Below are 144,179 nucleotides of genomic sequence, written 5' to 3'. Positions count from 1 at the left end.
AGAATTATGCTTTCAATCCCCAATCTGATTGTGTAATGCTGATGCTTCGAATTTTCAACTCATTTTTAAGTATTTTAAAATAAAATAAAGAATTATTAACCTATTGTATAATCCCAGAATGTGTTAACTTCTCCCCACCTCTCTCTCTCTTCTTTTTTGTTTGTTTTTCTCTTTGTGCTTTCAACTCATGGACTTTGTTTCAGTTGCACCTACTCTCTCACTGCATGTTCATACCACAGGACCATAGGATATACCTTTCCCTTTGTCTTTAATATCCTTTCTCTAGTTAATATTTTTCAATCTTCAGCTATAACTGTGAGTATCATTTTCTTATTCATGAGTTCCCTGATCTTTCAAGTAAGTCGATTTCTTATTATATCCTCTCACCTACATTCCAAAAATATGTAGAAGATAGCATTTCTAAAAAGATTTTACATGGCTTTAAGAATTAAAAAGTGGAACCCAATCTGAAATACTTCTAGAACATGAAGTTATTTTTTAATCTATTTTCATGGTGGCAGGAAGCAGAAGGAATGTAGAAAACACCATCAAATGACTAATTTATCTGACTGGAGAGGCAGAATATAACAATTTTGGTTTTTTTTTTTTTTAAGGTTTTTATTATTATTGGAAAGCCGGATATACAGAGGGGAGGAGAGACAGAGAGGAAGATCTTCCATCCAATGATTCACTCCCAAGTGAGCCGCAACGGGCCGATGCGCGCCGATCCGAACCCGGGAACCTGAAACCTCTTCCAGGTCTCCCACACAGGTGCAGGGTCCCAAAGCCTTGGCCGTCCTCAACTGCTTTCCCAGGCCACAAGCAGGGAGCTGGATGGGAAGTGGAGCTGCTGGGATAAGAACCGGCACCCATATGGGATCCCCGGGTGTTCAAGGCGAGGACTTTGGCTGCTAGGCCATTGTGCCGGGTCCAGAATATAACAATTATGAAAGAAGGAATGGAGTGAGGAGTAGAGTAGTGGCATTGTAGCATTGTGAGTTAAAATTCTATTTACAACACTAGCATTATGTGTTGGAGTTCAAGTCCCAGCTGCTCTGCTTCCTATCCAGTTTCCTGCTGTTTTACTTGGGAAAGCACTAAATGATGACCTAAAAACTTGGCCCCCTTTCACCAACGTGGAAGCACAGGATAGAGTTTCTGACCCAGCCTTGGATATTGCAACCATTTGGGGAATGAATCAGTAGAGGGATGATCCCTCTCCCTCTTTCTTTTTGCCTATCATTAAGATTTTTTTTAAAGGGGAGGAAATGAGTTTAAAAGAATAAATTCCATTTAGCATCCAAGAAAACCACATATTCATTTGCTCTTTGATTTTGTAAGTCAATTTCTAAGATTCTACCCTGAAAGAAATAAATGATGGCAAAATGCTGGAAACAATATTGTCAACAGAGTGTTAGATGAACATGATATGGCCATAGGCTTGGTGGATTTAACAACATAATTTTACTTTTTCATACTTCTGAAGTTTGGAAAGTCCAATGTCAAAGGCCAGCCAGGTTGATTCTTGGTGCGAGTCTCTCTCTGGCTTCTAGATGTTCTCCATTTTGCTTTGTCCTCCTGCAATCTTTTTTTCTTTTCTTATGTGGGAGAAAAAAACAATATCCCAAACACCTCACATTAAAGAATAGGGCTCTAACATGAATAGTGGGGAAGCAGAAACATTCTGTTTAGAGCATGTATGCACTGTTTAATCTTTGGTTTGAGGTTGCCTGGAAAGAACGAAGTCTCAGTTCAAAAACCTAAGAGAATCCTGAGACGGCTGAAACTGAGGACTGCCAATGTTTTCTGCTACAGCTGACCAGCTAGAAGGGAATATTGAGCCCCACTCCAGCCACTGCATCCCTTGTGCCATGCAATCCACTTAACCCAGAGAGGATCTCCTCCAGGGTCTTTTGGGGTTGGAGACATCAGTTTAGGCAGCTCATTGTGCCCCCCTAGTTCTGATGATGTTTGATCTCATGTATGATAGTTCTTATTGTGATGAATTGCTACTGAATTGCATGGCTCAAGAGGAAGAACTACTAATACCACAACTGAATCTTCTGCAAAGCCATTCTTGTTTCAACTGCTACCCAGTGTTGGCTCACTTCCATAATACCAAATACATGAGAAAGTTTTCTATAGAAAAACATACATACAGTACATGCATGAGCCAAAGTAGGCGCAGGCTGATTGGGATTTGTCACAGCATCAGCTTGCAAATGTTGGAATAGGGTGGGAGTGGGAGGGTACATCTTATCAGGCAAGACTGCAGAACCACCTGATGAGTGCAAGATCTGGGACTGAGAGTGGGCCCAGTAGGGAAATTGTGGGCACCTCTATGATGGGTTACAACTCTCACTGGTGAGCACAAAAATCAGGGATGGGGGCAATGGCACCCACCAGCATGAGTGTGGGCTGGATAGTGGGGTCAGTTGGGTTGAGCTAGGCTCCAATGCCTATTGATGTATATAAGAGCTGAATGGGATGTGGGACAGACTGGGCCAGACTGCCGCATATACTGGCAAGCATAGGAACCAGGGCTGGGGGTGGATCTAGTTAGGGTTACTGAGGGTCATCGTGACTAAGCTGTAGGTCCTGCAGGTAAATGTGAGGGCTGAGTTTGTGATAGGCAGGGTTGGGCTGGGCCACAGCATCCATTGGTTTATGTAAGAGACGGAGTTGGAGATAGAAAGGACCCAGCAATTATAACTACCAGTGTGTGTCCAGGTTGACATAGGTGACATATTGAGCCAGACCTCATACTGGCAAGCACACATAAGAATCAGATCTGGGATCACCTCAAATGAGGTTTCTGTAGGGATCCTTCCAACTGTACTGCTGGACTAAGAACTCCCACCATGGGAAGAATTGCAGAATCTGTGATCTGACCGAATTTCCTAAGTGTCTAAGACAGAGCAGTGTATGGCATGTCCAGATGCACACGGAGGATATGGCAGTCCATTGGGGACCGCAGCAGACACCTGGTACCATAACAGAGGAAGGAGAGCAGAACAAATTGCTCAACTGCTCCAGCCAAGCAATAACAGCAAGTATCTGGGTAGACAGAGACTCTGGGGTAGACTGTGTTAGCAGATGGATCTTGGAAGGATTTTCTCATGCTTGAATTGGCAAGATTGACAGCATTTCAGAACTACCAAAACCACTTGAGTGTAACCCTCAAAGCAGGCTGCACATTGTGACCCTGGGATGACATTGGGTGGCCGTTCCCCATCTTAGGGTACAGGGGTGGGGTGGCGAGGCTGGGTGCTTCTTTTCCCCTAATTTTCTTCCTTACCCCAGTACAGGAGGAAGAGAGGGAATATTTGGAAACAATAGGGTTACCCTGGTCAACTATGTAAACATAAAAAAGAATAATTAAAAAAAATGAAAAATGTGTGTGTGGAATATGCTGCCTTTGAATCCAAAGAATTTTCCTGGGCATTTACTTCTGAGTTAAAATTCTAAAGATTTATGTATTTAATTGAAAGGTAGAGTTATGGGTGCAGAATAAGGGAGAGTGGAGGAAAGGGAGAGAAATTCTTAATCCACTATTTGAGTCCCTGAATGGCTGAAATAGCCAGGGCTAGGCCAGGCTAAATCCAGGGCCATGAGCTTCATCTGTGTCTCCCATGTAGCTTGCGGGGTTCCAAGCAGTCAAAGCATCTTCTGTTGCTTTCCCAGGTGCATTAGTAGGTGGAGCCGCCAGGACAGGATCTGGCATCCATATGGGATACCAGCATTGCAGGTAGTGACTTTATCCACTGCAATACCAGCCTCTTGTGCTTACATCTGTATGGAAAGATGTGAGAGTATTCATGGAATTTGCTTGATCACTGGAGGATCTAAAATCTTCACTGAAATGACAGATCTCTGAATACCAGTTTATTTCCCATCCTCTAAAGTTTACATGCCCCAAGGAGTCTTCTAATATGATAGTCACTTTTTGCTCCTCCCACCCAGTAAGTACAATGTCTATCACAGTAACGGATTCATACGATGCTTTGCGGAATATTCAGAAAGTCCAAATATCCTTGGACTGTTAGTACAAGGCAGAAAAACAACATCTACTATCATTCTAACCACAAAATTGTGAATGCATAGAGTTATCTGCTTCATGTGTATAATTTATGATCACTTTTTCTTAAAAAAAAGATTTATTTACTTGGAAGGCAGAGAGAGGGAGGGAGGGAAGGAAGCAGAGAGAGAGAGAGAGAGAAAGTCCTCCATCCACTGGTTCACTCGCCAAATGGCTGCAATGATCGGAGCTGGACTCAAACCGGGCATAATGCTTCCATGTCAGCCTTCTGATCCCTTTTCTTGACTGGAATAAAAAAAAAGAATATATCCCTTAAGACAATGGCTGCATACTAAGCACCTGTGATCATCTCACTACTACTCCCTAATAACTTACACAGCGACCACCATGCTAACCACAATTAGATTGATATTTAGTTGAATTTGAAATAACCTAATATTATTCTCAGAGAACAACCCTATACTTTCTGCACAAGCTAGATTGACTGGACACACAGCAATATGGGATCATTCCCAAGATCCTGAAGGATGGTAGCCCAAGGAATCTTCTCTGAGATATAATAACATCAGCACTGATTTTGGAGGTGAGGATGAGGCAACTTCAGAGACTTTCATTTACTCATTTCTTGCCTAATAGGCTAAGAATCACTGCAAATGACAAGCGTGTCAATCTCAATTGTACATTAAAAGGTTGGAGAAATGTCTATGCAGCAAGTGTATAGACCTAGTACACTGCTTTTTCAAGTTAGAATTTGGTCAAGAATCCACTTATTGCTTGGCCCACTTTTGCATCCATTCAACACATGGTATGAAGACATTGGGTTTCTGGATGTCTGTATTATTCATAGCTTTACAGAGAAACAATGCCAGTAGAATAGCAGTATTGAGGTAGGGAGGAAACACTAAGAAATTGTTCTTAGTGATGATGGAGGCTGGCAATTCTAAATTCTACAAGGTAGGGTGGCAGGTAAGAGGCCTAGGGAAGAGTTAATGCGGTAGTTCAAGTCCAATTACAGTCTGGAAGCCGAATTCCTTTTTTCCTTGAGAATGTGTCTTTTTCTATTTTACTGATTTGAAAGCCTACCTACATGTGGAGGGCAATCTACTTTACTGAAAATTTACTATTTTAGATGTTAGGAATGTTTAAAAATACTTTATGAACAACAGCTAGACTGGTATTAGCCATATGCTGACAGAAAATAGTACAGCTAAGTTGCAGTAAAAAATGAACCATCACAGTATCAATGTCAAATGTTAGACTATGTTCCAATAACTTTGCAAAGGAGTTTTTCAACATTTTATTTCTCTGGTATACAGTCACCCATGTAAGTAGTCAGAGGGTTTCTTTGGCAAAGAATTAGGGGAATGTAGCTATCTGCTGTGATATGTCCAGGTCTCTCCTTGAATGCAGACCATGTCTTTATGTAATCATGTGCTAGTCATCAACTTACTACCTCTTAGCTCCAAACCCACCCTTTAGTACCTTGTCGTAGTGGATGGAATCATTTCAAGGATTCATATTCTACCTTGACTACAATGCTAAGATTTCTCAGTAGGGGGCTCTACGACACCGCAGGAAGAAGGAAGTGCATCTGCTCCTAGGAATGGCTGATTAGGTGTAGATACTGTGACCAGTGGCTCCACCCCATTCCTGCTTCCACAGGGCACAGTCTCGGGCTGGTCATCATCTTAAGCTCTCAACAAAAACCTTTTTCCCTCAAGCCTCTTGTCTGCACCAACACTTTCTGCTTGCCTTCACCCCTCTCCCAGAGGCCTAGCTGTTATAATCCTGCTGATGAGGTGGTGTTGATATAGATGTGTTCTGCAGGCAAATATGCTCCACTGGCCCCAAAACACCCCAAGTAGGCCGGCTCTCCTTATGAAAAGTGTGTCTTCTTCCTTGCTCAGAAACTAGATTAGTTTGGGCCTGAGGACACCAGAAAACATCTTTGTCATTCAATGAATACGTCTCCTATCTAACAAGTCTTGAACCATGGCTTTTAAGAGAGCACTTCTCCATTTACAAATTTGTGTTAGCAGAGTACTTTCCCTTGTCACTAGCATACCTTGTATCTTGTACTTGCTCTTTTTAAAGATTTATTTTATTCATTTGAAAGGCATGATTATGAGAGAGAGACAGACTTTTCATTTACTGATTCACTCATTAAATGACTTAAATGGCCAGGGTGGACCACGCTGAAGCTAGGAGCAAGGAACTTAATCCAGGTTTCCCATGTGGGTAGCAGGGGTCCAAGCAGTTGGGCCATCCTCCATTGCTTTCCGAGGCACATTAACAGGGAGTTGTTTTGGAAGTGGAGCAGCTGGAACTCAAACTGGTGTCCATAAGGGATGCTAAAACCGCATTCTTTTCATCATAGATTTGTTATTCTGTATCACTGAATGGTCCCATTTTTAGTTCATTACATTGTTTCTGTCTCCTAGTTGTATCTAAGTGGATACAGAATATACACTCAAAAGCTGTAATTTGGGGATTGATTTGGTTATTCCCCTGAAATGGAGTGCTGAGTTAAGCATGTTCTGATAGGAAATGAGGTTCTGGTAACTCATGGCACGCAATGGCGTCACAATTAATCACGTGGTGGTTGACGGTGATGAGGTGTTGAGTGAAGCATAGGCCTTTGAACTCGAGTTACTGCTGTGTTGACCATTATAGCAGCAGTGATAACATAAAGACCGCGATCTGGAATGGATGTTTTTGGGTGTACATCAACATGCACAGAGAGAAAATGACAAACTCTGCTCTGTTACCTCATAAGAGAAAATTATAAATTCAGCTCCACTAAATCTTAGCTCTCTTATTTGTGGTAGTAGCTCCATCTTACATCCTGTACATGTTTTGCTTATGCCTCTGATGGCTGCTTCCTGCTTGTGCAATGACTGTCAACAAGCTCTGACCTGGCAAATCAGAGGGCCTTTCATCAGTGAATAGATTACAATTATACCTTCAACAACGATGCCTGAAGCCCTGTACTTGTTTGCTTTTCTTTCAAAGTCTCTCCTTAAGCTTAGGAATATGCATGTCTTACACAGAATCTCTCCTCATAACTCAATACTGCTTTCTGCTCAAGTTTTCTATTTAGATCACTGTGTAGGTTTTGTGTCCTGGTTGGGTTTGAACTGAAATAAACAGGCCCCAAGTCCGATAGCCGATACAAGTCCAGCAACTGAGCAAGAAATTGCAACTGTTTTTAGTGCCTTTTAAAAAAATCTATTTTTTCTTTCTTTTGATTACAAATGCAAGACATAGAAATATTGCTTTCTTGACTGCCTGTCTATCATACCCCTCGGGATGTTGTTTACTGTAAACCAAGTTTTGACTTTAGAGATCCAGACCACTTGTGTGGATCACCAACCATGTCCATCCTTCTGGTTATCGTGAACTTCTGGTTTGTGGTAAGCATGCATTGCCAGATAGCCTCATTCCCTTCCTGTTCACTAGCCAAGTTCTCCTGCCTCTGCTGGACCGGCTCTGGACCCTCAGACAAGAGCCACATATATGCTGCTTGGCTTCTATTGGCATTTTCTAGATGGTAAATTGGGTGATCTTAGAGACTCCATGGAATGAAGTCCTCTGGTGGTCCTTCTGTCCTCACTGTGCTATGCTGAATAGACTGAATCTTTTATTCTCTCCCTCCACCACCTGTCACAAAAATTCAGGCATTTCAAGTTAACTCAGTTTAAGCCATTCTTCCTTCAGCCACAGCAGTTGCAACTGCAGTCTCCTGAGTTTCTCAGAGGAGTATTAAGTGTAATATTTCAGCAGAGTGCTCCTTCATTCAGTCTTACATTGCAGCCACCTTTGATCAAATGTTTCCCAAATCAAGTTGCACAGGTGTTTCCCTGGATCCAGCTGGAGCATGCTAATGTTTGCATCTCATGTGGAATACAGACTCTTCTCTCCTTTTTCTGGTTCAGTATGAACGCAGCTAGGTTATGGGGCCATTTCTGGACTATTGACTCATCAATCTGAGCCCAATTTACCATGGAGAAGCCTCTAGAGTCTTTTCTTCCAAGGAGACAGTGCTAGCTCTTAGTTGGAGGTGAGGGACAGCATCTCAACAGGCTCTGAAGGCTTAAACAGGCTGGAGAACAAACATTTTCAGGGGCATCCACTCAAATATCTCCATTCCATTAGACAATATCCCAGATTTTCCAAGCCATAATTTTTTTGAAAGATTTATTTATTTTTATTGCAAAGTCAGATATACAGAGAGGAGAAGAGACAGAGAGGAAAATTTCCCATCCGATGATTTACTCCCCAAGTGGCTGCAACAGCCAGTGCTGCGATGATCCAAAGCCAGGATCCAGGAACTTCTCCCACGTGGGCACAGGGTCACAAAGTTTTGGGCCATCCTTGACTGCTTTCCCAGGCCACAAGCAGGAAGCTGGATGGGAAGCAGGGCTGTCGGGACTAGAACCGGCATCTGTATGGGATCCCGGAGTGTTCAAGATGAGCACTTTAGCCACTAGGCCATTGTGCCAGGCCCCAAGCCACAGCTGGTTTTTTTTTTTTTTTAATATTTATTTGCCGCGTATTTTTAAAAGACAGCTCATGTGCATGGATTTTAATTGTCTGGTACCAAAATAAACTAATATTTTAGTTCTACTTTGTGTAAACTCTTTGAAGTAGCCTATAGATTTTCCTTGGTTAAGTTCTTCGATCTTTAAACTAGACATTTCTTTTTTTGTTAATGTTAACTTATTTATTTGAGAGGTAGAGTGATTGGGGAAGGCTGAAGAGAGAGAGAGAGAGAGGGAGGGAGAGTTGCAGTTGCTGGCTCACTCTCCAGATGACTCAATGTCTAGGACTGGTCCAGACAGGAATCAGGATCCAAGAGCTCTATCCGGGTTTCCCACATGAATGGCAGGGGCCCTAGCATTTGGAACATTTTAGTTGCCTTCTAATGTATATTTTTAAGGAGTTGGATTGGAAGTTGAATAGTCATGACTCGAACTAGCACTCGAATATGGGATGCCACCATTGTAGGTGGCAGCTTAGCTCACTGCACTATGATGCCTGCCTACGTCATTTTAACTCTTCTATGTGGCCTTTGCCTTTTTACTTTTTCTCTTACTCAATACAAGAGAGAGAGACCCTTTCCTAAGGTATAATTGAGGCCTTTAGGCCTTCACAGTTGAATTTGAATGGCTGAGCTTAGCTTTTCTATGAATTGTCAGTACAACATTAACTAGTCAATCGCATTTCCCTGCAAGCATAACCTCCTTCCATACCTAACTCAATGCACCAAAAAAGACCACCCACCTTTGCTGAACTGTTCTCTTAAGTCATCATTGATAAAGGTTTCAGCAAATGGACCATCACCTTATGCTGAGAACAATCCATGGTCCAAATTCTACTTGGTATAATGATCTTTCAGATTGAAAAAAAAATCCTCTAATATTTCTCATAGTATAGATTTGCTGGCAAAAAATTCTCAAAGTGGGGGCCCAGCACAGTAGCCTAGTGGCTGAAGTTCTTGCCTTGCATGCGCTGGCATCCCATATGGGCTCCAGTTCATATCCTGGCAGCCCCACTTCCCTTCCAGCTCCCTGCGTGTGGCCTGGAAAAGCTGTTGAGGATGGCCAAAAGCCTTGGAACCCTGTACCCACATAGGAGACCCGGAAAGAGTTCCTGGCTCCTGGCTTCAGATTAGCGCAGCTCCAGACATTGGGGCCACATGGTGAGTGAAGCAGTGGATAGAAGATCTTTCTCTCTCTGTATATCTGACTTTCCAATAAAAATAAAACAAAATCTTAAAAAAAATTCTCAACATTGTCTTGTGTCTGAAAAATCTATTTTATCTTCATTTTTTACAGGACATTTTTCCTGGGTGTAGAATTCCAGACTCATAGTCCTCCACCCTCAACACTTTAAATACGTTCTAGCTGTATTGTTTCTGACACTGTCTTCTCTGATACTGTATGTTTTCTCCTCCTATTGCATTTAACTTTTTTTTTTAAACACTAATAAAGTACCTTGGTTTGAAAAACAGAGAAAGTTTATTGTGCTTAGTATTTATGGCAATTCTTGGATCTGTGGGTCTATAGTTTTTGTAAAATATAGAAAAATGTCAACCCTGATAATTACTTTGCAAGTACATAGATCTTGCCTTCAGTGCCTTGGTTTGGTACTCTGTAAACTGGAATTCTTGGTAGTTACCTCACACATTGTAAGAATTAAGTGATATGTAATCTATTTAAACATTTAACAGTAGAATGCCCAGAGCAGGGGCAGTGCATCATTTTTGGTTTTCCAAAAGGTCATTGTCACACCTTTACAAGATAGTTTCTTATACTGTATTGTACAATTCTGGATCTTGGTCATATGTGCATGGAGTGGTACTCCCCGCCCCAAGTCACAGTGGGTACAAAACAGTTGTCACAAAATACCAAATATTTTTGGTTGAAGGTAACATGTAATGGAATCATAGATTTAGAAAGTACACCTCAGCTTTAGGCAACTGCCAAGGTTGTATTGTACATAAGCAAGTATTATACTGCTAAGAGAAAAGCAGCCAATAGCTGACCGGCATTTGGGGGCTGATAAATGACAAATTTGTGTTAATTATACCAGTATGCCTGTATAGTGTTTCTTTCCTTTTGCTTTAATAAAGTAGCTGATCAGACCATTGTACTTGCAGACAAATGAGAGGGTAGAGACCGAGTGGTTTGGAGGAGGGAAACCAGAGGTCATTTCTTGCTCGGACCAATGCACCTGCCCACGTGGGAAACCTGAGCTGGGTTGGTAAGCGTCAGTCACCACCCACCAACACATGAAAGCTAGGGCTGGGGGCCTGCCTGGTAGGGCTAGCCCACAGTACCTGCCAGTGAGTGTCAGGGCAATGGTAAGCCACATTGGGCTGGGCCATGACATGAACTGGGACTAGGGGCAGATTCTGTGGGAAATGTGTGGGCTCATTCATGTGAGCAGGCTGGGACAGGCATCCCAGCTAAGGGCTAAGATTGGGGGAGAGAGAGAAGCGTGGAGGAGAGGAGAGGCTGGGTCAGAGCAACCACCAGCACACAAAAGATGTGTGGCTGGGAGCAGGCGTGGTAGGGGAGCTAAGGGGATGCCCCTGCTGGGCCGCAGTTACCATTGGTGTCTGGGGAGTGCCAGGAATGAGGAGGATCTGGCTGAACATGGCTGCAACATCCTTCAGCATGCATGTGGTGTGTGTCTGGGAGTGTGCCAGACTGGGCTAGGTTCTAGCACTCACTGGCAGTCATGAGAGCCAGAGTAGGTATGGGACAGGCTGGGCTAGGTCATGGCACCTGCTTATTCACATGAGAGCTGCATCTGGGAGTGGGCCAGGCAGGGCTGGGCTGCAGTATCCACCAGAGAGAGTCAGAAAAGGTGTGAGCTGGTCTGGAAAGGCTGCAGTACCTGCCAATGGATGTCAGAACTGGAAGTGGGCCAAATCAGACTGAGTCAAATACCCACCAGTATGTGCAAGATGTGACTGGGAGCTAGTCTGATAGAAGGACTTGGTGAACTTCCCTGTTACAATACAGCAAGAATTAAGACTGGGGACAGGCCAGGCCAGGCTGGCCTACAGTACCTGTTGTCATACATGTGGATAAGGTCTGCGGACAGGCTGGTTGCACCAGTCTGCAATACCTGCTAGTAGGTACAAGAGTCAGGTTGGGGTGCAGGCCAAGCCAGGTTGGGATGCGACACCTGCCAGTTCACATTAGGGGTGGGACTGAGAACAGGTCAGGTTGAGAAAGGCTGCAGCACCCACTAGTGAATGCTGAGGTGAAATGGACCATGCCAGACTGAGCTGCAGTACCCATTGGCACACGCAAGACCCAGGTTGGGAGCTAACCCGATTGGGGGCAGAGGAGTGGAGCTGTGAAAGTTCCTCTGCTGGGCCAGTGCTCTCACTGGTGAACATAAGAGCTGGGACTTAGGGCAGACTGTGTTAGGCAGAGCTGCAACAACTGTTTGTCTTCATTCAAGCTGAGTCTGGAGCAGGGCCGGGCTAAGCCAGGCCACTGCATCTGCTGGTGCATGCAAGAGCCAGGATAAGTACCGACTGGCTGTATTGCACCATAACATACTGGCAAGAGCAGGGACAAGATGCAAGTCATGTTAAGCTGGAAAGCACTATCTTCTGGAAAGTATAACATCCTTGTCTGGGGCTGGGCCCAGTAGGGAAATTGTTGGCACTCCTCTGCTGGGCTACAGCCCCTTCTGGAATTACATGAGAGCCAGGACTGGGGGTAGACTAGGTTGGACAAGACAGCATTGCCCATTGGCATACGTGTAGGCTAGGTTGTGGGGTGGGTGGGCTGAGCCAAACTGCAACACCCATAGATGTATACAAGAGCCCAACTTGAATATGGCATGGACCAGACTAGTCTGCTGTACATATTAGCATGAGCAGGAACTGTGGCTGAGGGCACACCTGGTGGGGATTATTGATTGGGGTAACTTCACCAAGGTTACAGTTCCTGCTGGTGAGCTTGAGGGCCAAATCTGTAGCAGCCTGGGTTGAACTGAGCTTCAGTACCCATAGGTTTGCATAGGACATGGGGCTGGAGACAGAACTGACCAGCACTTTTGCTGAGGTGTCTGCCGTCTGGGGCAAAGGTGTGTACTCCAACCAGTTTGGCAACTTGTAAATTACAGCAGGGAGGAATTTAGTTTCTGTCAGCCCTTCCTACTATTTAGATAGTATGGAATGATACAGAGGCTGGGATGACAAATCCCGGAAGAATTTAAACAACCTTCTTAGCTTTTTTAGCTGAAGGTCCTTATTGTTCTACGTGAGCTCCTAGTCTTAGTCTTGTGTTTTCCTTTGTAGCCCTGATGGGCAGGCAGCTAGCTTAGGATCACTGAGCTGAAAGTCCCTAGCCCTCACCCCATGTGTAATACTATCCTTCTTGCTACTTGTAAATCAAAGTGCCCTCTTTCCTACAATTCATTTGTACTTGGAGAAAAGGCACCATGATAATACATGTGTGAAGATCTGTATGAATTTCTATTGGAATACCATAAAACTCCCAGACAGCATCACGTTTCTAGAAACTGGCCACCATCCATGCTCTGTCCCCTCTCTCCAACTTCACAAGAGGAGAGGCTGGGCGGTGCTCTCTCCAGTTCCCCTCCCCTACCGCCTTCTCCTTCTGGGCCCACACCCAGGTGAGGATAGCTATGTTTCTGTGTGAGACAATGCATGTTCACAAACACCTGTGTGTGTGTTTGCTTTCTCACCTCTTGAAGAAAATTCACCTTATTTATGTCGGCACTAAGAATTCTTAATTTTGTTTGTGGCAAGGATCTGGAATAAAAATTAATGGCCCACTCCTCTACTTTCACCTTTCCTGTCTGGATGAATCTGTTTGCTTGGTCTAGAAGGCTATTATACCTCTTTCCTCATTTGTCTCTGTTTTAGAAATGTGAATATTTAAATTAGTAACTAAACATGAGGCATTAATCCTCCATTATACAGCATGATTTCTCAGCAGTACTCAGTCCCAGTATGTTTCTAGACTAGAAAATACTTAATCATGGGCTGGGATTTTATTTAATGCTTTGTATATGTCTTTTATTAATCTGCACAGTCACATTGAAAGCAGATGAACCATCAAGAAACTTGAGCACAGGGAGTTGAAAGTAATTCGGCCCTGGTCACATATTAATAAGAAGTGGTAAATAAATCTATCTGGATTAGTATTAAAGTAGTAAGCAGTAAAGTCTGAATCCAAACTTGAGATTAATGATATGAATCATTTAGACTGTCCAAGGAGGGAGTCTGCTCTTCCAAAAGAGAATTCAAAAGCATGTCTGTTAAAAGTCAGGACATGTTTGCAAACATTAGCTTTAATTTTGTCAAAGTATCTCTTGTACTATTTTAAGTGGGAGAATCTGAACCAAACCTATGGACCTGATTAACTGGTGATTCCAGGAGAATGACTTGGTAGGTACGCTGAAGGCAATATTACTCACGACTTCCTTAGGATATTTCTTCCTTAGGATAGCTCTGCCCCAGTCCACAGACTAGTGCATTACACAAAACATTTCTCCCAACATCAACTATAAAATAGTATCTTTTATTACAGTAATATTAATGTGGTTTATCAAGTGATAAAAACAATTTAAAATCATGTTGTAAGATTATTCTTACAATATAAATAAATTTGTTGTTTTTGTACTCAGATGAGAACAACAACATCACTTTGCATAATCCTTCCTTCTCATTACTGTGGGACTGTCTTTAATTTTGTGAATCTTCCCAAATTAGGAGACTCCAAGCTGCCCACTTGTCTGTTTTTCTCCCTGGGATCCTGAGTGGGATTTTCCGCCTGCTGTTGCTGTTGCTCCAGGTGTCCCTGCTGCCCTGGTTCATGCTGGGCTCATCCTGAGTTGCTGTGCTTCCCCTGCTGCCTGGCCAAGCAAAGCGAGTCTGTCCCTTCCAGCAAGCAAAGCTTTACATTGCCTTCCCTGTGGCTCGATGATTTCATCTGGCAAAAGATTACCTTTTCCCCAAGCTGACACATGTTTTAATTCTATGCTAGCTTAGAACCATTTTGTTTCATAGAAACTTGGAACAAGCTTTATCTTTCTTTTTCTCTTTTTTCTTAGGCTTGAACACACTCCTGCTGGATTGCATAGAAATGTGAAGTTTGCTTTATGCTTCTTGGGAACACTGGAGTCCACTAGGATATCTGTGAGCATCTCTCAGGGCAATCTTGTGTTTCTAGGACAAGAGACGAAATGTCCAAATGATGTTGATACAAATGAATGGATAAGTGGATAAGACATATCTGTTGTAAGCTTAATAGCTATGTTACATAAGACAAGCTTCAACGTATAGCGTTATATATTTAAGTATAACATATGATGCATTTGCATTTATATCTTAGGTATTATGACTTATTTATTGGGACATGCAAATTTTAGCAAATTATACCCACAACTTTTTTTTTTTATTCATTTTTTTTTTTTATTACAGCCAGATATATACAGAGGAGGAGAGACAGAGAGGAAGATCTTCCGTCCGATGATTCACACCCCAAGTGAGCCGCAACAGGCCGGTGCGCGCAGATCCGATGCTGGGAACCTGGAACCTCTTCTGGGTCTCCCACGCGGGTGCAGGGTCCCAAGGCTTTGGGCCGTCCTCGACTGCCTTCCCAGGCCACAAGCAAGGAGCTGGATGGGAAGTGGAGCTGCCGGGATTAGAACCGGCGCCCATATGGGATCCCGGGGCTTTCAAGGCGAGGACTTTAGCCGCTAGACCACGCCGCCGGGCCCCACAACTTTGTTTTTAAACACTTCTTACAGAAGAGTGAGAATCAGGCTCAAATTAATAAAAAAAAATGCGGCACCTTGGCCAAGTGGTGATGAATTTATTAGAGTACCTGTATCACAAACCAGCCTTACCTTCTCAATGTAATCTCTTTGGATATTTCTCTCAATAATTTTAAAATTGTCTTTATTTATTTGAGAGATGATGGGGCCTTGAGGGTTGAGCAGAGGTATCTTCCATCTGCTGATTCACTTCCCAAATGCCTACAAAACGACTGCAAATGCACTGAACTGAAACCGGGAGCCAGGAAGTCAATTCAAATCTCCCATGTAAGTGGCAGGAACTCAGCTGCTTAAACGATCCCTGCAGGCTCCCAGGGTCCACATCAGCGCAAAACTGGAGTCAGGAGCTGGAACTAAGTATCAAACTCAAGCACTCCAGTGTTTAAGGTCTCCGTTGGACCTAGAGTTGGGCAGCTGCATGTACAACCCTAGGTTACATATATTTACCAGTTTTTACGGATAACTCTGTCTCCTCATTTAAAAATTATAGAGAGATCAAATTGTAGCATTAACCTTAATATTGGCAGAATTGTTTCCCTGAAGATGTTTTGCTGATTTTAACAGTAAAAAGTAACATAATACACTCTGTCTTATTAGAAATCATATTTTGGGCCCAGCTTGATGACTCAGTCACTAATTCCAAGCTTTGCACAAGCTAGGATCTCATATGGGTGCTAGTTCATGTCCTGGTTGCTCTACTTCCCAGCTCTCTGCTTATGGTCTGGGAAAGCAGTAGAGGATGGACCCAAACCTTGCAATCCTGAAACCTTGTGGGAGACTCAGAAGAAACTCCCGGCTCCTGGCTTCAGTTTGGCTTAGCTCCAGTTGTTGCAACCACTTAGGAAGAGAACCAGCAGATGAAAGATTTTTCTCTTTGTCTCTCCTCTCTGTAAATCTGCCTTTACAATAAAAATTTTTAAATTTTTAAAATATATATGTTTTCCAATAGTAGTCAATTTCAGGCTATGAAGAACTTCCACATTAATTATCTCATGATATTCACACATGAACTCCAGGAAATAACACAGCCTGAAAATGCAAGAATGTATACATCAAATTCTTTCTCCTTGTTCAGTGAATTAACAGGTGAAGGAAAAGGTACTACCTTTCCCAGCAAAGTTCCAAGGAAATGTCACACGCAGAAACTAATTTTGCATTAAGTAAAAAAAAACTGAAGAATTTTTAGAGTTTGTGTTATTTGGAAGAGATGTTGGCTACTACAGAGAAAGAGGGAGAAGGCAAGAGACAGAGATATCTTCTGTTCGCTGGTTTATTCCCCAAACGACTGCAACAGCCGGAACTGAGTCTGTCTGAAGCCAGGAGCCTCCTCCAGGTCACCCACACACCTGAGCCATCCTCTGCTGCTTTCCCAGCTCTGTAAGCAGGGAGCTGGATGGGAAGTGGAGCAGCCAGGACTTGAAGCGACAGCCAGATGGGATACTGGTGCCAGAGACAGATTCTCAGCTAACCACACCATGGGGCCAGCCCCAATGTGTCTTTATTTGTAGGAGATGTCCCCCCAAACATACTAGTTACATTAGTTAAGTCCAGCTAAGTCTACCTAAGTCCAGAGCATTGGAGGATACAGATGGTGACCGCTTGTGGCTGTTATAAACAAGACAGAGATGTTCTACAACTGATGGTGGTGATGGTGCATGCCTCTGTGAATACACTAAAGCCACTGAGTCACACATTACAAATGGGTGTGTTTATGATATGTGAATTACGCTTTCAAAAATCAAGTTTGAAAGAGAAAGAGCTAAGTAACCTAAGGGATGGAAGAAACAATACACAGAGAAGCGCATGCCAGGGCCCGGTTCTGGGAAGGCCTGGAAGAGAGACAGAGGGAAGGCGAGGGTCCTGAGAATCATGACCAGGTAGAAATACGGCTGGAGAGTTAGATGGCAGCCGCAACTTGGAGGATCTCTAAATCATATCAGAAGACATAACGAAAGATTTAACAGGATTTAAGCAAGACGGTGATGATGTCCCCTATCTGCAAGTGTACTGTGATCTAATCACAGAGCAGATAATAAAGTCTTCTGCTTGTCTGATGTGTGGCTGGTGCACTACCAGGGAGAACAAATACAGAACATTGCAAGGGACTAGGAACAAAAGATGACGGAGACAAAGAGAGATAACAGATGGACTTTGGGATGCTGATGAAAGTGGGTGACTGGAGGTAGGGCAGGAACGACAGGGGTAAACAGAAATTTCATTACATGGATGCAGACGCAAGCTGAAGAGTGGTTGGGGACAGCCTAGTTTTGGATAGGCTATACTTGACATGTTTTCTGAAACAATAAGCAGATGTGTACATAGTGGGCTTGATATATAATTTAAATTGGACTCAGATATTAGTTCTGCCATTTTACTATGTGAGTTTGAGAATATTTCTTTGTTTTCTAATTCCTTCATCCATAGCGGTTCAGCATTCTTTGTTACTTTTATATTCACTTTTGTTATTAAAAAATTTATTTATTTGAAAGGCAAAGTGATGTACAGAGAAAGAGCTGCACATCCAAACACACACAGAGATCTTCCCTCTATTGATTCACTTCCTAAGCGGCAGCAACAGCTGAGGCTGAGCCAGGCTGAAGCCAGGAGCCTGAATATTCTATCTGGATCTCCCACTTCAGTGGCAAGGGATCCTGCACTTGGTTCCTCTTCTGCTGCCTTCCACGGTGCATTAGTAGAGACGTTGATTGGAAGTGCAGCAGCTGAGACACAAACCAGTGCTCCCATGGGATGCACCACATACAGCAGTTTAACCTACTGTGCCATGGTACACGCCTCAACTCAACGTTTTTTGTCCCCGATTGATCTACTCCCTTCAGGTAGTAGAGTACTTTCTAACAGTGTGTCTCCTGCACCAATTACAAGTTCACTTCGTGTGTATGTTCTTGCGTATACGTCATGTATGTGTAAAGATAATCTATAGTGGCCAAGTAACAACCCACCGGGCTATTGCATCTTACTGGTTAAAAGCAGTCTTCGAACCCCTAAATGCCTGTATTTGATCCTGGATTCTCCCTGACTGTAACTGCATGACCTTGGGAAACTTCCTTAACCCCTTTGTCTCATTTTGCTAATCCTAAAATGGGGATAATGAGAGCGCCTATCTCATAGGGTTGTGAAGTAATGTGTGAATTAGATAATATACTAAGCGAAGTGCTTAGAGCTGACACAGAGTATGCTGTGTAAGTGTATCTGATGCCATTATCTCACAGGGTGGGCCTGCAAAGGTGAGATAATCCCCAGGGAAACGGCCAGCATGCGCTCACTGTTCCAGGACAGTAAAGTCCCCCTTCTTAGTTCATCTGAATTGTGTTTCAACTGGACATTTCACCTTTAATTGGATTATATTAACCTGGGGTGGCGCAGTCCAGATTGAGGAGACAGAGTGCAAACTTCGGTGAAGACAGGGAAAAGCGGATGGTTTGGCACCTGGGCTGTTATGAGACACACCAATGGACTTTAATCCCATGTGTTAACAGTGAAGCAGCTTCCCCCAAAAGAAGATGCTAACTCTCTGAAGCTTTCGTGTCTGTCTCAGGCTTGCTAGTCCTTCATTGATTCATTCGCTCATTCATTCTTTAGTTGTGTAATTTATTTACTGAGTGCAAGGCTCAAAGGAGGTAAAAAAGTCAACTGTTCTTAACCCCCATGAATTTGAGGCACAAGGTAGGGAGACAAGAAAGAAACAGGCTGACTCAAGATGCAGGATGAACTCCACCGAGAAGCCTGCACACCGGCGTCAAGAGAGAAGCAGCGATGACGCACGAAAGCCAGCCAGGGGAGGGGCTCCTTCCTGCTCAGGCTCTGGTTCTTCCCATGGGTGCCCATCTGCAGCCCACGTTCCTGGCCTCCAAACTTACAGGCACGCAAAGGTTTCTAACAGACCCAGGACAATGACGTGCTTAGTAAGCTCAATATGTCAGTGTTGGTTTCCAGGGCTGCCGTAACAGTTGTTCACAGATTAGGTGGCTTAAATCAGGGGAAATGTGTTTTCTTAAAAAAGTCCTTCCGCATCTAACATCTGACGGGACTATGCGCTCTAAAGGGACATTTGAGCAGACTCATTCTTTACATCTCTTCAGCTTCTGGGAGCTGCCTCTGCCTTCGTGGCTGTTTCCAGTTTCTACTCAGTGCTTGGTCTTCACATGCCCCCCAGGGAAGTCTTGTCCAGGTCTTGGCAGGGGCTTAACTACTTTGAGCCATGGCCTGCTGTTTCCTGGGTGCACCTTAAGAGAAAGCAGCCTTGGGAGCAGAGCCAGGACTGGAGCCCAGGCACTCTGACATGGGAGGCAGTTGTCCCAGGCCAACCCGACCACCGCAGCAGATGCGAATCCTGAAATTATCTACTCGAAATACGTTCACATGGCCGGTTATGTCTTCAGCACATAAGCACATCTAAGGCTGGGGAGGCAACCTCAGTCCATTGGACGAAGAATTCGAGTGTCTCAGCTCTTCTTAGGGTCTTTCTTACATTTCTTTTCTCGCCAATGTGAAAAGTCATATTTAATAATGCATTGTTTTCTCTAGCTCTCCCGCTCCCTTCCTGCTCACCCTTCTCTTCTGAGGCGGTCTCTGTTACAGAACCCTGTAAAGTATGGCTGGGAAGGAATTAATGCAGTGTTTGTGTGTGGCTGTAGATGATCCTCTGACGGGAGCACAGGGTGGCCTTGGTGTTGGTTTTGGAGTTATGCTGTGAAGCACATCAAATTTCTACAGAACCTCTCATTTTCTCTTTGTTTCTTGAACAAACGTCAATGAGGTAAATGTAATAAACGTCAATAATTTGGAAAAAGTTAAGACATTCTTCATGTTCCCATTCATTGCCTTCTTCAGTCACGGTTTCACTTGTACTTTTTCTACCTTTTTTTAAAAAGATTTTTTTAAAGATTTATTAATTTTTATTGGAAAGGCAGATATACAGAGAGGAGGAGAGGCAGAGAGGAAGATCTTCCATCCGATGGTTCACTCCCCAAATGGCCACAGTGGCCGGAGCTGAGCCAATATGAAACCAAGAGCCTCTTCTGGGTCTCCCATATGGGTGCAGGTCCCAAAACCTTGGGCCATCCTCGACCGGCACCTGTATGGAATCCCAACGCGTTCCAGGTGAGGACTTTAACTGCTACATTATCATGCCGGGCCCTTTCCTACCTTTTAAAAAAAGATTTATTTATTTTTATTGCTAAGTCAAATACACAGTAAGGAGAGACAAGAAGATCTTCAGTCCAATGATTCACTTCCCAAGTGACCACAATAGCCAGAGTTGTGCCGATCCAAAGCCAGGAGCCAGAAGCTTCTTCCTCGTCTCCCATGTGGGTGCATGGTCCCAAGGTTTTGGGCCTTCCTCAACTGCTTTCCCAGGCCACAAGCTGGGAACTGGATGGGAAGCGGGGCTGCTGGGATTAGAACCGGCACCCATTTGGGATCCCGGTGCATTCAAGGCAAGGACTTTAGCCGCTAAGCCACTGTGCCAGGTTCCGTACTTTTTTCTACATACATGTGCAAATGTATGTAACCACTACTCAGACCAAGAGCCCAGACCTTACCTTCTGCGTCTTCTCAGCCGACACCTGCCTCCCCTCCAAGGCCGACTGCTATTCTGGTCACCATGGAGTAGTCACTTGCTCTTAAACTTCCTGTAACCTATATAGTAACTTACTGCATAACATTTCTTCTTTGTAATTATGTCTGAGAGATCCATCTGAATTCTTTAGTGTTAGCTGCAGTTCATTACTTTCACTACAGCATGGCACCCTGCTAAATGCGCATTCCACTTTACTTAGTCACTTTAATTCTTTCCATTTGCAAACCATCACGTATGAACTTGTGTAGGTTAAATCCTTTCTGGTACAAATCCTGTGAGCAGGATCCCCTTATGGGGTGTATCCCTAAGAGGGATTGTTGGACTGTAGGAGAGGTATCTGTTTCGTTTTCCTAAATTCCATCCCAGCATTTTCCAAAGTGGCTCTTCCAGTTTTCCCAGTCAGTCCCTGTTCTCACTGCTTGATGCAGTCAGGCTTTTAAAACATAGGTGGTAAGTTGGTTATTTAAGGGTATTTCAAAAGGCTTATGAAAAGATTGAATTACAAATAAGAATTTTGGTGTAAAGAATTTCTGAAATTCAATCACGCACTTTCCTGTGTATTATTTTTTTTTAACTGCATTTATTTCAAAGGCAGAAATCCAGAGAGAAAGGAATGGTGGGGGGGGATATGAAGAACTTCCATTTGCTGGTTCATTTCCCAAATGGTCACAACTGCTTGGGCCGCGCCAGGTTGGAACCAAAGGCCACCAACTTTTTGTTCTCCCATGTGGGTTCAAGGGCCCAACTGGTTGGGCCATCTTCTGCTGCTTTCCAGGTGGTTCAAAAGTGGAACATCTGGGACTAGAACCTGTGCCCACTGTGATACTGGCACTGCGGATGGTTGATTAGCCCAATAGGCAACAGCTCCAACCCCATGCTTTTATCACAACATACATCTTCCTTGAGCTTTTTGAAGATCCCACATCTTCTTCAACAGGTATTTGGACAAGAGCTCTCCCTTTTTACATATTTATTTTTTACTTGAAAAATCAGTTACGGAGGAAGACAGATACACACAGAAAGATAGAAAGAAGCAGAGACAGAAACAGAGAGAAACAGTCTTTCATCCACTGGTTCACTCACCAAAGGCTATAATAACTAAAGCTGGGTGGATCTGAAGCCAGGAGTCAGGAGCCTCTTCCAGGTCTCCCTCATAGATTCAGGGGCCTAAGGCCTTGGCCACCCTCCACTACTTTTCCCAGGCCACTAGCAAGGAGCTGGCTCATAAACGAAGCAGCCAGGACTCCCAACAAGTGCCTATATGGGATGCTGGCACCACAGGCTGAGGATTAGCTTGCTATGCCACTACACCAGCCTCATGAACTCCTTCTTTACAAGTTTAACCCCCCTATAGTACTTTCCTCATCTCCAGGTCACCCATATATGAAAGACTTCCCAAGAGTTAGTTGAAAATGTATATTTTGAGGCCCAGTGTCTTGGGGGGCTTAGACGCTGTCTACAGTGTCACAATTCCATATGAGGCCAGGGTTGGACTTTCGGTGACCCTGCATCTTAACCAACTTCCAGTTGACACAGCAGCAGAAGATGGCTCTGCCACTGAGGTGGCAAGAGATGAACTTCTAATACGTTGACAATTGGTTTCATTGATTTACCTGCCGTTTATGAGAGATATGAAATCTTAGCTTTTTGACATTTCCAGTCTTATGTGAATGTAAGCAGAGTCTGTACACAGACACTGGGAGGCTGCGTTTAGCTGACAGTCGGTAGTTTGGCAAGCTTTCACGTATTTCACAAAGAAAAATTCTTCAGTGCAATGAATTTTCATTTAGCAAGTTATCATTGTTTTACTTACATCTAGCCCAACATCATGGACATAGTTTCCACCTTCTTCTTCTAGAAATCTTGTGTGGTTTATGATTCTGTGGGACTACGTTCTGTGTGTGGCATGGAAGGCAAGTGAGTGATTTCGTGCAGCAATGGCTTATCTGCTGCACCCGGTGTTCCCTGTGCTGAGCTTTTACCTTCACTTCACTCGATCATTTGGCAGCTACTTCTTGAAATTGTGTCATGTACAATGGCACGCAGCTGTTTACATGGTTTTCCTCCTACCGAGCATGAATTACTTGGAGAAAAGCATTATGTTAAAGAAAGCTTTAAATTAATTATCTCTAGCACCTGCTTGGAACAATAGCACAGATGTGGTGCTCATGAAAACGTGACAAATAATTAAATGAGTGAGTCCACATATACACAATAGACACACCTGTGTGCCATGATCGCAGACAAAAAAGAGAGGAATAAAGACACTCATCCTTCCACTCTCCCCCCCAGACACACACACAGTTAAAGCACAGCTTCAGAAGCCGCTAATATTCCTGCTGAGCACTTCAGAGAACACGCCTGCTCAGTATAGATTAATGATTAATGTCTTGGCTCCTGTGTCACCCGAGAGGCGCCATCTCTCAGCGTGCGTGAAGCATTCACCAGTTACCACATTTCCTAGCGCCCCAGCGACAAAATGTGTTCAAATGCAGAAATATTCACAGGGTTGTTTAGAATATTAAATGAGTTGATACATAAAAGCCTCATGGTTCTAGAAGATATGAATTTTGGCTATCTTGTTTGTTATGGTACTACAAGGGGTTTGACCCATAGTAGAAATGTCCACTGAAGTGAATGACCAATATCTGGATTGCTAAATCCTGATAACCACTGGTTATTACTTTATGTATGATATTTAATGTAAAATTTACGTATTTCACATCAGGTAAAATTCCCCTCCGCTAGTTAGAAGGAAAAACAGTTTCACTTGTGTGATAAAAACAAAAGCTAAAAATCCTGAATCCCATCTGGTCTTCAACCTACAATTCTTTGGGAGACATAGTATTTCTCTGGAGTGACACTAGGTGGCAGCATCCGCCGCTTTTTGAAATTCCCAGCAACTCCCAGTTTACCAGTTCTAGACCTAAATTATTTACAAGTTTCTTCAGCCACTCTGCATTCTATTTACTTTAAACGAACAGCGTTAATGGTCTTCATTACCACAGGTTAGTTCTTAACTGCCCTAATTTCTAGTTAAGGAAATAATGACTTCTTAGCAGAAAGGTAAAAGAAGTCCAAGTTTGCTTTACAGACTATGTGGGATCTTAAAATGGATTTTTTGTAACAAAAGTTGTTTTGACAAATGATGACCTAAATCTTGTTTCAGACATGTCAGGCACAACAATATTGTTGCCCTCCAACCCAGTAAGGAACACTGGAGCAAAGCTAACGTGTTTTCACGTCCCTCCCAGTTACTCTGAAGTCACTGGAGAGAAGCAGGAGTTTTGGAGCACGCTTGAGGGTGACATCCTGCAGCGTTAGAACAGTCTGGATTCAGGAATAAAGAGACCTGGTTCTGGTAGTGCTTTAGGAGGCTCCACACCTGCAGGCTAAGTACATTTCTCAACCTTTCCAAAATCCACCTTATTTCTAAAACAATGAACAAAATATCTGCCTTACCTGCTTGGAAATGAGATCAGAGTACTAGAGCAGCACTAAAGGGTCAGAGTTGCAGGCTAAGCTGGTTAAGCCACTGTCTGCAGTGCCAGAAACTCAAAGGACACTGATTCAAGTCTGTCTACTCCACTGTTGATCCAGCTCCCTGCAGGTGGCCAGGTAAAGCAGGAAAGATGGCTGAACTCTCTGGTCCCCTGCACCCATGTAGGAGACCTGGATGAAGCTCACATCTCTCAGTGTCAGCCTAGCCCAACCAAAGCCATTGGGGCTACCTGGGAAGTGAACCGGAAGCTGGGAGATGTCTCGCTGTCTTTTTCTGTAACTCTGCCTTTCAAATAAACAAATGTTTAAACAAACAAAATGGTATCATAAACTATAAAGAGAAACTATTATAACTGGAAAGTGCTATAAATTTAATGCTACATGAGCTAATGGTAGATTATTTGCATTTCACCTGTGGGGAAAACCAGTTCTGTGCAGTTAAGTAGGCTTGCCTTCGTTTTCTCATCTGTGAAATGGGAGTAATGGTAGCAACCCCACCTACTTCGGTGAGCTATGAGGGAAAAAATAGGATAATAGATGTGAAAGCACTTCTACAGTGAAAGTGCTCTCATGGGCACACAATTATTAGGTTATGCAAATGGCTTCTTGGGCTTTTACAAACAATCCTAAAGAAAACAACATGTAACTAAACTGTCTTGAAAAACAAAACAAACATCGTTGACTTACTGCCTGCAGAGAGCTTCAGCGGTTACATGTGGGAAGACAGGAGCTGAAAAGGTGGGAGGCTGAAAGAGAATGACACTGACTTTCCCAGGCCGAGCTGGCACCTTATGAGCGCTTCTAGGATGCCTATATTAAACTGAACTGTTCTGTGAAAGCAGGTGTTGACTTCAGACGGTAACAGTCAACCACCATTTCTTAGCTGCCTATTGAGTACCGCAGATTTTCAAAACGATTAGTATTATATAATTTTTTTGAGTCCTTCCAAGAACCAAAGAAAAATGTCAACTGCCTTTGAAAGTCACTGAGGCTTCTGAGAGATCACTCAGCTTGTACCCTGGCAACCAGCACATCAGAGGTGTGGCCTGGCTCCTTCTGGCCTCGCCTATGTGTGTCCTCGCTGTAGACACCTCCCTTCCGTCCCTAGAGACAAGCTGGGCGTCCACTGTGCCCTCCCAGCAGCAGGCAGGGGCATCCAGGTAGAGAACCTGACCCCCTGGCACTGCTGCTGTGCCAAGCCCTTTGTGGTCCCCTCAGTTAATTTCAACATTCTAAGAAATGTGGGCTCTGACCTTTGACTGAAGCATTTCATTTAAGGGAACGCAGCTACTTGTCTCTTAAATAGTTCCAGAGCCAATTCATGCCCTTTCAAAAAATAAAAATGATTAATTCTTCAATGTCAGGGGTTAAAAAGAGAGAGAGAGAAAATTACGAGGTAACAAGAGATCTTAGAAATGAAGGCCATTTTAGTCTCTTGGGAGGTATCAGTTATTTAAGAATGATGTGCTGTTGTTGCCACACATAATAAGTTAATCTTAAAAGGCATTTATCCCCACTGATGTTTTTAAACAGACTAGTTTAGGGAACTGGATGTCATTTTAATGCGTGAATTATTGTAAGCTATGTTCACTAGGAATTTTAATTACTTAATTATTTTGAAATGACACCATTGTAAACTAGAAAGTCTGTTCTGATGAATTTTATTTGCTGGTAAGATGGTTCAACTTCAGGGTTTAAAGCCAAGAGGCCTTCGCATGTATGCCTGTGGTTAGATTGTTTCCTTTCCTATTATCTAAAGAATGATATTGACATTCTGTTTTACGACTTGCTCAGGTCCTTTGTAATGAGTTTTTGTCCTACTCTCTTCCCTTGGAGAGCTATCAAAATGTACTTCTTGATAGCGTGGACCTTAACACGAGGGTCTTTAAGTTACAAAAAAAAATAGCCCAAAGAGTCTTATAAATAGAAATATAAAACGGATTTACACATCTATTTATTTCCCCTTTTATCTGCTTTTCGGAAACAGATTTTCGTCCTTCTCAACAGGCAGTTAATCTTACAAGAACCTAAAAGCGAAATAGGTATTTCTTCATCAGCGAATAACTGGTTAATATTCACCATCTTATGCATTGACCTCTGAAAGATAGCATCCGTGACTGCTGAGTGGTGGTACTATTAGTCTATAGTGTTAGTCTGGTCTTGAAAACCATGTTTATTCTTAAATTATTAAGGATATTTTCACAGGCAAGGTAAAGCAGCCAGGGAGCAGAAAGCCACAGGAGACTCTGACACTCACGGGTCAGTGTGGTTCCTCAGCCCTGCATTTCCTGGTTATTTCTTGACACACTTTTTCGCGTTCAAAGCCCACGTGTGAAATAACAAGATCGGGTAAACAGCTGAGGGTAAGTGGCCCAGATGCTGATGGGTTTGTTAGAGCTCCAAGGAGGGGAAGAGCTGAGAGGGCAGCCGCTCCAAGACAGCTTGCAGTTACTTGTACATTGAAATAACAAGGTGTATGTGTCTGGGGGAGCGGGCACCTGTCACCACTTGGGACACCAGCGCCCTGTGTTGGATTGCCTGGTTTGATTCCAGACTAGGATTCTGGGCTGCCACCTGCCCTTGACTGTGGAGGGACTTGGGAGTGCATCAACAGGTACAAGCTCTTTCTGTATGTCCCTGCCTTTCAAAGGAAATAAAAACAAATAAATAAAAAATGTGCACAACAAAAGCAAGAATTCCAAAGATATCTATAATCACAAAGGGTTGGATGAGTAAGTGAAAGGTCCTGAAACTCCTGAATTCCTTTAGAATGCCATTGATTAGCAAACTGCCCTTAGCTTGCTTCTGTTACTTTTTAATGTCTCAAGAGAAAAGGTGGGGGCCTGCCTTGTGGCCCACCGGATTAGGTCACCATCTGTGGTGCTGCCAGCCCACAGGAGCGCAGGTTGGAGTCCAGGTACCGGCTCTGGTTTCAGTCAGGCTCAGACTTGGCCATTCAGGGCACTGGGGAGTGAAACAGCAGGTGCAAGATATTCTCTCTCTCTCTCTCTCTCTCTCTCTCTCTCTCTCTCTCTCGCTCCATCTTTCAAACAAATACATAAATGTTTTAGACAGAGTGAAAGAGAAGGGGAGAGAGAGATTGGGCATTTCTAGCTGAAAACTGCTTGAAGGATCTGTTGCCTGGCCTCCTGGTTTTTCTCTGCTGCTGCTTAAGGAGTTGAGGGTACTAGGTGTGATTGGCGGCTGGGTGCTTCAGCTCTAGAACCGCCTGGGAGGTTGAGTTCCTCTTGCTTCCAGAAACATCAGTTTTGCCTCCTCTATGCCAAGCCAATCTCTTTTTGCTAACCAGACCCAGTTTAAGCATCATTTAGCAGACACCAACCCCTGGGCAGATGTGATGGAGCTCAAAGCATACAGTTGATTAAAGATGGAGAGGAGGTGGGGAGCTGTAAGAGTGCTCTAAACAACGTGCCTGTTTCAGGCAGGGAGCATAGGAGAACCAGTGTACCAAGAAGGAAGGAATTCTGCAAAATGGGGGAGGGATTGCTGGGTGGCCGAGGGTAGGTTTACCGAACCCCAGACCAAGTTTCTTCATGGAATAGCCACAACTCTGTGTTGCCACATACACACAGAGAGGAGTGTCATGGGGCAGAAATGTGTCCCGTTCCTGGTCAGACACTGAAGAGTGCAAGGGAAGTCCTCTGCTCAGAATGCGTTTATTCTTTAGATGGAAGGAAAGACTGGGGCTCCTTGGAGAACATCACCAAGGAAGGGTGTTCAGATTGTTCTAGGGGGCGCCCCTGCTGACCACCAGGAGTACTTGAGGTCGGGGAGGGGGCACAGGGATCTGAGGGCTTGGGGATCCTTCTCCCCCAAACTCAGAAATAAAGATAGTGACTCCCCCTTAGTCTTTCTCATCATGGGGCACAGCCTTGGGCAGGAGCATACGTGGGTCAACTAGGGAACCTCCACAATTACTCCGTTCACGACAGCCATCAACTCTGTTTGCGCAAAGGGAAACTGAGGCACGAGGATTCAAAGTGGCTACGGAGACCTGCAGTTCTTTTCATCCTGTCATGCTCAAAATCAGCTTGGTGTTTGATGCTGGGTGTTAAGATTAAAAAAACAAAACAAAACAAAAAAACCTTTTCTTGAATTTTTTTTCAGATAGTACAACTCAAGCCAAAATAAATAATTGGAAGCCCCAGCTCTGTGACGGAGAAAGGCATTTTAGTTGTCGAGCCTTGAACGTTGTCCTGACCCAAGGCCAACAAGAGTTTCTTTTCCTTTTTTCTTTTTGTTTCTCTTTTTGTAACAATTTGGCGTTTCTGAACGCTAGGGGCTCCCGGATTCTCTGCTTTGAGAGTAACTTTTCCTTTTAGGATTTTTTTTTTTTTGAAGGGGGTGGGGGCAAATGTGGCCTTAATTATCCTACGTCTTAGGCAGCTTAAGGAAGGGGCTGTGCTTTCGCAATCCCTTCGGAGCCAAGTAAGGAGGTCCCTCGTGCGCTCTCTCTCTCTCTCTTTTTAAAGGCCCTCGTGAAATAAAAGTGCAGAAAACAAACCCGAGCGACCACAGAAACAGTCGCCGCGGCGGCAGCAGCAGCAGCAGCAGCAGCAGCAAAGCAGCAGGAGGCGGCGGCCGGACAGGACTTGGGACAGGCGCTCGGAGCTGCCCTGCGCGGCTCCCATTCATAAGTCCCCAGCTGCAGGGAAGGGGCTGGACCCAGTGGTGCCCACTCGCGCCCCGCGAACTCAACTCTGCACAAGTTTCTGCTCGGGCTCGCGCTCTCCTCCCCGTGGACTTCTGAAGGCTTTGGAGAGAGAGTGCGGCAGAGGCGCCCAGAGGGGCACAGAGTCGGTCCGCAGCCGCACGCAGGCAGCCGGGGCTGCACCCACCGCCGCGCCGCGAGCCAGGGCCCAGCTGCTACCCTTCGGCCGGGAGGCGACCCGCGCCCGGGTGTGTGGCTGCTGTCGCGGGACGTCTTCGCGGGATCGGAGGCTCGCTCCGCAGCCAGCGCCATGCAAAACTACAAGTACGACAAGGCGATCGTGCCGGAGAGCAAGAACGGCGGCAGCCCTGCGCTCAGCAGCGACCCGCGCAAGAGCGGCAGCAAGCGGGCGCTGCTCATCTGCCTGGACCTCTTCTGCCTCCTCATGGGTAAGCCTGCTCCCCTGGTCTCCGGCCCCATGGTTCCCGGCGCTCCGGCCTGGACTGCGCCCCGGCCCGCGCCGCGCTGTCAGCTCCCCGGGGGCCCCCCGCAGCCGTCCCTGGAGCCTGCGCGCGGCTACGGCCGCAAGGCTCCGGCCGTCCTCGAGCCCACCGATTTCCCGGCCTGTGAGTTAGTGACTCTGGGTGAGCTCCCCGAGAGCCATCTCCAGCGTCAAGCTGGCTGTTCAGTGGCGGAGAGCCCGCGTGCAGCCAGGCCCTCCGCCCTAGTCAAATGGGTCGCCCCGGCAGCCCGGCTCCTGCCTGGAGACGCGCTGCCAGTCCCGATCCAGCTCATCGGTTGTCGCTGCCGCACGGGCTGGCCTGGCCTGTCCCCTCAGCACACCCCCATGCACTCCCGGCGGCGCCCCCCTTTCCCCCCCAGTTGCGAAGGCCCTGGGTACCGTCTTGATAGTAACCTCCCCAGTACCTGCTGCATGCCAGGCGATGGGCAGTTTCGCAGGGATCATTTTCACTAGCCGCCGCCCTTGTCCCAACTTGGTGCGAGGAGGGTGAGGAGGCCCATTTTACCGACGCGTACGCTGAGGTCTTGTTTAGGCGCTACAGTGTAATTGCACTCGCAGAAATTTGGGGCGGTCATTTGCTTCTGTTTTCCAAAGTATTTGTGAAGTGCAGCTGGAACTGCGGGGGGAGTTATAGGAATTGGGAGTGGGAGGGCGAGGACGATTCACGAACTTGGGTGGGGGGAAAAGGAGAGAGGTTTTGATAGGAATCTACAGGAGTTCCAAGATTGACATTAGTGCAGGACATTTTATTATCATTATTTAGGTTCATTTGTGAGCGAATCGTGGTGTCATGTAAACGCAGGGGACTTGTCATCAGAATCCCCAGCCCCTGCAGCTCATCCGTGTGCTGCCTACCTGGCCTGTTTCCTACTGATCTGAATGAGTTGGTTGCAGAAGATGCTCTCCAAGGCCCCTTCCTGCATGGAGAACTCAGATTAGGTCCAGGAGCTGTTCTGCCAACTCAACTAACTAAAGAAACATCTGTGTTCCCATTTCAGTTCCCTTAAAATAGAAACTCCTGCAGAGAGACTGGAGGCTCCTTTGAAATGGGTTTATCCCTATAGGGTCTGCAAAACCCACGACTTCTTTGAGAGTTGCCCTGCCTTCACAGCTCCTTTCTGCTGTGCTGGCCTGGGTGTGCAGTGTTCTCCTCTCCTTTGGGCTTAACTGCCCCCAGAAGAGAGTCGGGGAGACCAGAGTCCTTAAACACCAGGAGAGACAGCTGAAGGGAACACTGTGCTCTGTGGCCCAGGACTCAAACCCAATGGCGCAGGTGGCAGATCCTATCCCAGCCTCTCAGGCTAGCAATTCCGCATTGAAGATGCTTTGTATAGGAATTGTCACTGGGGGGCCTCCTGAAGGCTGCTGGCTTATTGTCATACACAGTGGGACAGATTAGCACTTAAAGTCTTGTATCCAAGCTATTGAATTTGTAAAAGGCTGTCTTTCATCCTAGGAGAATATGGGGAAACACTCCCCTTGGAGAAGCTGCTTGCTGCAAGCTGGCGTGGGCTTTCTAGGTGATGGTTGGGCAAAAGGAGGCTACTTGTGCTAGATAACCTGGTACCCTCCCACCCCTCAACTCTGTTATTAGGACAACAGGGACGGAACATGCTTGACAGCCTTTGTACACTTTCATTGTCCTCCTGTCTTGCTCTTCTGATTTCAGAAGGCAGTCCCAAGAGATGATGTATTTCCTATCAAAAGAAAAGGGACTTCCCCGGGAGCTGTTAGGGTAGCCAGGGACACACAGATGCCCAGCGGTTCTGTTGGGATGCAAAATGCCAGCAAGGGGCAGGGTGCTCCTGCAGAGCTTCGTCCGTCCTTGAGTGAATTTTCTCAACCTGCCTTCTGGTCAGGCTTGTGTTTGAACAAATGATTTGTTCAGCTCAAAATGCAGTCACCTCAGGCCCATGTATTTTATTCTACAGAGCCCTGAGCCACCTGTTTTCAGGGGTATGTGTCTTACCATAAAAAGTGTGGCAACAAAGTCATTTTCAAAGTCACCTGTTGACCAAAATTTCCCCTGAGCAGGGACCAAATTAGAATGTCACCCATAAAATGCCTTCTTGATACTTCTAATAGGGAAGGACTGCTAGTAAGACAAACAGATGTCTTGAGATATTTATGCGAAGGAACTCTTTAGCTTCCAAAAGAAAAAATAATAGCACCTCATGTGATTTTAATAATCCACACACCACAGCCATTAAAAAAAATGTTTCTACTTAGTACACGTTTTGCCTAAGACTGTCAGTATGATTTAATTTTTATATAGTTTATTGATCATATGGTCTGGATTACAGAGCAGTAATATATTAAGAAGAGAGACAGTTTTCTATTTGCTCTCCCTTAGGAACATATACCCAACTTCATCTCCGAGTCTCTGGTTAAAATAAAAGCCGATGTGCTCTGTAACTGTTGTGCAAGTGGAAATGCACACGTTTAACCTGTTTTACATACCTGTTTGGAATGTTCAAATCTAGATGGGAAAAAAAAAGTCCATTCTGGTTGGAAGGCCCACAGAAGCTGGTGTCACACAGCCTCCCAAAGGGAGTTCGCCTCTTGCTGCAGAGCTATTTATGGGAAGGAATTGCTTTGAAATACAATGATGAATCTTTGCAGGATACTTTTTTGTGAAACTGAGTCTATTTTTATGGCAATCTAGTGGTTTGCATCACCTCCTGCTTTTTGTGCATTGTTTGTAATAAATGGGGCTGCGCAAGAGCAGAGACTTGATTCCCAGACCAAAGGGAAGTACTGATGGTCTTGTTAAGCTCTGTTAGCCTCAAGGATAAACTACTTTGTGTTCTCTTCGCTATAACCCTAGGAAGAAGTGATGTCTACTTTATGGACCAGGAAACCAAGTTTCAAGAAAGGGCAACACAGATGTGCATTGCTATCCCTGTGCTGCCTGATTTGAGCGAAGTCCTTTTCTTTCATGATGGCAGCTGGCACCTGATCTCATCAGGAGCATGTGCAGCTCAGACTGCGGAAATCCCTGACCTCTCCTCAGTGGCCAGTTATCCGTGTGTAGCAAAGCAGGTGGATCAAGGTGGTCAACTCCTTTGAGTCAGAGACAGAAATTTTGGGCGGCAACCAGGTGACTTCCTTTGGTTATTCCAGAATACTTTTGGACATTTTGTGGTTGGCAATTAAATGGGGGATAAAATTCTAGGCCTTGTTCCCTCTAAGGGATAAGTAAGAGTCACCAGATATTTGTATAAAACTATTATTTTCTAGGAGTGAGAGGAGGACAATAGGATGTCTTGAAGCGAATGCGAGACTTGTGTCACTATCTAGTGGATACGTCGGTTTTCTGTGGATTTCAATGGTGCAATGACTGGCTGGCTGGGATTACTTCTGATGTATACTGATTTCTATAGAGAGAAATGGTACATTTGTTGAACATGTCTACCTCATGCATGCGTGTACTCTGTTGAACTCTTCAGTGCTCTGGGAGTCATCACAAAAATGATGAGGTGAACCACATGAGTTCTAGTCTGTTCTGCAGTTATGTTGCTGTGCAACTTTGTGGAAATTCTCCCAACTTTCCCAGGCCTCACATTTTATGAATTACGTAAATTAGTGGAAGGGACTGGAATCTTTGACCCATTTCTAGCTCTGAGAATCTTTTGAATCCACATTGGCAGATATTTTGATGGAGTAACTTGGACCATTCATCATTAAGTGAATTGCTGTTTGTTTAATCAAAGACTATAGCTGAAGTGAGTTTAACTGGGTGTTAGTTCTAGATGGAAGACCAGCGCTCCTTTCACCGTAGTTAATCCAATCATACGGAGCAATTTGCTAGATTTTTCGTTGTCCAAATATGTCCTTTTACTTGCTTCCTGCATTTCTTGGTAATGAGAAGCAAACAAGCAAATACAATGATGGGGTTTTCTCTCTCTCTCTCTCTCTCTTTTTTTTTTTTTTTTTGCTCAATTGTCATATTCATGAAGTGTGTGTTTTAATAACTCCATGGGTTTTTACTAACCTCAGCTGCCATGTGAATCACAATAGAGAAACAGATTTTCCATTAATTAGCCTAATATCCCCCATGGCTTGCAACAAAGAAAAGAAGCTCCACTTAGTAGACAAGCCCTACTGACTTTTCTATTTCCTCCTTTTCCAAATGCTTAGTTGTTTTCATTTGCTTCTCTCATTTGTCTTTCTTAACATTTTCTTCTGCTTCAGTGATCTACCAGAGGAAAGCTGCTTTTGTGGGAGACTGCTGAAGCCCTGAGTTGGTGGCCTTTTCCAATTTTAGCCCTTTGGGTTGGCTGTCAGTTTTAGATTCCTGCTTTTCCCCTTCCTGTGTGGTTGTTTGGGCTGGCAAGCCCAATTGGTCACAGCTTGATGCTAATGAGACTATAGAAGGGGCTGCTTCCCTGTGTAGGCAGCTACATTTATGGAGAAAGACTACCCTGTCACAGCTCAGGTCCACCTAGTTTTCTGGAGGAACAGACGTTTCTTTGGGGGACAGTTACCATGTCAATGTTTTGCAAACTCCCTCAATCGGACTTGAAATCTCCAACTCCCTGCTGCAATACTCAGGTTCAGCAGGCTTTGGGCCAGTTCTGTGTTTTATAAAAGCCTGCGGTGATTCTTATCAGGCTGATTTTAGAATCACTATGTTGTTTAATAGATGATGTGTTAATAGCAATGGAATTACGAAGTGGCCTTTTTGTATCCCACAGTGAGTGTTCTGGCACTTTCCCCATTGTTAGGTTGTCTGAACTTTTTTGTTGGTTTTTGTGGCCAGTGCACCTGTCTTTCTGTAAAGATACCGAACCTTGCTAGAATTCTTTCCAAAGGAAAAATTACTTCTGGGTGAAGGACTGAAGGCACCCTGTGACTGTTAGTGCAAGGTCTTAGTGTTGTCTCTAATTGCTATAAGACTAAAACCTTTATTTATTTGTTTGTTTGTTTGTTTATTTATTTATTTATTTATTTAGTTTCTGGCTCTAAACTGAGTTCTATGCCATGGGAGTTGCCAGCCAAAAGACCACCTTTGATAAATGAGGTGTTGAGTCTAAATATTTTCTTTTGAGATATTGAAGTTTGTGCATGAGTGCAAGGCGAAACAGGACTAAATTAGATTTCTACAGAGAGCCTTTAAAAGACCAAATTTAATTTAGCCAAGTCTCATAGACACACTTTGGATTTACCCAGGTCTGAGTTTGAATCCTGACATAAAGCTGATGCCCACAGGTGTGGTGTGGGAAAAGGTTTTGAGCCTCACCAGGCTTCAGTTTCCCTATTTGTAAAAATAAGCAAAGCTGAGGGACATCCTTGTGGTGTGAAGCGCAGCTGAGATGAAAGCGCTCTGCAGAGTTAAAAAGCACTGAATCCTTACCAGGTGCAATGTTGTCATTCTCAGAGCAATGGTCCTAGTTTCCTTTCCTTCTCAGTTTCCTTACTCCTCACTAGGTCTATGCAATCCTTGTTTTTTTGGCATCAAAGTTGTCTGAAATAATTAAGAGGAAAAATTACGAGGACCATCCTAGGAAAAAAAACAGGTAGAGAGGACGTAACTGTTTTCCATTCGCTGAGGAAAGGCAGTGGCAGGTTTCCTGACCTCACCTGGGGAAGTTGAAGTTCATGAGCCTCCCGGGCCTTGTGTGCTGGCATTCTTCCCTTCAAAAGGAAGCTGACCAGGGCCCAGCGGTGTGGCCTAGCAGCTAAAGTCCTCACCTTGAAAGCCCCGGGATCCCATATGGGCGCCGGTTCTAATCCCAACAGCTCCACTTCCCATCCAGCTCCCTGCTTGTAGCCTGGGAAAGCAGTTGAGGACAGCCCAATGCATTGGGACACTGCACCCGCGTGGGAGACCCGGAGGAGGTTCCTAGCTCCCGGCTTCGGATCGGCGTGCACCGGCCCGTTGCGGCTCACTTGGGGAGTGAATCATCGGACGGAAGATCTTCCTCTCTGTCTCTCCTCCTCTGTATATCTGACTTTGTAATAAAAATAAATCTTTAAAAAAAAAAAAAAGGAAGCTGACCAGAGCCTCTTAAGATGAAGATACCTTAGGCAGGACTGGGGAGGATGTGGACAAATGGTCCGGTTGAAGGTCCACCCTTATCTGTGTCTTGACAGCACAAAGGAAAACCTAACTAAAAAGGCCAGCCATGATTAGAAATGACTAAATGCTTGTTATTCAGGGAAAGGAGTAGTGTGCTAGTTACCATGGTTAGTAGTCAGGCAAAAGTTATTAGGTATTGATATCGGGAAGAAACTGCAACTCAGAAGAAAAGTAGAACTTACCCAAGGGTACCCAGCTAGTAAGTGGTCATCATGTTTTCCAGAGTTCTTGTCCTTCAGAGATTATATCTTACTGTCCACTCCTCGATGAAATTAATGTGAGAAAAGTGATGAAGCCTAAACAGATACAACATATTCTACAGGGCTCAGTATAGATTGTAGTTATGAGTCTGAACTCAAACATCCTGTTGGTCTGTGAAGTACACAGAGTTAGACGTAAATGATTAGAAAATATCTTAAAGTGTGATGGATTAGCCTCTCTCCGGACGTAGTCAAGCAAATACCATTGGGGCAATTCTTCACTGCCTAGAATCATGAAATTTTTAGACTTTGCGAATATCTTGGATATTTCATTATCGATAATATCAAGGTCAGCTTTTAATGTTGGTCAGCAAGACAGGCCTTTTTGGGCCACGGGACAGGTGGTGGTCTGAGGAAAAAGCACAAGTTTTGTTGTCAGGCTGATTTGGAATTTGTCCACTGTTATTAGCTACGTGAGTGTAACTGTGTTATTTCATCTCACCAAGGCCTAGGTGTTCTCCTTGTCGAAGGGGATGATCCGCTCATCATGAGAGTGTGTTTGGTGTGGTGTGGTGTGGTGTGTATTGACATTCCACAGGCTGGTGTGATGTCCACCCTGACAACACATCCCGATCAATGCTCTCAGCTCAGTTGGGACCTGAGGCCTAGCCAAGCTAGAGACTAATCAATGACATGGAAAGAGTAGCATCTAGAAGTAGGCTAGTTGATGTTTGTTTTTCTGTTTGAAATGTGCTATCATTCTTGAGGTAGGATTCTCTAGAGAGCTCTTTTTGTCTATATCAATGAAAGGAAAGACAAACAGATTTAACTTAATTGGATTTAAAGGAATAGGCAGTCTTTTGGGCATGTTATTTTTCTCCAAACTGGTATTTGTTCTAGAAAGTGCTTGTTGTCTAGGGATCACTGTTAACTGATCTGAGAATGACCGGGAGCCACCTGTCTGAAGCATGCCAGGAGAATAAAGAACCTGTGCTGCTGTTTTTGCTTTTCAAAACTTTCCCACAACCTTTGAATTAGAAATGATGCCATTTAAGGTTGAAGTTGAGTCTCAGATTAAATATTTTTCTTAAGGTCATGAATTAATTAGCGGTGCCAACATTCACAGGAGGGCTACACCAGGTTCTGGAATCTCCACATGAAACCATTTGCCCCTAAAGTCCAGGTTAAATTACGAATTATGATCTGCATTAAATCCCCAAATCTCAGAAACAACTTAACAACACAGCACATACAAGACATGGTTGGAAATCTTTGAAAGAAAGCTGGTTGATGTCTGCCTGCTTTGAAAGTATACATTGCAATCAGGGTCTTGATGGTAAGTGTGTTTTTGAGGTTTGTCAGAAATTAACAAAATTATATGCCTGGAGAGTTCTACAGACAAATGCAAATCAATGTCAGCGCCTTGTCATAATAAGCGGGATGCTGTGGTTCCTGTTTATGCATTCCCAAAGCACATAACACGCATGTTTATGTTGATGCGAAGGAAGCTGTTCATATTGATGGTTTCTCTGTACCTGGCCCCCAGTTAACTTGTGGTGTTAATCAGTGCACTTTCTAAAGTCTAATTAAGCCTGTGTTTGTACTTGTCTTGCAAATCTGTATCTTTTCTTCTGCAGGTTATCTTGAACACCCACTGTGTGTTAGCTCCTAGAGTTTCCTTGCCCCTAAGGAAGCCCTGAAGGCTGGTGAAAGGGAAGGAGTAAAGGACTTTTGCTAGCTGATTCCACCTGACCCTTCAGGAGGGGCCTAGGGCAACAAGTGTAGTAAACTTTGTGGGCCTGGAGCTGCATTCTGCAATGTAGAGGAAAGTGGAGAGGATGCTGCAGAGCAGGAAAAGGACAGCAGGTGCTCTGACAGGGACGCAGGGAAGAGCTCTTCAAAATGCAAAATATGAAGGAAAAAATGCATAGATTTCAATTTCTTTTCCTTATACACCAAGGTATACTTCTCTTTAAAAAATTTTTTTTGTGGGCTTTTAAAGGTACTTTGCTAAAATTAACAACAAAATAGTAACTCCCTATGTAGGAACAATGACTAGATGGCTGGGGGCTGGAGTTAGGTAGTATGGATTTGCTTTATGTTATGGGGGAGAGAGAAGGGGGAGGGAGGCTGTTAAAGATGAGGCTGGAGAGCCGGGTGAAAAGGGGGATGTACATGGCAGGCCCTTAAGTTGAACCAATAGAGAAAAGAGTTTTAATTTTTCTTCTTAATGTGGAAAATTTTGTATAAATACCAATCACAGTATGTACCTAGGTGTGGAATTGCTAGAAGCTGCCAGTTTTTGTTGTTTGTGTATGGCAACCACACTATCTTAGAAATGCGTTAAAATATGTAAAGAAAACAATGTGTGCCTTTAACCAAAGAATGGAATGCATTTGTGAAAGTTTTGGAGAGAGAATTGATCTGTCTTGATCAGGGCTTGCAGGAGTCACTGGAGATCAGTTTGAAGCAGGTGAGAGAAATGAGAAGGGCCTGGGAGCAGAGAAGAAAAGGATGGGTGAGGAAAGCATTCAGGTCCTCCCTGGAATGAGGTCACTCCCTCCACAAACACTTTAAATAAGGTATTTGTAGGAGAATTACTAAATCCATGTGGTAAGCTTAGCAAAGGCTTCCACGTGGTCTTATTTCTGTTGTTGTTGTTCTACGATTTGTAGTTACTTTTGGAAATCAAGGTTTGCTTTTTTGAAGAGGCAGAGAGAGGAAGCTGGCACCCCCTACCCATCGCCCAGATGCTGACAATATCAGGAACTGGACTGGGCTGAAGCTGGAAGCCAGGAACTCAGGTTAGGTCTCTCTTAGGAGGGGCAGGACCCCATGTGTGAAGCCATCACTACCAATGCCAGGGTCTGCAATGAGAGGTAGGCGGAACCAGGGCTGGGCCAGAGTTAGATGCAGAGCGCAGGCCTCACAGTTATCAGAAGAAAAGCCTGTTCCTGGGACTTTTCTATTTTTCAAATGCCCCTTAAAATAAATGGACTGAAACCCTCTTGATGTGGAGAAAAGATTTTTCTTGGGTTGTAACAGTATTTTTTCAAACAGCTTGATTGTGATATAATTGACATACCATAGAATTTATGCATTTAAAGTGCACAGGTCATCAGATTTTACTAATATTCACGGAGTTAGGTAACCAGCACCACAGCAAATGTTATAACATTCTCATCATGGCAGAAAGCAGCTGTGTTCTTAATGACCAGTGCTGTTCCTGCTCTCCCTGCCCTATCCCAGGGTAGCCAGCAATCCACATTTTTTTTTTGCTCTCTAAGTTTGCCTATTCCAGACACTTCTTGCAAGTGTGACCATATAAATGTGATTTTTCATTAAACAAAATGTTTCTAGGGTTTTTTTGTATAATAGCATGTGGCAGTACTTCATTTTTTTCTTTTGCCAGGTAACGCATTGTATGGAGATATCCTATTTAGTGTACACAGTTGTCCCTTTCATGGGTAAAGTTATCGGGTTTATTACCATCTTTTGGCTAAGATGGGTATTGCACCATAAGCATGCATACACATTTTTTCATTTCTGTCTTTTGGAAACTGCAAAATGTCATGATAACTCCGTGTTGAACAGTTTCCCATAGTAGCTGCACCATTTGAAAATATCTTAAGATTAATTATAATATGTAAGGAGAAAAAACACAAAAGTTTTACTTAAGATCTTTGCAATTAACATATTCATGACATCGCATAATGTCGCTTTGTTCTTAGGGGACTTTTCCACAAAGAAACAAAATTTTTAATCAGTTTAGTAATGTTGCTGGGTCTAAGATGAGTGAAGAGAGAACAATAAGCTGTCTGAAAAAATGATGCTGGGTGGTCAGCCAGATCCACTCACCCGCTGAGTTGCGCTGCCACAAAGCAGGTGTGACCCGCTGGCATTTGTCTCAGCGAAATGAACAAGGGATCTTTGGTGTACCTTGAAAACTGTCAAGAGTGCAAGCATTAAACTCTGTGTGTCCGGGAATGTGTGCTGCAGTGTATTTAAGGCCATGAAATAGAAATCTGTCTCTTTAGTAACTGGTAAGGCTGACTCTTCATCCTTTTGAAATGGAGACTTTGTTATCCTCCCAGATATTAACGTGACTACACACAGACCTTTTAGATTCATGTGCTGGATACTGGGCAATAATAAAGAGGAGAAAACCTGAGCATATAATATGAGGAAGTAAAAACCAAGTTAAAAATGCATGCAAAATTATACCAAAAATAATATAAGAGGGTAAGGGAAGGGAATTCACCTTAATTCGTAGATGCTCACTTAATCTTTTCAGCAGCAAAATAAGATCAATGTCAATAACTTAGTTTTGCAGCTCAGAGAAGGTAAATGGTTCTCCCAAGATCACACAATTAATTGTGCTAGTGCTGGAATTTGAACTCAAACCTAACTTGATAATGCCAATTGCTAAGAATTTCTGTATGTTCATACTGTGCTTTGAAACCTGGCTGAGCACTGTGCATGCATTCTCTGATTCAAGAGCCCGTGTGTTACTCTTCTCCCTCTTTTCCATAACTGAAATTGACAGAGGCTAAAAGCAACTCCTTGGAGACTGTGCAACAGGTGAGATTGAGAGCTGGGTTTGGGAGTCTCTGGTGAGACTTATTACAGTTATATTCTCCAAGTCCCAGGAGTCCCAGCTTTTCCCCACTTCCCCCTGCAGGCTTTCACAGCAGCAGCATCAAGTGAAGGGTTATCCAAAGTGAGTTGAACTTGTCATACCCACTGTGGGTTCTCTCAGCCCACACGATCTGTCCTGACAATCCTGGGCCATCCTCCAGTATTTTCAGTTCCTCAGATAGCTAATGTGTTTCTTCCAGTAATTCTCAAGGCCATTGCTAACTCCAAGCATTAGCCTTGACCAACACTAATGAGAGCATCAATATCACTTGAGATGTGAATGACACCTGTTAGTTCACTCTGGTATTGCTACAAATGAAGTCTTGACACTTTCAGTGCTTTGATCAAGCAAAGAGGAGAACTGATTTGAGTTGCACTTTACTGAGGAAGTAAAGATTCCTTGCAGATGTCACGGAGGAGCAAGAATGAGTTTGGGGGTTCTTTGTGAGGAAGATTGCACACCCAGAATGAACCTACAATCCTATAAATTTAGAAGGAAAGTTGCCCTACGCCTTGAAGCCCCCTGGGAAGGTTTCCCAAAGGGAAGCTGACCACGAACTAGGACTTCTGTCACTCACTTCAGGGAGTAGTACTGAGTCACTCTGTCAGGGGTTCCATCAACTGTCCTTACTGTCTGATGTAAGCTTTGTCTGGGTCACACTGAGAAGTGGTGAGTTGCTCTGGTTAGTGGCTGCAGAAGCAGCTTGCTCATTAAATGCAGTGAATGGAACCTCCACCAGTAACCTCTTCTCCGCAAATGACCCACATTGTTGTAGAGTTAGCAACCACTGACAGGAAGTGGCGGGCATGCTTCTCGGCCACACGACAGAGTTTATTAGACAGTTGCCCAAAGTAGCTGTTTTGGTCAATTTATCCTCTGTAGGCTTCTCGGGAGGAAAGGCCAAATACATTATTCCTCAACATTGCATTTTTCTTTCTGTTGTCTTGGCCTGAATGGATATTTGATTAAATGCATAGAAGCTTTTTAAAAAGTAACTGCATACTGTGCTCCTAGGGAGGAACTGCCAGCAAGCTGAAATTTTTTAAATATTTCCAAAGGTGCTACCAACTTACTCTAGGATCTTTTGTTTAATGGCCTTCTCACTTAAATATGTTTGGAGAGACTTGCTCTTCCTGTGACACTGCAGAAGGGATGGAGGGCTCCACTCATCCTTGTGAAGCATTGCTCTGAGAGCTCTATCCTATAGGTCTTGTAGGAACACAGACTTCCCTGGGACTAGCTGGGAAATTAAAATACACTTCTTGCCTCAAAGCATTGGAAATTGAAGGCTTTTAACTTGGGGAAAATAAACTATCTTGAGTTTTAGCTCTGGTTTTTCTAAAGCCACTGGTGGAATTGAGTACCCTTTAATTATCATTTGCCCTTCAATTGGTTGTTTGCAGTTGTGCTGGCCCAGCTGTGAGACATAAGGATTCGTTATTAATAATCTCTTTCATCAAATAGTTCTACCAAATGACAGTGCCTGTACCTGAGTGTTTAGATTTAAATATTGTTTCTTGTCTCAGTTAATTTTTCTCATTGTAGATCTCTAGTCCCCCAGCCTCAGAAAGCAAACAAAATAAAGCACCAGATCAACACACCCGGAATATCATTTTTTACATGTCAACTGGAAAAAGGCTGGAAAATGGATATTTTTGAACACTTGCACTGTAGTCAAGAACATGCATGAATCTCACCAAATCGTAAAGGAGAGACCTTCCTCTAACTGCTTTTATATATCAGGTTGTCTTTACTCATTAGGGGCTGAGTGGCTGCCAGCGAGTCTTAAAATAGAAATTGGTGGTGCTCCTGGGATCCCACTACCCAATACCCAAACCCCCTGCTCTAAAAGAGTGGAGACTGGCCTTTGAATTTCCATGGGCTACTACCTGGAACTTAACATGAGTGAGCAAGCCAGAACATTTTTAAAGGAAGCTATCAGGCCTTGTCAGGTGCTGGAGTTTTGGGGCTTTAAGCCTTTTGCCCATTTCAGAATTTCCTGCTTCTTTGTAGTCTTAGAGGATCAAGGTTAAATTCTGAGCCTTCAGGCTGGAGGGTAAGGGCATGAACTTGACGGAATACTTACTATGACAGGCAGTGAGCAAGGGGCTTTTTATGCACTATTAACTTACTTGAGTTTCACAACAAGGCTGTGATGCAGGAGGTTAGAGTTCGTTGCAGTTCTCTCAGAAGCAGTGCCTGCCTCAGCTTGTATGGGTGTGTGGTGACACGCCGCATTAATAATTCAGCCAGTTAATCTCTAGCCGAGATCACTTACCAAGATTCCAGGGAAAGTGCTTTTCTAGAATCGGCTTTGAGCTGGTCACTTGGCCCAAGCTTCCACTTTGAGAAGATACCAGATTCTCGATTCCAGTGCTGCTGGGAGCCCTTAGGAGGACAGTGAGAGGGAGCCATGGGAGGAGAAATCTTTGCTGGATTTGCTGGAGGAGTGGGGTGGGTTTTCTGTAGGGGGGATAGCAATTTCAGATTGAATTGTTCATTCTTCTGCTTATCAGTCTTCTCCAAAGGAGTTAAAAAGCCAGAGAAATGCAACATTGGGAATGAAGGAGCCTGCACTTTGGCAGAGGCTCTGTGTATTTCCCAGGCTTTTGTAGGGCTTCTATTCAGCTGGGATTTGAATGGGGGTGTGATTAGCATGAGAGCAAGTGTATAAAGTAAGTCCTTTTTTCTCTCTTTCCTAAAAGAAGTTTTGTGGCACTTTTTTTTTCCCCTTTCTGACAGAGTTGGCATGAAGCTTTGACAAACACAGAGCCATGGAAAAGTTAAATAGGACTTGTATAGCTCTGTCACACTTAGAATGCAGGACAGCTGGCCAGAGACACTCAGGCCATTGGAATCATGGCAAGGGCTGTCCCTCCCGAGTGGAGGGCAGATGAATAACAACACCCTGCTGGACCAATGGGAAAGGACATCCTTGGCTGTTGATCCTTCTCTGTTTTCAGGAAACCACAGAAGAGAACATTCCTGGGAGGCAGCGACCTATCTTCTTTCTGCCTCAGTATTCATTGAGATAAAAACACCAAGTGTGGAGGGTGATAGAAAGACACACCAGAAGTGCATCCTACCCTCAGGGAGCAGGTGAGAAGATACTAGGTATATCCCAAGGAAAAATACAGTGAGGTGTCTTGAGCTGATAATTCAAAGAAATGTGTAAAATGTGGAGTCCGAGAAACTCCTTGATGCTGCTCAGGGCTCTGGTCCCAGTTTTGCTGTATTAACTAGGTGACTTTTCCAAGTCAAACAAGATAGGAACAGTAAGTAGGTTTTTACCTTCTTTACTGGGCTGTTGAGACCAAAGGGTACAGTGTCTGTGTGTCAGCAGCGGACTTTGGATCAGTGAAGCCATTTCCATGGAAAACATAGCATTTTGTTTTCTTTTCTTTATTCCTCCTTTTCTCTTCCATTTGGGTGCAAACATTTCTTTACAGGTTTTTAAATTTTTTATTTATTATTTTGAAATATGGGCAGGCAGAAGGAGAAATACAGTGATCTATCCACTGATTCACTCCCCCAAATGCTCACAGAAGCTGGTCTGCAGCCAGGCCTAAGTTGGAAGCCAAGAACTCAATCCAGGTCTCCCATGTGCATGGCAGGGACTCAAGTACTGGAGCCATTTTGAGCTGCCTCCCAGGGTGTTTGGTGGCAGGAAGCTGGAATCGGGAGCGGAGCAAGGATCGGAACCCAGGCACACAAATAGGATATGCGAGTGTTGCAAGTGGTCTCTTCACTGCTATAGCACACACCAGCCCCTGGTTGGAGATTTTATCTCCTAGGGTGAGTGTCCTCATCCATATATCCTTTATACAGTGAGTGTATGAGAGTCACCTGCTGAAACTGCATTTCTGATCACATAAGCCCTTCACAACAGGACTTGGAAGACCCAGTGACTACAGAGTACCTTTCTGTGTTCAAAGGGACTTCAAAGAGTTTGTGGATAAGTAAAATTTAAAAAGGAAAAAAAAGTCTAGTTTGGTGCAAAACAATTGAAAATCTTGCCTAGTTTTCTTATAAACACATTTCCTTCATATGTAAGGCCCATGATATACCTCAATTACCAACATTCTTGCCCTTGTGTAATCTAACCTCTTCATTCTATGTTTCTGTACAGTTTTGGAGTGTCCCTGTGTGCTTGAGATCTTTTAGAATCTGGCTCCGATCTACCCTTTCGTGCTCAGTCCTTTGTGCTGCCCTTCCCCTCCATGTTCCCACTGCACACCGTCCTCCCAGACACCTGCGTGCTATGGCCATTCTCAGCGTTTTTCTGCCATGTCTTCCTGTCTGTTAGCTTGGCATGTGTAGTTGGCCCCAACAGACACTCAAGAGTGCCCGCTTTCCTGGTTTCCTCCATGCAGGAACACTCCCTGGAGCTCCCGTAGTACTTCTGTTGAACTCAATAAGGTAGAATTCCTTGGTGTCTTTAATAGTTTTGTACAATTCTGTCTGAATAGTTCTTGGATGCCTGACATAAAATAGGTGCTCAAACACTTTTATGGAGAAAATTTTAAATAAAAAGTAATTTTAGAAAATATATACAAGAAGCAAAAAGAAAAAAATAAAATTTTATAGCCCATAATACCACAATCTTGAGGTCGCCACTGGCACAGCATTCTCTTTTTCTATAAATAGATGAGCTATTATTAAATATAATTATAAAGGTTAACACTGGATGCTTAATACCAACGTCCTGTAAGTCAGTGTGATGAAATGGAAAAAAATCCTTCATTTACTAGACTTTGGAGCAGACATAATAAAATATTAACTCACCTGAACAAATTGGGAGTAAGTAACTCATTTAAGAACAGCTCCATATTTTGAATTCAGTGCTATGTTAGCATGGTGTTTTAATCTTGGTTAGCAAACTGAATTTGTGCTGTCATGACTTTTTACCAGTGTTTAACCTACTTTAAAAGGTGTGGCTGCACTTAGAAGGACGGTTTTTTCTTAACCTAGCTTTGCCTTAAAGGCTGCTCTGTATAGGGAAAGGAAAAGTTTCTGTGGAAAGACATCCAACCTCAGAGAGGTATCTGGGCTGATGTCTCTACTTTGCTATTCACTTAGAGGATTGCTTTAGTAGGGTAACTTTCTGTGGGGCTCTTGTTGCGGTATCTGTGAAAGTTCTCTAGTTCTCATTACCACTGGGGTGCTGGCTTTGAAATCCCTGTTGCTACTAACGCACACTGTAAGTGAGCAGGGCAGTCATTTTTGCCTTTCACCTTTTCTCTGTTTGACCTTATTACCATACTTGTTCTCACTTTCAGCAGCTCAGAAATAATTGATTCATTGGGAAATTCTTTAAACATCATCTATCATATATGTGTCTGTTCATTGGGATCAACTTTGCTTCTCACAGTGTGGAGAGAACTGAAACTAAAATACCAAAATGTGTGATTCAGAAGAGCAAAGAGCTAACATTACAGGGCACTTAATAATGTATTCCTCATGTGCCAGATGTTTTATTCGATCCTCATAATGCTCTCACAAGATGGATATATTAATCCGATTTTGCAGATGATGAAACTGAGACATAGAGAGGTTAAGACTTACACATTAACCTTGGGCCTGTGTTTTGTTAGCATCTACTCAGTCTTCCCACTCCCACCCCCTAGGAAGGCCCAACCCCTTTTCTTGGATGATAAAAGGCCTCTGCTTAGCATTTCCAGTAGTGGGGGTCTCCTACCACTCAATTCTAATTATTCAGAAGGTTTTGTTGATATAGCATCAACCTTCCTGTAATTTTGATCTAACATCACTTATATTTGCTACAACGTTAGTAACTACTAGTGTTAATAATAACATCCATGTAATAATTAGGCAACACCTAAATAAATGACGGTGATCTCAACAAACAGGCACTGAGCAGTTTTAATGTGCTACGCACTTTGCTCAGTGACATTCCTCCTAGGAATAGGATGTGGTCCCTGCCCTTAAGTCTTCTGGAGCCACTGTTGAGCAGGTGCAGCTCTAGAATTCCATAGAGCAGTAGCACAGAGGAGCCAGTTACTATTAACCTTTACTGGAGGAGTCACAGTGCAACTGGGGAGAAGGCTTCCAAAGGCAGTGACATCAAGTTGTTTGGACAGGCAAATTAGGAGAATTTTGTGTGGCTTCACCATCATGGAAGGCACTGCACAGACAGTTCTTTCCACAGGGTGACCTGGCAACTTCAGTTGTGCCCAGGGCCGATGGTCATCTTTAGACTAATCCTAGAATGCAGCAGTAGGAGGATCCAAGCATCAAAAATTCTCCCTCCTCCATTCTCATTTATAGATGGGGAAACTAGGCTCAGAGAAGTTAGGGATCTTTAAAAATGGGTGAAGCCTACAGGAAACAAAACACTTACCATCTGTGGACTTAAGTTCAAGTCCAGTTAATGTTATAGTTAGAAAGAAGCATCTCATTACACTGTGAATTTGGTTTTCTTTGAATCAGAATTGGTTCCTGGTGTTAGTCATCTACAAAGCCTTTTAAAGTTTAATGTAATGTGCCAAAGCACAATAACACATTATTGGGGAAACAAATTGAAAAATCTGATTATCTTAAAAGGGAAGGACTTTTAGCTTCCAACCCAACTGTCCAGAAACTTCTACTTTTAGCTGTCTGTGGCTCCTGTCTGCCTCATTTTGAATGCACAGGTTTTCTCTGCAGCATTTAAATTGATGTCACCGCTTCTTGGAAGCACCACACTCATGCTTGCATCTGGCCTTTGTTCATACCCTTCTTTCTTCTGCTTATAAGAAGAGCATCATTTTGAAGCTGACTCCTGCTCATTCTGCCCTCCTTACGACTCCAACCTGAGGCGCTTTCACTTACTGATCGCAAGTTATTCCAGTGCTGACACTAGTCAGTAACCTAGAACAAGTCATTTGACTCCCTTGGTCTAAATTTTCTTACCTAAAGAAAGGGCAGTTGGATTAGATGACCTTTGTAATCTACAGAGGTTGAGTGCAAAAATATTCAACCCTCGGGACATTGCTTGGCTACTGGAGATCTTTTTTTTTTTTTTTTTAGGACTTATTATTTATTTGAAAGGCAAAGTTATGGAGAAAGGAGCAGAGACAGAAAAAGACCTTTCATCTGCTGCTTCGCTCTTCAAATAGTCACAAAGGCTAGAACTGGGCTTGTCTAAAGCCAGGATTCCAGAACCTGCAGGGACTTGAACCTGTGCCCATATGGGTTGCTGACATTGCAGGCAGAGGGTCTAGTTGCTATGCCACAGTGCAAGCCCTTGGAGGTGTTCATTTTATAGAATTGTCAGGTGCAACATAAGAGGAAATGTTGAGATACTGACTACAATTTTAAATGAGTTTTGCAACTTAGAAAGCCAGTCTAGGGGCTGGTGCTGTGGTATAGTGCCTTAAGCTGCTTTCTGCAGCACCTGATTGCATATAGGCACCGATCAGAATCTTAGTTATTCCACTTCTAATCCTGTTCACTGCTAATGTGCCTGGGAAACAGGGTGGACAGCTTAAATGTTTGGGTCACTGTGCCCACGTGGGAGACCCAGAAGAGGCTGTAGCTCCTGACTTCAGCCTGATCCAGCTGTTGTGGTCATTTAGGGAGTGAACCACTGGACAGAAGATCTTTCTATTTCACTCTGTCTCTTCCTCATTCTGTAATTCTGCCTTTCAAGTAAAAAAATAAATCTTTGAAAAAAAAATACACTTTGTTTTGTTCTGTTTTGTTTAAGGTTCCAGAGAAACAACATGTGTCTTGGGACAAGATAGTTCTGGATTCCAATCTTTGACTCATTGTTGGCTTGTAACCTTGCTGATAACATGTGGCAAGTGTTGTATGTTATCTAAACTTTAGTTTTGTTGTCTGCAAAATTGGGGGCAATGATTCCTGCTTTATAGGTTGCTTGGGGATTGAAAGATGCTTGTCAGACAGTAGGCTCTTTGACATTAATAGACCCTGACCTCCAAGTGTTGGGAAACTACTTTCTGTTGTAGGCGATTGGCAAGTTTTGGAACAGATTAAATGCATAGGAGAGTGTGATCTGGGTTTATTGTATATGTAATGAACAATGTATGGATTCGACACAGTTTATCTGATCTTTGTAAAGTAACTTGGACACCCTTCCAAGAAATCATGGCAGCTGCACAGATGTGGCCACCTTTCCGTCTGTACTTGCTAAAGGTGTTTTCTAGTTGGGAGGAAACATGTTGGAAATTTGTCTTTAATGCATTCCAGTGTTCTGAGGCAAAACCTGCCTGGGAGATTGAGCAGAGCATATTAACCTGTATCATTTAAAGTTGATTAAAACTATCATCTTAATTAAATACACGAGAACAAGAAGTTCTCAGTCTTCTGGTAGCAATTAAGGACTAAAGAGTCAATTTGAAGTTGTTTTTGCTACTCTTAAAATAATACTCCTTCTCCTCCCTCCCATGGAAAGAGTTTCTAGCTATAGACATGCCCTAACATTGAGGTTTTTGCAAGTTGTTAAGGACCACAAACCTGCTGGCAAAGTCTTCAACTGCCAAGGCATTGGAGTTTTCAAAAGCAAGGGGGTTCAAGCTCAGGATATGCTGATTCGGAAAAGGGAGTCCAAACAAAGGGCCTTTTGAGGCAGGAAACTGGGCTTTGGCTTCAGCACAGAGCAATGTGGGATTGGAAGAGCGCCCTGGAACTGGCCAGGGAGAAGAGGAGCTGTGAGAATGATGGAGGAAGTATAACATTTCTCCATACGGCGAGGGTTCCCATTTCAAAACCCTCAAAAGTGTTTCAGAAGCCATTATCTTTTGTCTGTCAGCCTCATCAACAGACTGAAAAAATGTGGACTTGACAACGATGTCTTTGAGCAGAAGAGGGAGATGGTTCTGTCATTCACCTGCTCACTTTGCAGCCTTGAGTAGTCCTCCACTGTATACTAGGTTGACGTAACCATATGGGTTAAATGGATACAATTCCTACTCAACGACTCATAATCAAATTGAGCTAAAGTTGAGGATTTGAAGGGAAAGAGTCTGCCTCTATTTTTTATTCCACTTTGTTCCCATGCACATGATTTTCCACTCCACATCACACCCATCAGTTACTATTTGTTTTCATTTGATTTGAAAGGCAGAGAGAAAACGAGAGAGATTTTCCATCTTCTGGCTCATTCTTCAAATGCCTGTAACTACCTGGGCTGGGTCTGACCAAAGCCAGGAGTTTGGAGCTCCATCTGGCTTTCCCATGTCAGTTACCACATGCTGTGTCCCAAGGTGTGCATTAGCAGGAGGTGAAAGCAGAAGGGTAGGAGCTGAGACCCAAACCAGGAATCCTGATAGGGGATACTGGCATCCCAGTAGGGGATTCACCTCTGCTGCACCACGTGTAACATACTGGTTTAAATCTGGCTTTCTCTGAAATGAAACTTTCACTCCTCGCCTTCACAGAACATAACAGTAAATTCACCAGCTGTGAGTGTAGCAACAACAGTTCTGTGAGACGAGGGCTATCAACCTACATGAATACCCAATTACTATATCTCAAACAACAAAAACAAATTCTGGTGGGTTCCATTTTGCATTTTTTCCCTGTTCTTCATTTTTGGAAATCTAAACCTTAACTTTTTAGCAGAACTAAAGAGCTGCTTCCAGGTCACACAGAGGTGGGGAGCGGGGTAGGTGCAACACTAGGCATCACAAATAACTCAGAACCATTGCCTGCAGCAGTGAGACTGAATCTGCTGACACTGCCCCTCCAGGAAGAAGGGCATGGCTCTGATCCAGACATCTCAGACAGTAGGAAAACCAGTTCCTCTGTCTCAAGAGGCTGAAAGGGACCACTTTTATAGATTAGTGATGTCCATGCATTGGTTATCACCCTGTTTAAATCTGCTGGTTGTATACCCTGAATGCGCATCAGTAATCAGCAAATACTAACATGCTTGAATTCATAGGCACCAGGGTCTTGGACCTGTTTAGAGATAGCTTAACATTACAGAAGTTGCCATGAGCTTCAGGGTGACCTTCTGCCCAGTTGGAATTCACACTGTGGGTCATATTTTTGACAACTGAACCTCATCAAGAGAAGCCACAATAGCTGATTAGTTACATTCAGAAGTGTTTCTGATGAGTTTATAGATGCCCGGACTGTGTATGAATGTTTTCTCTCTGAGTTGGAGTCTTTGCACAAGTGGATTGAGATTTGGGGAAAACACTGTGTTTCTATGTACAATAGTAGGTGTATAGATAATATAGACGATAAACATGGGTTCTGTGTGGAACAATAAAATCTGAAGCCAGAATCTTTTACTTCATTTGTGTTAGTTCCTAGCAGAGGGCCTACTAGATCTAAGTGGCTTTAGAAAAAGGGAACAAAATCAGAGTCCACTAATGTAGTTCTTCGAGCCTTTGGCCTGAAAGGTAAGTTTGTTTTCCATTACTGATGCTTTAAATGACATCGTATAGCTTTGGGAAAGACTTAGAAATTCTTCTGTTATCTACCACCTACCGCAAACACGATGACCATTTGGGCATGTCTCCTTGGTGTCATTGTGTTTGATTTTCTTTCGGTCATTGAGGTCCGCAGACATGTGGTTTCTATGTCACTGATAGTCTCCATGATTCAGATGTTCTTGTCTTGACTAAGTGGCCCTTTAACATCATTCAGAATTAAGCCTCACCCTTAAACACACAGAGTTGCTTTTTCCTTTTTCACTCCATTTCATTCCCCTTTCCCCTCTTCCCCATTAGAAGCTCCTAGGGTAGATTGTGGTGCCTGCTGTGTTCACTTGCTGGGGTATCTGTACCTAAGGTCAAACTGTGGGGACGTCAGCGATGGAAATGTTTTGTGTCACAGCTCTGCAAGTCCGAGATCAAGAGGGTGTAAGGGGATTCTTCCTGGGAACTGGGAGGCAAAGCTAGTTCCAGGTTTCTGCCTCTGGCTTGGAGAAGGTGGTCATTGTGTTCTCACAGTCCTCTTCCTGTATGCCTACAACCATGTCCCTTCGTCCAAATCTCCCTATTGATGAGGACACCAATTCTGCTGAATTAGAACCCACCCTAATGATGTCATTTTAACTAGCTTACCTCTGGAAAGACCCTGTCTTTAAATAGGCAAATGTTCTGAGGTAATAGAAGTTAGGATTTCAAAACCAAAATAGCCAAATAACCACCATTCCCATTTATATGTGAGCAAATTGGGGCCCAAACCAAATCACTTGAGATCTGACTCTGCGTTGGTCCATTTTCATTGCATCTGCTTTCCTGCTCGTGAATTGAAAATGTCATGACCAAGGGGCAAAGTTTCCCTTCTCTAAATTTATTTCTGTGAAACCCTATTTGATGGTAATTAGCTGCTAGCTTTAATCAGATTTGGCCTGTTGGAACCTGGCTCACAATGCCATTTAACAATATTAAATAAGCCAGGGGAAGGCGTTGTGGTATAGTTGCTTACGTCGTGAATCCTGCCTGCATTCCATATCTGAAGCTAGGTCAAGTCCTTGCTCCTCCGATTTTTGTTCCAGTTACTACTAGGACACCCTGGGAAATAACAGAATCTGATTCAAGTGTATAGGCCCCTGCCACGTTTGTGGAAGAATTGATTGAATTCTGGGTTCCTGCTTTGATCTGGCCTAGACCTGGCTGTTGTAGGCATTTAGGCAATGAACCAGTAGATGAAAATCACTCCCCACACACCCTCTCTCTGAAATAGATGAAAAATTTTAAAAATTTAAAGAGAGAAAAACTAAGTTAAGTATCATAAACTAGACGTAGTTAACTAAAACTCTGCTTGCTGTAACACATTTGCTATGTCTGTTGGAAATAGATTGCTCCATTCTTACTTCAAGGTACCGGAATCTGGAGTGACCTTGGGATTAGAGAGCAACATGCCATTCTCTGGCAGTTGGACCACATTCCACTGGAAAATAGTCACTATTAAATACTGACCATTGATTTTTCTCTGTTGTTTTCCATGTACTTTATTTATTTGTGAATTCTCATTTTTGGTTCTTAGTTTGCTTTCTCTCACATGCATGACTATGGTGAGCTGACACATGGACACTTAGCTCACACACATACACTCACCCTCCCAAAGGCCCCAGGGAATAACATCAATCAAAAATAACCAGTGAATGTACTGAGCCAATCCACAGCACTTTTGTGTCCTTGCTCACAGGATGGACGCTTCTGCCAACGGCACTGAGTAGAAGGTACTGAATGGGGCCTGCTCAGCCTTCTCCACTGTGGTGGCAACTGGAGCCTGAGGGTGTCCCCTGGAGTTGTCCCCCAGTACATGAGCACTTGTACTTTTCTTTTACTGTGTATCACTGGGAAAATGATGATTTTCCCCCTAATTTCCTCACACAAACACAAAGCAAAGGGCTTGCAGTATTCTTGCTGCCTATCTCCCGCTTCTGTTAGACTTTGCTCATTGTAGGTACAGAGGAAATACTGGAAAGTGAATGATGAGAGTAAATATCACCATGAGACAGAGATAGAGACTCAGTATAAAGTCACCAGGGGAGTCCCAAAGGACATTGCATTTAAGCCAGTGTGGAGTACATAGAAAATCCCCCAGATATTTTCCACACTGGAGATAAGCAAACATTGAGAAGACTTTGATATTTAAAAAAAACTTCACATACACCATTGCCTATCTCAACTTTTAAAGAAAGGGAGTTCTTACTTGGGGACAAGGAGTTATTTTGTACAGAAGAGCGCGTGGTTTGCTTGAGTTGAGTACCAGTTTTAAATTTCAGTGATACTTTATTCTACCAGCTCTAACTTCAGACCAGAAATGGTCTCCCCAAGAAACTGTTTAACCCATCTGGACAATAAGTAGCTGGACTCCATGCTTGGTATATGTTTGCAAGGAAAGAATCTTGATTGAATTTGAACTGTAATACTGCATCAAGGTGGAGGAATCCACCAGGGGGGAGAGGAGGGGGAGGGGTGGGGGGACTCCCAGAGCCTATGAAACTGTCACATAATGCAAAATAATTAATAAAAAAAAAAAAATATATATATATATATATATATATATATATATATATATATATATATATATATATAAACTTCAGTGATCCTTTAGGATTGGCTACTGATGCCATTTTAAAGTTGGCCAGGAAAGGTTGGCCACTGGCTCAGTGTCACAGGACTAGGAAGAGGCAATCCAAGCTTCAAAAGCCAATCTGCAGAGCTTGTGCTTTTCTGGTCTTTGTATTTCCAATTATCTCCTCAAATCTCATACACAAGCAAAGGCATGACAATTTTCATAATACAAGTATACTTGAAGAAGTTTCTGGGTGAAGGAAATTAAAGAGTTTATTTTGTTACTAAAAAAGGAGACTTGAAATCCATTCTTATGAGATATCTTCAGAAAGTTTGTGGAAGATACATGTTGTATAAAAATGCATGGATTTCAATTTTTTTTGCACCAAAATAGACTTTTATTTTAATTTTCTTGTTCCAAAAACTTTTTATAAAAGATTTATTTTATTTTTATTGGAAAGTCAAATGTACAGAGAAGAACATCTTCCATCTGTTGATTCATTCCTCAAGCGGCCGCTACAGCCTGAGCTGAGCTAATCCAAAGCCAGGAGCCAGGAGCCTCTTCTGGGTCTCCTATGTGGGTGCAGAGTCCACTTTGGGTTGTCCTCTCCAGGCCTTCCCAGGCCACAAGCAGGGAGCTGGATGGGAAGTAGGGCTGCCAGGATTAGAACCGACATCCATATGGGATCCCAGCACATGCAAAGGGAGGACTTCAGCCACTAGGCTACTGTGCTGGCCCCCCAAAGACTTTTTTTGCCCAAAAAACATTTTTAAGAGTTCTTGTACATATTCAGTTAACAGTTGTATGTGAAATGAATAATGAATGTATTTATAGACCAAGATACCTGTTGCCTCTCTCTCTTTATAGAAAGCATTCCATTCCATATTCACCAAGGTAACATTATTATCTCTGTGTCAGGCATTGGATGGAGCATTCACAAGGTCTTCTTCCTCTCACGTCACTGTTGGATTAAGATCCGGGTGTGTCTGACTCTAAAATCCACCTGCTTGAAGGTTCACGATACTGCTTTTGCTGTTGTATCTCAGTTGCCAACAGACAGATTGCCTTCTTAATCCACTGAATTCTAATCTAGACTTAGGTGCATACCTGCGTCGGGTTCTGTGTTGGATAACCCTAGGGAGTCTGAGTGGGAGACTGTAGCAGTTGGTTTCAGAGAGGTGTTTGAAGCCAAAAGGCGTGTAGACACTCCTGGAGAGCAGGCAGTGTTTATTTGAGTTGTGCTGTCCAGGACCTGCTGTGGCGTCATGGCTGGGAGAGGCCTTAATGCATCTCATTCAGGATGGATGGGGAGGTGTCTAAAAGTGCAGAAGGCTTTTCCTGGGGAAGGTGGTTGGTCACACCTCACTTAGCAGGAGTCAGCTAACTAAAGCTCCTTACGCCAGCCCATCATGCACATGGCCACCAGAGTGACCTTTCCAAACACAGCCTGGCCACACCGCTCCATCCTTCCATAGTTTGAGTCTTTGCTGTGTATACAGCACTGTGAAGAAGATAAACATCAACATTGATCTTGCTGGCCAGGAAATCAGACTCAGTGGAGAGCTGTATGCATGAAACCAATGAGGCTACTCCCAAAAGTTCTCTGGAAAATGGCACTACAAGACGGCAGACATTGCTGGAAATCCAGGCAGAGTTTATTTCATGGTACACATTTTCATGAACTTTTTCATGATCCTTCATTTGCATGGGTTTCAAAATTTTGTACACTAGAATAAGCTTATTTTTTCAGTGTGATTTTCTTTCAACTTTTTTTTTTTTGAGGTTCCTGGTAACTTTAGCGTTGGTTATGTTGACCAACAACTTCTTAAAGAATGCACTGAAACCTCAGTTTTTCTGGGGTGCATATGTTTGTGGTGACACTCAGAACTTTAAAAAAATTGATGAAAGTTTCAGGGTAAAATGTTCAAACAAAATGTCCTTGGAGATCTGACCTCCTTGTTCAACTTCCTCTCTTTTTAATAGATAATAAGAAGACTCAGCAAAGAAAAGGGGCTTTTTAAGTCACAAAAATAATCCAGCCTGGCTCCTGAGACCAGCCCAGAGTGCTTCCTGCTGCTCAGAAGGCCTCCTGACTGCTTTCCACTCTATTCCATTGCTGTCTATACACAAGGCAGTCTCGGGCACCTTCTTCCTCTCGTGTCTTGAAACCATATGTTTCCCAGGGTTTCCTCTTCTCCAAGGATAGGCCTCTGATATTTGGCATTTGAAGCCATCTGTTTCTTGACTCTGTCCTGGCAAAAATATCGGAAAACTGAATTCACAACTAGGCAGACGAGAAAGGAAGAGAGAAAGTGACGGTTTGTGTCCTCACAGCAGGGTAGCAGAGGGAAGACCAGGTTTTCTATTCATATAAAGAGTTCTGTGAGGGCAAGAACCCATGGCCCAGAACATGTAAGTATGCAGCAAACATTTGATATTTGGTATGGCCTAAATCTGTTTGGCACATCGATATGTAAATTCCATGTTGTATACTTTATAGATCAATTTTGTAAAAATCCCCTTCTATTCAATTTTTTTTTAGCGTTTTAGAGCAATGATTCCTAAATGACCTTGGGATAGAATCTGTTGAAGGCCATACTGAAAATAAAAATTCGGAGTGGATGCTTAGCCTACTTGTTAAGGTGCTAGATGACTGTATGCCATAATGGAGTATGTGTTTCCTGACCAGCTTTGGCGCCCGACTCCAGTTTCCTGTTGATGGGGGGGCAGTGAGGACACACACATACTTAGATTCTTGCCACCTGCAGGAACAACATGGATTGAGATTCTGGCTGCCATCTTCCATCCAGACCAGTCCTAGACATTAGACATTTTGGGGAATAAGAGAAAGGATGTGTGTGTGTGTGTGTGTGTGTGTGTGTGTGTGTGATTTTTTTCCTTTGCCTTCCCCCAAAAACTTTCTTGGAAAGAAAACAATTCTTGAGCTTTCCTCTGAGAACTCTGAGTGACTGAGTGGGTCTGCGCAGGAGCTAGGTTTCTTTTTCCTTAAGTACCTCAGATGATAGTGGACAAATCTGAGAATCACTATTCTTAGGGTAACCTTGTTCAGTCCCCGATCTTACTGTTTAAGGCAGACATGAAAATGTGCACCAGCTTTCAGATCTGAAACCTTACCAGAATAACAAAATAACAATGCATAGAGAATATGGAAAGGATGTTTCTGTGACAATTGGCTGGGGTACCTTATGTGAGATTGTGAAGAGCGATACAGAGAAATGATTTGCAAGTCTAATTAGACCTGTTCCCCATCTCTGAAACCTGCAGCTCTAAGCCTCCTGCTAATTGGCAGTCCCTTAATAGATGAGGACTTGGCATCGGCCTTGCATGTTATTATAAACCACACACAGAAAAACCCAGTGGCTGAGCAACTGCTGCCAAACCCAGGCCTGGGTTTTTGTGAAGCTTTTGAAGTGCACTGGCCTTTCAGTTTTTTTGGAGGGGGTTGGGGCGGGGGTATAGTCAGTGTACTGAAAGGCATCAGACCATGCCTTTGGATGGGATTTCTGAAGGGCGAATTTATTGAATAATTAATTCCCCAAGATCCATTCTGTCATCTTGATGGACAAGCAGGAACCCACAAATGCAGCTCTGCTCTCAGCATCTCTGAAAGTGCTAGGGGAGATTCTTCAGGACTCTGTCTTCCTCCCAGGAATCTCAGAGGGGAGAAAAAGGAAAAAACTTGAGAGAACACCTGTCCTGGGAGGCTCGGGAAGTCCTCACAACAGCCTTTCCATGCTGCAGGGCCTGGTGGGCAGAGAGGGAAACTGAGGACCCAAATGTCCCCTAGCCTGGTGTCACAATGCCCTGACTTGGCAGAGGTAGGAGAAAGTTGCATCTTGGTCTGCTAAAGCTAATTTGATGTTGCCACAAAACACAGCAAAATCAACTTTTATTTTGTGTGTGTGTGTTTCTTGGGTGGATCATGACTCGCTTTTCAGAAATTTTCACAGGAATATACCTGTTTGCATCTGTAAATGATGTATGTGCTCTAAAGACACCCCCCCCCCAAGTTATTTAATGGAGTCCCCACTCTGAGGTGAGTTGACACATGACAGTACAACATTGAGCAAAGGGACAGAGAGAGAGAGAGAGAGAGAGAGAGGGCTCTGTAAGAGGAGGTCAAGGCTGGTTGGTTCCCACAGGCACAATTCAGTGTCCTCAGGCCCATGGGCAGTTCAGGGCCTTGCTCGTCCCTGTCGTCCTCCCAGATGCCCACTGTAGTTCCTTCCATTTCTGTTCAAGTCGGCTTCCACAGACGAGGGGCTGACACGGAGGCTCAGATTTTCATTTCTCCGGCAGACATACCAGGCAGCCCTTGTGGCAATACCATGGTGAAGGGGAGTAATGTGATTTGGCATCTCGCCCTTTAAAAAGTGCATGTGTGTGTGGTAGAGGGGCTGTGGGAGAAGGATGGGCAGAGAGAACAGTGGGGGCTTTGTAGTTGACTGCAAGAGAGAGGTCAGGTGGGCAGGGTCATAAAGGAGGGGGGTGGAGACAAGGCCAGGAACCCCCCCCCCATTGGGTTTCCCTAACCTCTTCTTCCCCTCCTCTGCTGGATTTGCACGTGTTGAGAGGTTGTGAAAGAGGAGGCTGGGGGGTTTCAGTTTTGATTGGGAAGAAGGATTCTAGACATTCAGTCCCTCTGAGGGAAACTGGCTCCAGTGCTGCTTTGCAAGGATTAAGGACCTGGCTTCCAGAACCATTGAAGAAACAGCCCAGGAACTGCCCTTTTCTCTCAACAGCTGAAAAATGCATCACAGAGCATGGCTTCCTGGAGAGTTTTGGCAAAAGAGCCTCCCTCTGAAACAATAGGGTTCCTATAGCAAACCACCTATGAGTTATTTACTGCAGTGCCTCTCTGGCAGGCGGTATCTGAAGGCTTACACTGGGTTACCCTCATTAGGGTGGGGAGGGGTGGCACTGCAACTGAGGGGGGGTCCCAGAGCCCCTGAATAGCTACCTACCGGAAGAAAGCTGCCACCTCTTCTCAGCTGTGGTCAAAAGGACCTAAAGAGTGAACTGTTTTCCATGGGAAGTTAGCCTGTCCCAGCGTCATTCCCTGTTCCACTGTGCTGTGACCTTATCCCCAATCCTCAGTTCCGGCCTTTGTGTAATTGAACTTGTTCTGCTTACCTGCAAATGACTTTTGGGCAGGATAAAGGAGGCACAGTTTAAAAGCTCCTCCTAGAGCTGTATCCAAAGATAGATATTTGGTGCCATCTTGAAGATGCCATTTGGGTACCTGCATCCCATATCAACATGCCTTGCTCCAAGGCCTGGCTCGCACCTCTGTTCTGGCTTCCTGCTAAGGTCCACACTTGGAGGCAGCAGATGGTGGCTGAACCAGCTAGATGTGTTTCACTCATGTGAGAGCCCCGTGTTGAGATCCCAGCTCCTGTTGTGCCTCTTTCTCTACCTTGGAAATAAAATCAATCAATCAATCAGGGGATTAATTTTAAAGGATAGCATTCAGTTTGTACAAGAAGCCAGCATTAATTCTTCTGTTCCTCCAGCCCAGCCCACTCGAAATTTTGCCAACTACTCTGTCAGAGTCATGAGCAGTCAAACAGCTTTTATTTAAAAGTCTGCAGATGGGGTGGGCTGTTTTGTGGAGCTGTGCTATATAAATGAACATAGTTGAGCTCTGGAGGTCTCCACTGGACCAGCCTCGTTTCACAAACTCCAGTGTGGGTATCACTGATGTCGGCTAGGGTAGGTAGCATGAGGCAGAAACGAAGACTACCTGGGTAGAAGACCCTCGACACTGCTTGGACAAACAATGGCACCGTCCCTAAGACACCTTCCTAAAGGATTCCTTTCATTTTGTACCCAAAGTGGAAGAGCCTGAGAGAGCAGAACTGAAAGTGAGATCCTGCGATCACATGGTTGGTTCCCAGCAGAAGTGACACTGAACAGCCCAACTTACTATTATTCTTATTGATAACTTTTTGCAGTTGTTGACAGATATTTTGTTTTTAACAACATGTTGGCAATAGAAACTTTACAATACTCCCAGACTCACTTGGGTAATCATTTCTTATGTATTTTTTCCTTTTTTATTATTATTATCATATTCTTGTCATTTTATGATATAGTTCCATAGACCCTGAGATTTCCCCTACCCTCTCCGTAAGTCCCTCCCCCCGCCACTGAGTTCCTCCATATTATTACAGCAGTATAGTTCCTCATAAACAGTCGTAAGTCCGTTGTTGCAGGCATAGATAATGGCAGAGTCCAGCATCCCTTTGTCAAGACACATCCAGCAGTTTTACTGGGAGTCCATCCTCGATCCAGAAGTAGAGATGCACACTGCACCACATCCTCACATCTGGACGTGTCAGTGTCCACTACACAGTCACTATAAATCCCCCCCACACACACACACACTTGGGTAATCTTAAGGGTAACGTATATTTCTTTACTGAACCAAAACCTCATGTTGAATTATCTTACCTCCCAGGATATTGGCCAGGTTGAATCTGCTCAAACCATGGGGATTGCCATCATTGAGGAGGCAAAAGGTTGACAATTTTGGTAGAACAACACACAAAACTGAATGGTTCCCAACAAGCTATTGGCCCCAATTTATTTCACTTTACAGCAACGCAAGTAAGGAGTCTAGCAGAAAACTTTCTCTCCTGAAAATTCTTCCTGATTTGCCTATAATAATAGCTCTAGCTGCTAGTTGATTTCGTTTTTTTGCACACGTCTTTTCAACACCTATGCTTTAGGTACTGTGTGGGCTCCCTAAACTACTTGCTTGTTCCTCCAAGGGGTTGAGGGTAGAACAAGCATGGTTTTCTTAACTTCTAGAAGGAAGCGTTTTCAGTCTGAGGTTTTTCTTACTGTTGGTGTTGTTGTGGTGAAGCTTTAAGACTTGAGTAATTTGCTGGCATTTTTTGGTGACACGTAGGAGTCACTGAAGTACATTTATGGTCTTGGTCAGCACCCAGGGACTGCATGCCTATGGTCTGTCAGTTGAGTCACAGCAGAGATTTCGCTGAAGTTCTTGTCTTCCTGCTCCTGAGGAGTTCTTCCCAGGGTAGTTGCGTTTGGAGGATGATGGGCCTCCTATAAATTTCTGTAGCCCACGGTTCTCTCACCTTCCTGCCACCCAGTGTCATTTGGAGAAATGAATGGGGCCTGCAGCAAGCCCTGGATGTCTAGGAGAGAGGTTCAAGTTGTATTTTAGGCAGGTGTTTAGTAATTCCATTCCCTCCCCAAATATTTCTGAAATGAAAATATAGCCTGTAAGGAGGAAATCAAATACAAATTCAAAAGTGATTAGTGGGCATTTAGGCAGAAGGTCAAAGGGATTATTTTGGACTTTAGTCTTTTCGGCTTTCAGGGCTTGTATTCAGTTACAAAATTACATCCTTGAATTATTTGTGCAGGTGGCAGCTGTCAGGTTTGAAGACAGTTTCTGTGCTTTACAAAAGGAACATTGACAGAGCTGGGAATGGGGAGTATGCTCCTGGGGTGAGGGTTGTCTTATCCACAGCACATTGGAGTGACTCCAGTTGGATTCAAGAGGAGTGACGGTCCTTGTCTGAGCTGACACAGCCCTGTCCAGGTTAGTCCAGGGGCCTCGTGGAGGAAACAAGTTAAGCTCAATGATTGGCATCATATAAACAGCTGAAGGAACAGAACTTACCTTGGTTAAATATCTGCCATATGCTATTTCATCCTCATAGCCCTTCGGAGTGCCTGTTGCGTTCTCTTCTTATTTTTAGGGCTTGGAAGTTAAGCAACTGGGTGACGATTACAGAGATTGTGAAGTGGTAAAACTAGTTTTCAAACCCAAGTCTGAGTTGGCTCCCCTGAGTTCTGGGTTCTACCTCTTCCTTGGAGCTTTATGAAGGAAGGGGTTCCCAAGAGCATTCTAGCCAGTGGGTTGGTGTGTACTGAAATAGACCCCTTCTTCGTCCTTGGGGCAGTTGGGTGAGGTAGCTCATGGCAACTGAATCACTTAGCTTAGTTCTGAGTATAGTATTTTCTAATAATTTCACTACATTGAAAAAGGCTGAAAAGCTCAAGATTAGCGATCTTAATAGTCATCAAGCCCAGCCATCCATCTGATAATTGAAGCTGGTTGGATTCCCCATAAGCAATTCTTAATGGAATTGTCTACCCTGTATTAGGATAGGTGAGATTGTGTTGTGTTTTAGGGAATTGCGCTAAAAGAAAACAAAACAAACTCAGAATTTGAGGTATGGAGAGATTAGATTAAAATTCAGGAGGATATAGAAGATCCCGCAGGTCATACAGTGTAGTTGCTGCAGAGCCAGCTTCTGAATTTGGGTTTGTTTCTTATACATTCAATATAAATTTGTTGAGCATTCATTAAGTTCCAGAAATGTTCTAAAAACGATTCTGGGCGAAGATAGAAGATGAATAACACATAGACTAGTCAGGAGACTAACAGGAAAGGAATATGTGCAATGCTAGACATGGTGGAGCTTGGTCTACATATGTTTTAGAGAAGTAAATAACATCTAAAGTCTCTTGTAGTTCTAAAACTTTACCAGCGTATTACTGATATAGCCCTAACTCCACTTTGAGTTAGCTTTCTCATAGTGGACCTGGCACGGTATCCTAGTGACTAAAGTCCTCGCTTTGCAAGTGCTGGAATCCCATATGGACATTGGTTCTAATCCCGGCGGCTCCACTTCCCATCCAGCTCCCTGCTTGTGGCCTGAGAAAGCGATCAAGGATGACCCAAAACCTTTGGGAGCTTTCACCCATGTGGAAGATCCAGAAGAAGCTCCTGGCTCCTGGCTTCGGATCAGCTCCATTTCGGCCCTTGTGGCCCTTGGGGAGTAAATCATGAGATAAAAGATCTTCCTCTCTGTCTCTCCTCCTCTCTGTATACCTGACTTTGCAATAAAACTAAATAAGTCTAAAAAAAAAAGATTTTTCAAATCAACAACTATGTAATTGGCTCTTATCAAATCCCTTCTCACCAGGCTTTTACTCTTAAGAATGAAAATCTGTCAGGAGGGAGCTATTCTTGTTTTAGAAAACTATTGCCTTTAAAAATAGAGCTCTCTGATATTACCTCTTATTATAACATCCCGAGGAGTTCAAGGTTGTGTCCACTCTTGTCTCTTGTAGTGTTCTCATGTGATTTACAGAGACATGCATCATTTACCTGACTGCTAAGGGAGGTGTCAGTTCTGGTTGCACCACCAGCCATGTGGAGTAAACTTGCTGAGGATTTTCAACAAGGCTAGACTTCAAGTATTTGTTCATTTCCTTCACTGTGTGATCTTACTTCCTGAACTTCAGCTCCCCCTTATATGAAATGCACAAATTAATTGCCTTGCATTGGTGACTTGAGTTGGATTTATAGCTGAAAAAAAAAAATAGGTTGGAGTCTCACTCTGAGTTAAGATTAAGATATGCACTTGAGCAGACACACACGTCTAATGTGGCCATTGCGTGTTATGGAAGACATTGAAACCAAAAGTTATTTTTATAGGTTCATCCAAGGACTCTTATTCTGTAGAACAGGGGAGCAGAGTATCCAATTCACAGGTGGTTAAGGCCCATGAAACCATTTGGTTGGCTTTCCAGGATTTGAAATTCAGTAAATCTATAGCAGGTTAATTAATTAAGTTGACAGTGTTGTATGGACCATGGATTAAGTTATAAATATCCAGATGGCAGAATAAAAGGTGCCCCTGCAAAGCACAGATAGTAAAGTTGAATGTGTGGTGGGTCATGACTCAGTGTAATCCGGTGCAGGAAGGTGGACAGTGCCAGCTTAATGAGAAATGGGACCAGCATGCAGCCTTGGTACCTGGGAGACAGTGGGGAATGGTAGCCTGCTGAAAGACGTGTGCCCCTGCTAATGGAAGGCAGCCATGGTTATCACTGCCTGAGTTGCCACATGTAATAGAACTGATTAAAGAAGCTGAAAAGTTAGCCTGTTATTAAATGTTAACAAGTAAATTTTTAGAAGTGCTGAACCTTGGGTGGGCCAAACAGAATGTCTCTTCATGCCAGATTTGGCCATAGGCTGTCAATCTGTGACCTTTGTTCTGGAATTTGTCCCATATAGTCTTGGAGGAATACCTGAGAGTGCTCTGATGTCTAGGCTTGCCCACCCACATGATTTTGTTCTCTTGGGGCCTGCACAAATGGCCTCAACACCTCATTTTGGGCACTGCATCTGTCTCCAGGTTTACCTTTTGACTACCTTGAACTTTGACCCTCTCAGGTGTCTGATGTCCTGCCAATCCATGTATTGTTTATTCTCCTGCCATGGAAACATGGTGTTTTTTCATATACTTGGACAGAACAGTTTGGATAGCAGAACATATGCTGATATGCTGATGAGTGCATGTTTAACTCTTGGAAAACCAGGAGTACTTTTTTTTTTCTTTGCCTGCATTGTAGACTTACCTTCTAGATACTCTCATGTGATCTTTTGAGGGTATAATGGCATAGATTCTATTGTGTTATTTCTTCTCTGACACTGGGTATAGATCCTGCTAACCACTGTCAAAAACCCTATTTTTTTTTCCCAGTCCCAATAAATGTTTAGAATTACATGATTTTATGAGCGTGCTTTTCTTGGGAGTCAGATTACATTGGGGAAGTAGTTGGTGGGCCTATAGCTACTTGAGTGAACCTTGGACAGAACTCCGATCATATCTCATCCCTGCTTAGAGCTGCCAATGGCTCCTGTTACATGCAGGAGCAAGAACTAACATTTACTGAACAAGGCAATTATTGGAAATTTTACACATGGTTTCACAGCCCTCACGATCACCTCCGTACACCGAGAACAGTTGTACAAAGTGCTGTTGTACAATGATGAAATGATACCAGAGAGTGACTTCTCCAAGGTCATGCAATAAACATGACAGCTAATGGAAGTGGGTGATGAAATACTGCCAGCCCGACTCCAAAGCTCAGAATAAATATGAAGACAGGAGTAGCTTGCCCATTGAGAGTGACATATTTGCAGAAGAGATACTTCACTCTTGAGGGACTCAGTAGAAGTTTGGAAAACATTACTTCACAAAGTTGTTAGGGAAGTCAAATGTAGTCATGTTGGAGCTATGGACAACTGTACATGTGTCTGATTCCTGCTGTGTGCTAGCTCTGGGAAAATTTTATAAACTCAAAAGTGTGGGTCCTGGGGGCAAGTGAGGCAGAGTGCTTGAATCTGTGTAATTCCAGCTCCGCATTTGAGGAGGAGCTTTCCTTTCTGTCCTTGTTTGGGGTTAACATACTTTTAAGACTTTCATTTTGACTTCATAAATTGCTAATACCTGTATAGACATAGTTCATTTGCAGTTAGTAAGAAACACTAATTCACCCCATCTCTGAATGAAATAAATGAAATAAATCCTCCCCCAAACTCCCACCCCCAGACAGATTTTCCCCATGTTGCTACAATAGTATAGTCCTTCATAAGGAGTCATAATTCAATCAATCTCTTATTTAAGTGTGCCCTGACATTGCTAGTACAGTGTGAGAGAGTCCAACATCCCATTGAATGCTATTATATTATATCTTGCTGAAACTTCTCAACAGAGTGGATAGGGAGGCAAATTACAACTTCTCTCACCCTAATTCTTCGGCTATATGGTAATAAAACATCTGCAGGACTGCTTTGAGTGTTAAATCAGTTGATATATGCAAAATCCCTAGGACATATCTGGGGAATATAAAATGTAATCTGTCCTTTTTTTAAAAAGAGGAAGGAGACTATGAAAGAGAGGAAGAAGTTCTTGGGAAGTAACTCAGCTTTCTCTGGGGTGATGGAATTGTGGTACTGTTGGCTCTGGTAGTTATGTTTTACTAGAAATAAAATTTCACGTTTGTGAAATAAGAGGAGTTTTTCAAAAGTTCATGGCAAATGCGTGTTATGAAAGATTATGGATGATTTTCAAAAGATTTTTACAGCAAAGTCAATGTGTCCTTTTAAAATTAATTTTTCCACAGACCTTTTGAAGCCCTCACATAGAAAATAGTGACCAGAAATGATCTGAGTCTCAGTGAAAGACAGGAGCCATGAGCTATTATTGGTCAGTGAATCTGGGCACTCTTTCAAAATTCAACTGAAAAGGTCCCAACAGCCAAAGCTGAGAATTTTAAGGAGGCTGATATTAATCAAACATTTATTAAACAAAAAAGTGTTCTCTGAACACTTTCGAAGTAAGAAAGGGCATCCAAAGTGCTTTTGAACAGCCACATGAGACAGACTAAAGACAGCTTTCCTTTGGTCACAAAAGCCGAGACTCGTGCAGCAAGAGCTCGGCACATCTTCTTGCTGTGTTCCCAGCACCGAGCAAGACACCCAGGGCTCAGGAACTATCTGTCCACATTTGCCAAGCTGAACCATGAAGCTTGGGCATAAGGTCAGGGAAACTAAACAGCAGGATTAAATCTACCATCAGTTTCTTCATTTCTACCATGTAGTTGCTTTTGGTTCTGACAATCTTCTTTTTATGAAGAAAGGGCCTGAACTTTGCAGTACTGAAAAATGAACTTTTGTCAAGAAAAACCTCTAGACCCAGAATATTGCCTGTTCACACCAGCCAAAAGCAAGTGTTTTTCATGGCAGCCTGTTTCAAAGGTGAAGAAACGCCTTCATAGTAACCTTAGTTTTGTCTCATCTGGATTGTGTCCAGTGAAAAATCTGGACAAATATTGTAAACCAAAGAAAGTTTGCACACTTCTAAGACCAGTAGCAATTAATTACTTTAAATAGAAACTCTGTCACCTACAAGCAACGTAAATATTTGTATTTTGAGCCTCTAAGTGGTAGTTGGGTTGACCATTCTGGCCTTAAGCTATTAAAAAAAAATCCATTGGCTGTATTTGAACAAGGAATGCATTTATAAAGAAAGGGAGGGTCAGGGCATGGAGTAAGCAAACATGTGCCAAAAGAAGGAGGACCTGGGTTCAAATCCCAGTGACCAATTTACTTGCTTGGGAACTTTGCGTAAGTTATAAATCTTCTGACCTGTTTTCTGTTGGGTACATATCAAAATACTAACCCACAAGTCTTCATAACTGTCATAGAGATTAAATAAATTTCTAACTGGAACCTAAACCTCTTAGAAGTAGAAGTCCACCGTCTTTTCCTTACGCGATGGTTCTTAAGAAAGTTCATACAAAATACATATTATGAAAAATCTATGGATGGATTGCAACTTTCTTTTGCACCAAATAAATTATTTTTTTAAATGTTTTTCTTTGTCAGACAAGGAGAAAGAGACAGCCAGCCAAGTAAACACAGATAGAATGATTTCCCATCTGCTGGCTCACTCCCCAAATGCCTCCCACAGCCAGAGCATCTGGCTAAGCCAAAACTCCATATGGGTCTCTCATGTCAGGACCCACCTATTTGAATCGTCATCTACTTCCTCATAGGGTTCACATCAGGAGGAAGCGGGAATGGAGAACACAGCTAGGACTTGCAAACAGCTACTGCAGCTGGGGTTACAGGCTTCCCAAGCAACCTCTTAACCACTGTGTCAAATGCTTACTCCTAAACTTAGCTTTTAATTCCATTATAAACAGACTTCTTAAAATGGACAGTATTTCTAACATCTGGTCTACATTGGTGCCCTTAGCTAAATCTGAACTTTTGGTGAGCTGCTTGACCTTTGTGTCCTCAGGTTTTTTATTTGAACATCAGGAAGCAAGCAGTAGCTTGCTTCAGTAGTTTCGATCAGAGTCCTATCAGAGTCCTATCAGAGTCCTATCAGAGTCCTATCAGCTGTGTGAGCTGAGTTCTCAGCTATACCAGATGCCTACACACAGAGTTTTCATCCAGGAGTTTTTGGTGATTTTCTCTAAGTGTTACTTTAATATTACTTTTGCAGATGTTGGACTTGGCCATTTTCAAAGTAACTGCAGATCTGTTTTAAGTGGAAAATTGTACTATATCTATAGGAGAGCTGTGCAGCCCCTCTTTGATGCTGTAATTTTGGCCCTGCCACAAGTGCACCATTTCTCCCTCACATTCCCATCCCTGCTATCGTCCTCCCCTTTCCAAGTACTTGCTAGAAAACACTTTGAAAGGAGGAGGCTGTGTTTAATTTTGTGCAAATGTTGATGCTTGTGGCTACAAGGAGCAGGGCTTTGAGGCTGGGTCACTTTGGTAACACTTCCCACATGACTTTATCAATGGGTGGGCCAGGAAAACTTACCCTATGTTGTTTTACACCCCGCCCCCAAACCACCCAACCTGACCGAGTGTTAGTTTTTCAAAGCCAGAGAAGTTTCAAAGGGCTGAACCCAACACAGGGGCCTTTCTTCATGCTTTGATTTTCTGCCCATTAAGTGTTTGTCGGTGAGTTCAGATTTCGCCTCCTCTACAGCCTACATGTCCCAAAAAGTCCCTGGAGGTATAGGAAGTTAATTGATCCTTGATTAAAAGAAGGAAAAATGCTGTGCCTAGGTCTACAATCACCAGACTTTTTTGTTTTCTTGTTTTGTTTTGTTTTTTGGTTCTGCTCTGCAGAAATCTCACAATGTACCTTTTATTGTCAATAAATTCTCAAATATTGGCTTCCGAGTTTTGCTATGATTGTGTGAGATGCTTCTGTATCTTCATCAGCATGCATGTGGCATATGGCAAATGTAAAACAAACCTTAGCTAGTGTTACTGCCCTGACTGCTCCAAACCAAGTATTTTTAACTTTTATCTACAGAGGTCAGAAGCATGTGTTAATATTTATAGGTGCTTTCTTCTCTTTGTTTTATGTGACTCACTGTAGAAGCACCCAAGCTCTAGAGTCAAATTGTTTCAACTCCACCCAGCTTCATCATTTACTTGCAGGGTGACTTTGGTAAGTCATGTTAATCTCTTTGAACTTGGAAGTGGCTTAATGTATTAGCTTCTATGACTGATTCTCCTACCAGTCTGTGGGCCCCTTGAACCCAGTGGGTTAGTCAGTGCCAAGAACAGAGAAGACAGCTAGATTGGGTAGAATGCAATGGTTTAAGTGAGGAGCCTCAATAAAATTTGGGCACATAATAGTTGTTTACTAGATGTTATTATTATTATGCTCTGTGCTTCTTTTCCCATTTCTTCATTACATTGTCTACTTATATACTGCTTCCAGCTTTGTAACAAAATTTAAAAATTGTCCCAAAGAGGCCAATGTTGTGGTGCATAGGGTGAAGCCACTGATTGTGACGCCGGCCTACCCCACAGTAGCAAGTTGGAGTCCCAGCTGTTTCATTTCCAATCCAGCTCCCTGACATTGTACCTGGAAAGTAGAAGACGATGGCTCAAGGACCTGAGCTGTTGTCATCCACATGAGAGGCCCAGCTTGAGATCCATCCTCCGGGTCCAGTCTAGCACAGTCCTCACTTCTGTGGCTATTTGAGGAATGAACCAGAAGATGGAGGATCTTTGTGTGTGTGTGTGTGTGTGTGTGTGTGTGTGTGTGTGTGTGTGTGTGTGTGTGATTCCACCTTTAAAATAAATAAATAAACCTTGACAATTGTAAATAAAGATTGTTTCATAATACTAAGTTTTCATCAGTTTTGTGACTGTCAGTTTTGGAATCCTTAAGCTGCACTTTCTTATTTCTTGAGGGTGTGTAGCCCCTAGGTTCTAGAAACCTCTTCTAGTCACATAAGTATAAGCTCAAGCTTTCCATCTCATGTAGTGTACCTATCTCATATAGTGTCTTTATTAGAGTGACAGTTTGTGCTCTCAGTCTATTGTATAGTAATGTCAGTCACCACACTGAAAGTACATTCATGCACTTGTTTTTGCAACTTTCTTACATGTTGATGCACTTGTTGAGGACAGGTGTTATGATATAGATCCCTCGAGAATCTCATTGTCTAACACTGGGAATTATCTTTGGATGAATTGGTAAGGGACTGCAGGGATTGGTGACAAAGATGGTGCCCGTGTTGGGGATCAGAATGCTGCTTTGGAAAAAGACAATGTCTTCTCTGTGTCCTGGAGTGGCATGGCCTGCTATTATGTCTCCTGAGGGTAGCTGCCCAGCTGGGGGGAATTTTTATACTGTTCCCATCAACTGAAGACAACTTGAACTTAGCCTGTTTTTGGAGCAAAGTCAAGAGTTGACTGGCATTGACCCCAGTAACACTGCAAATTTGTGGGAGAGAGAAAGCCATTGGGTTTCCTGAATGCTATCTCCATGCCTTTCAAGAAAATCAACAGGGAATATTCAGATCCAACTTCTTGGCTGTTTGTGGTCACCATCCACATAATCAGAACCGGAAACCCTCTGTCAGTCATAGGCAAAGAAAGAAGAAAAAGGATTTGTATTCTTCCCAGTTGAAGAGAAGGCAGAGGAACTGACCGGATTTTTCCCTCCTAGCCATCTCTGTGGGGCCACAATGTGACCCTGACACTCTTTGCTGAAGTTGCCTTGTCTTTCTTCTAACCGAAGCTTCTTGCCAGGGCTATGGGTCTCCTGCTGGAGTGCATGCTCTCGGAGAGCAGGGCTGGGCCATCTTTGTCTCCCTCTTACTCAAGATACATAATCATGAATCAAGAAATGAATAAATAAATGAACTGGTGAATCCTAACTTACTCCATCACCCCAGCAATCTCAAAATTTGGGTTCCTTTCTCCTGGAATTAGATCATAGTTTTAGAAATGTGAAATCACTTGCGCAAGTAGTGGGGAGCAGAATAGAGATCATTAACCCAGTTCTAACTCCAAAGCTCTTTTATATGTGCTTTATTGTCCTTAGAAACATATGTTTTACAGGCCTATCATGTGAACACTATTAAAAATAGAAGCCGGAGGCCTACGAGAAGAGCACAACTGTAAGGAACTCGGAGTCTGTTCGCTTCCTGAGTTTATTAGCAACGCTTTGGCTCCCAGGCACCGTGGGGTCTGCAGCCAGGCTCGGCCTCGAAGCTGAGGCATTTTTATCAGGATGTGTGGAACTTTAAAAAGCAGACTATTAATATCATACCCCTGGCTCCTCATCTACTTTTCATGGCCAACTGAGTCTCCTTTCAAATTGTTTGAGCAGTGCAATGAAGATGGTTGGGACACCTAGGATATCTCTCCCAGGGCCCCCACCCCACCCAAAGTGATCAGCTGACAGCTCTCGAGCTTTTCCCCAGCGCTTCCCTGCCCCCACTGCTCCACTGCAGAGGCTGAGTTTCCAGCACTGCTGGTCACAGCCTGTAGGGCCCCTCCGTGTTTACTTTGAGAAGGTCAGGCACAATACCATGGTGTGTTGCTGTTTTTTCTTTTCAAAGCACTTGTATGAATTTGATAAAGTAAATTGTTGTTCTAGCAGGAAGCAGTTAGGGGGGTCACAAAATAAATAGCTGTAGAATTTAAATAAATTCAAAGAATAAAACCAAATAAATCCATGTGTATATGCACAGTGATCCATAAATATACTTTTTTTTTTTTTTTAAAGAAAGTGAGCAGTTTTATAGCTGCGAGGCTGGATCAAAGTAATTGAAAAATTGTAGAGTTCTTGTTCCATGTTTGTTAGAGACAGTCTGGGCCTTCAAGCAATGTGACATGAATTTAATTCTTTTTGAAAAATGTGAAAAAGGAGTTTTATCTTTTAAACCACTGAGTATCTTGTTTTTGTTTTGCTTTGGTTTTGCAGACGGTGAATTTCACATGGGGATGAAACCAATTTGCAAAGTTAAATGAGGGATTAGGCATTTGGGGTGGTGGTAGGGGGTAGACTAAGAGGCCCTGAGCTAAAGATCATCTTTCAGTCTATTCTCTCAGGAGTGCTTCAAGGATGCCTTTGAAAGACCCCTTGTGGATAGCATGGATTCAAAGCAAAGAGGAACGTGAAGTACCCAGCATGCTGTGCATGCACTGTTTGGGGGCTCTTATTACCATGATGTTTTTTGGATCTTCCTGGGTCCTGAGCCTTGGTGGCTCACTTTTATTTTGTGAGGTGGCATTTACATTTGAGCAGTTGGGGAGGAGGGTTATTTCAGTCTGAGAGGGCAGCAAGAACAAGGTGTCTAGTGCCAGCTGCATGGGAGTGTGTGAAGAGGAGCAAGCCAGAAAGCTGGAGAGGAGGTGTTCAGCTCATGCAGGTTCCTCATTTACGTTTGGAGACTTTTATCTCACCCTGAGCAATGGAGATCCACCAAAGAGACTTCCGCAAGTCAGGAATATGCTCACCGCCAGAGTGCTTCAGGAAATAAAATGGTGGGGATATACAGGACGCAGTTGGGGCAGCCGACCAATGAGGAGGCTGTTGTCACGTCTGCTTGGTGGTTGTAGAACTGTGTGTTGGGCTTTGGGACTGGAAGAGTCTTTTCCTGGCAGGTGATGGCATCTCTCTGCCATGATCTTTGGGAGAATTGCGTCTGAGCTGGCCGCTGATAACCCGCAGCAGCTGCAAGAGTCGCGTGGGGCTCGAGGGTGCGCTTGGGCTCCTTTCCAGGATTGCAAAGAGCAGGGCCAACTCTGCTCAGTTATGTTGGTGACTCTGAACAGTGAAAGGAAAGAGGCTCCATGGAACTAACTGAGCAGTTACCAAGTGCCACACACTGGGCTTTGATATACTGGAGAAGTCGTGCAAACTTAATGTGTGGGAAGAGGGGTGGAGTAGAAACCAAAGGTCACGTTGCTAGGAAGTGGTAGGACTAATATTCAAGTCCAAACTATCTGATTCCAAGACCCTGATTACTCCATGTAGCAAAGCTTTAGGATGAAACAGTTAAGACTCAGTAAAGGAGTTCTCTTGAAGGCATAATGAGCTCTCATTATAGTTGAAACTATGCTAATAATTCTTGTAAGTTTGTCTGTAGTTTTTAACAGGGTGTTGTAGAGCAGTGGGACAGCTCTTGTCCTGCTTTGTCCAGTGTCCTCCCTGCTCCAGTCTATTCAGCAGAAGAAACCAGTCCCCCTCTTCTGATGAACGGAAGGGAGGGTGTGTGGAGAGAAGGCGCTCTGTGGGCTGTGAATGGTTCATATGAAAAGATCTAATGATATGATCAGCGTGATTTGGCATCACTGTAGCTTCTTCCTCTTTGTCTTCCTTGCATTGATGTTTTCCTCTTTCCTTTTTCTTCCCCCTGCTCTGACCAGCGGGCCTGCCCTTCCTCATCATCGAGACCAGCACCATCAAGCCTTACCACCGAGGGTTCTACTGCGATGACGAGAGCATCAAGTACCCCGTGAAAACCGGCGAGACGATCAATGACGCGGTCCTCAGCGCTGTGGGGATCGTCATTGCCATTCTTGCGGTAAGCATTCAGACCAACGGGCTCCATCCTGTCCATCCTGTCCGCCTTCTTCCTGTAGTGTAGGATACAAGCCAACAGTGACAGGTAATGTGCCAACAGACTTCCTCCCAGTGCAAGCCAGCCAAGCCAGCGGGCTTCTACCAAAATGACTTTCATTTGATTTGTATTCTTTATTTCAAGTAGTTAATACTATTAGAAAGAACTGACATGCTTTATCCTTATGACATTCTGGTGAAGTTTAGATACTTTCTCCTACCAATTAAAAAGCTGAAATCCATAGAGGAAAAATTATTTATTCAAGGTCACATGGGTCATCCATTATAAAGGTGTCTCATAGCCCAGAAACTGAGCTCTGAGCTACCGACCCATACCAGCTGTGAAGGTCATTACATTCTCTGCACACCTTTCTATGCTGCCCTGATGGTGAGGACGTTTGTGATATGCTCTGGCATATTGTTTAGTTCTCTTACCCAGTGGTCATGGTAAAATGTGTAATTGGATTTAGAACTCAAAGACATGGTGACTAGACCTGATCTCCCACTCACCAGCTTTGCATGTTTGAAGTCAAGGATAAACACTTTGCGTCACAGCCCCACAGTTAGACAGAGTTAGCAGGTCTACAAGCTTCGTGGCTAAGTGCTCATTCATCAGAGCTGTAAAGTCCAGACTTCCATGTCCAGGTCTATCGTTATGGACCAAAACCCTCACTGAGGATCTTACAACAATGAACTTTGACAATGTCTAGATTATTTTTCAGCAATAGTAGTAGCTCTGCAGGAGCTAGGGCAAAGCCTCTCTGAGCTCTGCCAGGAGGGTCAGCACTCTGATTTGGACGTGTTCACTTGGAGCAGGTCAAGGTTAGGGTCACTGCAATCCAATCTTGTCATTTGGGAGTCCTGCGTTCACAGCTGTTCACGCCACACCTCCAGTATTTTTTAAGTTTGATCTTTACCTTTGAAGCTCTGCCATGTGGGTGAAAGGGAACGGCATCATCTCACCAGGCTCATAAATTCTCTTTTGAGGATCCTGGAGTCACCTTTCTACTGAGCATGACCTGGGCATTTATCTTTGGCATGTATTAGATATCCCAGAAGAAAGATAGCTAAAATCAAACCACTTAAATGTGGGATACACAGGTTAAACCACTGCCTTTAATACTGGCATTCCATATGGGCACCAGTTAGAGTCCCAGCTAATGGTGTGAGAAAGCAGCAGAAAATGGCCCAAATGCTTGGGCCTCTGCACCGACATGGGAGATCCTAGATGCAGTTTCTGGTTTCTGGCTTCAGCCTAGCTCATCTCAGTTGTTGTAGCCATTTGGGGAATGAAACAGCAGATGGAAAATCTGTCTCTCCCTCTGTCTCTCTGTAACTCTGCCTTTAAAATAAATAGTAAAAACAAAACAAAAAAATGACTTAGTGTGAAATACATGCTATTATACCCATGATACAGATGAAAAGTATGAAGCTCAAAGTCTACAGCCAATAAAAACTGGGCTTCAGGTCTGTACTTGACTTATTCTGAAGCCCTCTTTGCATTTGCAGACTTAAATCTCAGGATGGCTAACCAGTCCAAGTGTACCATTCATGGGGATAGGCAGTTAACTTGTCTTGCCTGCTCTGGATCCAATAAATGTAAGCTGCTGATGTTACGTGAACCACATTTCATGAAGTTTTTCTTTTGACTTGCTCACTCTGGGGGTTGACTGTAAACTTTGAGACCCTTCTTTGTTTTTTAATAACATCGTAAACTAGGCACACAATCAACAGTTTGATTGCGGGGAGGGGGAAGGGAAGCTAGGAGAATTCTTTCCAACCTTTAAAAGAAAAACAGTCCATTGGCAACTGTAGTCATTTCTAAAAGGTGGACTAAGGATCTTTGTGTTCAAAAATTACAAAAATGAAAGACCTAATTTTACTGTTTGCGCCAATTTGACAGTTGTGGAATTGAGTTCTCTAAAAGAATGGCCTTTCCTGAAAAAGGCATTTGTCCTGGAAGGCAAATAGCTACATATTATCTTGTGCTTAGGTTTGAACAGGTGTTTTTGACAGTTGAGGATGTGTTAACTGAATGCCTTCAGGGAACTTGCTAGAGTGTGATAAGAATGGCACCGTGGCAGGTATGGTCAAGTGCTTGCCACCTTCTCTCCATGGGATCCCTCCCTACCTGCTTAGCTGGGTTGCTTCTGGGCACAGCTCAGGGCAGTGACCCCAGTGCTCAGAGCATCTTCCAGGTGTGTGAGGCACCTGGCTGGTTGCTCTGACTCTTCTTATCCTCATCTGTAATACGGGAATGAGCTGCTTGTCTTCAAGGCTCTTGCTGTGGCAATCCAATACTGTCATGTGGGAATATGCACACTGCAGCTGGGATCTCGAAGGAATGCCCCAAGTATTTAGCCCGAGTGGTGCTGGGTTTCTGACTTGAGCTCAGGGTGGGTACAGTGAAATGCTGAAGGAGCTTCTTTGAGGGGCCTTGCTTCTCTTCTTTTCCCTTCCGTCCGTCCTTCTTCTACTAAGCTGGTGCTCACAGCTCATCCCCTGCCGCTTGCCAAGGCCACCCTTCTCCTTTAGAGATGCCAGCATTTCCAAGAAGAATTTGCTCTTGAGAGCTCACTTGTGGCTTGCTGACGTTTTAATTAAAGTGCTCCTTGACCTCCCTGGTTTCCTCGAAACAGTCTTGTGTTGCGGCCTTGGGTGTTGGGTGGGCAGCAGCATTGTTTCCGCATTCTGTACAGTGTCAGCAAAGTACTTTTTGATGTGACGCTTTTAGAGGTCGAGAAACCATAGGCAAGAAAACTCTGCAATATTGTTATCCTGTGGCGTGTGTCCTTGCATGCTAAAGAAGCACATGCATTGTGTTGATACATTTGACCCTGGCAGCAAGTCCAAGAGCTGGGCGTTCCTGAGTTCTCCCTTTAGCATGGGCTTCTGCAAGCCTCTGTTGTGGGACATGAGGCAAATCAATCAATTCTGTTGAAACTCATTAGACTTATCTGTTAAATGGAGATGGTATACTTTTTTATTAAGCTTTTGAGAACAAAACAATATAAGGATATAAGGAACTAAGTGCCTGCACACACAGTATATTCAGTTAACTTCATTAGAAATGAGTGAACAATCAAAAAGCAGTGAAGTGATTTAGCCAAGACATCATACCTGTTAAAATCAGGGCAGGAACTCCAGCGTTTAACCCCTTGCCCCCTGCTCTTTCTCTGAAGTGAATTCAATGGCTGCCAGGTGTCTTCACTCTCACACCTCTTTGCAAAAGGATTTTATTCTCCTGATCCTGCTGTAATGAAGGCTCCTACTGGAGTCTGAGGGCTTGCTTACCCACCTGAGCTGCCAAGTGTGCTCACAGCACAGTCAGAGCCGAGATCTCAGCAGCACAGCCTTCATCAGGTCTGGAAAAACTGTACCACTTCAATTAAAAATAACGGCAACACATTGCTTCTTTCCCCTTTGTGATTGGCTGTAGAGCCTGGGGAGACACGGAGGCCTACAGATTGAAAGTGAATCATCCTGCTACTTGCTGTCCTGGGCCAGATCTTGAGAATGTCAGGTTTGTTGAAAATACTGGCAGAAACCCCACCTGCTTGGGATGTTCTTGCTTCTACTCAACAGTTCCTCCGACAAGAAAGTGGAAGTGTGGTAGAGGAGACCAGTGAGTGAGTGAGGTTTTGAGATGCAGATCACCACAAGTTATGGAGAAAGCAGACACCTTTCTGTGGCAGGAGTGATGGAAAATCCTGGTCATTTTGACTCTTTTTCAGATGTATCTCAGATTCTGGAATTATGGCATAATGGGAATTCCTTCCAAATCCACAAAGCAACAGTTCCTATCCCGGCCTTCGGAGGCTTAATGATTCTAGCAGCAGTGAGATTAGCAGCAAACAGAAAAACAGCCTCTCCTATCTCACCTCCTCTCTTTCATCTTGCACTGTGTTATTGTAGATGATTATGGACAAAGGTTTTGATACAGCACAGCTGCTCAGTATTCTTAGTAAGTCTGTATGGGCTCAGTGCTTGTCCTGGTCAGACCCTGAGAGGAGTTTATATACATTTTTAGTATCTAAGGCATCAAAAAGCTCTACCGTCCCAGCTCCAGCTTTTATCGGACCCACTTCAGAATATTCCTAACTAGAGAAAAAGCTCACAGTTCACCATCATCTGACTTCGGTTCACATTTCCAACTTCTGTACTCCCTTGTCCTTCAATGTCAGGCAAGCAGCGCACTTGCAGCAACACTTTCCTTTTCTGTCAATGAATGATAACAGTTATCTAATTCCATGGGCTTGTTTTGGTTGTCAAATCAAGTGCCAGTATGTGTGTAGTTGGTGAGGGTGATCCTTTTCATTTCTGTAGAACTGCACAGCTTACCAAGTGACCTTTATGTACACCGTCTATTATTTGTACCTAGCAGTGATCTGGGGAAGTTGACGGTTACAACTAAGACACCAAGGGGCTCAAGGATATTGAATGACTCTCCTGTAACTAATGGGTGGCCGAGACACACCAGGGGTCCTCTGCTTGCAAAGCCAAGGCTTTCAAAGCACTGGCATCATGACTGCCTTCTGCAGTCTGCCCACTGTCTACAGTCACTCACCAGAGCTTCTGATGCATCAGATGCTGAGGATGCAATGGTGGGCTTTAGCCCAGTTAGGTGGCTGTGGTCCTTCATCATTAAACTACCAGCAGCTGCCCATGTTGAGCAGACAAGCAGCCCCTTGATGGAATTTGTAAGCATGTGTGCTCTGGGTGGTAGGTTCTGGGAGAGGTTTGCTCCCAGCACATGCTAAGTACTGCATACACATCAAACACGCCTCTTCTCCAGGTGTTCCTCAGCTGTCTGCTTGCTCCCCCACCTCCCGAAGGTCTGCAAGAGCTCTGGGGCCACATATACCCCTGCAGTTACCTTACTGAGTTGTCTTACCTGTTTCTGGCTAGCTTATGAACTGTACAAGGATTGGATTGAAATTATCTGTTCACTATTACTTGACAGGCACAAGCGTTGATACTCTGTATAGTTTGTTAAAAATCACCAAGAAGTCCCCCAAATTGTGGAGAGAAAAGTCAAAAGCATTAGACCAGAAGAAATCAGATCTTTGGAGCAGGGAGAAGTTATTCTGTGGCTTCCTGAAATTTTCACTGTGCACTGCCAGGCACGCGGATGATACCCAGGGCTGCATGCCGATGCCTTGTTGGAGAGACAAGAAGAGCTTAATACCCCCTAGGACTTGGATATTCAGGATCAGGCTTCAGTCTGCCCACATCTGGACTTCATTAGTTCCCCTCCCCACCCCCATCTCCCTTTATCTGCAAAAGCTCTGCCAAGAAAACAAGGGGCCCCAACCTTGCCTCCTCATTAAAGGTTAGTTGAGTTTTCTCCCCTGAAAAAAACAGAAGTTGTGTTGGCCCAGCAGTGTGTTAGTGTGAAACGCCAGTCCTCCAGTTTACAACCAACTACATCATCTGTGCAATTACTGGGACCACCAAGGGAGAGAGGCCACATTAATCTTCAACTCTGTTGTCCCTTACTCAGATGGCTACCGAGTGTTTTGGAGACTATCTTATTCCGGGACACTGTGAGGGTGTATCTATTTGTGATTGAACAAGTGCAGGCACTGGGACTGCATTGTCTAGGATTCTGGTTGCTCTGTGTCCTCACCAGCCCTACTCGTTCTCATGCCTGCGAAGACATCACAACAGCAGTTCTCGCTTAGTTGTATACCACTGTTTGAGGAATCTATCTCATATAGAGGTCAGTCTTCTCCAATTTACCAAGCAAATGCAGCTGAAGAGTATGTTCTGTGTGTATCAGTCTGTGTTGGAGTTGAGGTGGAGCGTTAGATAACACCTGTGAGCTATCTAATGAAAATGTCTTACATCTTCTTAGTATGAAGCAGAAATATTTATCCCATTTTACAAGGGAGGGAGGACAGTGAGGCTTGCAAAGCTGCAATGATTAATTCCAAGTTCACTTAGTGCATGGTAGCAGAAATTGAAACACAGGTCTGTCTGACTTTCAGGCCCTCATTCTTTCAACGAAGGCTTCTTCCATGCTCCACACAGCTGCTATTTAGTTAGTTAGCTCTGAAAGTTTGTATCTCCTGGCTTAACAGTTAAATGTGTGGAGCAAGACAAAACATCTAGACCAGTAGGCTGATGACCACGTAAGATAAATTGTATGTACCCGTGGTTTCCATGAAGTGGTTTGTATAGAAGAGGGCAACCTCCTGTACATAGACAGATTTTTGGGAGTACCTCCACAAGCAGTCATGTGGTTGACACATGGTCTTTAAGCTGATAATATAAGACAATCTTGCCCTTGGAACTTATTCTATAAGGGGGGGAGGGGAAGCTGCAAGGCAAGAATAAAAGGCTGACTACACTCTTGGGCCCTCGAGAAGAGAAATACATTAAGAAGGGAGTCAGGACAAGAGACGGTGGTGGATCCTGGGAAAATGAGGGCTTCAAGGACAAAACATATCAGATGTTGCAGATGGTCTGCGGTCTAAAGGGAAATGATCAAGGAGTTCAGAGAAGCTCATTTAAGACTGTTTTCATCAACCAAGGCTTCATGGTCATCATTCAGTGTGCTTTGTTTCATTCAGTTAACACAACAGTCTCTAAGTTCCTGGTATTATCATCATCCTCATTTTTACAAATAAGAAAAATAAGGCTTAGAGAGCTTGGTTGCCCTGCATTTGTAAATGAAAAGGCCAAAACTCTAGCCCAGGAGTTGGCACTTGAGTCCATTCAATCAACAGTCTCTCAAGCTGCAGTGTAAGGGAGCAGATGAAGCTTGTGAAGTTGGACAGAAAAGCAAGATTGTGGCAAAGCTGAAGCTCTTTGAACACTAAGGCATTTTTTTCCAGGTTGGCTACTGGAGATTGATGTTTTAAACCAGTTTGGCCATGTCTCCAATGTAAACTTGAGGCCTGGACCACGAGAGTGGCAATTGCAGGAGAATAGAAAATGATGGCATAAGAGCCCTAGTGAAAATAGAATGATCACAGTTTCATGACAGTGAGATAGGAGAGAGGAAGGAGTCCAGGATTTCTGGTCTTTGCATGTTCATGTGTGGCACCTAGAGCAGAAATAAAAGGAGGAGAAGGCAACAGCGGGAATGGGCATGAGCTTAGCCCTGGTTAGTTTGATACCAGTTTGATATCCAGTTGGGAGACTGAGCTGAAGCTTGAAATAGGACTGATAAGGATAAAAAGTAGACTGAAATTACAGAAAGATGGAGAGAATGACCTGCCGCTACATCCCAGAGGTAGTAATGGGCACTATGGAAGCGACTGAAACCACAACGGAAAGGCAAGGACACACCCCTCTCGAAGACCCACCCACCCTTACATAAATAAGCCAGAAGTAAAACCACTCGATGAAGGAGAGAGCAGTTTAGGAATGGAAGGAAAAACACAATGGATGAATATTAAACTAACCTAGGAAATTCAGTGTCAAAAAGAGGTGAGAGCAATTCTACAACAAGAACAGCCTAGAGGCTCTCATGTGCCCTCACTGAGCTGCCTGTCTGGAGGCCCATGTGGAGTCCTGATTTTGGAGGAAGGTATGTTGCTTCCTGCTTCGAACTGCCTGCTTCCTAAGGGCAATCTGCTGACTTAACCATATACAGCTTCTGTTATCTGACCGGCCCCATTTGCTGCTCACCCTCCCATGGAGCTCAGAGACTCCATGGTGGCCTTACAGCCATGTCCTCATTATCTCTCCCAGTCTGTGAAGTACTGATCTCTTGCCAAGAGGCTTTGAAAACTGAGAAGAGAATCAAAGGTTAAATTTCCAATCAATTATTTCCAGTTACCAAAGATAGCACACTTTATCACATCAGATTTCACTTTCTGCTTTAGAGAAAAGACAGGTGCATTTCTATTTCCATCCTTAGAAGTAGGACCCTTAGGATTGAGAAAAAAATTGGCAAAATAATTTATGATTCTTTTTTATCCATAACTTCACATAACTGAGATGAGAAAGAAAGAGCGAGGACGTGTCTGCGAGCACCTTACAAGGAAATAGGACCTTTCCGGATGTTCTCGCTGGACATTGACAATGTTGCCTGCTGGGACTGCTAAGGAAAAAGCAGCCTAAAGCCATCAGCCTGGGCCCAGGAGCTGGAGAAGGTCCAGGCTGCCACATCAGTGCCGTCTGCCTCATTTCTGAGGAAGGCTCACTAGCCTCACTGGCCATCTCCTTATTTCACTTTAAAATGGCTGGGAATGCCTTAGTTACTCACAGCAAGTTGTAAGAAGCCAACATACAGTAGATGTGAAAGTCCTTGTAAGCTGTCAAGTGCTGTACAAATACTGTTATCAAAGCAGATCAGAATGCAAGGAAGTTTGTCCTTCCATCCCAGAAGGGGAAGAAAATGACTTCTCAGCATCTAGTTAGGACTGTTGGGTGACATGACATCAAAACCAAACCAAACCAAAAAAAGGTACTACTTTTCTTCAGAAAATGTATAAGTAGAATGGAATGTTAAAAACAGACAGAATTCTCCTCTTTGTTTTGGGTTTAGATATCCATTCCATTTTGTTCGCTACCACTGCAGATAGAAGTGGTCAAAACCAACATCATCCATGCCTACTTTTTTTGGCTACCCTGGAGGGGTAATGCATGTTCAGTTTGGAATATTCCCTTTCAAGGAGCTCTTAGAAGAATCTGGGAGAGGCATTCTCTGTCAAGTATGTTATCTAGAACTATGAGTCGAGTCTAAGGATGCTGACACTAGTGTCTGAACTACTCTATCTTTTTATTAAAAAACAAACAAACAAAACAAACAAACAAACAAAAAAACCACTTTGGGGCCCAGCGTGGAAACCTAGTGGCTAAAGTCCTTACCTTGCACTCACCGGGATCCCATATGGGTTCTGGTTTGTGTCCTAGTGGCCCCACTTCCCATCCAGCTCCCTGTTTGTGACCTGGGAAAGCAGTCGAGGATGCCCAAAACCTTGGGCCCCTGCAGCAGCCTGGGAGACCAGGAAGAAGCTCCTGGCTCCTGGCTTTGGATTGGCTCAGCTCTGACCGTTGTGGCCACTTGGGGAGTAAATCATCAGACAGAAGATCTTCCTCTCTATGTCTCTCTTCCTCTCTGTATATCTGACTTTTCAATAAAAAAAAAAAATCTTAAAAAAAATCACTTTGGTACATAAACCAAATTTAATTCTGCAAGTACTATTAAAGATTGTGATTGCCTCCTCCAAAACAGTATTCCATAAGCATCAATAGACCAATACAGAACATATACTGATGTTTTGTATTTTATTCTCATCCTTTCTCCAATGGAAGGAGGGAAAAAATTGTCAACACTTTTGGAGGGCTCTCCTCCTAAGTGCCAGGCATTTGACGTATCTCCTTACTGAATTCTTGGCAGTCCTGCCAGATAGATAGTTGTATTATGATGAGCACATCTAAGTCCAGACAGGTGAAGTCATTGCCTAAGGTGCTAGAAAGGATTCAGACCCAGGTTGTACTGGCTCCAAAGCTCATGTCTCTTTCACCACTCCGGCTCTGTCCTTTCTAAAAGTCAATCTCCACAAGTCTGCACATTTCCTCTCTGAAGCCTGTCAGTGTTTGTAAATATGTGGGTAGTTCAGCTCTTTACCACCAGCAAAGACAGGAAGAGGAGCCGACTGATGGCTGGAGACAACCTGCCTGTGAACTGCAAGCGGCTCTCTGCTGACGACCGATCCCTTTCTGATCCCTTGCCGCTTAATTGCCATGCTGTCCCACTTTATTAGTTTCCAGACTCTGTGCCAAGTGCTCCTAAAGCCAGGTAGGGGAGAATGGGCCTGTGCTTGCTGACAGCCTGCCAACACCCCCAGAATGTCTTGCTTGGTGTTTCAGAAAAGGATCAACTTGGAAGGCCTGTTTCTCAGCAGTGACATTTCCATATCAGAACCTTGCTGACTGCAGCAGAAATGAGGGCCTTGGAGGGCAGGGGCAGGGCCCTTGCAGGGGGAGGGGAGGGAAGAGCTTATTTTATTACCCAGGAATAAAAACATTGTGTGTAATGAATAAAGTCCGAAAGCAGTAAATCTGGGCCTGCAGATTGAGGTGTGTAACGTGTCGGAGAACAATTTAAGCCTTTGCCTCTTCTGTAGAAGTGAGGTATTTGAGCTGCCTTTCACAGCCTGAATTTCATTAAATGGCCTTTCAAGGGTTAGGATTACCAGAAGCCAAGTCCGGCTGGTTCATAACAATGATTTATGACTGTGTTGTCGACTCCACGACCCTCCTGTACAAGGGGATAGTGAAAATACATAATTTGTTGCTCATTAACTCCAAAATCTGTCAGGGCTGCTCCAGAAGCCATGTGGTCCTGGAGTCGTGTGTCTGCTAAATGGCTTCGGCCTGGCCCTGTCCTTGAAAATATGGGATCGCCGTTCTGCCATGGAAAATGATTTTAACAACAAGAGAATAATGAAGTTGTGATGATGCCACTGCTGTGGGTCTTGGAACTTGAAAGATAGAATACCTGGGCTCTACTTCTAACTCTGGCACCTACTCACATCCTTCAGCTAAGTCACTCTCTCCAAATGTCTTGATGTTTTCATCAGCAGAATGGGTGGGTTTTGCTCAGTGTTGTGCATTAAATGAACTAAAGTACAAAATAAATCTAAGAGCTGGCTGCTTTTATAAATATCTCTTTAAACATATTTATTTTTATTAGGCAGATTTTACAGGGATAAGGAAAGACAGAGAGAAAAATCTTCCTTCTGCTGCTGGTTCATTCCCCAAATGGCCACACAAAAGCCAGAGCTGCACCGATCTGAAGCCAGGGGCCAGGAGCTGCCTCCCCAATTTCACATAGGTGCAGGATCTCAGGGCTTTTGGAACCATCTCCACTGCTTTCCCAGAGCATAAGAAGGGTGTTGAATCAGAATTGGGGCAGCCAGGGCACAAACAGACACCCATGTGGCATGCCAGCACTTCAAAGTGGAGGATTTGCCTGTTGGGCCAATGTGCCGGTCCTATAAATATCTCTGTTAGGAATTTGAGATACTATAAAATGTTCCTCTATCTTTTTAATCTACCCGTAAGAAGCAGCAGCACTGTAATGGACAGTTTATTATCAATTTAGGTTGATGAGATATTGGAGTTGAAAAGAGTCCCTGAATTGTCAACCAAACCTCTTTTAGAAGAGACAGGCAGAAAGGTGACTCCCGTGATGTGTATCTAAGGCCGCTGCTGATAGACTGGCGGTAGAAAACCATATCTCGCTGTGTATCAAGCAGGAAATCATGCTGATTGGTGCCCAACCTGAGTCCACTTAGAGCTTTCTTCAATGTTGTCTGTGGCATGATCCTGGGAGCTCAGGAGTGACCCAAGGGCAGGGGATGTGCTCTTGACCTTGGTTCAGCTCCTTGCCTGTGGTAATGGCCACAGGTAGCTTCCCTGGGGTGCTATCAGCTGGTTGTGAAGACCTGAGAAAGGCAGCCTAGCAGAGTTGAGGCTGAATTGGAAGCAATAAATCATAGTCTAGCACCACAATTTGCAAATGAAGAAAGCAGCATATCCCAGATTTACTCAGTGAATAAGGACTGGAGTCCTGGCCACTTGACTTTTTTCACTCAGTCTTCTACTCCCCCTATATAAAGTTATGTGTGTGTGACTTATAAAGAATAAGAAAGAGTAGAGAAAACATGATTGTGGCTATAAACATCTGGAACTTATTAGCCTGTAAGGTTACATAGGGTAAAAGTATAAACAGGTTCAAAAGGGGAATTAGATCATGAATGGTAGAAGAATGTAGGGCGGGTAGTCTGTCCACCTGGGTCTAATCTTCAGATGTGAGTTAATTTGGGCCTCGGTTTTTCTGTGTATAATGGCTCCTTTCATTTCTGACTTGCTATGCTTCTCAGATTTTAATCTCTGCGACGTGTTATCAAAGGGTTTTGGTAATATTTAGGGGATACTTCTAATTTTGCAATGAGGCAACTCTTAAGAGCTACTATCCTCTTATTGTTAGTTCCTTTAACCCATAGTCTCTGAGCACCTGTACTGGGCCACAGACTAATTCTCCTCATTCGGCAAATGGCAAAGCTAGGCTACCATCTCTCTCTCATAAAAAATCACGCTTGGTGTAATTTGGGAAAACAAAGTATAGCACTTACCAACATAGAGCATTTAGCAAACACAGAGTCACTGTGTCAGTGTTGGCAATGGCAGGAGCCGTTCTCCTTCCTGCACCTGCTCCTCCCGGGGCCCATCCAGCAGGGTGTCCTTCCGCGGGCTTTGGAGCCTGTGAGTGCATTGCTCAGGCCCCATGCCCAGCTGTCCTCCCCGACTGTGAAAGTCGCCGGAGCCTTTGCAGAGGAGTGCTCAGATATGCCAGTCTATTGCTTCCCTTGTGGTCGCAAACACACTGCTTACTTTCTGAAAGGGCAAGTGTGGCTCATCATTGCGTCCTAAGAGGAAGTGCGAAAGGGACATTTGTGGTGACGGATGAGTTGACCATTGCTGTCCACAGGCTGTGGTTGTAGCCAGGAAGTGCTGTGGAGCCGAGACAAGGGCGGTCAGCAGCATGGTTGGTTGTGCATCACCAAAGTGGAATTGATCCTTGGCTGCATTAGACATCATTAACATTAATTCCCCTTGAGGAGCAACTCTGGGTTCTTTTCTTCCTGTGAACACCTGCACTTTCCAGTGAGGAGGGACTTCCTGTCTTAGGATGAGTTGTGGATTGCACGAAGTAAAATATCAAAGGGAACTAAAATAATGGAAACATGGGATGAAAAGCTAAGTTTAATTTTGGTGGAAAATCAGTTTTGAAATCCATAGATTAGTTTTTCATGATACTCATTTTCTGTGAACTTCCTCAAGATTCCTATATGCAAGGATTTCAGAATATTTTTATACCACAATAAAATTTTAATTTTATTCTGCGGAAACTTCTTGACCAAGCCTTGTATAAAAGCATCAGTTGGTATGTACTAAGTATCAACACAGTAATTGGCAGCTGGTATGTTAGTAGTGACAGCTCTCCTCTCGGCATCACGTGGGACACCCAGTGGGAGAAAGGAACAAGAACACCATGACCCCCTGACGTCCTGCACCTCACAGCCAGGCACGCTGGAAACAATTCACCAGCACCGAAGGGCATGGCACAAAACATTTCTTTGATTTTAAACCAGTGTACTTGTCATCACTCCACAATTCCAAAACGTAAAAGAAGAGCATTATCTGTAATGACTCATCGGGTCATTTCCCATCACTGTTATCACATACTCTATGAAGGTATGAAGGCTGCCTCCTTCAGTGAGGAAGGAAGCTGAATTTGCAGAGGTTGAATTCCTGGCGTAGCAGAACCTGGATTCCAACGTAGAACTTAGCCTTGTTGTGGTCACTTCTTCCACACCCACCACAACTCAGCATTAGCACCAGGCTCAGGCCTCCATGGGGTCAGCTCATTGGTGATCCTTCACCCCAGATCCCTGAGTTCCTGGTCACTGCCAGCTGTGTCTTTGATTGTTTGTCTAATTACTTTTGTATATAAGTTATAATATGTCTTCTTTAGAAAGGGTTTAAGATGATATGTGTGTACATGTGTGTATATTTACATATGACTATTTGGTTATGTGTTTTCTTGTTATAAAGGCCTTGTGTGGCTTTTTAAAAACTAAATATCCACCTTACATCTTGTGTCTCTCCTTTCTTGCATATTTGTGTTTATATGCTTTGTAAATTGAAGATTTTAATTTTTTAGACTCTAAACTACAGCTGGTACTCTTTAAAGTATTAGTTTTGATGATGAGTATTGAACCTGTCTAATTTCTCTGTTGGTTTGCTTTTAGATCATCACAGGGGAATTCTACCGGATCTATTACCTGAAGGAGAAGTCTCGGTCAACCATTCAGAATCCCTACGTGGCAGCCCTCTATAAGCAAGTGGGCTGCTTCCTCTTTGGCTGTGCCATCAGCCAGTCCTTCACAGACATTGCCAAAGTGTCCATAGGGCGCCTGCGTCCTCACTTCCTGAGTGTCTGCAACCCTGACTTCAGCCAGATCAATTGCTCCGAGGGCTATATTCAGAACTACAGGTGCAGAGGTGATGACAGCAAAGTCCAGGAAGCCAGGTGAGACATGACTTCTTCATGGCCACAGATGGCATCTCTTTGATGTTATGCACTTCAGTAAGCATTAACTGAGCCTTGGCCCATTTGGTGCCAAGGCAAGCACCGGGCTATGGTTTAGATGGATAAATCACACATAGCCCCTGTACTTGAACAACTCAGAAGCAAATGATTGAGATAGATTTATAAACAAATTGTTATCATATAGCTCGGATGAGTCTGTTTGTTCACTAATTCTTTTGTTTATCCATGCATTCCTGGATACCTACTGCATTCCAGGCATGTGTCCAAAGCACATCAAGTTTGCAAAAGTGAACAAGACACAGTACTTTCTCTCAAGGCAGGGAAATCAGAAGTGTGAATATGACCATCTCTTACTCTTGCAGGAAATCCTTCTTCTCTGGCCACGCCTCTTTCTCCATGTACACTATGCTGTATTTGGTGGTAAGTACCTTCCCCCTGCTCCAAACAGGGTTCAGTTCCAGCTTGAATCTCTTCTGAGGTCATAGCCCTTGGAATAGCTAGGGGCACACCTTATCCTGTAATCCTTGAAAAAGAGACTAACTAGAAAAAACCAGGTTTCATTGTGGGCTCCACCACAACCTTGACAGAAGTGGCTTCCTTTCCAGGCTGTTTCTGTCTTTCAAATAGCGATAGCATTTGCCGTGGGTGCCTGATAAGGATCATGCATCCTTGCTACAGCAGGAAAGTGATGACTATCCTTTGCACAAAACTTGTTTTCTGAAATATCTGTAAACTCGTTTGATTCTTAAAACAATCTAAACAGTATTTTCTCTATTGTGGAAAGAAGATTATTAATTAAGGCTCAGAGCATTCACATGAACTGCCAAAATTTGCATAAATGCCAGATCCATTGATTCACATTCAAATGCCAGGCCATGTTCACCTACCAGGCCTCTATCCATGGAAACTCATTGTTATCTGACTGCAGGGGGTGGCTCTGGGAAATACTTCCATACCCTTGAAAATACACTGCTAAAGTACCCAACTGTCATCCCATTTCTCAGATGCAGCAACCAAGGCCCAGAGCCATTAAGCATTGTGAGGTCCATCAGCTGGGGCTAAACACGTGACTTGAGTTGGCCTGTTGCCCTTCCCTCTGCCGTGTCTGTTCTGATTTCCTGGAGCCATTTGAACAGTGCCTGTGAGGGCCCAGCCCCCCTCCAGATGCAGGACAGCCAGCTGCTGGGCTGTTTTCCTTTGTCAGTTCAGTGCGGGCTTCCCTGCCTTTCCTCTCTGCTTGAATGAGGCCCCAGTGCCAAGGCACTTCCTGCTTTCAGCTGCCTTCATGGAGTTCAGAGAGAGAAGGTGCTGAGAGGTCAGACGTAGCTCAGAGGAGTGTAAGCGATTTGGCAAAAAGAACGTTTTGATTTCAACTTATTTGAAAAATAGAATTAGGAATTGGAAAAAGCAACAAGAGAGGTTGTGTTGTTATGTTATGTGATTTGCTCCCATGCCTTTCCAAGGCTGGAGGCACTGGGCTTCCTGTTACCTACGCTGAGAGGTGGGCCCCATCTATAAAAACATTGGCCCTGGCTCTTATTTATTCAGGGATAGCACTGCCCTCCATTCTTCTTTTTATTTTGTTTTTGTTTTGCTCTCAGAGAGAATAATTTAACACAGAGACCTAGGCTCTGCGCAGTGTGTATATTTTACCCAGGGCTGGAAGCAATTTTACAAATGTAATTTCAGTGTTTTGTCGAGGAACTTGGAGGAGTAGGGTATGTGCTCATTTTGTGTGGATGTGCCTCTTCATTGTATTCCAAGAGAAGAGCACTAGAGAATTACCATGCACCGTGTCCTTCCCAGCTGCCCTGAAGGTCAGATGCTGACTTGTCTGGGTACCTTCTGTATTCTCTGCACTGTTTCTAGCTTGTGTTGCAACATTTTTTCTCTGGGTGACAGGAAATGTGTTTAGATTAAATATGTTTTCAGATACAAACAAATATACAAGCCTAATTCTGAAAACTGAAAGGAAGTTCTGCAGTCAGTAAGAGACCAGAGATAGATGTGAAGGCTTGACCTTATGACCCCAGTGTTATGGCAGGTTCTCATTGTGTTCCTCTATCATGGTGATAACAGTAATAATAAGAGTAGTGATAAAACTGGATTTCTCCCAGATAAACTTAGCGTACCTCTTCCTGACCCTGACTTCAGTTTTCTCGGCAGATCTGCCTGAAGACATGCTTCAGACGGTCCCTCCCTCTCACCCTGCTCCGTTACCTGCTCACCAGCTCCAGCTCCAGCAAGAGCGCTCTGAGGCATGATACATGAGGATGTTGCTGAATTAAAGATCCATGGGTATCTCTAGGAAAGAAAAATTGCTGTGCCTTCCTACTGCTGGAAGGAGGGAGGGTAGATAGAAGCCAAGGAGAGACTCCTAAGCCCATTGCAATATTACACCCTGCCCTGCGCTGTGCCCTCTTGGGAACCCTTGCTAACAGACATGCATTCAACATTCTCAGTGAATAGATGCCCATGTAGCCACATATGAGTGTGCTGTGTGGAAAATGCCCGCTTTGAAAAAAAAATAAATGCGAATACATTTTGGGCACCAGTTAAGCTTCTGTTAACTCCAACTTGTCCATGAACTTTTAAAGTCCCCTCATTTATATTACAGCTCCACCTTCATGCTTATCTAGCTTTTACCTCTAAAATTAGGGGACAAAGAAGGAGGGCACAATCCTTTGCCAAGGCTTGCTCTTAGGTACTGTTACATAGAAGTCACAGTCTTTATACTGTCCAACTTGCAAAACTTTCCAGAGAAAGTTTGCTGCACACCCCTATTGCCTGCCAGGGGAAGTGGGACATCCTGCTGTCAGTCAGACAGACCTTTGGCTCTTCCCACTATGGCTGTTGTGTTGACTTTCAGGAAGTGCTGGGTTTGGACTGGATCCTGGTCTCCTCCACTGTGCCGCCTCTCCCTGCCACTGCAACTCCAGCCTGCTTTTGCTGATGTGGCCTGAGGCTCACACCTTTCCTGGAAAGGTTGGGAGAACCCATTTGTGTCAGCTGAGTGTGTGAGTGTAGCATTGTCAACTTTTGCCTTGAGAAGCAAGAATGTGAACTCCAACTTGCTGTCCCCATGGCTCATGATGAAGAGTTGAGTGCCTGCCGAAGCTTAAAGGCTCAGGTATGGCTCTGGACACTGGAGGAAGTCAGGGCTGTTTGACAGAACTGTGGCCGCTTTCCTTTCTGCACCCCAAAACTAAGAGTGGAGTTAAATTTGTCTGTTTTTCAGCATTTCCACAGTTCTATTTGAACAGATTTGCACTGCCTAGAACTGGGAGACCATCAGGGACAAACTCATGCCTACATTGCCATGGAGTTCAGAGAGAGCACATGCCAAGGCCACCAGCTTTTCAGCCACCATCCACTCCTGCCATGGTTTTGAAGGGCACATCAGATTAGGTTTTAATTTGCAAGATGGTTAGCTTGGAAAAAACATGGTCCGGACACCCAGTCATCTGGGCAAGGAAGCTTGAGAATGAGGTTAGGCTTGGTAGAGATGAATGGAAACCTAACAAGAAAAACCTCGCAGCATATATAAGCAGAAACTGCTTCTTCTGGGCTTTGGCCAGCTCCCCAGAGGACCACATCTGAATGGGTCCTGCAACTCATGGACAGGAATTGAAGATAATGTGGCTGTCTGGATAAAATCTCAACACAGGCAGGCATCAATTCACACAGCACATCTGATAGTCTCTGCTACCTCCTGTGGCTACTAAGATGGGTTCTACCCTTAAACTCACCTATGCATTTTGCATCCAGTAAATATTTAATGAGTGACTATTATACCCCCACAATCATGCTAGGAGTGGGAAAGTGGAGATTAGTAAGGCATGGTCACAGCCTTTGGAGAAAGAACAATGATAACCTTGTACTTGGTACATAAGGGGTGAGAAGCAGTACGGGCTATTGTGAATGCTCAGACTCACACTCAAACCGGCCTGGAGCAGAGGGTGGCAGAAGCCAAAAAAGACTTCCAGCAATGAGAAGCGTATGGAGACGGGGAAACTGAAAGAGTGACTGGTGTGCAGGTGTAAAGGGAGGTGGTGATTTGGGGAAACTGCAGACATTTAATTCAGTTGAGTTTGGCAGCTCGGAAGAAACAGGTGGTATCCAGCACACTTAAGAGCTGGTGAAGCCTTTGGATCCACCTTGTGGGTTGGATCAGGCAGCAGCAAGGTCATGCCAAGCCTTTTCCCCAGCAGCTGTGCTCTTGCCCTGGGAAGCTGCACCTTGCTCCCCTTGCCTTCTGTAGGTCCCCTTTCCAGAGAGGTTTTCTCCAGACACCCAATTTAAAACAACAGCCCCTGTGGCGATTCTGGTACTCCCTATCCCCCTGGGTAGCCTGACTTTCCCTTCAGGTTCTAACCATTTGGCATACTAAATACTCATTTGTTTGTTTAGTCTATGACAAGTAACTGTAAGCTGGGGGGGAAGGATTTTTGTTTCTTGAGTTGCTACTTACTGTACCCCACTTCCCAAAATAGTGCCTGGTGAATGGATGGATAGGTGGATGCCTGAGTGAGTTCCAGGTCTCCTGACACTCAAACCTGCACTCCTTCTTGTTCACGTCGAGACTTTCTGTTGTCTCCTTATCATGAAGGGACCACCTGATATGGGGAAGACCTCTGCTTCCTCTTGGTTGAACTCTTTACCTGTTGGTTCTTTCCTGTGCTGTTTTATGAAAGTCATTTGTATGTTGGGCTCTGGTACCAAGGAAGAAGCAATGTGGTTGTCCTCTGATAGTCATGCTCTCTGTGTTGAGGTTCTTAGTCATTGAGGTTTTGTTCAACATTTGGAATCCTGGAACATGGGATCTGGTGTGCCTACAAGGCATCCCTATGGATCTTGACAATATTTGTTGAGATCCCTTGTAGGAATAGGATGGCTATTTGCAAGAGAAATCATCTATGGTAACAGATAATGCTCCTGCTTCTCCTCCCTGTCCCACCACCAGTCTATCCAAGTACCTGCTCTGTGCCAGAATCTGTGTAAGCTCCTGTAACACCTCAAGAGCTCATGATTCTGGGTGAATAGCAAAGCCAATAGCTGGAAAACAGCTGTGCAAGTCCGCCCCCTCAATCCCCAAGGCAGGATAATGCAAGAGGTGGAGCAGAGGAAAGGACTATAGCCTTGGTGGGAAGTGTGCTAGCTCAGTACCCTACTGTTGGCCTCACATCAGCCTGATCAGACTTCTCTGTTAACGGCTGCAGGCCTGTGTTTCAGGTTGAACATTTTGGTGGTTGAGTGAGCAATTTGAAGTTTTAGTATCCCCTGGATGTTGTCCTTTAGTCTATCATAAATATGTACTCATCTCAAAGTGCTCGTTTCCTCCAAAGACGTGGCACAGTACAAAACAGATCAACATTTGGCATGTAAAGTAATCATTCATTAAGGAGTCTGGATGGTTAGGTGGTCAGAGCATGGACTCAAGGAGGCAAACATACTCAGTTTAAAACATGGCTCTCTTGCTGTGAGCAAACAGCATAGCCTTGATTTTAGCCTTATTACCTTGACTTCTCCATCTGAGCTGGACACATTAGTGTCTTTTCTGGGACCACTGCAAGCAGTGTAACTTAAAGCACCAAGTACAGCATCTAGAACAGTACTCAAGAAAGGTTAAATTCCTTTCTTTCCTGATAGTGGCAGAAGACCAAGGTTTGATTTTCTCCTTAAGCAGGAAAAGTATACCAAAAATTTGTCATTGGTCTTGAGAGCAATTCTAGTTCTACATCATATCCATGAGTCACCAGGTACACAAAATCAAGCCAAATGGGAGCCAGGGAGGAGAAAGTTACTCCCTGGGTGTCAGTGAGCTAGAGCAGCTTCCAGGAAGAGAGTAGGCAGAGGCCCAAGGGAGGACAAAAGCCTCCTTTTCACTCTTAGCTGAGCAGTCCCTTGAGCAATGGAAAATGGAAAAAAAGAGAGAGGACAGTACCGACCTGTTTCACCAGTATGTAAATCAGGTAAGGAAACACAGGTGACTTAGCAAGAACAGGGGGTATGATTCACCCACACATCTGACTGCTGGTTCTGACCAGAGGAGCAGGCTCCATGCAATCTGAGGAGGTTTTGTTAAAAATTCACAGGACCGTAGTCTTGGAGCTAAGTCAGGAAAGACACAGGAACTCCATGAGTTGTATATATCGAGGATTTTCATGCACATTGTTGGAGGGGAGAGAAGGCAGACATAAACCTGTTATGATCTTCAACTGTCACCAGCAGTTTTATTAATACAAGGGATTTATTTTAATTAGAAAGGCATATTTACAGAGAGAAGGTTCACTTTCCCAGCCAGAGCTGAGCTGATCTGAAGTTAGGAGCTTCTTCTGGGTCTCCCATGTGGGTGCAGGATCTAAGACTTTTGGCAGTCCTCTACTGCTTTCCCAGGCCACAGGCAGAGAGCTGGATGGGAAGTAGAGCAGCCAGGATATGAACCAACATCCAGCACATGCAAGGTGAGGACTACTGCGTTGGGCCCAGTACAGAGGAGTTTTAAGATCATATGTATATACGGAGCATTCATTATTCATATCTGTGCCTTGCAGTTTTGAAAATTACAGATGCTTGCAATGTTAAAAAAGGAAACAAACCAATCTCATATTACATATGAAAAACAAAATCAGAGGAGCAGCATGACTGGCTCGAGGCATGCAGCTGATGTGTAGCAGAGATTCCAATCCAACCCTAACTGTGGCATCCCAGTGATGCCTGGAAATGGATCCCAGCTCCTAAGCCTCTGGAGCTGAGGTCTTTGTACAACTTGGGTGAGCAAACACAGACAAGGCAAAACCTTAGAAAGCAGGCTGTAAGAGGTAACTGTCACTTAGACTTTCAGATTTTGTCCACCTCTTCTCACCCGTTTTCAAGGTGTTGACGTTGGGAGTCCCCTTCAGGCATTCTGAGCCTTGGAAGGTGGCCTTGCTCTTTTGGTTAAGGATAAGACCCTGGTGTCTTCCTGCTCAACATTATTTGACCTTCTCTCTTGAACAATGTACACTTGCCTTCTGTGGATGAATGGAGCTCCAGGACTATCTGTTGTGATAGACTCCAGAAGGCACTTCTATACTGATTGCAGTAAGGTCCTAGCTCCAGCTTGGGGTGACTCGTGCTTTGAACCAGCAACACCCAGTCCAGTTAGCCAAGAGAGTGGTGTGGGCTGCGTGGGAGAGCAGAGCCTATGATCAGTCTTGAACCCTCGTGGCACCACATGACATCCCAGATCAGATGTAGCCACCACGTGGAAGGTCATTGTGCAATCTCCTGGAGTAACGCGTGCTTCATGGTGAAATTACTGTCAGTAAATCTCTTCCAAGGCAACAGTGTCTTCGATTCTGAAGAGTCTTGGGTTTTTGTCCTCTATCAGTTTCTTCCCATGCCTTTTCTTTCCATCCCAATCACCCCACATGGGAGATACAGTTCAACCTATTTTATGGATGAAGGCACTAAGGCTTACATGGGGTACATGACACCATTCATAACAAGTGGCAGAGCCAGGACAAGAATCAGGGTGGCTTTTGCTTCACAAACTATGATCCATCCTGACCTTGCCGCATTCCTCCATGAGTGTTCTGTACTGATGGATACCACAGAGCGGGCTTGAGTCTACTGGCTGCAATCTCATGTCAGATTGCTTCCTAAAGGATTTTTTTTTCCCCCAAGGTTCCCTATTTCTTTCCCATTCAGAAGCATTCCCTTCCACCCTTCCTGAGGCCTCTTCCTCTCTCTTCAAGTTCCTCTCACATATGCATTTTTTTTTCCTCTTTGATTAAGCCCCAGCCTTAAGTCTCTGAGTCAGTGCAAGGAGTGATGTGGGCCTTGTCCGGTTGGAAAACCCGCCCTTCCTCTGCCCCACCCTGGTCTCCAAGGCCTGACTGAGAGTCTGCATGTAGCAGGCGGAAGAAGGGCTGGAGGAATATAAACATTTTCTGAAGACCTGTGAAGTTTTCAGAGAGGGAAATAGAAGCTCCTGGGCCCAAATAAAGACAGATATTAACATCTGTTATTAACCAGTCCATACCACAGTGGCATGCAACACAATGATTGTGAAGCTTATTTTCTCATGAGCAAACTGAGGCTCAGTGAGCTTTTTCCACGAAAGCCTATATGTTCTTTCTGCAACCTTCCCCACACCCATCCACCGCTAAGAATAGCTGCAGGAAGGTCAGACCATGATGCTTGTGCTGCCAGCGAGCCTTGGAGTGGTGGGTCAAGCATCATGCATCCCTCCTCCCAATAGAAAAACATCTTTTGATTCACAGTAGCAGAGTCGACTGATGGGTCCATTCACCAGAAATGAAGGAGTAAACCTTTGGACTATTGCCTTAGTCCTTAAAAAGCACTCAGATTAGTTTTTCAAGGTATTCAGTGTCTTACGTAGGACCATTTCATCTTTTAGGATTGTTGACAACACTGCTTTCCAGTTGTGATTCACTAGATGACTGTTCTGGAAAAGCAGTGACATAAGGTCTGATAATTCTTTTTGTTTCCTGTAAGACTTCTCAGGGATTTTTATTAATCTCACAAGTGTTTGAAATAACAAAAATAGGAAGAAAACAGGCCTCCTGATTAAGACCAGATTCTTTGGTTTTCATAGTCAGAGCGCTTCAGGAACTGGCCCGAGCTCACCTCTGCAGCTCCATTTCTCATCATACATGGGATGCCATCATCTTGGGACTGTTTGAAGTTTGGGCAGCTGTGATGGCAGGTGTCTGCAGAATCCATATCTGCCTCCCTTCCCCTTAACTCCCAACACATGTCAAGTCCTCTTAGAGATCCCAGTCAAGTAATCCTCTTCTTTAATTTACCTTGGCCCCAAATTTCTTTCATGACTTCTTTGTTTTCATATGTCCCTCATCTATATGCTGCATGGAGCAGGAATTCCACATCTCATTTCTGTGTACCTAGCATTTATCATGGTTCATAGCTTCTTTCTTTATTTTTCACAGGCTAACACCACAAATTTCATATTTTATTTTATGCTAGATTCATTTATTTTCAGGTTTTTTTTCTCCAGATATTTTAGGGTATCTGTGGAAATGTAATTGAATTTACACACCAATGTCTCAATTTAGCAGTTGATTTTAGACTTTCTTGCAAAAGATTTCAGCTCTCTTTATTAAAATTGGCCCTTTATTTCCTTTACATAATAAATGTCCTACGTAATTCTTGGTAAATTCATCATTTGTCATATTTGCTTTTATGATTTTATCTCTTCTTTTAGATGTTTTTAAAACGGGTCATTATTTACACAGAAAACCATTAACATTTAACACTTGTTGGATAGCCAACAACATCAATACAGGCGAGTATCCATTTTTCAGTTATTACTGTTAAATTTTTCCCAAACAATCACATAACTTCACAATGACTAGAAACTTGCCTGCTGTTTTTTCTGGCCTAGTTTTTAGAAATAGTTTCCCCAAGTAACTGAGGATGCAGTCCTCCATCACTCCTGCTCGGCCAGATGGCTCTGGCATCTTCTCCTCTTTGACCTCCTGAGGGCTGGCTGCTGGCTTGCCCTTTCCTGTCCATAGGAAGGAAGGTGTTGGTCTTATCTCCGGAAGGACAGGTCCCACCCTTGCCACGGCCCAGGGTCTATCTGGAGGCCAGCCGCCCCTCCCTGCAGCTCTTCCTTGGGAGCTTTGCTTTGCGGGAGGAAGTGGCCCTGGTCCTCCGCTAGCCTCTTCTCCCTCCTTTCCCAAGTTCCCACAGGAACCTGGGAAGTGGCTTGTGCCCAGAGGTTAGAGCGGAAACGGCAGTCAGATAACTCTGAGGGGACAATACCCACTTGACGTCATTTCACTTCAACCTTTTTGCTTGAGCCTGAGGTGGTTTTCTTTTCTTCCATGTTTCCTCAGGTTGCTCTGCTGCCAGTAACTGTCCGCCTCTCTTTGACAGTTGTGCGTGTTTCCTCATATTCCAGTATGGAGTTGGTGGCTCCCAATGATGTCTCAGGACCCTGCCCTTGGATGGAGAAGCAGAAACACCCCTTGTGACTATAAGGCTCATTCCTTGTTATCAGGATGTATTTTATTTCCACACCAATGCTGAGGGGCAAAGAATGCAGGGATTATACTGCCACAACTCTCACAGAAACATACAGATATGCTAAAAGAGTTATTAAAAAAAAAAAAAACCTTTCCCAACCTGGTGATTCTTCTCTCACTTGTTTTAATAGAGAAGATTAAGAGGAAACTGATAGTGGTCAGGTGCCTGCTATGCACCAAGTAGTATACTGAGGCCCCTAGATCAATGCCGCTTCTAACTTTTTAGTATACACACCAAGACTCAAGCCATGGGCTCAAGGCCACATCCAAGTTGAATGCTGTATTGAGACCATGTTGACCAAGGTTTGGATAGCTCCATGTGGCAGAAATGAAGTATATGTCGATCTGGTGCTTGTGGGTAGGATGTCACTCACTGTCCTGTGTTGCCTTCTCCCCCCAGCTGTACCTGCAGGCCCGCTTCACGTGGCGAGGAGCCCGTCTGCTGCGGCCCCTGCTGCAGTTCACCCTGCTCATGATGGCCTTCTACACGGGCCTGTCTCGCGTATCTGACCACAAGCATCATCCTGGAGATGTCCTGGCGGGATTTGCTCAAGGAGCCCTGGTGGCCTGCTGTATAGTAAGTAACAGCTTGTCCTTAACATACCAACAAAAGTCCTCGACTGTCACTTGTAAAATGTTCCCAGCTCAGTGACTACAGCCAGGGAAACCTCGTTCTTAACGTCCACTTGGTATCTGAAGAGTCACCCCAAGACTCCTTCAGTCAATCAAGAAGAGTTCCTGTTCAGCTGTGAAGTTGGACCTGAGAGTCTTTAAATCATTGTGTGCATGCGTGTCTATGTGCACGCAGACGCTGGTTTGTGCTCGTAAATCATTGCAAGGCAAGAGGTCTTAGATCCTGTCCAACTTGCTCACTTTGCAAATGAGGAAACTCAGAGAAGGTACTTGCCCCAGGTCCTCCTGACTCACGCCTGGAGGCTCATGTTCTGCTTCAGTAGCCACTAGCCACTGGAGTCAGCCTCTTGGAAGGTGGCTACCCTTCCCACCATGACCTTGGGATGACTTAGTCACATCGTGAACTCTGTGTGAGCTGGAAAAGAGGAGATTTTCTGAAGGAAATGCCCTCTCCCAGCCCGAGCCCCTTGCTCACAGTTCTCCAAAGATTAACCTAGCTGTAGGCCTCATGCTGCTGTGCCTCAGAGGCATGGCTTGTCCTTTCAGCTGCTTGCTCCCTGCTTCCCAACAGGGCTGAAATGTGGCCTACCACCTTTCTCAGTCTCCCTTCCTAATCTCTGCCTTTCCAATCAACGGACAGTTCAGAGGGGCTAACCCAGCAAAGCTGTGTGAGCACCTGCTGTGGTGCTGTGCCTCTCGGGGTCCTCCTCCATGGAGCTGGCCCCAGCCCAGCAGGAGTCCCAGCAAACAGTCAGGGCTGCATGTGTGAGCAGCACATATGGAGGCTGCACTGCTGTTAGTATTATCCTTGCTCATTCACAGGAAGAATGAGGAACAATGGCGAGCTGGAGCCCATCTCTTTGTCCTGTCCTGGTTTCTGAGCCTGGCCTGTGTCTCCCTGTGGTGACCTCCCTCACTTTCCACTGAAATAGCACTGGTCACAATGTTGATGTTACCATCCTTTAGGCTGGGCATTTGAGGAGCAGGGCCTGCATATATAGCAGACATACTATTCTTCCTGTCTTAGTGGGGCTCTCAGTGCGAGTCATTGTGTCCTCAGTAAGTGAAAGGCTAGAATCCATGAGTGGCCCTAACCTTTCTAAGGAACATTCTCCGGAAAGCACAGGTGTGAAGCGGACTCACTACCTTTGTTCACAAGCTGATCCCATTGTAGCTACTTAGGACGGCCTGGCAGGGTGCTTCAGCAGGTGGGACGGGTCTGATCCAATGTGGTCCAGAAGAGGGGATGGGAGTCAGGGCCTTTGGAGCAGGGATCATTGAAGAGAACAGCATCTGACCTGCTTGCCAGCCTTGATCTGGGAAGGCTACCCTAAGGACTGGCTGCTTCCACTGGCTTGCTTTGTTATTTTTGTTGTTTTTAAAGTAAAGGCCCAAAGGGAGAAAAGGGAACATACCGTTAATGAGAGCAGCTGTCACAGTCCAGCTTGTTCCCTGTGCCTGGCCCTTTAATAGGAGCTGACAGTGGGGGGTGGATGTTTGCACTAAAGGGTAACCCTTTCCTGACAGTGCCCTTCTGAGCACCCTCTCTGCAGGAAAACAGCCCAGGGACCCTGCTGATGCTGTTTCCTTCTCTCTACTGCCTCTGCCCTAATTGGGAGTCTCCTGTACCCCCAATTAAAAAAATGAGAGCGGGGGGGGGGGGGGGGTCCTTCCTAGCCTTCCTCTCTTTTATGTCCTGGAGCACTGGCCAGAAGCAATTAGACAGAATGTTCAAGAGGAGCAAGGCGGATTTGCAAGAAAGGAAATGAGGGACCTGACTTTTATCCTGTTTGGCCGCTGCTGATGGCAGCCTGGGATAGGAATTTGGTCTCAGTGTTTGTAAGCACCTATTGTGTACTGGCACCTTTCTAGATACTGTCTCTTGCTAGTCCAAGAAGCCATTTTACAAATGGGGTAACCTCAGAGAAGACACTCAAATTTTGCAAGAGCTGGTAGGCAACTGAGTCACACCTCTGCCGCTTAACACTCTGCTAAAGGTCAGCTGGAGTTGTTACCTGAGGCTTCATTGCATGCACCAGCACCTACACAGCCATTTAAATGTGTCTCAGGGTCCTTTCTGTACCTCCCGGCACTGGGTCAGAGAAACTTTGTAACTGTGTAAAGGGGTAGCCACTCCATTTACCTGTCTTTTGCCCACTCCATTATGAAGAAGAAAAAGCAAAGCCTGTCTCTTATTTCTCATTTCTCTCTGACTTGCTTACTGCCTGGGCCAGGTGCACAGTAGCTCCCCATGATCTCAACTGCCATGACATCACAATACTGAGGGATCTGCTTCCTTTGACATCTGAAAGGATAGGGCAGAAAAGTGCCTGGGAGCTGTGTCCACTCAGCGGAACAGGTTCTGGGGCTTCTCAGCTGGGAGAAGTAGAGGCGGTCCACCCACCGGAGAAGGCCAGCCTGTAGCTATGCCAGCTTTCTCTGCCAAGAAGGCATGGCAGTGGCTCAGGTCTGTGGCTGAGCTGGAGATGAGCAGGTCCACGAGGAGTTGTAGAGAAGTAAGGGACCTCTGACAAAGTCACAGGCACCTGCAGGAGGGATGGTGGGGAGGAACGAGGGCTCCTTGCCGAGTGGGGAAATGACAGCTGCACTTCTCAGTTCTATGTCCTCTACACAAAACTACCGCCCACCCTAACAGAGCCAATCTTTCTTCTTACCCACGAGAAGCTCCATCAAATGTTTCTTGAAATAGGGAAACATTGTTGAGGTTAGAAAGATTGAGAACAAACAGGGAAGTACAGCATAGTACAAAAGCTACTTCCCCATGGTACCAAGAATGCCAAAACCCATTTCCCAACCTGCCAGGTAGGCTGCTAAGCCAAACTTATGCATATCCTTATACCAATTCACTTGACAGGTGCGAAATCTGAGAGCCCAGCACTGCATAAAGCACCATACACAGTGGGCTTCTCTCCCTCAAAGCCCATGTTCAAGTTCCCAAGAATAAACGGGGCAAGTGGGTGACACACAAGTCACTTGGAGAAATGGCAGAGTCTCCAGGGCTGACTCAAAGGCTGTCACAGAGCCAGTGTGCACCCCCGAGCTTCTATGGGCCTCCATCCTTGGCACCTGTCACACCCCTCATGCCAGATCTGCTTAGACAGCTGGCCTCCTTGGAAGGAGTGCAGTCCCAGGTTCACCCCATTTGTGGTGAAACCTCTATAATGGTTGCTTGCAGCTGCTACAACAGGGTTCCACAAGCTCAGGGACCGAAAGCAAGCACAGGCTTGTTTTGTTACGATTGTGCCAGTGCAGTAGGAAAATGGGGCTCCTTCAGGTAAAAACCATTGATTCCCTTTGGGTTGATTTCAGTGCCATCAGGAAACAGAGAACTAGATGAAATGCCCTCTTTCCAAAATCTCTTTTGCTGAACAATGCCCCCTCCCTCACAAAGCTGTTTACACACTTAACCTGAAGAACCTGTAAGGTTGACTTGCCTTACACAACAAAATGGACTTTGCAGATGAGATTAAGTTAAGGATATTGGGGGAAGGCAATTATCCTGGCTGTCCTGGGTTATCGGGAAGACTCCACTATAATCACCAGGGTCTTTATAACAGAGAGGCAAGAGGTCATAACCACAGAAGGAGTTGTAACAACGGAAGCAGAGGCCAGAGAGAAAGAGGGAGAGACCTGAAGATTCTATGCTGCTATTTTTGAAGATGGATGAGGAGTACATGAGCCAAGTAATGCTGCAAATTGCTTCAGAGCCTCTCAGGCCAAGACTTAGACAAGGGGCTGTTAGTCACTGAGCTGGACCTGCTGTCTTTCAGAGCACAGGGTGTGGTATGTCACCCTAGAACGTCAGCTTGGTCACCACAGAGATGAGGGCCACGGGCTGTGACAACCCAGCAGCTTTATCCTGGTTAGTTGAACACAGGTCTTGTCACTGCAGTCAGGCTTGTCTAGATAAAAGTCATATGCCAAAGGGAAATGGGCTCCCTTCTCTCCTGTTGCCTACCAGTTGAGTGGTTTCCAGAAAGGGAAGACAGTAGAACCTGACAGATAGGAAACCTTCATGGTGTCGGGTACTGATTTGAGAACACAGGCTCATAGGAGCAGCTTGTCCTGATGCACACAGGACAGAGGTGGAGAGTCACTGCCCTGGCAGACCCAATGGCATGTGGACAGAGTTGGTGGAACCCCATTGCACAGACATCTGTTCTCCCTCTTCTGCCGGAACTCAGAGCCATGGACACACATGAGGTACGTTCCAACACACACAGCCAGCCTCCCACCTGTACACCCACCAAGGCACACCCCGCAACGATGTTAACTCTACAGTTGGGTCCTCCCAGGAACTTAGTTGAAGGGACAGACATCATATTTCCTGTCTACTGACAACTCGCGTATCTGGTCACCTCCTCCCTGACCCTCTGACAGATGGCAGATTGGGGGCTCTAAGAGGGGTCAGGGGAGGGCCAGGCCACCATTGCTGTGGGGTCAACAGAGGAAGCAGCTGCTCGTGAATGTCATAAACACACAGCAGAGTCTTTCCTGGTTTTCCTCTCCCCAGGGGTGTGGCTCAGCCAGCAGTGGTTCTTTTGTATGCTGCTATCTTCCTCCAGGATGTAGGGAAGGGCAAGGGCATCCTTTGGCTCTGCCCAGTGGGGTGATCTTGGGAAAAAGAGACAGCAAGAATGCTAGTATTTAAAAAAAATGAGTTCAGTGATGACAGTGCCTGTGAGGGGAAAGCACGGAGCATGGAGTTCTAGACATGTCCAGTGATGCACAGTGGAGGAGTAGGGCTAGGTCCTAAGACTCTTGATTCCATCTTCAAGGACTCAAACTGTACATCACAAGTACACTTTGGCCTATGCCATGAATTTGACAGACCTTTTCTTTTTCTAACAGGGGACATTCTCAATCAATTGTCTTGGTATTTGTCCTAGTGCTGGCTCAGGCACTGTGGGATGGATAAATGCCCTCCCCAAATCCCTTTTGGTCCTTTGCTCAGTGGACCCTGGCCTTGCCACCATAGACACTCCCCGAGATGGGCAGGAATGTGGATGTAGGAGAAAGAAAGAAGCTAAGGCAGAGATCAACTTTGGCCTTTAATAAGTGATGACAGCATCTTTGCCCTGCTCCATAGTCGGCCAAGTGCCTCTCTTCTCCTGTCTTGTTGTCATGCTCAGATGAATGAAATGAACGATGAGAGACTCGTAAAGGTGTGTTGTATTCCAGACACTTGCTGATTATGCCTGTTGGGCAAATCGGCTCACCTGTCTGCCACCTTTTCCTGGTTTGTAAGGTAGAGATGAACATTCCTTACATAATTTTTGGATAGAAGGTTGAGTGACTAAAAGACATATCATGCATACATAATCGCTTCTCTGCCTTTTGGCTAAGTCAAGTGTAGCATCATGCATACACATGCAAAGTTTGAGGTGGCCTGAGAAGTAACTTTGGGATCAGAACCTGCTCTGTGTAGTATACTATCCTTCATGTAGTACCCAAACCAGTCAAACATATGTCAGGAAATCACTCAACACAGACTCTGGCAAATCCCCAGCGGCAAAAACCACTGAAACATGTTTACTAAGGTCAAAAAAGTGGTGATTAAAATTGAGTAACCTCTTCTAGTCAAAAGGCCAAATTATCAAAGATGACTTTCCTTTAGACAACACTTACCATACTTAGGGCATGTGAATGAGCCAATTCTCAAAGCTTTCTCCTCCAAAAAAGGTTATTCTTTACTTAATCTGTGAAATTGTTCAGTATGGTAGACCAGGAAACCAAAAGGAAGTCCCAAAGCCAGGGCACATAGGAGCACATGCAACAGGAGCAGTAGCCGTGGTCTCCCTACACACATGGAAGATGTACCAGCTATACTGAGAGCTGTAATTTCTGGGCCCTGAGTAGGGGGATGACTCAACACCATCCATGCCCTGCAGTAGCAGTGGGAAACATGATCTAGCACTTGAAACACCACATATCAAAGACTACGGGCTAGCATGAAGGCAGAAGGTCATGGCAAGTTCAGTCTGGGTACCAGAAAGAAGAATAAGGGCAGCTCAAGGAAGGCATCCTGGTATTCAAGATATAGCAGAGAAGCTCCTCGCCAGCAGGTGCCATGTTGTCTAAGACTCACAGCAAGAAGTTGAGCCCATCTGTTCATCTTCAGATTGTCCCTGAGTGACAAACACCCGTAGTGTTTTTCAAATGTGGATGCTAGGACATTGTCCCAGTAGGGCAGAGGTAGGCCCAGGAATTTGCTTTTTCAAGAAATATCCAGGTGATTTTTAAACAGATAATTTGGGGTCTGCATTTAAAGACATGCTTCTTGGATTCTTAAATGTTTTTGCTGTTATACTTATCAGCCCCATGCTGACAGCTAAGCTTAACAGGTGCTTAGAGACACCTTAGTGGGTAGGATTCCGATCTTCAAAGAGTTTACTTACACAGTCATGAGTTGAAACACTTGGCGTCCAAAGAAACATTTGGAGAACAATTTTGTTGTCATAATCTGCCCTTCACAAAATGACTCTCAAAATCTGCTGATTTGGCCACTCACCACAAAGAAAGTAGAAGCCTGACTTCTGGCCAGTCCTCTGGCTTCGGATCTCTTGGGGACATCATTTTGGGCAAGAGAGAATAAGCTGTGTATGCTGACATCTCTGGAGCACATGAAGGCTGACCATTCCCCAAAACCACCCTAAGAATTGTAAGATCAAAACAGCAGATACTAACTGTCCAGTAGGAACATCCACATGCTGTCTGTATCCAGCTTGAGTCAGTGTCCACTGTTATACATTCATTCACATTCTCAATTATTCCTGTTGTGAGTTTACTTTCTCTAATTTTTGTCCTTCTCTTGGCATATTATCTTGCAGATGAAAAGAAGTAGTTTTGTGTAGGGATGCCCAGAACATGCAAGTCAGTGGAAATTATTCTGACTTGCTTTTTAAGCACTTGGCACTGTGCCATACTTGTGCCTTTTATTCCGTCCTACAATCCTCTTGAGATAGGTATCATGACCCATACCTACATATTTTGCTGAAAAATGGCAAAATTTAGATGTAGAGACTAGTCTGTCCTTGAAAGAGCAACATTTTCTCCTACCACTGTGAGTTTTGAGTGGGTTGTGGGGGTGGTTGGTGATGTGGTGTTGCCAGAACAGTAAGAGCCATTTGCACACCTGCTTGTCGCAGTGAATGGAGCTCCTGTTGTCACACGGTGGTGCCTTGTTTGTATGTAGTCTCTCTTTTGAAGGAAGAGCTATGCTATCCAGAGGGCTTGACTAGACCATCCTCTGTCCTCACATCTCTGACTCAGCAGAAGGTCAGCACATTTCCTCAATACACTTTGAGAAGGAACCAAGACATCCGAAGGCAGAAGAATGCAGAACTTTCGTTGTTTCCCCCCTAGTAAAGTTATCCCAAATTTTCATTGCTCGGAAAATGGAAAGGATGAGGTCTGAACTGCTCACCATGTCCTAGGAGGTTTCCCGTAATCTCCAGCCTCCCTGAGCTCCCCACACTGCATGTGCTGCCCTCTGTCACTCCCGGGCCTTTGCACTGGGCTCCCTTCTTGCACTTACCATCTGGCTAAAGTCTTCCTCATCCTTCAGGACTAAGCTCACGAGTAAATCCTTTGGGGGCAAGGTTAGTAAGGTCTGCTTCTCATCCCTTCAGCTTGAGTTACATGCCACATTCTCTGTGCCTCTCCATCATATAGCTTCCAACACTGTTGTGTGTATTTTTGTGTCTGTTTTAGCTATCTCCCTCATTGGCCTGTAAGGCTCATGGAGCAAAAAAAGACTGTTTCCTGATGACATTCATGCTTTTTTGTTTGTTTTTCAAAACAAGTAATTTATCAAATTGAAGGAACTGAAGAAATAGAATTGGAATCAAATGCCCCAGGCAATTGAACAGATTCCTTTTGCTGTGCATAAATTGTGTTTATTTCCTTAAATAATCGTTTATCTGGCAGAGAAGATATGTGGAGTTGGACTGTGGGAGGGCAGTGCGTTTGTTCCCCAGACAGGAGATAGCTACTTGGTCTGCACTGATCCTCCCCAGCCTGGGCTGCTGTTTCCATTCTGGGTGGAGATACTCCTCGGGAGGAAAGGGAACTGCTCCAAACCAGGGAGCTCTACTTTTCCATAGTCCCTTCTGTATTCTGCTGTTCAAGCATTAGCAAGATTGAAGCCTATTTGAATCTTCAAAGGATCAGGTTTCATGTTCCCAAAAATGTGTTTGTGTAACTTCAAGCCAAGCTGAAAGTGAAAGGCAGCTGACAGGGCATGCTGTAGGACCTGATTCAACTCTTGATCTTGCCGCCAGCCTGTGTATGCGTGGTGTTTCCCAGGGTTGCCCCTAGGTTGCCCCAAGGAGTTGAAGGAACCAGTAAGAATGAAGTCCAGACCACATACTTCCTAGTACGGAAAAAGAGGTTTAGAAATCCAACACCAAGCATTTATGGAGCTCCTGAGATGCACACAGCTCGAGGCTGAGTTTGTGGGTGGCGAGGACTATAGCTGCGTCTTCTAGAAGCCTCTGAGTTAAGAAGAAAGTCCTATAAGCAGAGTTTAGGATGCATGGTATACTCTCGTTCTAACAATTATTTTGATGTCAGCATTTTTTATTGAACCATGTACCAAATACAAGTTTCATTTGCCTCAAATCCATTACTACGTTTAACCTATGTATTATTTCTATTTCTTAGTAAGTTAGGAAATGGGAGTCCTGGAATGTAGTGAATATGAGCCTAGAAAATTAGAATGGAAATAAGCCAGTAGATGAAGGCATGGTAGGTGGTTTGAGATCTGGACAGAGGAGGTGTTTGTTGGGAATGGAGAGTTGTCTTGCTTTTAGCAGGTGCATTGGAATCTAGCAGAAAGATCTCTACGAAATTCAGGTTCTAAGAGCCCTTCTTTCATGCATCTAGCAAAACTGGAATAAGTAGAATTGAGAGCCAGTGACTGGGCAGGGTGATCAAAATCTTTTCCTAAGAAACAAAGGATGAAAGGGAGGATAATTTTCTGGTAGAGATAAGGACATTGTCTCTGCACCTGTCAGATGATAACATCATTTTCATACAATAGGACATAAGGCAACCGGGGGAGGTGAAGTTTAGTGTGGGTTTATTTTTCTATCCAATGCAAAGCATGAATGTTTCTTACTCAAATAACTCATCAAGTTTTTGAACTTTCTGCATAAACACATTAAGAAAGAAAATACAGCCTAGCTATCCCCATACCACTGCAAGGATTTTTCATTAAATCTTGTGATTCTAAGAGACACTTTGTGGGGTCTGATATCCAAGAGGTGGCAGGATGCTGGGGATGAGCAATTGGCTTACTGTTGACCTTGCGGCTGGGTGAGCTGCTGCTGACCCTCAGCAATGAGACTGAGGCATTATGCCCTCCCAACAATTGGCTGATATCATTGGGTTTTCAAGGGGGAAAAACTGTACACCACTGCTTCCTTACTGAACTCCTGCTGATAGGAATTCATAATGGCTGGTCTTTATTGGTTATACCCTGGAATTCTTTGTGAGGAAAGCGAAAGTACAACAGGTTAATAACTGTGACTAATTATGACTGACTTCCCTTGTTTAGGAACTTAACTTTCATTGTCCATTTGCATTGAAAAGTAAGAAAGTATGGGTAGTGGGAAAGGGGCACTGGCCCGAGAGTCCATGAAGCTGGCTTCTGCTCCTCCTATTGCTATGCCACCTGTGGATGTTACCCCCTTCTTCACCTGTTCAGAGAGAGCTGCACCACTCGACCTCTTCCCTACTTAAAGATCTGTGATGTGACGCTCCCTTTTCCCCAAGTCTGTGTTCCTCTGACCTCCCCCTGGTCTCTGCTTGTGTCCCAGCCCCGGAGGTCAGTTACTGATCTGCATTTCTGATTTGCGCTTCTAGGTTTTCTTCGTGTCCGACCTCTTCAAGACCAAGACATTGTCCCTGCCTCCTGCCACCATCAGGAAGGAGATCCTGTCCCCTGTGGATATCATTGACAGGAACAATCACCACAACATGGTGTAGGTGCTGCCGCCTCCTAGGCTGTTTTTGTAAAATGACTGCTGACAGCAAGTTCTTGCTGCTCTCCGATCTCATCAGACAGTAGAATGTAGGGAAAAACTTTTTGCCCAACTTGATTTTTAAAAAGAAAAACAGAAACAAAAACAAAAAGTCTTATTTGTGGCCTTCAAAATAGGTAGTGTTCACCTATGAGGAAATAGCAGCAAACTAACCCCAAGTGCCAGCATCCTGGATGTGCAATTGGTTTAAGTGTTCATGTTCTAGTGAACACGAGCTAGTTCAGGAACAAACACGAAAACAATTCGAGTAGAGTCTGCCGGTCACCTTTGGTGACCCCAGAAATTCCAGGCCTGTATCTGCAGTGAGAGTGCACACCACAGTACACCACACCAGAGACAGCACTGAATCAAGAAGACAGCCTTTGAGGGGTCTCCCCTCATGCATCTCTCTGTCCACCCCACTCTTCTCCACTGTGACTTTGATTCAGGATGTTTTGTTTGTTTTTAAGCATAAAACAAGAGCACATTTGCTCAGTCAAATGATCAGATCTCCAATTCAGACTCTGAGTCCTGAGGCCTTATTATACCCAACCCCTACCCACAGGCCAGCAACCACAGCCCCTGAGTTAGAGGTTAGGAGACTCTTTGTGGATGAATGGACTTTGCAAATAGTACAATTTCTGAAGAAATCAAGGCCATGGGCCCCCCTTTGTCTCCTTTTGAAGCATCATCCCGTGCTGTTGAAATGTCGACTGCAGGATGCTGATGTTGCACATGTCAGTCGCCAGGCACTTGCACATTTTTAGAACCGGTTAGACTTCGTGTTACTGCTTCTCCCTCACAATCTTTGCTGTTTGCTTACCATGGTTTCCTGGATGAGCAAAGGCATGTGACGCCACCGACTGATGGAACACAGTCTGCTGTACCACGGAAGGGGGGAGGAAAGGGGCAGAATGGAAAACAAACCAACTTTGCGGCTGCTTAGAGTCAGAAGGAGCCAGGATAGCTGACAGTGTCATGCCTGAGAGGCTGCCCTGCAAGGGATGGGAGCTGACAAGGAACTGGTGGGAGTTGTTCCTGCTAAGCTATGTAAAGCACTGTTGTCTTGGGGTTGACCCTCGAGGCAGTTCTTGGTGGGTTCTGCTGGGCAGAACACATGGGTTAAACCTCCGCAGAGACTTTTCCTCATTCTCTACCCGTAAGTGTCCTTCCAAGCAAGGTCTCACCCAGATGGTAGACGGGGAACCCTTCTACTGAACTTTTGAGGGAAGGAAAAAGGAAGAAATGCTTTTAGATCTTGGATGCAAACCTTTCAAAGGGCTACACTTAACCACATGGATCAACCACATGCACATCCTTACTCCAGAATCCTCCGTCCTTTCATTTCAACTTTAGCAAGCTATGATTTTTATATATAAATATTATATAAATAATGTATAAAACATTAAAAGTTAACTATGTAAAATATTATTTCTGAAACAATTTTAGCTATATCCACTATGATTATAAACTGTGTTTCGACCTGTGTTATTTACATTAGCTGCTTAAAAAAGCATCGAGTTAATTTTTTTTCTCTAATATCAACTAAAATGTAGTTCTGTGGTAGACATTGTTTTACAATGAAAGGAATAACTACAACTAGAGAAAACTGTATAAAAACATTAAATTGTCAGTATTTTTGTAAGGTTGCGTTTTGTAAAGAGAATAATATTCAAAGACTTTTGTAGCATACAAAGTGAAAACTTGTATCTGCGAAACTATACTTGTATTAAATGTGCTTTTTAAATAAAAGCTCATAACACAACTAATTAAGGAATTGCAAGCCTGAGATGTTTGGGGGACCCTGGGGGTGAGGGAGTGGGGGAATGGCGGCGGGGAAGTTGTGGGAAGGGAGGCTGGCCGTTCCATGTCTTGCCATGGGAAATATGGCAGCTGTAGTATAGATACTGTCAGCTCAGCTGCTGTTTCATCTCTTAAAGCCTGTTTGCCCAGTAAGGCTCCTTAAAAGAGCTTTGTGTGCTAATGGGGGTTTTCTTCAGACTGCTTCAGCTGTGGGTCCCCACAAAGGTAGATAAGGAGCCAGTGTTTCAGATAAAGTGGCTTGGGAAGTTCACCCGGGAGTCCTGTACAGAGCTCCCATCTGAGAATGAGGGTGGACCACTGAGAGTGGCGCATGGCTCCTGCTTTCCTTCCTCATGTTTCCCCAAGCCAGAAACAAAGCAAAACTGGAAATTCACATTTACCATGCACCTGTATGCCAGCCTCTCTAGTTTTTCATTTTTATCCTCACAGTAGTTCTTATTTTGAATGTATGCGTTATTAAAGATTGCAAAAGGAAATAATTTGTCTAAGATTCTAAAACAATGAATTACAGAAGAGGGCTTCTCTCAAGTTCCTGTGGCTGCTGAGTGCAGTCTGAGGGGCCTGAAGCAGTACTCCTTCCCTATGTTTTTTTTTTTTTGTCAGTTGTACCCTTGGCTGGTGACCCTCTTCCTCCACCTTCAAAGTCAGCAGCAGTGAGCCTAGTTCTCATTCTGCCCTCTCTGGTCCTTTTCTGCCATCATTAATTGTGCAATGAATGGCCTTGCTGAATCCCTGGGCCACTTGAACAGTCTAAAATAGCCTGCCTATTTAAAGAAACCTGAGGAGCGAAGTTAGTTCTACCTGACTTGATTCCCTCTGCCGAATGATTTTACCTTCAGATTCTGAGAATTAGGACATGGACATCTTTGGGGTGTGGCTGACAATCTATCCTCAAAGACTCACATCTATCCTATACACACAATAGACATACCAAATCTCCATGTTGTCCAAAGGACCAACACATTGCAGCATCAACTCAATCCAGAATCTCATCTAAATCTTACTAACTTCCACATCCCAAGGCTCATCATCAAGCATCCCAAACCATCTCAAGCAGCCAAAGATGAAATTCTGGGTTTAATCTTGACACATTTGCTCTCTATCTGTGAACCTTGAAAAACTCAGGAAATAAAAAATGGTCTGTTCCCAAAATTCGGTGATAAGACAGGCATAGGATAATACTGTTAGGCACAGCAAAGTAAACTGCTTCAGAGTATGTCAGGTGAACTTAAAGAATCAGTGGACATGCACCTTGGTGTCCATGCGCTGGTGATGAATGACTGTGTCAGAAAGAGATATGGATGTACTATTGGCTGTGCCACTTAGTGGCTATGCGATATACCTTTGTACATGTTTCTTAACTGCTCTAAGTATTTCCTTGTTCTTCTAGGAATACAAGGTTTCCAAGACCAGCTTTGCTCATGACATTTTCCCAGCCTAGATTCTTGAAACGTGGTCTACACACTGACAATATCATTGTCCTTGGGAAACTTTGGTAGAAATACAGAAAATACAATCTCCTTTATCACTTAGGCCTACAAAATTGGAATTTGCGTTTGGACAGATCTCCGGGTAATTCCTATGCACAATAAGGAATACCCCTATATTTTGCTCCCTGAGCTTGTAAATTCTGTTTAAGGGGCACTGCCCCCAACCATTCTTCCAAAGGTTTGGCTCAAAGGTGTATGCTGTGCAATGCTGTGCAAATTTTCATAATCTCTTTGCTTTAGGTTCCAACATCACATGTATTTTACCCTCCCTGGCAAATCCTGTCATCCCGCTTGGCATCAGTAAATTAATCCTTACCCAGGTCAAAAGTCAAATGATTCTTTGTAAACATCCAAGCTCAGGGACATGCATAACCTTAACCAAAGACATGTGAGAATGCTTATGGCAGAATAATCCAATACTGAAATGAACCCACCATCATTTGAAAAGACAGCAAAATTTCATAATTAAATATTGGCACAAGGAATACTATTTAGTAGTTAAAATGTACTACTAATTCCTATACATATGATATGAATGAATTATACCACATGAATGCTGAATGAATAAAACCAGGTACAAAGCAATATCTACTGTCTGAATATAAGGTTTTGTATAATGTTCAGGATAGGCAAAGCCAATCTATGATGATGGGATTCTAGGAGTTAACTTTGGGGGTGTGGATTTTCTGGGAAAACAATTGGTGGTAGTCAGTGTGTAAGAAGTAATTGAGATATACACTCAGGATTGATCACCTGTCAACTTATATGTCATGCTTTGTCTGAAAAGGGAAACCGGGGAAGCTTATACAATTATTTTAAATAACAAAGATAGGCCTGTGTGCAGGTGCAGGGACATACCTTTGAGCCTGCGCCAGCAGGCTCATGAGGGCTTGGGAGTGCAGGCTTGCAGGGAGCCTGGGGTGACCCTGATGGGAGCATGCAGGCACCTGGGGGCTCATACTCAGGTAGACAGAGCAAAGTGGGAATTTCCCCACAGGCTTGGTCATGGGCTGAGGCAAGGGGGAGCCTTAGGTTAGCATGCTGGCATGGTGTGCCATTAGACTGGGCTTGGGGTAAGGGAATATGTTGTTGGTGAGGAATGACTTCTGAGGGATTTCCATCGACAAAACCACTGTACTTGCAGGTAAGCAAGGGGGCCAAGACTGAGAGATTTGGAGGGTGGAAACTGGAGGACCTTTCTGGGTCAGATCAATGCACCAGTCAATGTGGGAGACCAGAGCTGGGCTAATCAACATGCACCACCATTGATCATCATCAATCGGGGGCCTAACTGGCAGGACTAGGTCACAATTTATGTCAGTGAGTACTGTAGTAAGGGATGGCAATATTATGCTGGTCCAAAACACTAACCAGCGTGTGAAAGAACCTGGTCTAGGGGCAGATTTTGTTGGGGTTATGTGTGCTCGCCCCTGTGGAACTTCAGTTTCCACTGGGTTGCTCAAGAGCTGGAGGTAGTGAAAGGCTGAGCTTCCATGACCATGGAACACTCCGACAGTCGTGGGTAATGGGGTTGGAAACAGGCTAGGTTTGTCCAGGCAGCAACACCAGCAGGCGATCCAAGAATAGGGTGTGAGGCAGGCCAGGTTATAACATCTAGCAGTTCATACAAAGGCTGAGACAGAGGGGGAAGACTATGGGTAAGGGCCTAACACATGCTGGCACATGTGAGATCTGGGTCTGGGAGTGGTCCTGGTGAGGGAACTTGGGAAACCCCCCTGGTGGGCTGTAGCTCCTGCTTGTGAGCATATGATTCAGGCTTATGTGTTGATCATGCCAGGCAAGGCAGTTCCACTTGTCAGCTAGTGTGTGGGTTGGTTCTGGAGGAGGGTGAGTAGGGGTGGACTGGGCAGAGCCGGACCAATCCTTAGCCCACTGGCATGTGCAGAAGCCAGGCTGGAGTACAGGTAATGCTGGGATAGGGAATCACACCTACCAGTTTGCATGAGCCAGGGATGGGGGTGGACTGGGCAGAGCTAGGCTGCAGCACCCACCAACAAGAGTTGGGACTGGAGGGAGGCCAGGCCAGCAGGGTGAAGTATACAATGGCAAAGGCCAAGGCAGGGGATGGGCTATGCTGGGCTGGGTCAGAGCAACCACTGATATGTGCAAGATCTGTAGCTGGGAGCAAGCCTGATTGGGGAGCTAAGGTGATGTCCCAGCTAGACTGTGGTTCCCACTGGTGAACACAAGATCTGGAATGAGGGTGGCAATCTGGGCTGGACATGACTGCAATGTCCCTAGGTATGAATGTGGACTTGGTCTTGGGTGTGCCAGACTAGGCTAGATTCCAGTACTCACTGGTGCTCCTGGTAGCCAGGGTGGGTATAGGATAGTCTGGCCTAGGTTTTGGCACCTGCTGAACCACATGAGAGCTATGTCCGGCATGGACCAAATGGGGCTGGGCTGTAGCACCAAACAATAAGAACCTGAATGGATGTGTGCCAACCAGGGAAGGCTGCTGTTCCTGCCAGGAAAGGATGTAGACTAACTCAGGATGGGCCAAGGACCCACCAGTGTGCATGAGATCTCCTGTGTGGAGGTGACCTAATATCAGAGCTTGGGAAACTCCTTTGTCAGGATGCAATTCCTGCAGGTGAGCACAAGTATCAAGGCTGGGGCAGCCCAGACCAGACCAGGTTACAATACCCACCAGTATACATGTGGGTCAGACCTGGGAACAGGCTAGCCTGGGCCAGTTTATAATACCCATTGGCATAACTTAAAACCAGGACAGGGTGCAGGAGTGGCTCAGTTGGGCTGCAACAGTAGCCAGTCCACATTAAGGCCGACACGGGACTGGCTGGACTGGGCGAGGCTGCAGTACTCAACAGCATGAGCTGCAACTGGGAGCAAACCAAGCCAAGCCAGGCTACGGCATCTGCCAGCAAATGCCAAGGTGAGGCGGGCCATGCCAAACTGGGCTGCAACTCCGGCCAGTACACATAAGACTCAAGGTGAGGGGTGGCAGGAGGCATGGGGGACAAAAAGATGAGACAGTAGGGGGCAGTGGGGACTCTTGTGCCACCTCCCACTGGTGAACATAAGAACTGGGACCAGGGGAAAACCAGGCGATGCAGGGCTACAGCACCCATTGGCCTGCATATAAACTGGGTAGGGGGGTGTGCCAGGCTGGACTAACTGACTGTATCCACTGGTGCACGCATGAGCCAGAATAAGTGCAGAATGGTCAGGCTTTGTCGCAGCATCAGCTGGCAAGTGCTGGGAATGGAGACAAGTCCTGTGAAGTTAGACTGTGGAACCACCTGGAAAGTGCAAGACCTGGGGCTGGGCTTAGCCCAGTAAGGAAAGTGATGGGCTGCAGCTCCTACTGTTGAGCATGAAAACCAAGGTTGGGGGTGGGTCTGGCTGAACTGATTATGGCACCTGCTGGTATGAGTATGGCTGGATATTGGGGTCAGTTGAGCTGAGCTAGATTTCAACAGTCGTTGATGTGTATGAGAACCAAATGGGATGTGGGACAGACTGGACCAATTTGCTGCACATACCAGAATGTGCAGGAACTGGGCCTTGGGCAGGTTTGGTGGGGGTTACTGTTTCTGCTCGTATACAAGAGGCCTGAGTGTGTGGTGGGCAGGGTTGTGTTTGGCTGGGCTGCAGCGTCCATTGATATGTGCAAGAGTTGGAGTTGGCAACAGAACTGACCCTGCAACTGCAACCTATCTTGTATAAGTAGGTTGATATAGGTGATGAACTGAGCCAGATCCCAAAATGGCAAGCACACATGAGTCAGATCTGGGGTCACCTCAGATGAGGTTTCTTTGGGGAACCCTCCAACTGAACTGCTGGATTCAGAACTCCAATCTTGGGGACGATCATATGATCTGTGGTCTGAACATGGAGTACACTGTCTGAATCAGCCCTCCTAAGTGGTTAAGATGGAGCATGTGATGGCATACCCAAATACACATGGAGGATATGGAAGTCTATTGGGACCTGAAGAGGACATCTGGCACCATAGCAGAGGATGGAAGAAAGATCAAATTGGTTGACGACCTCAGCCAAGCACTGACAGCAAATATCTGCCAATGGACCTTGGAAGCATTTCCTCATCCTTAGATTTGTGAGACTGACAACATTGCAGAGCTATCAAAACCACTTGAATGTTTGCTGTGGCTAAAACGAGCCCCAGAAGCAAGTCTTGAACTAGGCAAACCTAATCAAGAAATTTTCTTTTAAAACTTTTGGGTTCGGGCCCGGCTGCGTGGCCTAGCGGCTAAAGTCCTCGCCTTGAGAGCTCCGGGATCCCATATAGGCACCGGTTCTAATCCCAGCAGCTCCACTTCCCATCCAGCTCCCTGCTTGTGGCCTGGGAAAGCAGTCAAGGATGGCCCAAGGCTTTGGGACCCTGTACCCGCGTGGGAGACCCGGAAGAGGTTCCTAGTTCCCGGCTTCGGATTGGCACACCGGCCCGTTGCAGCTCACTTGGGGAGTGAAACAACAGATGGAAGATCTTCCTCTCTGTCTCTCGTCTTCTCTGCATATCCGGCTTTCCAATAATAATAAAATCTTTAAAAAAAAAAAAACTTTTGGGTTCTCTGAAAATGACTTCTTGGTTAGCTAAGCAAGACTGCAGGATTAGGCCTCTACTTATTTCTCCTTTAGATATTACTCAGGTTGTATTCCTCTTTGATTTCTGATATGTGGAATTTCTTTTGATCTGATCCATATAGCAACGGAGCAAAAAAATTTGCTTTTTTTCTTGCAGTGGAGAAAGCTATTATTATATTTATAGTATTTCTGTGGTGTTTTTTTTTTTTTTGAAAGAGGTTTTTCCGCATCTGTCAAGTCTGGAATGTTTGTTGGGTTTGTACTGTCAGTATTTAGACTCTCCATAGATCCTTTCTTGATCTAAGATTTGTGTATCTCTCCACTCCTATTTCTTTTTTTAAAAATCTTACATTTAGTTATTTTATTGGAAAGTCAAATATATAGAGAGAAGGAGAGACAGAGATATCTTCCATCTGCTGGCTCATTCTCCAGGTGGCTATAATAGCTGGAACTGAGCTGATCCAAAGCCAGGAGACAAAGAGCTTTTTCTGGGTTTATCACGTGGGTACAGGGTCTGGTGGGTTTGAGCCATCTGCTACTGCTTTCCCAGGCCACAATCAAGGAGCTGGATGGGAAGTGGAACAGCCAGGATATCAACTGTCACTTACTTCTTCCAGTGAGTATATTAAGAGAAACAGATCCATCACTGTCTTTATTGGGAAGACTAAGAACTCCAGTTGTGACGGATTGCTCTGTTAGCCTCCTAAGACTCCCTCCTCTGTAATTATTGACATATCTACCTACCTCACATCCTGATTGTGAGCTCTTTGTTCGTAGTGACAATGTCTTAACCTTTAATTTCTTTTCCTTAGGATGAAGAACAGTGGCCATTACAGAGTAGGTACTTAACAAACTTTTTTGATTAGTGAATGTCTACAGGGTCCATCCTTTAGTTTATGTGTGAAAATGTGTGTATGCACTTACATGTGTAAATATATGTGTGCATGTGTTACAAGTATGACTGTGTGTATGATTGGATATGCATGCAAATGCTGTGTGTATACAAGTGTGTTCAGGTAGATACATGTATGCACATGCTCACTCTATTTGTCATGAGTGGGTGACACAAACCATTAGGTGGCATGTATGCAGATGCTGCAATGTCTGTGGTGAGTGTGGAGAGGGAAATAAAGGATAATTGCCATGTTGGTAACCAACTTGCGGAATATGTGGTCCAAGCAGCTCAGTCAAAAGCCCTTGCCAGGGAAGGTGCCTGTTACGGAGGGTAGAATCAATCAGAAAACATAACTCATGAAACAACCACACTGCTGTTATGTTCGTGGTGTTAGAAAGAGAGATACAATGGATATTGACCTTACAGAGGCAGACTTGGTGGACAATGATTCCTTTGGAGATAATCTCTTCAAATCCTATTGAAGTTTTCACTTTTTTTTTTTCTAATTCTTGGAGGAAAGTTCCTGCCATATACAGGAACTTCTTGTTTCCCATTAAGGCTACCTTTAATTTCTGTTTCCGTTCTTCTTTTTCTTTGATATATGTGGGTACACAGAATTTCCTTTGGCACCTTCATTTGGCATCTTTCATTTCTGCTTGATTTATGGGATGCTGTCTATGGTCCACCTTTATTGGCCAAGTAGCTCCATGACCATGATGTCATCTCTGTTCAGTTGAAGGAATTTAGCCTGTATGAAGACATCAGAGGAAATGAGTGGTGTTCCCCCAAGGACACAGGCTCATGAAGTCATCATCAGTGACAGCAAAGGAAATTAAGGAAAACCAAGGTCAGAGTTACGAGAACACGACTGGTGTTTGTTTATTAATTCTTTATTCATTTATACACATTAACTGAGACTCACATTGTGAATCAGATGCAGTTCTCACCATTAAAGTGAAGGTAGAAAATCTCTTAGTAGGAGAAAGACTGCTCCCTCCACAAAACACAATCAGATTATTTATGAAAAATGGCTAGATCAAATAAATACTTATGATTAGCAACTTTATTATTGAATGCAATTGGTCTAAATTGGCCAACTAAAAGATACAGACTAGTTGAACAACACATCCCAAGGACTTAGAAAAACAAGAGCAATTTTTGCCCGTAACTAGTAATAGAAAATAGTTGATATTAGATAAGGAACTAATAAAATTGAGACCAAAAAACACACAAAGATCAGTGAAACAAAGAACTGATGTTTTGAAAAACAGAATTTTGATACAACATTGGCCTAACCAACTGATAAAAAGGGGAGAACATTCAAATTAATAAAATCAGTTATGAAAAGTAGATGTTACAAAAGATATTACAAAACAAGAAGAATCATCAGGAAATATTACAAATAGTTGTATTACAAGTTGGAAATTCTAAAAGAAATCGATAGAATTCTGAATAATATATAATGTGCTAAACTAAATCATGAAGACACAGGCAATATAAATACACCAATAACCAAAATAGAGATTGAATAACAAAGACCTTCCCAACAAAGAAACACCTAAGACTGGATGGCCTCATTGATGAATTATACCAAGCATGTAAAGAAGAAATAATTTCGTTCTATTCAAAACAGTTCTATGAAGTCACTATCACCCTAATCACAAACCAGAAAAGAATGCAGCAAAGAAGAGCCACAAACCACTATCTTTCATAAACATAGATGAAAAAGTGCTTAACAGAATACTAGCTAATCTATTCCAGCAGCACATCAGAAAAATCATTCACCAGGACAAAACAGGATTTATTCCTATATGCAGGAATGATCTAGCATATACCAATAAATAAATGTAATACACCACATTAACAACTGAAAAATAAAAATCATAAGATTAACTCAATAGCTGCAGAGAAAGTATCTGATCAAATACAACATTCTTTCATGATAAACCACTCAGTAAATTTGGCATAGAATGAACATTCCTCAACACAATCAAGACAGTATATGGAAAATCCACAGGTAGCATCATATTACCTGGAGAAATGTTGTAAGCATTCCCACTAAGAACCAGAAACAGAAAAACATGCTCACTGTCACCAGTGCTATTCAACACATTACTGAAAGTTTTAGCCAGATCCACTAGGCAAGAAAAACAAATAAAGGGATACATAGTAGAAATGAGATAATCAAATCATCCTTGTTTGCAGAGCACATGATCCTGCATAAATGGCATCAAAAGACTTCAATAGGAGAATACTAGAATTTATAAGAAAGTTTGGGTAAGTTTCAGGATAGGCAGTGTCATGGCTGAGAAACAAGTTGTAAACAGTACTACTGAAATTACCCTCTCCCTCCCCCCACAAAAAAAGAGAAATTCAACATCTTGGAATAAATTTAACCAAGTATTTTAGGAATATCTGCATTAAAGAAAAAGAAATTCCACAATGGTGGAAAAATAGTCTATGTTCATGGATTGGAAGAATTGATATAATCAAAATGATCATACCTTCCAAAGCAATTTATAAGTTTAATGAAATCCCAATTAAAATAATGAGGACATTCTTCTCAGATGTAAAACAAATAATGATAAAATTCATTTGAAAACTCAACAGACCCCTAGTAGCTAAAGTGATCTTAAAAAAGCAAAGCCAGAGGTATCACAATACCAGATTTCAAGACATATTGAAGGACAGTTACAATCAGAACATCCTGATACTTTCACAAGAGTAGACATATAGACCAGTGGAACAGACTAGAAAACTCAGAAATCAATCTAGGCATCTACAACCAACTAATCTTTGATTAACAAGCAAAAATCAATCCTTGGAGAAAGGATCAAGACTTTAGATTTACAGCCTGAATCTATCAAATTACTAGAAGAAAACACCAGTGAAACTGCAAGACATTAGCATAGGAAAAGACTTCTTGGATAAGACCCCAGAAGCACAGAAAATAAAACCAAAAATGTGAAAATGGGATTACATCAAGATCAAACACTTCTGTGCTACATAGGAGTGAAGAGGCAATGAACAGAATGGGAGAAAATATTTACAAACCATGCATTTGATAAAGGATTAGTGTCCATGATATGTAAAAGACCCAAGAGAACACCATGCAAGCTGGGAGCAGGCAAGCCAGAAGCCTCATCTGTGGAGGCCATGACAGGTTCCATTCATTGATGTTCCACCCCAAGGACCTGAAGTTGGGGCTCTGAAGGGTGCCCCACCAATGGCCTTTGGAAGGTCAGGGACCTGACAAGCCATAGGCAGGAACAGCAGCCTATGGGCTTTGTGGGTCCTGGACATGCTGTACCTACGCTTAGAGCAAACCGGCTGGGGGTTTCACAGTTTCTAGGCAGGTCATACTGGACTTTCAGGTCCTAATCTGCTGCCTTGGTCTACCACTCAGCTAGTTGTCCTGGTGGGAAGGACCCACTGATGTTTATTGGTAGACCTGGGGGCCTGACAGGAAAAGCAGAAAAGGGCCAATGCTGGGGTCCCAGGCAGCTTGCACCTGCACACACCTCCATGTTGATCTGTGAGCAGTGAGCCAGGGACCTGACTGGTTCTAGGCAGTTGCATCCACAGTTTTCCATAAACTAGACCAGAGACCTGAGGCTGGGATCCTGGGTGCAGATGAAGGACCTCCCTTCACATGAACTTGTGCTTTGCCAAGGAGCCTTGGCTTTCATGCCCAGTTTTCCACAGATGCAACAACATCTCCAATCTCAGGATGAGAACTGAAAGTCGTATGCCCTGGCTTTGCAGCACACAGTTCATGTGTGGCTGTCTTCTAGGCTCTTTGGCAGGAGAGAGGCTCTCACCCAGGTATGCACAAATGACAAGACTGCCTGTTCCTTTGAACCAGTTGAGTACCTCAAATTCCTCTTAAGAAAAAAAAAAAAACAAGAAGATAAGTGGGGACTTTGCTTTCACTATATCATGGCCGCTGCACTTTCAGGCAGACATGCTTTGGTTCCTCTAAGAAAGTGCTATAGTTGGGAGATTTCCTTGGTGAATTCCTCTAATCTAATATTCATAGATAATGGTGTGGCACCTGAACCCAACCCTAGAAGCCTGACCGTTGACATGTGCAGTAGGGGAGGAGTCTATGCAGGGACTGATAGAGTCTGTCACTTATACTCTAATGGTGGGTGTAAGGGGTAAATGATTTTTCAATCTGCATAGGGACAGTCTATCTTCACCCAATATTTAGGAAGCAACAGAGGGCAATATTTTTGTAGGGAGTAGTATGCCTATAATTTATTTCTTTCCAATTCTTCATATGATAATTGATGGTTATGTCTAACCATCAGTTAACTAAGAGGCAAACAACTTCTCAGAGTGGCAATGATGGTGTGGGGTCACAGCCATTGGTATTGGCTGGAATTTCTCTGGCTCATGAGGTAGACTCATTAGACAAAACAGGAAGAGGTTTCTCAACTTGGGACTTGTAAGGCCTATGTCATGAATCTATATCCTTTAACACGTCTTAAGAATACGTGTTGAAAGTCTTCTGGATGGAGGAGGATGAATTGGCACAGGTAAGCAGCTAGCATAGAGTTAAGATTTTGAAGCCATACATCTCCTGCCCTATGTGACATTATCTGCCTACCTGTCAAGCAAATCACCCCTTTGTCATCATGTACTATCCCTCAGCTGGGACTTGGGGCTGATATTATGTAATCACTCACCTTTCCAGGCTCATAAGAAGCCATGCGATCGGGAGAGGTGCTCTCTCTCTTCCTGCAGACCACGCTGAAAGCAAAAACATTTCCCTAGTTACCCATTCCATCTTTGGATATGGCCCATGTGTACCTGTGATTTCCTCTACCGAAAAAAAAAATTTAAAAGTTTTAGAAACTCAACAATAGTAAAACAAAGAATCTGGTTAAGAAATGGGCAAAGGACATGATCAGGTATTTTTCTAAGGAGGAAATACAAATGGCCAATAGAGACATAAAAAAAAAATGTTCGTGATCACATCTCTCACAGAAACGCAAATAAAAAACACAATGCGGTTCAACTTCACCCCATTCAGAATGGCTACCATTCAACAATCATGAAGCAATATATACTATTTTTTAATTTGTTGTATATTATGGTTAGTGCCAAACTAAGTTTGTAAAAACACAGTGGATTAAAATGATGTCTTGGAAAAAAATGATGGAAGAACAGTGGTGGGGGTACAAGGAAGGTTGTCTTTATGTAATGCATGGAATTTGTTCTCGGTTAATAAAAATTACTTTGCAGCAACTTGGTAAAGGTCTAAAAAATTTATCTAATTCCACCTAATAAGATGCTAGGAATTTCTATAGGAACATAATAAAAATGAAAATAAGTGTTATATACATGATTGCAAGCTGAAGCCTGTTTTGTAAAAAAAGAAACTGGGAAAAGCTAAATATTAAATAATTGGGAGTGATTTAATTATGACATTTTCAACTGATACGATATTTTTTCTTTAAGATTCATTTATTTTTATTGGCAAGGCAAGCTTAAAGAGAGTAAAAGAGACACAGAGAAAGGCCTTGCATGTGCTGATTCACTCCCCAATTGGCCATAAGGGCTGGAGTTGAGCCAATCTGATCCGAAGCCAGGGACCAATAGCCAGAACCTTCTTCCAGGTCTCCCAGGTGGGTGCAGGGTCTCCAGGCTTTGGACCATCCTCCATTGTTTTCCCAGGCCACAAGCAAGAAGCTAAATGGGAAGTGGAGCATTTGAGGTGTGAACCACTGCCTAAATGGGATGCTAGCACCTGCAGGTGGAAGATTTGCCAATTGAGCCATTGTGCCATTCCCTTGATGTGATATTCTAAAGTGTTTGAATATATTCAATATTCAAATGTGTAAGAAAGCATTCATAATAAAATGTCTGTCAAAAACAAAAATTTAAAGCTTAAATACAGTGATTCAGTTACTTTTTTAAAGATTGATTTATTTTTATTGCAAGATCAGATGCAGAGAGGGGGAGAGACAGAGAGGAAGATCTTCCATCCGATGGATCACTTCCCAAGCGAACGTAAGAGCCGGTGCAGTGCCAATTTGAAGATAGGAGCCCAGATACTCTTCTGGGTCTCCCACACGGGTGCAGGGTCCCAAGACTTTGGGCTGGATGGAAAGTGGAGCTGCTGGGATTAGAACCAGCATCCATATGGGATCCTGGTGCGTTCAAAGCGAAGACTTTAGCCGCCAGCCCACGGCACCAGGCTCAGTGATCCAGTTACTATTAATGAGAGGAAAGAAAATAAATGTCTGTACACCTAAATTATTAGAGGAACTGTAGCACAGACATACAAAACCACTGCTATTTCTGCATGGAAGGTTTTTTCCCCCAGGATTTTATTTATTTTCTACTTTTTTTTTTAGCATGCATATATGGCTTTTATAATTATTTTGAAAAGAATTATCTATTTAGTTACTTGAAAGGCAGATTTGCAGAGAGAGATGTTTCACCCCATGGTTCACTCCACAAAAGGCCAGAAGATGAGGGCCGGACAGAAGTCAGGGGTCCTGAGCTTTATTTGGGTCTTCCTGTGGGTACAGGGACCCACAGCCTTAAGACATCCTGTATTGCTTTCCAGGCATACCAGCAGAAGGCTGCATTGAATGTGTAACAACCAGAACACAAATGTGCATCCACAGACAGCAGAGTAATCCCCTGCACCACAACACTGGTTCCGGTTTTCACAATTTCAAAAAAATGATTTTTAAGTGTTCGTTCTGATAGACTGTGTACAAAGCAGATTGAGAGGAAGTTTCTGTAGGTAACACAGAAAGACATGAAACAATGAGGTAGTGTTTTTCTTTTTGAAAAGATGTTTTCATTTTCTTATTTACTTTTTGTCTAAAAATTGAAGTTACAGAGAGAGGGGGAAAGAGAAAAGGGATTTTCCATTGTTTGATACACTCCTCAGTGAACTGCAACAGCTAGGGGATGGGGCCAGGCCAAAGCCAGGAGCCAGGAACCTCCTCTTGCTTCCCAGGCAGATCCAGGGACCCAAGTACGTAGGCCATCTTCTGTTGCTTTCACAAGCGATTAACAGAGAGTTGATTCAAAACTGGAGCATCTGGGCTACGAACCAGAGCTCACTTTGGATGCTGGCAATCCAAGCAGCTTCACCTCTTGGGCCAAAATGCCGGCCCCATTAACTGCTTTTTCTCATAACTCAGGGAAGACAAGATAATGTTTCTAGTCAAAGCATACCCAGAAGGAATGAGAAGGCATTATGGATTCTAGAATTTTGAAGAATACGAAATAAAATATGATATATTGGTTATCAGTGAAAACAAAGATGTTCATGTTTTCAATTTGAGCAATGCGTAGGGGGCAGTGTATACTGATCTCAAAAAGAGAGAGAGTGAGGATCAAAGACAGAGAGGGAAGGAAACACTTGCTTTACCAGCATCCCATTCAGGCATAGCTTAATCCTGGCTGCTCCAATTCCCGTTCAGCTCCCAGCTGATGCAACTTGTGAAAGCAGCAAAAGTTGGCCAAGTAGTTTGGCCCTTGTACTCATAGGGTAGACCCCTAAGAAGCTCTGGGCTCTTGGCTTTGGCCAGCCCAGCTCTGCTTGTTATAGCCTTTGGTTAGTAAACCAATAGATGAAAGGCTTTCTCTCTCTCTCTCTCTCTCTCTCTCTCTCTCTCTCTCTCTCTCTCTCTCTCTCTTCTCTCTCTCTCTCTCTCCCTCTGTGTGTGTGTGTGTGTGCATGAACATGTGTGTGTAACTGTCTTTCAAATAAAAAGAATTAAATCATAAAAAATAGAAATTTGAGAAAAGTGGTGCAGGTGAGATAAACTCTGCTTTGGATATGTTAAACATGAGGTGTTTGTGGCAGCAGTTGATTGATCGTTGTATGTTTTCATTAAACAAATATTCAGTTAAGCATCGACTGTGTACCAGATCATGCTCTGGCTATGGATACAAACCTGTGGACAACACAAGAGAGAACTTGCCTTCTAGTTGAAGGCTAGAACCTACAGCTCAGAATAGACATCTGGGCTGGAGGTAGACTTTTAGGAGTCAACCACCTGCAAATAGTAGGTGTAGAATGCCACAAAAAGTACATGTGACAGAAGGCCTGATTTGGAAGTATAGGATGAGAAAAGGAGGCTTATTCTGAGTCAAATCAGCCAGGGTTTTCCTTTTGTATAGCTCACAAAAATGAATAGCTTTGATAAATATCTTCATTCCATTCAATGTAATAGTTTCTGATTATGTGCAACTCCAAACCCAGCCATTACTTAAGTGAGAAGTGTCCAAACCTCTAAAGCTCTTTTTGACTTGGTTGCCACATCTCTAAAATAAGAAGAGAACCAACTTGCTTCACCATAGTTCCTTCTGCCTGTGGCCTGCCCTCCTTGGCTTGTTCTTGTCATTCAGATCTCTGCCTGCTAAGCTCTTGGGCTGGGGAGATGGCCCTATCCTCCAGGGTAAAGCAGTGTAGACTCACATCCATGAGATGTTAGCACCCTCTCCCAGACACCATCTGGTATTTCTCTTATTGTGTTTTACTTATTGCTGATTCCTTTACACCCCAACCAGAATGCTGTCCTAAGAGAGTGGGCCATGCTAATTTTGTTCCTTGTTGCATCCCTCTCTCCTAGAACACAGCTTGGCACATGGTTAGCAAACAATACTTTATGGGCTATTTTAAATTTGAATATTGAATTAGTTGAATAATTTTAAAACAAACATCTAAAAACTATTATTGAGTGTTTCTGTTTGCCAAGATCCTTGTTAAACACTAGAGACACAGAATTGAATCATAGTTTTTTTTTATTTAAAAAAATGTTTTACGAGCCTCATCAGTGTGTGGGGGTGTGAAGAAAAGTGAGGCAGAGGTTTGAGTTGGTCCAGGGAAGGTTCTGACTACATGCTGTATTCAATGAGGATTGAATTCAGGAGCTGGAGGGACAGAGGCCGATGAACACAGAAATGGGATCAAAGAGTAAATCTACTTTAAATCTACACGAGGTCGTCAGTTTCATATCTTTCTGGTTTACCTTGCACAATCGTAGACGTAAATGCTGAAACAGTAGGTGCTCTGCAGATACTTGTTTACTGAACCAAAGTCCCATCTCAGTGTGAAATAAAACTTGAAGTATATGTACACGGTGGAATATTGCTCAGTGTTAAAAATGGAAGGGATTTATCCCATAATACAAATGAATCTTAAAGACAAAATTCTTGGTGAAATCAGCCTAAAAGACAAATACTGTATGATCGCACTTATATGAGGTGTTTAGCACAATGAAATTCATGGAAACAGAAGGTAGTGGTTGCCAAGGGCCTGGAGGAGAAAAGAATGGATAATTGGGATGGGAGTCTCAATTTTGCAAGGTGAGATAGTTCTGGAGCTTGTTTATACAACATGAGTCTACTTAATACTACACAACTGCACTTAAGCATTCTTAAGATGGTAAATTTTATGTGAGTTTACCACATTTAATAATAATACAACATTAATAAGTCCTAACGTGTGTCTGGTGACTCAGCTGCAGGGATCTTGTGTTATTTTGTTCTCCCCAAATGTTAAACTACTCAAAAAAAAAATCTGTGTTCATATTGAATGGGTTCCTTCTGCCTTCTGTTATGCATTATGACACAACAGAGTCAACAAAAGACTTTCAATCGCATAATTTGTATGAGGTTAAGATTTTGGAAGGGATACACAGAAGGGAATTATAGGTTCAAAGAATTAAAGGAGCTATACAAATTTTGTAGATGCTGAAAGGGAGTTCTATCATACAATTCCTAAATGAATGGTATTAGAATTGTTCTTAAGTGCAATTAGGGATATTTATTCCTAATTAAGTATTTTATTTTAAAAATTTCAGTATTTACAACTCAATATAAATTGTATTCTTTGTTGCTGTTTATACTTATAAGGAACAGTTTGTTTCACTTCCTATTTTTATTTATCTATTTGTTTCAAAGGCAGAGTGACAGAGAGAGGGAGAGACAGAGAGACAGATCTTGCATGCACTGATTCACTTCCCAGATAACTGCAATGGCTGGGACTGGGAAGGGCCAGGCAAAAGCAGAAGGATCACCCACTTCTGCTGCTTTCCCAGGCGCACTAGGAGGGAGCTGGATGAGAAACACAGCAGTTGGGATGCCCAGTGTGGGATGCACTATCTTAACCTGCTTTGAAGCACTATCTTAACCTGCTATGCCACAATGCTGACCCTTGTTAGGAATAGCTTTAGATGTAACTCTAAACTGTGTGCTAGAGTACCTATTTTTTTTCAGAATGCCTTTTATTCACAGGTAAATGAATCAAACAAGTTTCAAGAATATTCTTGATGGACTATCTGCTAATTGCAGCTGAGAAATGGGTAAGTAGCTAGAGGAAGGTATGAAGGTTTTGAATTTTGCTCCAGTTTCAGATTTTGCTTTTAAAGAAGGAAGAAACGACACAGTATTAGCTGCTGAGAATGGCCCACAGAGGGGAAAAGTGAAAGTGCAAGAATAAAGAGGGAGGGCTGCCGATTTTGAGAAGTGTGTGGGCATGGAGTACAAGCAGTATGAGCCATGCCGGTCGAGGCAGTGTACTGATGCAGTCACAGGGCTGGGAGACTCGGGTCTGTGGTTAACTGAAAGGCTGTTAGAGAGCAAAACTGTTATATTACATATACATTGCTATATGCATAGGACTGTAATGAGAATGACGGAACATAACTCTGGGTGGGGAACAAGACAAAGGATAGGTGAAGTGTGGTGGAAAGGAGGTAGGATCAATGGCTTATTGAATCCCTGTGTGCTAGGCAATCGTTGGAGTGCTGATGTTTTTTAAAAAAAGATTTATTTATTTTTACTTGAAAGACAGATTTACAGAGAAGAGAGACATGAAATCTTCCATCCAAATGGTCACACTGGCTGGAACTGAGCTAATCCAAAGCCAAGAGCCAGGAGCTTTCTCGTCTCTGCGGGCTTTTCCAAGCCATAATCAGTGAGCTGGATAGGAAGTGGAGCAACTGGATACGGGCAGTGCAAGCTGGTCTGCTGGTCTGCTATGTCACTGTGCCAGCTGCAGATATGTCATACTTGGTTTCCATGTACATATTGGGTACATTAAAAAAAATTGTGGAAAATTGAACTGAAAGATAAATTTTGGATTGGCACTGTGGCACAGTCAGTTAAGCCACTGCTTGGGATGACCATGTATCATAGCAGACTGTTTCATTAGAATTGCAACTACTAAACTCCAATCTAGCTTCCAATACCAAGAGACAGCAGAGGATGGCCCAAGTGCTTGGAGCCTTGCAACCACTGCAGGAGACTTGTTGGCTTTATCTTGGCACAGTCTGGACTGCTGCAGATTTTTGGGGGACTGAACCAGTGGATGGAAGATCTCTGACTCATTCAGCCTTTCAAACAAATAAATAAGTGGGCCCAGCACAGTAGTTCAATGGTTAAATCCTGACCTTGCAAGCACAGAGATCCCATATGGGTGCTGGTTCACATCCCAGCTTCTCAATTTTCCATCCAGCTTCCTGCTTGTGGCCTGGGAAAGCAGTTGAGGATGGCCCAAAGCCTTGGGACCCTGCACCCATGTGGAAGATCCAGAAGAAGTTCCGGGCTCCAGAATGGCTCAGCTCCAGCTATTGTGGCCAGCTAGGGAGTGAACCAGCAGATGGAAGATCTTTCTGTTTCTCCTCTGTAAATATTATCTGCCTTTCAAATATGATAAACAAAAACTTAAAAAACAAACAAACAAACTTACTTCTAGAAAGTTAAACTTAGGGGCTGGTGTTGTGGTGTAGTAGGTTAAGCTGCCACTGGTTTTTTGCCAGATTGCTCCACAGGCACCACATGCCTGCCACCCGTGTGGGAGAGTTTCTGCTCCTGGTTTTGACCTGGCACGGCCCCTGCCATTGCAGCCATTTTGAACAGTGAGCCAGTGGATGGAAGATTGATCTGTCTCACTCTGCCTTTTAAATATATGTGTTTAGTTTGGCATAAAACACTGAAATGATGCATCGGGGGTTTGGTTTGGTAATATGCAAATTCCATCTGCAACCTTTTGGTGATCCCTCTTATACATAGATTTCACGTGGTTTTTGGCAGGCAGATAAACTCGTGATTTCTTTTCACGTGACCTTTTCACAGTGCCCTCACCACAGCACTTTGCCCTTCTTTTTAGAATTTTTATTTAACATTACTTATTGTTTATTCATTTAGAGGGTAGAAAGAAACACACAGAAAGAGAGAGAGAGAGAGAGCTTTTACCCACTGGTTCAGCCAGGGCTGGACCAAGCTGAAGATGGGAGCTGGAAACCCGATCCCAGCCTCACATGTACAAGCAAACTAGGCAGAACCCAGCCGGCGAGTGAGCGCAGTGCTCTGTCCTGCTGCGGGGCGGGCCCCTGCGCTCCCCGGACCGCCTGCACGGCTGCGCTTTTCCAGTTCAGCTGGGGTGTTTGTGGTCACGCGTGGCTTTAGGAAGAAGTGACCAGGAAAGGGTGTACGCGTCGGGCGTTTCCTAGAAAGGATAAGCAAAGCGGGAGGAGCGCAGCGCGCAGGGGCCGGGCGGGGCCCCTAGGGACAGCTTCTAGGCAGCGTGGCTCTGAAGGTCACCGGAGCGGTGGCTGGTTCTTGGCAGGGGGACGTTTGGGGTTTCCGGAGATACTGGCCAGCAGTACGCGGTGCACCGACGCTGTATTTCATACGTAGTTTGTATCACCCACTGTGGTCGTTTCCAGGCCTTTCACATGACCTCCTGCCCCAGCGTTGGGACAAGCCCACGATGCAGGAATTGCTGTCTCGGGTGAGATGTAGAGTTTAAGCGACTTAGTCGTGTCAGCCAGATATCAGGGGACAGATTCCCTTTGGACAGGATCATTTTAAAACTCCATCGCTTTCTGTTACACCACACCGGAGGGGCGGGGTCACAGCCTGGACGGTGGGAAGAGAACAAAGGAAATTACTGATAAAATCTGAATAGGAAATGCTCTGTCCAGGTGCACGCTATAGGCGATGAGTGAAGCCAGTGGCGCGAGTCTCTGTGACTTAAGGAAGTAACGGAGTTTGTGTGAGACCTAGGGATGTAACGGTAAAAGGAAGCTAATCTTGCCCTGGCCACTTAGAAGGCGAAAGGCCCAGAGAGCATCAGTTTGGAAAGGACAGGGACCCACAGACTGAGAACAAAACCGTCATTAGTAAGGTGGTGCCATCTCCCTATTCTACTGAAGGACTTTCCGTACTGTAGCCTTTGTAGTGGCTCCATGGAGGATGTTATTTTGCAAGGAGAAAGCAGAAACGCAGCGAAGTAATATGCAGGATTACATTGGCAAGTCCAGAACCCAAGACTTAGCTATGGTGCTGAGAAGTGGATTACAAACGGAAGGTAATTAATGATTTAAGATCTCAAGGAAAGGAGTGGCCAAAACACTTTTTCAACACTCATTCAGATGAGAAAGGCGAGTCCCAGAGAAGTTCAGTGGCTACCCAAGCTCATAGTGAGAAGACAGTAGAGTTGACATTGGGGACCTGGTCTGGGTTCCCCTAACTCCTTGTAGCTCAAATCCACCTTGGATGGAGAAGCAATCACAGTTGTCTTCGGGTGGTCTCCAAACCCATCAGTGACAGCTGTGCCTTGGATGTGTTGGCGTCCGCAAGTGGTGTGGCTCCAGGCCTGATCCTGTGGGGTTACTGGACCTCCTGCATCTTCTGTGAGAAGGACACCTGAGTCCCCTGCTACTGTCCTGTGATGTGCCACAGTCCGTGCAGCCTTGTCATTAGGGAAGCTGCATCACAGTGTTCTAAAGGACCTAAATGTATGTCTCTTTTGATTTTTGGACTCCTTAGAGAAACCACTTGGCAAAAAAATCAACTTTGGTTCGTGTGCAGGATAGAACTGAAGGGACAGGAGCAGCTGTTTGTCACAGAGGTTAGGAACTATTTGGGACACCCACATCCCTAAAAGGAATATCTGGCTTTTGTTTCTAGGTGCTAGCTCTGCTTCTGGTTCCAGTTTCCTTCTGATGCATGCCTTGGGAGGCAGCAGGTAAGAACTGCAGTATTTGGGTAGCTCGCATGTACATGTGAGGCTGGGATCTCGTTTCCAGCTCCCATCCTTATCTCAGTCCTGACTGAACCACTGGGTAAAAGAACTCTCTTTCTGCGTGTTTTTTCTACCTTCCAAATGAATAAACAAATGATAAATAAAAATTCTGAAAAGAATTGAAGGGGCTAAGTTGGATTAGGGCAGTTGGCATTAGAAGCATGAGGACTACTTGAATCTAAGAATGACAAGCAGATGGAATTATGCATTGGGGGTAGGAAAATGAGTCTCCTCCACATTTCAGTGTGCCAGCATCCCTGCTGGCTGGATGGACAAGATGCCTGAGAGTCATCAAAATGAACCAAGTTCCTTCAGCTTCTCCTCACCTCCAACTAAGGTGTGTCTGAGGGCTTCACTTGCAGAAGGTGTGTTTGAAAGCGAGCTTCTGAGGAGGAAGGAAGCTTTGAATGCCAGGAGGTCTGGGGGCCTTGAGCCAGCCCTGCTGCTTCCTGGCTGTGTGACTCTGGAAGAAGCCTTGGGCATGTTTCCTTCATTCATACTGTAGTTCAGGACACGTTTCTGGAACCCCTACTGTGAGCCTGGCATGGTGTGAAGTTGGCTTTGAACACCACAGCCCTTGCTGCTCCTGCTGAAAAATTCAGAATTTGAAAGGGGAATAGACAAGCCCCGAGGTTGTGGGTGGGCTCTAAAGTAGCTAAGCATATGAACGAAGGCCCCCAGAGACACTTATGCCAGTAGAACCACAGCTAGGCCTCATGAGACCTTTGTGAAAATTTGTAAAAGGTTCCCCTTTTTCTGGGACACTGCAGTACCATGCCAGCATGTCCAGCTTGGCAAGCAGGATACAAGCAGAAAATGTTCAGCCCAGACTGGTAGCATTTGCCTGATCTGTAGCCCTGAACACCAATGTTGAGACATAAATGGTTAGTAAGGGTAAAATGTAGAGGAGTCCATTTCAGGCTGAGCAAAGAATATGCACAAAACACAGTCTGGGGAAAGAACAGCCTACACGTGGGTACCCTCACATGGTGCAAATAATTAGAATGATTGAAGAGAGATGAGGTTAGGAAGACAGGCTGGAGCTGTGTATTCCTCATTCATTAAATAAATGTCTATGGAATATCAATGCAAATAAAGTGTGGTGAACAATGGAGAAATAGTAGTGAACAAAATAGAATCGCCTGCCCTGAGGTCTAAGGTTTCAGGGAGGTACCTGTAGAATCTCCAGTGTCATGGTGAACTATCTCAGCTGCCTGTTGACTTCTGTCCCACTTCCCCTCTACCATTGTAGGAACTCCCAAATGCCAATGCTTTTTTGAGAACTGGGAACATATGGCTCATTCCTAATGTGGGTAATAGATGCCAGTGCCCAGAATTTTGAAGGTATCTCCCCGACTCTTCCTTCTGCTAGGGAGTGATGTGGTTACAGGACCTATCTGGACAAACTTTGACTCCCCAGGGCATGTTGGAAATCCACCTTCTCATTCTCAGGCTATAGCACTTGCTATAGTCAGACTGTCTTTGGGGTGAGCTATGTTTGGAGACCAGTGTCTGTTGGGTACAAATGAGCTGAGGGCTTGTCGCCAGGAGGTCCCAACAGCTGAGTCCCAGGCTAGAAGCTGGGAACTAGCCTGCTTAGTAGGTCTGATTCCCCAACAGAAGCTGGGTCCTAGGCATGGGGAACCCAGCCTTTCCCTCACCGTGTGACACTGGGCAAGCCACTTCCCTATTCTTTTTTTTTTTTTTTAAAGATTTATTCATTTTATTACAGCCAGATATACACAGAGGAGGAGAGACAGAGAGGAAGATCTTCCGTCCGATGATTCACTCCCCAAGTGAGCCGCAACGGGCCGATGCGCGCCGATCCGAAGCAGGGAACCTGGAACCTCTTCTGGGTCTCCCATGCGGGTGCAGGGTCCCAAAGCATTGGGCTGTCCTCGACTGCTTTCCCAGGCCACAAGCAGGGAGCTGGATGGGAAGCAGGGCAGCTGGGATTAGAACCGGTGCCCATATGGGATCCCAGCGTGTTCAAGGCGAGGACTTTAGCTGTTAGGCCACGCCGCCGGGCCCACTTCCCTATTCTGATGGGAGTTTCTCTGTTAACAAAAAGGCTGGATGTATTCAAACTTAAACAACAGATTCCTTTGAACTCTCCCATAAATCTCAGTTTATAAATAGGATCAAAGCTGGGGTGCTCTGGTTGAGACACAGCAAGGGTCTAGCCTATGCCTGTTCTTCCTCTGCCACGTTCTGTCTTCTTCTCTCAGCACTTCCGCCACTACAAGTTACTGTCCTGGAAACATTAAGAAATTTTGTTAGAAATTATTTTGTTTTCTTCAAATGGGCTTCTCTGGGTTTCAAACTTAGGATATGGTTGAAAGCAATGTAAAAGGTACTGGTGCCATGGTATAGCAGGTAAAGCCACCTCCTGCAACACTGCCATCCCATATGTGTGCTGTTAAAGTCCCAACTGTTCCACTTCTAATCCAGCTCCCTGCTAATGTGCCTGGGAAAGCAGCAGAGGCTGGCACAAGTTTTTGGTCTCTTGTATTCGTGTAGGAGACTTGGAAGAAACTCCTGGCTTCTGGCTCCAGATGGGCCCAGCCCCAGCTGCTGTGGTCATCTTGGAAGAAAAGACCAGTAGTGGAAAGATGGAAGATCTCTCTCTCTTTCTCTCTTTCTCTGAATCTTTCTCCTCCGTTTGTTCCTATACACTCTGCCTTTTAAATAAAGAAATTGTTTCTAAAATTGTTCTGTGATAGGAAATAAATGGATCTGTTGGTGATGCTTGCATCTCCTTACAAGTGCCACTATGAACCTTGACAACTCCACTTCCCATCTGACTCCCTGGTAATAGACCTGGGAACGCAGAGGAAGACGTCCCAAGAACTTGGCCCCTGCGGTTGACCTGGATTGAGTCTGGCCCAGTAGTTACTGTTACAGTCATTTGGAATGTGATCTGGTGGAAGGAAGAGCTCATTCCTTCTCTCTGTTGTTCTGCTTTTCAAATTAATTAACGTTCTTTCAAAAAGTTCAGGAATAACTTATTCAATTTTGTGCTTTCACTGGCATGATATTCCAAACTTCTTCCTGTTTAATACAAACATTACCTGAAGGACCCCCCCCCCAATCACTGATTTCTATTTATAGATGTGAGATTTCAGTGGCTCCATTTGAATTTCTACTGTGGCAGTACATGGAAACATCTAGAGTGTTAGCATTAAACTGTCAATGTGATATATTTCCCAAAATCTGAAATCTGCAAATTTTGTTTGTTTTAAAAGGAAGTCTTTGTTAGTGGATGGTAGCATCAAAAATGTGAAATAATTCCCCCTCAAGTGTAAAGCTCAGGAAGAGGTTTTGGGGCTTGAATATGGTTTCCCAATTATCAAGACCGTTCCTCTCTTTCTTGTTGCTGTGTGGATCTCAACGCTTCATTTCCACCTTATGTCCCAAGAAGGCAGCTCTAGCTCCTGCCATCCAACCTGCATTGCCTCCAGCAGAAAAGAAGGGAAGAACCTTTCATTTCCCTTTAAGTACAAATATTGTACACATTGCTTCCTTTTTTTAAAAAAAAGATTTATTTATTTTTATTGGAAAGGCAGATATACATAAAGAATCAGAAACAGAGAAAGATCTTCCATCCGCTGCTTCACTCTCCAAATGGCTGCAATGGACAGTGCTGAGTCTATCCAAAGGCTGGAGCCAGGAGCTTTTTCTGGGTCTTTCACGTGGGTGCAGGGTCCCAAGGCTCTGAGCCATCCTTTACTGCTTCCCCAAGCCATAAACAGGAAACTGAAAAGGAAGTAGAGCGGCCGGGATATGAACCAGTGCCCATATGGGATCCTGGCACATGCAGGATTTGGCACTGAGCTATGACGCTGGGCCTGTATATATCATTTTTTTTCACATGCTGCTACCCCAAATTTGGCCATATGGCTATACTCGGCTGTGGAGGAGGTCAGAGATCTCCTCAACCAAGTAGTCTGCCAAGTAAAAATTCTATCACTATGCAAAAGAAAGGGTATAGCAAACAGATAGCTAGCAGTCTCTGCTGTAGAAGTCTCCCCATTCCTGAAGCTGGAGAAGCACTTAACTCCATAGTCTTATCCAGGGCTCAAGTTCTGTGACATGCTCAGGATTTTTGAGCTGAAGAGGAACTCAGAGGTGAGCCCAGCCAGTCTCCCTTGTCCCAACAGGGGCTCATTGGCACTGAGTAGTGTCTTTGTCTCTATCGCTTCAACTCTTACTCCCATAGAAACCTGCCTAGTGATGTTCACACTCTGCCTCACCACTGTGCCATCATCTAAGGTTTCAAAAAGACTCTAGGTGCAGGTGTTTGGCCCCGAGATGAAGACGCCAGCTGGTATGTCTATGTCCCATATCTGAGTGCTTGGGTTTGATTCCCAGCTCTGGATCCTGACGGTGGCTTCCTGCTACTATAAACCCCAGCAGGTCCCTGGGGTGGTTCAAGTGATATGGCAAACATAGATTGAGTTGCTAGCTCCTGCATTCAATCTCCTGAGCCAGCACTGTTGTGGGAGTTTGTGAAGTAAACCAGTGGATGGGAGCATCTCTCTGCCACTCAAATATACAAAGAATTTAAAACAACAAACAAACAAACAAAGATCAGTGTGAACCAAACTTTACCCTAGTGATTAGGACATTTTGCTGAGAGGAGCACAAACTTTGGACTCAGATGTGGCTGGCTTTGCTGGTTGTGCCTCCTGTAACTCCTTGCTCTTGCGCAATGCAATGCATCCCTCAGATTTAGTTTCTCATGCATATAAGGTCACGTCCATCTCACAGGTTTCTATCTTTCCTTTCCTCTCTCCTTCCTTCTTCCCCTTCCTTTCTTCTCTTTTGTCTTCTCTCTGTTCTTTTTTCACTCATGGGATGATGTCAGTGAAGGAACTTGGTATGGGATTTAGTACCTAGAAACAGAAACTGAAGTTTGTTTCCTTTCTTCCTCTCCTCCATTTCTTTGCTTTTTTTCTTAAAAAAAAATCTTGTGTTTTAGGTTTCTTTCTCCCATAGTTTTTGATGCTCACAGGACATAGAAGACTGAATACATTTTCTAGTTGGGGAGCAGGCATTTGGCCTAGTTCTTAAGATGCTGCTTGGGAAGCCCATATCCAGTATTGCAGTACTTGGTTCAAGTCCTAGCTCTGCCCCTGATTCCAGATTTCTGCCAGTGCATATGCTGGGAGGCAGCATACTAATGGCTCAAGTCCTTGGGACCCAGCCATCCATGTTTGAGAACCAGATTGAGCTCTGATCTCCCGGCTTTGCCCTGGGCCAGTTCTGGCTGTTGCTGACATTGGAAAATGGTCCCTTTGCTTGTCTCAGGAAGAAATAAAATAGATGACTTGATTTAATTTAAATTTTAAGGAAATTAAAATTTTATATTTTATTTAAGAACTGTAGTATTTTGTGCACACTTGATAGTCTTCAGAAAGTTTTGTGCCCTGAAATAGTTTGCCCTAACTGGTGAACTTCTCTTTCCTGTAAGTATGTTTGCTTGTTTTAAAATCAGACAACTACAGTCCTTCTTGGGTTTCCCCTCTGACTATCTCATTGCTGAACCCTGACGTGGCGATTTCCCCCTTCCTCTACATGACTTCTGAACTCTTGAAGATATTATTTTAAACTCAATGCATACTGTGAGTATTTCACAGTTTTCATGTGAGTCCCTCAAAGCCAGGGAATATATCTGTGCAGCTTACTTAGTTCAGGATCTGGCCAAGAGGAGGTGCTCAATACTCTATACCTAACATGTGCAAACTGCAGAGAAACAAGGAAGAGGTTGAATGTATCTGGATAAGCTCTCTATTTGCACCTGCATGTTTCATAGATGAGGAAATCAAACTCAAGTTGGAGATTCCCTTCCTTTGTGCAAAGAGCCCAGGTTGGACTTTATTTCATTCATCACAAGACCTATTAAGAACAAGTGGAAAAAGAATGTGAAGAAAAGAGAGTGGGGGAAAGAAGGAAGGAAGAAAGAAAGGAAGAGAGCTAACATTAACCAGCTTTAGGTATAGGCTAGCCTACTTGTTGACACAGGTGAGATCAGTGTTACATAATGCTACCAAGGTAGGTCAGATACATGGAGTCACTTGTTCAAGTTCACACAGTGCATAGAAAATGAAATTAGTCATGGGTATGAAGTCTGTGAAACGGAGGCCCAGCTCATCGGGTGTGCACAGAATGAGCTGGGTAGAAAGCGGGGTCCAGCCTCGGGGTTTCTTTTCACATCAGTGAGAGCAAAGCTGTGTGACCTCCAGACACTTGATCAATAGCTCTGGGCCTCAGTTTCCCCATCCGGAGCAAAGGATGGACTCTGTGTGCTGGGATGGGACCTACGGTTCCTGAATCCCTCAGCCATCCTTGGGAATTTGAATTTTCGTTAAAAAACCTAAGCTTCTTCCAGGAGGAGCAATGTCTCTTTAACTAGAATCATCAGGGTCAGGTCAAGCAAGCCTGTTTGAGGTTTTGATAGGATCTCTCGTAATTGATTGGGGTGAAGAGTTCAGAGCTAAGTTAAAGGGTTGGTCTTTCAGCGCTGAGCTGAAGGAGCCTGGCCTGACATGATGTGAGGTTGTTCAATCATGGCTGTGCTCTCCTCCAGGTGACGGCGGAGGCCTCGGTGCTGAACCAGCCATTGCAACACTCCACATCCCTGGAGAATAGGAAGGGCGCTGCTAAGAAATGAATGCAAATACTGTCTTGGCCACCTCAGGAACGGTGTCAAATTCCCCGGGCTTTTCTGTGTTTTACTCTGCCTACTGCCTGAATAGTTTTCAGTGTTGTTTCAGTGTGTTTAAAAAGGAAGGTTTTTATTCTAAGTTTAGAAAGATTTGAGATAATAAGTAATGTTGAGTTATTTTGCTCTCCCGACTGTAACAGTGATTTTTATCTCCTCGGATGTTTGCATTTTCTTTCTCTTTTGTATTTAAACAAGATTAATTAATAACAGTAATAGTGACAATTGGAAGGACTGTCCTATCCACCAGGCACTGCTGTTTTGGGGAATGGGTGACACTATAGCCTTTCAAGTGGTCAATATTGGCATTCAGCAGTCACCAAGGTCAAGTTCCTTTGTTTTAGTGGGGGACACAGACAAAAAGCAAATGAGCAGATAGTTACATGTCTTCAGGTTGCCAAACTGTATCACCTCAGCAGCCTCTTCGTACATATGCAGATATTCTGAGATTCAGATAATAAAACCACCTGCCCTAAACTACATGAGAAATTGGCCTTCAACCCAGCCTGTACTCTCCTAGTACACATGGAAACTTCCATCACGATCCACCTCTACTGGGCCTGGAGGCAACTGAACTGCAGGAGCACCCACTTCTAAAGAGGCCACCCACTTCTAAATTCACATCATACTTAATCTGTAATCCTTTGCCCAATGACAGCCCACCTCATTTTGAAAGCTGGGGATCTAATAAAACCTGAACCAGACCTCACTTAACTGTGGATTCAAAGACATTCCTTGTTCCCTCAGAAGCCAGTGGAAGAGACATACTTGAAGAGCAGCAATATTTCAAAACATTCATTTATTTCCTTGTTTCAAAGGCAAAGTGAGGGAAGAAAGTAACACACACACATGGAGATTGTGTGTTGGGATACAGTGGAATGGGGGATCATCAAGGTCATATTACTTTTTTAAAAAAAATTATTTCATTTACTTGAATGATAGAAAGACACAGAGAGTAACAGTTCTTTTATCTACTGGTTTACTTCCCACATAGCTACGGCAGCTGGGGCTGAGCCAGGCTGGAGCCAGGAGGCAGGAGCTTCTTCTGGATCTTCCATATGGACACCGAGGTCCAAGCAGATGGGTTGTACTCTGTTGATTTTCCAGGCATATTAGCAGTGAGATGAACTGAAAGTGGAGGAGCTGGGACTTGAAGCAGTTCCTATAAGGGATGCCAACACTGCAGAGGTCAGGTTAATCTGCTATAGCATAGCACCAGCCCCCTACCACCTCTGTGTTAGGGCCTATGTCTTATGCATTGATAGCACTGTGTAGGGGCAAGTGTGTTGGCACTGCAGGTTAAACTGTGTGCATCCCATATCAGAGGACATGGGATAGAGTCTATCCTCATTTTCCAGTACAGATCTCTATTCAATAACCTGGGAGGCAGCAGGCAATGGCTCACATGCTTGTATCTCTGCCTCCCAGGTGGGAGACCTGGATGAAGTTCCTGGTTTGAAGCTCTGGCCTGGCCCAGCCCAGGCGTTTGTGGTCATTTGGAGGTCTAATTTTAAGAAGGCTTGGGATCATTCCTGGATCCCAGACGCCAGCCACCACGTGCATGTGGCGAGCTGTTCCCAGGCGGCCAGCGCGCCATTTGGTGCCAGGCTGTGCCTGCTGGCTGCCCGGCCAGGCAGCTCTCGGGTTTTGGTTCTTTGAATCGCTGCTGAAGTAGCTCTAGGTTGAACCCACTGAGATTCTAGGACGTAAATCAATCCTAAAGATTCCCAATGACAGTAACTCTTCCTTTGAAAAACTTGTAATCACTTAATGCTGACCACCAAATACCAGTCCATGCAAAAGCTAAGGCTCGCGGCTTGTCCAGCAGAATCATATCCTGTTACCTGACATGACCATGAATCAGTAGAAGGGTCACTTTAAGCAGGGCCATTATATTAACTAGCACTTGAGAACCATATCTGGGTGTAGATTCTGTGAGAGACGTGTGGGCCAAACCCTGTGGAAATTCTAGCCCCTCTGGTTAGCTTGAGGGTTGGGGTGGTGATGGACTAAGCTAGGTGTGACCCAGGAGCCTGCCAGCAATCACAGGTAAAGGAACCCGTAACAGTCTGGACTGGTCAAGGCAGCAGCATCCAAATGTGTGCATCCTGAGTAGGGAGTGGGGTGGGCTGGGCTGCAACATTCACCAGCTCATACAAGGCCAAATGGAAAGCCAGACTATGCCAGGCACTGGCATAAACCCAATGGCATGTATGAGAACTGGGTTTGGGGGTGGATTAAGTGGAGGAACTTGGGAAACTCCTTTGGCGAGTCATAGCTCCTGCTGGTGACCATGTTGTCCAGACCTGGGGGTCGGACAAGCTGGGCAAAGCAGCTCCAACAGCTGGGTAATGTGTAAATTGGTAATGGAACAGGGAGGACCGGGCAGGACTGAGCAAACCTCAGCCCATAAGCAAAACTAGAAACCAGGATGGAGCACAGGTCATGCTGAGCTAGGCTCTTGCACCTACTGATCTACGTGAGCCAGGAATGCTAAGCCACAGTGTCTAAGGCAGAGGTCAGGACAGGTGAGGCGCTGAGCCAAGGTGAGTCAGAGCAACCACTGGCAGGTACGTGATCTACGGCTGGGAACAGGCCCAGTTGTGAGCTAAGGGGACAACCCTAGCTGGGTTGAGGTTCCCACCAAGGGGTGTGTGGCCTGGAATGGGTGCTGTGTTCTGATCAGGAAACAGTTGTAGTCTCCCTTGGCACTAGTGTGGACTGGGATTGGATGAACCGAGCCGGGTCAGACTCCAACACCCTCTGGTGTCCTGGAGGACCAGGGTAGATGTGGGATGGACTAGGCTAGGTCTCAACCCCTACTGAGCCATGTGTGAGCCATATGTAGGTATGGATGAGCCATGGCTGGGCTGAAACATCCAACATCAAGGACCAGTTTGGGTTGAAGGTCAGTCAGGAAAAGCCACTGTTCCTGCTAGGACAGGAGGTGAGCTGAGTAGTGCTGGCTCATAGACCCACTGGTATGCACAAAATCTGTCATTGGGAGAGGTTCTGATGGAGGAGCCTGGGCAACTCCTCTGGCAGGACACAGACCCTGCAGGTAAGCGCAAGAAACATGATAGGAAACAGCCCAGAACAGGCCATGGAAAGTTACCTGCTGGCATACATTTGGCATGGGTTGGGGGAAGACCAGGCTGGATCAGTTTATGTCATCCACTGACAAATCCAAGCACCAGAACAGTGTGGGTCAAGCCGGGTTCAGTCGCAACAAAAACCAGTGCACAATACGGAATGCCAAGGTGAGGTTGCCTGTGCCAGATGTGACTGCAGCGCCCAACCAGCAGACATGAGAATCAGGAAGGGAGGGGCGGAGCCGGCAGGGGAATAAAGGGTGGTTCCCTTGCTGGATAGCTACTCCCACTGGAGAGCGTAAGCTGGGATGAGGGCAGACCAGACTGGGCAGGGCTGTAACACCTGTGCGCCTCATGTGGACTAGATCAGGGAAGAGCCAGACTGGGCTGATTATTCCTACTGGTGCAAACAAAATTAGAGTGGGCATCAGCTGGCAGAAGCTGGCACTGGGATCTAATTCTGTCAAGTCAAACCACAGAACTACCTGGAGAGTGCATAATCCGGGAGTGGGAGTGGCTTGGGAGGGAAATAATGGGTTCCTCCCTCTTGAGTTACCACTTCCATGGGAGGGCACAAAAACGGACAGGGGCTGGGGTGGCTAGACAGAAAGGCACTCAACAACACCCATGAGGGCTTGATTGTTGAGCTGGTTAGATGGATCTAAGTTTTAATACCCCTTGACATGTATGAGAGCCGAATGGGGTGTGGGACAGACTGGACTACTGCTACACATACTGGCAAACCAGGGTAGGGGGCGGGCCTGGTGGGGGTTATTGTGGGTTGCTCCAACTAGGCTGCAGCTCCCACTAGTTTATGCGAGGGCTGAGTATGTGCTAGGCAGAACCAGGCTGGACTGCAACACCCATTGGTTCCAGTGGAAGTCGGGGCTGAAAACAGAACCAACCCAGTGATCACAACCACCAGCTGATCGGGGCGATGGACTGTGCTGGGCCCTGTACTTGCTAGTACATACAAGAATCTGGTCTGAGAACACCTCAGACAAATTTTCTTTGGAGATTTCCCTAATCGAAATGCTGGACTCAGAACCCTAACCAAGAAAAGAGAGAACAGGTCAATCAACTACCCCAGCCATATGTTGGCAGCGAAATAGTGGGTAAATGGAGACTCTATGGTGGACTATGTCAATCAGTGGATTCTTCAAAGACTTCATCGTGCTTGGAGTGGCAAGATTCATAACTGGTGAACTATCAAAACCACTTGAGCAAGAACCTCGGAGCATACCCTATATCCGGGACCTGGGGAGGGTGGGAAATTGGGTGGGCCTTCTCCCTTAATACCCCCCTTTAAACATGAAGGAAACAATATGGGAATAATAGTCTTACCCACTTTCCTATAGCCCTTGAACCTTTTACCCTAATTAACTATATAAATATTGTCAAAAATATAATAAAAAATAAATAAATTAAAAAAGAAGAAGGCTTGGGATGCTTATATTTCTGAGAAATATTAGGTGGAGGTGTGCTACAGAGAGAGAGAGATATCATCCCTGTGCTTCACTTCCCAAATGGCCACAATGGCCAGAGCTGGGCTGTTCCAATGCCAGGAAGTTGGACCTTTTGGATCTCCCACTTGAAGGCATTGGTCCAAGGACTTGGGGGGCCATCTTCTGTTGCTTTCCCAGGCACATTAGCAGGGAGATGGATCAGAAGTGGAGCAAGTGGGACTCAAACTGGTGCCAATATGGAATGCTGGCACCACAGGTAGAGGCTTAATTTACTACACCATGGCATTGACTCTAGTATTATGTTTTCTAAAATAATACTGGTTTTTACCTCTCCCTTCCTTTTTTGTTTTGTAAACCTGAAACCTGCGCTAGGGAAGTTATAAAGTCTTGAAAGGAGCCAAGGCCAAACTTGGAAACTACCAGGATTGAGGAAAGGTTTATCTCCTCCCTATCTGCAGTGTTGGTCCTGACTCAACTTGCTGTGTTCCAATCTTATATTGTCTCTGGGCTGCAGTCTTATCTTCTCAAAGGGAAACCATTTGGCAGGGCACATGTTTGGCACAGTGGTTAAGGTTCTGCTTGGCATGCCTGAACTCTATAATACAGTTCCTGGATTCAAGTCCTAGCTCTATGTCTAATGAGAGTTCTCTGCTCATGCACACCCTAAGAGATAGCAGGTGGTGGCTCACGTATGAGTCAGCCATTCACATTGACGATGTGGATAGAGTTCCAGGTTCCTAGCTTGTGTCTGACACACTCCTGGTTATTTCAGGTAACTGGGGAGTGATGGAAGAGCTCTCTCCTCTTTCTCTCTCACTCTGCCTTTAAAATTAATAAGATACAAAATTCTTTTTAAAAAATGAACCATTGATTTAAATGATTCTTTTAGCATAAATATTCTAAGCACCAAAATTTTATCAACTCACTTTAAAAAATGAGAGCTGGGGTAAGATCAAGGACTTAGTTCCAAAGACAGTGCCTAATTTAGCCCTGAAAGGAAAAGCTTCAAATTCTTAGTTATTACAGGTTAGCTTGGAACCTCAGACTCATAGAAAACTCGAGAACAGGCAAGGAGGTTGTCCCATCTAACTTCTTTATTTTTTATTATTTTATTTATGTATTTTAAACTCCTTTATTTCGTAGTTGAATAGACTGAGAAATGGGAAACACTTTATTCAAGGTCATTTATCTGGTAAATAACAGAGCTACAAATTGAACCTAAGACTCCCAACTAGGGCTGCCAGGGCATGCCTCACACAACTCTATGGATTCCCATGTGTGTGGTGGCCCCTAGAGTAGCGCAACATGAAGGTACTAATCCTCACTCTCATTCCAGCCTTCCAGTCATCCTATGCATCCAATTGTGCCAACCATCTCTTCTACCTGGCCCCCTTCTATCTCCCTTGTACCTGCCTGGTGGAATTCTGTACAAACATCATCTTCCCCTTATTTTACTTTGCACATACCTCTATGGCTGTATGTATTTGACATATCACATAGGAATTGATGTCCCTATTTGCTGCAGAAGCTCCTGTTATGAATTCTGTACTATTTGTCTCTGTATTTTTAACATCTAACCCCAGTGCTCAATTTTTGGCCACCAAATTAATGAATATGGTAAATGTTAAGCAAAAGAATGGGTATAACTGAGGTGGTGGAGAATATAGAATCAAACAGAAAAGGCCTAGGAACCCGTGTACCCTGAGGTGTAAATGAGACTAGATTTTCCCTCTCGTCTTCTTGTCTGGTTTTTTCTTGGATCTACAGGTCATCACCCTCATTAAGGGCAACTCCCCTAAGCTGTAAGCAGGAAATGCCTCAGTATCAAGCGTGATGGCCCATACTGAAGACATAATGCTTTGGCCCATGACTCACCAATGGATTCCAGAAGGCACAGTGTGTGTGGCCTCCTCTATCAATCAATGGCTGGGCGTCCCAACTTGTGATTGGAGCTCCTTCTTGCCACCCAAGCTTATCGAGCTCTCAGTTGCAGCCTGTATGGAGACCTCTGGCCGTGAGGCCTGCTCAGTGGCTAACCACCCACCAGGAGACGCAGGGAATCGCCCATAAAAACTAGTTTTATGATCACTGACACCCCCTTGAGCAGGGTCATTATAATTATTTAGCATTTATGAGACACCATTGGTGCAGTGGGGCAGGGAAAGGCAGTTTGGCAGCCTCAACACAAACGGATGTTTCCATATAAGCCCCCAAAGGTGCTGCCTCCCACTCAGATTAGCTCATTGGAGACTTCATTCAGGAGCTCCTTTAGGTTGGAACAGCCACTGCATCCTGTATAATCATAACTCAGGCATTTCCAATGGAACTGCAGTTAACTGAAACTCAACAGAGGCAGACCCTCAATT

At 44.3% G+C, this 144,179-nt stretch overlaps 1 protein-coding gene across 1 annotated transcript; it reads left to right on the top strand.

Annotated features, from left to right (window-relative positions):
- Nucleotides 1-28,892: 28,892 nt before the first annotated feature.
- Nucleotides 28,893-109,433, top strand: PLPP3 (phospholipid phosphatase 3). The gene is made up of 6 exons (XM_004588710.3): nucleotides 28,893-29,594; nucleotides 72,658-72,815; nucleotides 86,629-86,909; nucleotides 87,293-87,350; nucleotides 97,386-97,562; nucleotides 107,507-109,433. The coding sequence occupies exons 1-6, from the start codon at nucleotides 29,456-29,458 to the stop codon at nucleotides 107,627-107,629; spliced, it is 936 nt and encodes a 311-aa protein (XP_004588767.1). The 5' UTR covers nucleotides 28,893-29,455; the 3' UTR covers nucleotides 107,630-109,433.
- The last annotated feature ends 34,746 nt before the right edge of the window (nucleotides 109,434-144,179 follow it).

The sequence above is a fragment of the Ochotona princeps genome, chromosome 2, assembly GCF_030435755.1.
Source record: "Ochotona princeps isolate mOchPri1 chromosome 2, mOchPri1.hap1, whole genome shotgun sequence".
In the NCBI taxonomy this organism is placed as follows: Eukaryota; Metazoa; Chordata; class Mammalia; order Lagomorpha; family Ochotonidae; genus Ochotona; species Ochotona princeps.
This window is presented reverse-complemented; position numbering and strand designations above follow the sequence as displayed.

Coding starts and splice junctions, on each gene's coding strand:
- PLPP3 (XM_004588710.3), top strand. CDS start 29,456: ATGCAAAACTACAAGTACGACAAGGCGATCGTGCCGGAGAGCAAGAAC. Junction 72,816..86,628: donor TCGTCATTGCCATTCTTGCG/GTAAGCATTCAG, acceptor GTTTGCTTTTAG/ATCATCACAGGGGAATTCTA. Junction 97,563..107,506: donor CCCTGGTGGCCTGCTGTATA/GTAAGTAACAGC, acceptor TTGCGCTTCTAG/GTTTTCTTCGTGTCCGACCT.